Consider the following 141,052-nt stretch of genomic DNA (forward strand, 5'->3'; position numbering starts at 1 on the left):
AATGATTCTGCTACAGAAATAATGCAGACCTGTCTGCTTGAATCTGCAGCACACTTGCATTGTGGGTGAGAGCAAATACTGTTGTTTGAGAGAAGACAGGAGGGCTACATTTAGTATTTTTGGCACTAATTTTGCACCATTGTAAATGACTGTGCACGGGCAATCGTGACCCAGCATTCTCTGGTTCACAAACTGATCTGAGATGGTAAGCATTTCATCCTTCTCTCAATTTCTGTTTGTACAGAGGAGGAGACAACAACAGAGCTCCATCTGAATTACTTGAGAGTAGATGGAGAGTTAGAATTCTAAATAAATGGGAATTTATTTGCAATGGTGTTAAAATATTGAAAATGGAAAAGCTTATATAGCACCATTTGTGCTAAATATTTGCAAATTAAATACAAATTTCACTTTTCCTAATGAAGTGAGCAGCTGTGGCAGTTTTGCCCAAAGGAAAGACCACCACTACATGATTTAGCGCCCATATAACAAACACCATGTATAATGACAGTGCTTTTTTTCCTCCCCTTTTCCTTCCATACACTCTCCAAAGTCAATGTTCATATGTCTCTCATTTCCCCACCAACACATTCTCCTTTTCATCATTCAGATGTTGTCAGATATGACTTAAGATCACAAGCAAAAATACCGTTTTTCAAACTGGAACATCACAAACAATTTAGATAATCAGAACATAATTTCCAAGGGCAAAATACAGCCAAATACCATTGTTGGTGGCCCAGACTCTTTGCTGTGCCACAGAAGCCTGGAGGAACTTTTCTAAAGTCTTTTATCTCTTGGTTCTACCATCTTTGTTGGTGGCAGTTCAAAAGGCGCCAGCGTGGTGTAACAGTCTCCAAATACCAGGTTTGGTATTTAGAGGAAGAATATCCTCTCCCAAATCAAAGCAGAGGGCAAAAATCAGATGACTTTATACCTGACAAGAACTGTTTGATTCAATTCATGATAAACCTCACCCAGTTTTCTATTCAAGGTCTCCCTGGCAATTTCAGTATTGTAATTCAGATTGAAACGGGGCTTAAGTTTCAAACACGGCGCCTTCCTCCCGTAGAACCCCAAGGAGAAGGCCGGGGCTGTCGTGCTGAGGAATGGGCACAGACCAAACTCCTGGTAGCTGTCAGGGCAGCTCCTGCTGCTTCATTCTGAGCGGAGAAAAGCCTCTGCAGTTATGGATGGGTTTAGATACCGGATAGTTCTTCCCTTAATAAACAAGACTAAAACTCTGATTGCCTTGGCTATGCAAGACAGGCCTCGTGAAGGGGCAGACCTCATCATGAGGATGATAACAAGATGATCATTTTCTTGAGGTTTGTTAGGTGTTTGTTAGGACATGTATGTGTGCCTATGGTTGACTTCCTAGAAAGCAGGAGTTAATGAGAGGACCTAGTTTTAATTAGCCTGTATTACTATCAAGAATTTTGAGCAGCATTTAGTCAGGAGTGCTCTGAATAGCACTAAAAAACCCCAAACAAACAACTTATAAGGCCTTTTATTTCTCTCCTATCGGACTTATCTTTGCGAAAGTAAAACTACTTACTACATTTCTAATGAAGCGAAAATTAAAGCCCCATGCTGCACCTTCTTCCATTTCACAGGTAAGGAAATCAAGAAATGTGGTGGAATGAAACCCTCCTCTGGTATTAGGACCACCACATCCTTATTTCCCACTCTTTTTTCCTACACTGCATCTTGCAAACTTCTCGGAAAAAGGCTATGGGTCTATGCTGTGGATTTGATTGTCCAAATATTAGTGGAGAATGAGAGAGAAATGACAACTGAATGGCAGACGGAGAATGAGAGAGAAATGATGAATGGCAGACAGACTGAAGCCGTTTAATGGAATCCTTCATACTTTTCCTACAGAATGTAAAGGAAAGAGAAAGGAAGGAGGGGAAGCTGATAGCTCAGAGATTTGCAGTATATTTAAAAACAAACCTATCCCTAAACAAAGCAAAAATTACTGTCTTGTATAAAAGTGTTCTATCTTTTTATCTGAGAGCGATTCTTTCCGATTTCTCAAAGAAATACTTTTTAAGAACTATTCTTTGCCTTTGGAAAACTGTTCTTAAATTGCACCTCTCAATTGTAATTCTTTTACAACTTTCAGGCTCTTTTAAATAATGACTAACTCCTAGCAAATTTTCTGTAAAAAGTACAGTAACTAACATATCCATTTCAAAACACGCTATGAAAGAAAAGAGCATAAATTTTAAATTAAAAGTTAGGAAGCGGCATCTCAGAAATTATGAAAGTACTTACTGATGGTATAACAGATACAATCTAATGGCTAAAGAGCTGTCACTCGCCTTGACATTTCTGATGTGGTCTGTTAACATTAGAAGTATTTTTTCTGAGAAATGTGTTTAATTAGACATTCCATGAGACATTTCAATTCAACAAGCCGTAAAAAAACGGCGTCACGAACATGTTACAGCTCAGCGTTCTGCAAAGTCTGTAGTGACGTGGGATAAATTGTTTTACTGAGGAGCTCTGCAGTGCTCCCGAGTTTCACCACCGACAAAAGAGCAGGAACACTCTAGAGCTAGTGAGATGCAAACACTGATTATTTAGGCAGTGCGGCTCTTCCATTAGGTAGGGCTGCACAGAACAAAAATGCAGCATAAGGCTCCTCGTCAGAGCTCGCCCTCCGCGTGCGTTAAGCGTTCATGCAGCAGAATGGAGCAGTTGCATACTTCGCTGTTCGTGCATTGGCAGACTGTCTGCGACAGTGGCTGTGGGCCACGCTTTCCTCCTGGCTACTTGAAAGTAAAGTCGCAAGCCCGGCAGCTTACAGGGGAAAATAGAGATCTTCTGGACATACTTCTGGGAAGACAAGGCATCTGGGTTACTGGCTGGTTTAAAGCTCTGAAGCCAGTCTTGGGAGGCTTCACCCAGTCGAGTGAGGGACTTGGCGGCGCGGCAGGGAGGCGCGGTTTTTGAGAGGGAGTGGAATATCTGGTTCCGGGCCCCTGCTCCTCCTCGGGGAGCCGCGCTCTGCTCCTCGGCAGCCACGGAGCCCAGCGGCTGTGGGTCCCCAAGCTCTCCTCCGAGCTGGGCTTCCCTGCCACCTGCGGAGGCGATCCGCAGGGACCGGCCCACGCCGTGCTGGCCGAGCATCGCCTGCCTGCGGGCTGTGCTGGCCGAGCAGCCGGCCTGGATGGAGCGGTGATGTCCTTCCACGTGTGCTGAAACCTGGGGATTTCAGTCTGCGTCTGTCTTAGGGGCTCACCTTCTACCTGGGGAGAAGATGGAGGTTCAGGCACTAATTATTTTTCTAACTTTTGCTTGGTTTCTTGCATTGCACCTGCTGTGGTGATCGGTGAGAACCATCGTTTCAGGCCTAAGCTACAGACCTCAGGCTTGTTTGTCTTCTCTGTATCAAAACTTCCCACAAAACATCTTCAGAGACAGCGCAATAAAGATCTCCATAGCGAGGGAGCTTCTGAAACACCGTGGAACCTCTATACAAGAAAAGCATTGATTTTCCAAGCTACCCACTACGAGTCCTTATTTTATTACAATAGCTGAATAAAAATCAATGTGGCTGTCTTCACCTTAATAAGGTTAAAAATCAGTAGCGAGTGCTAGCTAGTGACTAATTTGAGCTACTTGCGCTTTCATGAATAAGAACCGAATGCCGGTAAGAGGCTCGGCCGTAACACAACCCGCCTGCCTTTCGCACTGGTTGCGATGTTTATGGAGTTTAAAAATAACTCAACGGCGTGAGAGCGCTGCTGACAGCGAGGATGCCCCCGAGGGAGCGGTCGGTGCCGGGGCAGGGAACCGGGGAGCGGGGGGGAGCGGGCGGGGAGCGGGGGGCAGCGGCGGGGAGCTGCGGCGGGGCCCAGGGACCGGCCCTTCCCGGGGGACGCCCCGCTCCGCACCGCCTCGGGCTGCAGCGGGAGCAGCGGGAGCGGGAGGAGCAGCAGGAGCGGGAGGAGGAGCGGGAGGAGCAGGAGGAGGAGCGGGAGGAGCAGGAGGAGGAGCGGGAGGAGGGGGAGGAGGGGGAGGAGGAGCAGGAGGAGCGGGAGGAGGAGCAGCAGGAGTAGGAGGAGCAGCAGGAGCAGGAGGAGGAGCGGGAGGAGGAGCAGGAACAGGAGGAGGAGGAGGAGGAGGAGGGGCAGCAGGAGCAGGAGCAGCAGGAGCAGGAGGAGCGGGAGGAGGGGCAGGAGGAGCGGGAGGAGGGGCAGCAGGAGCAGCAGGAGCAGGAGGAGCAGGAGGAGCAGGAGGAGCAGGAGGAGGCGGGCCCCGCCCCGCCCCGCCCCGCCGCTCCCGCCTCCCGCCGCTGCGGCCGCCCGGCCCCGCTCCGCCCCGCTCCGCTCGGCTCCGCCCGGCTGGGCTGGGCTGGGCTGGGCTGGGCTGGGCTCCGCTCGGCTCCGCTCGGCTCCGCTCGGCTCCGCTCGGCTCCGCCCGGCTCCGCCCGGCTGGGCTGGGCTGGGCTGGGCTGGGCTGGGCTGGGCTGGGCTGGGCTGGGCTCCGCTCGGCTCCGCTCCCCTCCGCCCCGCTCGGCTCCGCTCCCCTCCGCCCCGCTCGGCTCCGCCGCGCCGCTCTGCGGCAGCCGCCGCGGGCGGGAGGCCGGGAGGCGGCGGCGCCGGGCGCTGCCATGCGGGCGGGCGGCGCCGGGGCGCGGGGCGGGTGAGGGCGGCGGCGGCGGCGGCTCGCAGCGCCTGGTCCCGCCCGCGGGAGCCGCCGGGGCGGCGGGGAGCGGCGCGCAGGGCATGCCATCCGCCTCGCCCCGATGTTTCACTGGGGCAAGTGGAAGAAGAGGATGGGAGCGAGCGCCTCCTCCTCCAAGAGACCGGTCTTCGACGAGCGGGAGGACGGTGAGTGCGGGCGCGCGTGCCCCGGGATGCGGTGCCCTGCCCCGGGATGCGGTGCCCTACCCCGGGATGCCCTGCCCCGGGGTGCCCTGCCCTGCCCCGGGGTGCCCTGCCCTGCCCCGGGGTGCCCTGCCCCGGGATGCCCTGCCCCGGGATGCTCTGCCCTGCCCCGGGGTGCAGGGTCCCGGGATGCTCTGCCCTGCCCCAGGATGCGGTGCCCTGCCCCGGGATGCTCTGCCCTGCCCCGGGGTGCAGGGTCCCAGGATGCTCTGCCCTGCCCCGGGATGCGGTGCCCTGCTCCGGGCTGCAGGGTCCCGGGATGCCCAGCCCTGGGATGCGGTGCCTGCCACGGGATGCGATGCCGGGTCCCAGGATGCCAGGTCCCGGGATGCGGTGCCTGGCCCCGGGATGCCCTGCCCCGGGATGCAGTGCCTGCTCTGGGACATGATGCCTGGCCCCGGGATGCCCTGCCCCGGGATGCGATGCCTGCTTCAGGACATGATGCGTGGCCCCAGGATGCCCAGCCCCGGGATGTGATGCCGCAGGATTCCAGGCCCCGGGATGCTAGCCCCGCACCTGTTGAGCCCCGCTCCGCTCCTACGGCGGGTCCCGTCCCATCCTGTCCCGCCCTGGCAGGGCTGCCCACCCGCGGGCTGTGCCGTGCGTGCCTGTCGGGAGCGGGGCCGTGGCCCGGGTGCGGCTTTGCCTCCCCGCGGGGTGCAGGGGTCGAGGAGCCCTGGCAGCACGCAGCCCGGCAGGCACCCGCAGAAGCGGGGTGGCTGTCACGCCGATGACGGGTCATCTGGAAGTGGGCGGCGAGGGGATGGTTTAGCAACGCAGTTTCAATCTGTGCAAGGAAATCTCTGGTTTTAACAAGGAAAGAACAAGTGCAGCTGGCCATCAAACTTCTGAAAACTACTTGTCATTGCAAAAAGGCTGCTTTGGGTTTTTTTTCCTCCCGAATACAATTTTTTTTGTAGAAATACACCATGAAATACCACAGTTGCATCAGAGTTCTCACATGGAGGGTGAAATTTCAGAGGACCAAAGGAAGGAGACTTTGTGGGTGGGGGAAGACTTGGGAGAGGCGTCAGGCCAGCAGACGGGGTGCTGGATGGCTGGGAGCTCTCCCAACACACAAAGAACGCTGCGTTGGCCCTGGGACACCGGCCGAGCACTGGCAAAAATCCCCGGGTGCTCAGGGCACTCAAATTGTACACTGGATAAACATGGAGTTAAATCTATATATTAATTTGAGTCTTCGGGGCATGGTGATGTTGTAGTTTACGTGAGCACTGGGTCTGCTGGCATCCCCTCGGTGAGGGTGATGGAATCTGAGATGGTGCTGCTTCTGACAGCTGAAGGGGTGTTAGATCAGGTAAACTTTTACTGGAAAAGTAGCTAGTTGATATCACCAGCAAGTGGTTATTAACAATTCAGAGTCCGATGTTGAATTGTTAACCCTTGCATCTCTTACTACAGAAGTGTAGGGAAAACATCTCTCAGAATGACACCTTGCTGTCCGAGGGGTGTGCTGTGGAGTGACTGAAATGCACGAAAAATCGCTGTTGGAAGGAAAACTGCAAAATCCATCCATCCCCACCTCCCTGTCCCTTTATACTAACGGTGTGTGTGAGATCGGGTCGATGTGACTGCTGGGTGTGTGCAGCTCCGGTGGGCTTTACCAGAATTCTGTGCTCAAAGTGGAAAACGTGTTTCCTCTTGGATGTGATGGGTCAGCAGGAGCAGCAAGCGAGCCAAGTAAAAATGCTTAAATTGGAGGCTTTGCTGCATAATTCAGCAAGCGTGGCATTCTGAACTGAGCCTGTGTACAGCAAATACAGGGAAATTTTGCTTTGCAGGTGAATGACCATTGACAAAAACCTGATAACATCTCATAAGGCATTTTCAAGCAGCGCTTTTGCATAGTGGAGACTTGTTAGGCCATTACTTTCTTAATATTGCCATCTTTTTCATCATTGCTTGTGAGTGTGTGCTCAGAGCAATTACAGTGTTGTTCTGGTGAACTCATATTTACTGGCACGGCATGGTTGCTATGGAGATCTAAGACATTCCAATAACTTCCTTACATAAAGAAGCCAGTTAATACTTTGGTTTTGTGTGTGACATAATGTGGAAGAATTACTAGTGATGACAATTTGAAGTGAAATAAATTAGAAAAGAGAAGGAAAAAGGTTAGCATATGAACTTTTACCCATAGGTGGTTCCCAGTGATGGATGTACAAGGATGAGCCCGAGTGTCTAATTCCAACGGTTAATCCCTTCTAGTTATGACAGGGGGTGTGTAAGTAGAAGGTTAACATTTATTCTAGTCAGTAGTAACACAAGGCCCAGTATTTGCTCTCGGATAAATCAAACTCCAAATGTGTGGATTTTTGAGGCAAGAAAACCCTTACAGTCGTCTCGCCTGACTTCCTTGGGAGGGGTTTCAAGACTTTACGGAATTACTGCCCCAGGCCAAACTGGTGTGGCTAAGGCAGAGCTGGTGGGCTTTCCTGGGGGTGGGCAGCAGTGTGTTTGCTCTCGGTGTAAAACGCCCGGCCCAGGAGGATTATCCGCTCTTAACCTCGTGGGTAGAACTCGTCCTTTCTCTCCAGTCTGCCTCTGTCCAACCTCGGCTTCCTGCTGTTGGACCTCACCTTGATAAACCAGAGGAGCCTCCACCGTCACGCCGCTGTCTCGGTGTCGCGGCCGGCGGGGGTCACGGCCGCCCGGCGTCCTCGGCGGCGGGATGCGTGGATTGAGCTCTCTGAGCCCGTGACTCCGAGGGTAAACTTCATATTCCCGAGTCTGTCCTGTGGATCTTCTCTCAACCCTCTCCATTTTTTTTTCAGCGTTGTTTTTGTTAGTGCTGGGACTGAACTCGTTGCTTCGGCAGGGATCGGGCCCGGGGCAGGTCGGTGCTGATGCAGCCGGTGTGGAGCTGTGCGATGGAGAGTCGCGCCCAGGGAACGGCCATCCTGCTCCCTCCTCGCTTCCCGTCCTGGGTGCTGTGTTGTCCCCTGCCCCCCAATTTTCCCCCGGTTCAGGTAACGTCGTTTGGCCGTGAAGCCGGGTGCAGGCCAAGTGCAACCGGTCCTTTGCGATTCCTAGTTTTTACTTTCATTTTAAATAATCCAGCCACCAAGCCAGGAAACATGAAATTGCTGCTCTACCCTGAATTGGTTTAGTGTGGACTTGGTAGTGTTGGGTTAATGGTTGGACTGGATGATCTTGAAGGGTTTTTCCAACCGCAACGATTCCATGATTCCATGATTCTATGATCCGAGCCGCAGTGGGGGGGACGGTGCAGCCGTGTCTTTCCGACACGCTTTTGGTACTGTGCTTGGCTGCGGCGTGCACGTTTTGCTGTTTCATGTTTGCGCGTACAACCTTTGAAATATTTCTGAGCTTTTCGGAGTTGGGATTCAACTAACAGAAGAGCTGACTTTGAAAGGAGAGCGTCTGCGTGGTTTGCCTGTGCTGGCAGAAGGCACTGGTGCGTGAGAGATGGGTTCCCCTCGCTTTGCGAGCGTCGCCTTCAGCTGGTTCCGTTTACCCAGAAAGAGCGGCATTTTCAGCAGCCGCTGCGTATGCATCAGCGGGGCGCAAGCTCCAGCCTGCCCAGCCGGAGATGCTACCTAGTTTTTGAACAGCTAGTTTTTGGCGAGGTACAAACTGTTTCTGAAGAGAGAAGGTTAATGAAGGGGGGCGGGAGAATGTAAAAAGGGTGGGAAGAAGAATATAAGGCAAAAGAGCAGCAGGGCTGCGAGGTTGAGCGCTCTCAGAGTTACGGTGTGCATGAATAAGGTGGCCTCAGCAAGCTGCAGTGAATCGTCCAGTTCCGTCAGGAAAAACAGGCCTTGGTCTGTAGGGGCTTTTCAGGGTTTCTTATTTACACCTGTAAGAACCTTTTAAAAACTGCTTGATGGTCAGTGAATTTGCCGGCACCGAAGGAGGCCCAGCCCGGGTGCCAGCTGCCTCTCTGCCCGTGCTGAGCCCCCGGCTCCGCGCGGCCGGGCATGGGGCACTGGAACGTCTCCGCCAAAGTCGCAAGGCTTGTTTTTCATGTGGGCAGGAAGTATTTTCTTCTGTTTTTCTGGGAAATGGCCAAGCAAGTTGTATTGACGCACCACCTCCCCCCCCCCCTTACTTATTTATTTTCATTTTTTATACTAAATGATGAAAACCCATAATTGTGAAGCCAGCAGGAATGTTTCAACCCAAACATTTAAAAAAAGCATTTAGCAGAGTTGCTAGGACTTGGGAGACAGGACTGAGTAACAGGAAATACAAGGCACTCTTAGTGCTATTAGCATTGCCTACAGTTGTGTTACGTGAGAGAAGGGGGAGAAACACAGCGTGATGGATCTTTATATGCGGCTAGATCTAAAGAGGAGTTTCAAGAGTGCGTTTTGGTTGCGGCTTCTCCTGAATCAAAGTGGCTTACTAAAAAAGTGTGTGTAAATATACATGAGAAGATGTAAAGCCATCTGGTGCGTTCTGCTGAGCTGTTCCTTCCTTCGCTTACACCCAGGTGAGTGGTCCAAGGGCTTTCTGCCTGTTTCCTGACACTGAACTAGATTTCCAGCTGGTTTGCAAGGCTTTAATGCTGCACCCCAGTTATTTTCATCGTGATTTTGGTCTCGATCACTCGTTTGCCCATCCCTTACTTGACTCTCGCTACTGGAGTGCAGATGGCTATTTGTAAGTGGGTCAGGCGCAGTCTCCTGGGTTTATCCTACTTGCATCAAAATCAACTTTTTACAACAAGTTCCCAGTTTTACAGCCCACAGGTACAGCTCTTCCAGTAAACCAATCTGACTCAAAGAAGCGTGTGCTCAAGGTTAGCCTTTGGGTCAGGTGAAATGACTGTGGGTGTTTTTGTTTCCCCTCTCAGGGAACAATCTCTGTTTGAAATTCCTTGGCTCAGGCAATGCCAGGAGGAGGCACCAGTGTGGAGTCTGGGGAAGGAAAAAAAAAAAAAAAAGCCCCCTCCTCTCTCGCGGCCGGGCTGCCTCCGCAGCTCTGCGTTGGTTTCTGTCGGCCGTGGGGCACCGTCCCGAGCGCCGGCCAGCGATGCCCCGCGCCCGCCGTGGCTGCTCTCCCCCGTGGCCCACGCGTCTTCGTGGACGTGGGTCTGAAACTTCGAAAAGAGCCGCTCTGCAAATGCCTGCTGCGAGTTTCCGAGCTGAGAAATACTATTCTGTAAAAATGTGTTTCCGTGGTAAAACAAACAAACTGTTACGCATCTTGAAGCTGTTTGCTAGCGGCTCAGTTTGCTGAAGTGCTCCAGCTTCAGGGACGTGCTGGGGCTGGGGGGCTCTTGAAGCCCGCGCAGCGCTCGAGGGACGGTGCCCGCTCTGCCTCCCCGCCATCCTCGTCCTCGTGGGGACCGCGGGAGGCTGGAGAGCCTCGGCAGCTGCGCGGCACAGCGCCCATCCCCATGGAAACGGGCGAGAAGCTGCAAAACCTGGGGGAACGTGCTTAAAATAATCCCCATTTTAATTTCAAACCATGTGTTGGCAGGCTGCAGGGTTACACACACCAGAGTATGCATCCCTCCTGCCTCACCCTGGTGAGCTGGTGGTGGAAAACCGGAGTGCTTTCTTTGTGGAGCTGTTCGATACGCAGGGAACGAACCGTGCGTGCTGGTGCCGAACCTGCCTCTTGCTCCAACCTGTTATCCCACAGCCACCTTCCGCTGAGCTGGTGCTGCCTGGGTGCTGCCTGGGTGCTGCCTGGGTGCTGCCTGGGTGCTGCCTGGGTGCTGCCGGGTGCTGCTGGGTGCCGCTGGGTGCTGGCTGCCTCCAGCTGCAGCTGTGGGGAGGGCTCCCAGACCCACGTATCATCGTCAGCTCACATCCCTTTGAAGTCAAGAGTTCAGTTGTCGCAGATGGGCAAACTGTTTACATTCCTCCTTTTACTCCCTATTTTCTGCTCCGCCGGGAGCACGATGCCCAGCGTTCCCCACAGCGCTAGGCATTAGTTTTTCAGATCGGAATTCTCCCCCATGATTGCTTGTTCCGTAATTGTTTGTTCAGGGAAACAAGGGCACGCTGCGAGGCTGTCGGGGGTGTCGGTGACGGACGTGGAGAGGACGGGGAGCAAAGCCTGACCTCGTTGTGCGTCCCATAGCTCTGCGGTGACCCAGCCGGGTTTGCCCCGGGTCTGGGGGCATCCCACCGCGCTGCCGGGAGAGGGACCCCGCAGACGGGACAGTCCCAGCCCTGACCCAGGGACCAGGAGAAGTTTCTTGCCCTCTCCTAAGGTGGAGAGCATCCTAGTCTAGTCTAGTCTACCCTTGATTTAGTCTGGTCTACCCTTGATTGGCTTAGAGTAGACTTGGTAGTGTAGGTTAATGGTTGGACTGGATGATCTTAAAGGGCTTTTCCAACCTAAACGATTCTATGATTCTATGATTCTAAACCCTGTGCCGCTCTTCTGGCCCCCTCCCAAGGGGTGGCCAGCGTGGCCTGGCCAGGTCCCTCGGTCCCCGGGGGCTGGGGCTGCCCCGCAGCATCATCCCCGCTCCAGCCACCGCCGGCCGTGCCGCTCCTGCCGTGGCAGCTCGCCAGCGGGGCGCGGCAGCCCGGGGCTGGCTCCTCTTGCGCCTGGGCGCCCGGCACCGGTTCTCCCGCCCGGCTTCGTCGTCTCAGCTGGGCAGGGATTTCAAGCCCTGGGGAGGAAACATTGCCCTTTTGATTGGAAAACTACGGACTAATGCCCAGCAAGGCAGTTATAAAATCCCAAATCCTGTTTATTTAGGGCCAGATGCAATGTTAAGCTTCCATGCTCTGCAAATTACTTATTAAAGTAATCGCTGATCAGATTGCAAGGCAAACTTTTTCGTCGCCTGACTCTTATGTGGCTGTGGGTTGAGAGCACAGATGCCTTTCCCTGTTATTTAAAAACAAGAGAAAAAAGCCTTTATGTACTATCAAAGTGGTAGCTAAGTAAGTAAGCGGGGGGAGGAGGGAGTGGGAATTACAAGGAGGTGTCAGAAAAGCTGTGTTTAGTATTGTCAGCGGTGCTTTGTTTTTGCTTCAACTCTCGCTCCCCCCGGATCTGAGCCTTTCTGTGTGTGCTTTGCCCGGAGACAGGCTCTTGCCGCACGCCCGCTGCCCCCCGGCCGCCCCAGCAGAGCCGATGCTCCTTGTGCAGCCGAAGGATTGAAACCCTTGCCCTGCGTGAAGCTTTTCGGTGTGTCGTGTAACACAGAAATAGGTTGAATCCAGAGGACTCGGTAACTGCAAGTCATGAAAGCGTGTGGTAATAAGCTCAACATTTGGGTTACCAGCGCTCTCTCTCCTTCAGAAATAATTAATAACTTTGCTGTCACTCTCCACACTGAAGGCCATGGTCCGTTTGCGCTAGCGCTGGAAGAAATCTCGGGAAAAAACATTCTGAATTTGCACTGCTGAAAGGGGACAAACCATCTCCCTTGGAACACTGAAAATTGCAGTTATGGAAAACCCTTGCTATTGCTCACCCAAGAGCATGCATTATCTTTCACTTGTGTTGGCTTGAGGAGATAGATATTTTTAAAAATCTTTTAATTGACAACTGTTTACAAAACTAAACTGCCTTTCATGGAGAGAATACAGTATGCATAGAGACTGGAAATTTAATGTTTCCTGCATTTCATTCTGTATCTTATTGTTTCAAATGTTTGTAGTGTTGTCGTGGTTTGGCCCCAGCCAGCAACTAAGCACCATCTTCTCATCCCAAATCCAAAACACAGCACTATGCCTGCTACTAGGAAGAAAATTAACTCTGTTCCAGCCGAAACCAGGACAAGAGTTTTCATGTTTCCTTTGCCATTTCCCGTTTTACAACTGAATCGCTGCGTGGGTCTGCACGGGGCTGTGCGGGGCTGTGTGGGGCTGCGTGGGGAAGCTCCCGCGCGTGCCCGGTGTTTGCGCTGGGTGATCTCTGTCGCTCGTAGACGCCGGCACCGGCAGCTGCCAGCCGGGAGAGCCGGCACCGTCGGTGCCCGGCTGCGAGGGCACTCACAAGATCATCTCATGCTGTGGCTGGCGGCACGTCAGCGTGTGTCGCTTGACAAGTAAAACCTTCCTGGAAATGAAAAAAGTCGCTCTTTTTGCGGTTTGGTGCTTTTATCATAGAAGCTCGGGCTCTGAAGTGGTCAGCAGGTTGAAATGCCTGCGGCTGGGCCAGTTCTCCCCCGACGGGGGTCAGGTGCAGCGCGTCGGCTGGAGGAGGGCTGCGTAGCGTGCTGCACGCGCGCGAGTCCACGCACGTAGCGGGATAACGTCTGCTTCCTTTTAAACATCCATTCGTTTCTTGTGGGAATGCCTGAGGTCGAGTGTGGTGGGAAACACTTGTGTGGAGCGAAGATGCTCGCGTGCAGCGCTGTTCCTCTGCCCTGGGGTCAGGGCTTGGGCTTTCTGCTCACCGTGGCCACGGCTCAGTCTCCGTCAGCGTGTCCCGCCTGGACGTAGCGGGCAGGGGAGGTTGCTGAGCCCGTCGTTCACGGTCAGCCTGAGAGGTGTGAAGGCAGGTAGGACTTTTCCCGTTCTTTTCCAGGGATCTGCTCTCCAGCCGCAGTTTCAAACGCTTTGTCGTTCAGCGGAGTCTGTGAAACGTTTCGTGGCTGTGCTTTTGTTAACGTGCGGTTTCTGCCACCTTATCCTAGAATCCTGTAACAAGGCACCTACGTTAAGCATGAATAATGACTTCTGGTGTGTGACGTGGCTGAGAGTTGTAGAAGTTACAGAGGGACGGCGGATGGTGCGCGAGTCCGAGATGCTGCGCGTGCCGGCGTATGGATAGGTGTGCAGCAGGGAGAGCAGCAGCGATGGCTAAGCTCTGTTTCGGCATTTATCTCCCCGAGTGAAGAGAGGGGGGACAGCTCGCGAGCGGCTTAGCTTCTCCCAACAAGAGAAGATAAATGTCAGCGTCCTCTTTCCCTCTCCCACTGTTCTGCAGGAATTAAATTGCTTTAGGTGACAGTTACGGAAAATTAAAAGTGCTTGGGATGTGTGGGAACAGGCGGCTCTGAATACTGCTAAGCAATGAGATATGACTGCGTGATTGTTGATGTGCTAATTTGCATCTAGTCCCTTGTTCAGGGCCTTTTCCGATAGCTGGGACCAGTGGAGAGGCGCAGGCACCGAATGACGTTCCAAGTTCAGCGGCTTGCTGGTTTGACTGTGCACACCGAAACCTTACAGGCTGACGGTTAGCTGTGCTGTGTAATTAAATTAAACAGCGATGTAATGTATTTACAGCTCAGCTGACAGTTCTGGAAGGCGACAATTTTCATTTATTATTCAAAAAAATACACTTGTTTGGTTCTCGTGGCATCAGCAGAGAGCTGGTGGGCTTCTGAGGCTGATGGTGCTCCGAGTAGCTTTCAGGTTAGCCTGCAAAAGGCTGTTTTGGCATGGAAAGTTACCTTACTCTCCAAGGTTTTAGTCTCGTTACAGCCTAGCTGTCCAAAGATCTAAGTGATCTTTTGTATTTATGCGGGTAACGTGCTGGTTACAGTGTACTGGAGCACTGGAGAAAGCGCGCTGAGTCGCTCTGAAGCAAAGCGGGGAGGATAAGGTAAAGATGTAAAAGCACGGCACTGTGGATACCGGCTCATTGCTTTGCGTCTCCCATTTCTCTGTAGTCTGTACAAGGGAAAATACAGCTGTCTTTGCTCAGAAAAAATATTTCTTTCTTCCTTTCTTCATTTCAGGTTAACTCCCTGACCAAAAAAACATGCACCCCCCCAACAAATAAACAAACAACCCAAAGAAAATCCACAACTAAACAAAAGTTGGCATCACTGTTTAAAATACTGGCATCTGATTTATGTCCTGTGACTTTAGAGGGATTACCTGGTGGCAACAAAAGGCCATCATATATATATTTCAGATACTGGTGGGGGAAGGAGGGGAGCAGGGAAACTCAGTAGTAACTGGGAAGAAACTTCCATTGAAAAGAAACTATTGCAGTATTTAGGAACTTAACAGCCCAGACACTTCCTAGCATCGGACTTCAATGTTGTTGGCATATAGGCGGGATAAGGGCATGTGGAGAAGTGCGTACTTGGGTCCCCTTTTGTGGCTACTTGGAGAATTCCCGTGTGTTTGCAATTGTAGTGCCTGAGTATACAGACACAGGTCAGAAGGAAGGGGCTTGGACTGAGGCTCAGGTTCCTCCTCTGAGCAAGCAGTTCTCTGTGGGGATTAGGTAAAACACTTACGGAGGTGCAGCCTGCAATGAATGTTGATCAGAATTACCCAAAAATATGGAGTAAATTATATAGTTGGAAAGTCCCCTGCATTAGATGTCAGTTAATCATCCGGGACTGTCAGGGACAGTCAAGATCCTTCCAGCTCTGTTTTCCACCGACCACACAAGTAGCATGGTGCATGTGCACAGCTCAGGAGTCTCTGGACGTTGGGTGAAACATGTTTTTCTTTTCCTCGCAAATAGCTTTTTATTGCTACTACCATTTCTGTGCTATTCCAGATACAGAAAAAACATTTTTGAAGCACTGGATGGCAAGCGTGCTGCCGGGGCGTGACGCTCCCCATCAGTGCACGCCGCAGACACCCGCGAGCCAGGGCCACGGCAGCTGCGCCGAAGTGGAACCTGCACGAGCGTGCACGTGGTGCAGCTGGGCTGTACGTCCATTGCAGTGCGGCTGGGCTGTGCGTCCATCGCGGTGCGGCTGTGCTGTGCGTCCATGGCGGTGCGGCTGTGCTGTGTGTCCATGGCGGTGCGGCTGGGCTGTGCGTCCGTGGCGGTGCAGCTGGGCTGTGCGTCCACGGTGGTGCGGCTGTGCTGTGCGTCCATCACGGTGCGGCTGTGCTGTGCGTCCATGGCAGTGCGGCTGGGCTGTGTGTCCATGGCGGTGCGGCTGGGCTGTGCGTCCGTGGCGGTGCAGCTGGGCTGTGCGTCCATCGCGGTGCGGCTGTGCTGTGCGTCCATCGTGGTGCGGCTGTGCTGCGCGTCCATGGCAGTGCGGCTGGGCTGTGCGTCCATGGCGGTGCGGCTGGGCTGTGCGTCCGTGGCAGTGCGGCTGGGCTGTGCGTCCGTGGCAGTGCAGCTGGGCTGTGCATCCATCGCGGTGCGGCTGTGCTGTGCGTCCATGGCGGTGCGGCTGGGCTGTGCGTCCATGGCGGTGCGGCTGGGCTGTGCGTCCATCACAGTGCGGCTGGGCTGTGCATCCATCGCGGTGCGGCTGGGCTGTGCATCCATCGTGGTGCAGCTGGGCTGTGCGTCCATCACAGTGTGGCTGGGCTGTGCATCCATCGCGGTGCGGCTGGGCTGTGCGTCCGTGGCGGTGCAGATGGGCTGTGCATCCATCGCGGTGCGGCTGGGCTGTGCGTCCATCACAGTGCGGCTGGGCTGTGCGTCCGTGGCGGTGCGGCTGGGCTGTGTGTCCGTGGCAGTGCAGCTGGGTTGTGCGTCCGTGGCAGTGTGTCCGGCTGTGCCTCCCTCTCGCTGGCTGTGGAGGCTCAGCCACCTCCCAAGTCAGACCATCGGTGGGTAAATCTCGTGCCGTCGCTGCCGCTGATGTTGGCTGGACACAACATTACCTCCATGAGTCAGTGTGTTTGCTGTCAGAAGGATATTACATCTCCTGTGGAAGACCTTTTTTTAAACTGTGGTACGTAGCATGCTAAATTACCTTGTAAAACAAATGTCGTATAATCCACTGGAAAGCTATATACTTCACATTAGCTTTGTATTTTACTGGTTCCCCAGTCTTAATGGAAACTGGCAGGCAAGACCAGAAAGTAGAAACACAGAAAATTATATACATTAGGCTTGGATTGTTTGCACCGTTGGAAAACGTGCTTTATGCTTTACAGAAAATAAAGCTAAAGCTTGGTCCCAAATAATTTGCACTTTAAAGGCTCGGTGCCGCATGTGGTAATCACATGAATAATTCATACACATTCAAGCAGTCCCCATAATTTCACATTCAAGCCTGATTCTAGATTTGCTCAAAACTCTGAACTGCCATCGATTAGTGGCTCCTCCAGCACAGAAAGCGGCTTGGCGGGACCTCTGGCACAGAGATGAAGATAACCTCTCCGGCCAGTGCCGGTCGCGTGTCTCCGTAAGGGCTGGGAGCCTTCCCCATCGTCCCCGCTCGTGCAGACTCGCCAGTCGCTCCGACAGTGCCCGGAACTTGGCGACTCAAGTACCTTGACCTTGACGTGTTTTCATTTGCTTTCATACATCGTTGCACCTTTAACCAGCAATAAACACTACCAGGAAAGTCAGCGTGGGTTTGAGCTGTTGCTATGAGCTCAGCATAATGCTTCGAGTTCCCCAAATGGCAAATGATGCCTGTTCAAGAAATGAGCCCGTTGTGGGAAGAGATGCAGATAAAGCAGCACGCGGTGGGCAGTAACAGGGGGCTGGCCAGCCGGCGGGTGGCTGGGTTTTCTCCCCCTGTATGTGGGTGTGCTTGGCTCACCCCTCCGACTGCCTGTTGGCTTAATATTGGGATTTTTGGAGTAACTCAAGAGTCCTGAGGTCTAGGCACAGCTGTACAGGCGACGCAGGCAGGCGTTCTGGGTGGAGCCGATGGGCAAAGCGATGCTCATGTCGGGGTGCTGATGGCGGTACCGCGCTGCGCTGCTCGGACGTCCCGGCTGGCCACAGCTCCGTCTTCTGGCTGCGGCTAATTCATGAGTTGGACCCACTGGCCGTCTGGCAGCTGCCTTAACTTCTTGGCTACTGGTAGGACACTACTGGGGACTCGTGACAGTCCCTAGGTGACTGCTGAGAAACGGGCGACAGCAGAAAAGCCCTGTCGTCAGCTCTGGTGTGGTGTGTGCCGTACGGGGCGAGTGCAGGGTGCTGGGGCACCTGCACTCACTGTTCGTTTTGTTCAGCTGGTTTTTACTGCACGTTAAATGCCACAGCAGGAAAATTGCAAGCAGGTGTCAAAACAAACACAGTTGCGACGAGGCGAACTTAGGGATTGATTGATGAATATTTTCAGCATGTTGTGTGTTTTTCTACATGGCTTTCTGATATAAAGATCAATGCGTGAAATTGTTTAAAAAATAACAGGTTTCTTTTAACTAGAACAAATTGCTTCTGTTTATGAAAATGTTGAGTAACGTCAAAAAACAATTCAATCGCTGATTGCCCCTCAAGACTACTTTGGAAATAATTTTAGTTAGTGTTTCCTCTGGCCTTGGTCTGGATTATTCTATGCACTTAGTTCGGCATCTCCAAAGGTACCCCTGCCTCGCCCCCTCCTCTCTTCGGGAGGCCTCGTCCCCCGCCTGCCTGCGGCGAAGCGGGAGTTTTGCATTGCTGGCTCTTCTCTTACTCTCGCCCGGGTTGCCCGGGGGTTTATTCCCAGCAGTAAGCCTGCGCGGGTGGAAGGCAGGCGGGTGGGCGGCCCCGCAGCCCGGTGGTGTGGGACGCTGGCGGTGGGGACACTGAGCGAGTGCAGAGCTCTGGGGGTGCTCAGGCCCCGCAAGCCGTCCGTGCTCGGGTACCAGTGCCCCGAGCTGCCGTGCCGTGCCGTGCCGTGCCGTGCGAGGAACGGGGCTCCTTGCCCCCCACGTGCGCCCTGCTGCAGTTTGTAACGGGGCGAGGGCTGCACCCCGCAGCGGTGATTACAGCAGCTGGAGGAGAGGGCGATGCTCTCTGCTCTGCATGCCGCTGCAACGGAGACAAGGTTTCCCTCTTTTCTTGTGTTTAACGTCTTTTTTGGGAGATGATGTCTTTCCAGAGTGAGTTGGTACATAACCGTGTTCAAGAGAATTTCTTATCGCAGAAATAGGATGTCTGCTTTCCCCAGAGAAGTTAAACGTGGTGAATAATTCTGTTTGACATCCCCACTGTCTGTGAATTTGGGTCTGCTCTCTTGTTGTTGAGTTGAAATGAATCCTGAGCGGTTATGGTCATCCATCCTGCGCTCCTGCAGGTACCGCGTGGGCAGGCTCAGTCCCCGCGATGCTCGGCACACTCAGATGCATCAGTGTGCTCTGTCCACTGAGTAAATCTGTTCTGACACCTCCAAAATAAAGAACAGATTTGTTGTTGGCTTCAGGGAGCACCGAAGGGGATCACTGCTCCTACCTGCGGCTAAGCCTACCCCGGCAAAAAGATCTTCAGGTATTCATGAATCTCTTGTAGCTCTTTTTTTCCTTCCCAGATTTATCTACATCGCAAGCATGTGTGACTAACAGCCACTCATTTATACTGTCTTGGTCCTAATTTTTCCTTCTTTGAAAAAAAAAAACCCCTTCCATTGCCAGAGCCATGTGAAATACCTTGCCTGACTTGACGCGTGGCAGAACACAGAACCGCACGTGGGGACATCGGCAGTCGCAAGGAGACTGAACCCCCGCAGCCGCAGGAGCTGCTTTGTCCTGGCCTGGTGTTGGTGTTCGCAGCGTCGGAGCCAACGGCTCCTGGTGCCGTACGCTGCCGCCGGGCTCAGCGTGGCGTCGGTGCAGCAGCCTGCTTGGGGTGGTTTGGTTTCCTTCCAAACCCTCGGTGAGCCACCGGTGCTGCTGACCCACGGCCCGTATCCTGCCTTCAGCTGTATTTGTCAAAAAAGTGTAGGTCAGTTGAGTAGCAGCGTTTCTCACAGGCAGCTCGGATGAGCAGCACGTCCATTGATCCCAGCAGAAGGTATTTTGGGAGCATGTCTGCTGCTCACGAGCCTCCGGGGCAAAGATAGGACGTCGCGCCTAAAATAGCGCCCTGGAGCCAGGCGTGCGGTGCAAACCCCACCGGTGGCTGCTCTTGGGAAGAAAATCCCGAGTTTGTTTTCATGTCATCATTGCTGTGTTGACAGGGCTGTCGCGGGGAAAGCTATCTCAGCTATCTCAGCTATCTCAGCTATATAAATTAACTCCAAGCACGATGTACACGCGTGCAGATATTGCACGCTGCTCACATCGCAATGTAAGTAAATAAAGGACTCGTTAGCTTTTAAATATATATATAATTGCCTGCCTGTTGAAGAAGAAAAGCCCTTTTGTTGGTGTAGTTCAGTGCGTATTCTCCGCTAAAGCTGTCTGTTGAGTGAGCTCCTTTGCAGCCCCGTGCCACGGGCACCGTAGCGGTGACGTGCTCTGAACGGCAGCAGATGCCACTCGGGGCTGCGCTGTGCCTGCTGCGGCGGCAGCGCTGGTGCCGTGCCGAGGCGACCCTTCCTGCGAAGCAGAGCACCGCCGGTCTGCTCCTGAGCCATGGAGAAGTTCATGGTTGATGCCAGTGCATTCATTAATATGCATATGCTAAAAAAACCCCCAAACCAACCCCCAACCAGACATCAACTGTATTTCCATGGTGCTAATCCATCCAGTTGCCAAGAAATGAATGTAACTGGTAACTCCAGCCCTTTTTCGTGAGATTTTTCTTTTTCTTTTCAATTTTCATCATGGTACTCAAGTGCAATGAAATGCGATAGCGGAGACCACCCTTAAACACTGTAATTGCGGTGTATGCAGCAGTACTAGAGTTACGGTAGATATGTGTTAAAAAGCAAGAAAACTCTATTTCATTTCCAAGCGTATCCTTCATTGCAGCTCTTGCAGCTGAAATGCTTCTTAAGACACCCACAGATGATAAGCAGCGATAGAAGAGTATCTGTTAACTGAGCTACTGCTGAGTTAGTGTCCTCTTACCTTCCCGTAAAAGCCAAATGGTTTGTGCTCTTAACCCTGTAGATTCACTACTGCAAGAGAAAAGTAGGCAGACTGACCTGGGCAGTGTATGAACAGCTCTTTTGGTTTATTTTCCCAATGTTCCGATAGTCGTCAGCAGCCACAGTGAAATAGCAGGAGGAACAAGACTGTCTTTCATGTCCCACAATGAATTTGCTGGTGTGGCAAGGAGTAAAAGCCTCTTTTGATTAAAAACCAGAAGCAGCTGACTGTAGAAAATACTCCTGGAGACTCTTTGTTACAAAGAGTTCTTGTCTCAGGGCTGTTACACACGGAGTCCGCAGGAAACTCTAACGTTTCTGGATTTATTTGGAAAAAGCAATGATAATCAGGAAACACAGAATAAATGGTAAAATATATGATATTGAATAGAATAATGATGGTTGTTCCCCAAAAGACCCATTTTTTTCTGTCTCAGACCTCTTAAAGGCTCTCTTGTAATTTAAAAAAAAAAAAAGTAATGCTGAATTCTGTCTTGTTCTCAGCCATTTTTAAGTTCTCACTTGAAACCGGAACGGTCCGTGCCCTCGTCAGGAGTGTATTAAAGGACAGGCAAATGAGGGAGTGTTGGATGAAAGACCTGGAGGGTGACTGAAGAGCCTCCACCACTCTACTGATGTAGTTGTGTCGTGGTAACGCCGTGGAAGCCTTCGGCGAGATCGGAGAGAATCGTGCAAAGGAAAGAGGTTACAGCTCAATAGACGTGAGGGAGCGGACGAGAGAGATGCTGTTCTGGTGAAATGGGTGGGTGGAATGCGTATCGCCAGAGGATGGGAGAGAGCGTCCCTTGGGCTGGTGCCCCGCGGTGCTGCGGCGTCGCCGCGGCTCGGCAGCGCGGGGGCGGCTCGGCCGGCACCGGTGGCGCGGGATGGCAGGGGGAGAGCGGAGACCTCTCGCTGGCTGGCAGCCGGGGACGGCCGCGCCTCGGGGACGCTGGCCGGGGGGCACGGGTGCTGAGGTCGGGGCGCAGAGCGGGGCGCTTGCCGCGTGCCCGCGCGCGGTGCCGGAGCCTGGGCCGGCGCTCGGTTGGCGCGTGAAGCCCTGGGGTGCTCTGCAGGGAGCCGGGGGCTTTTCTGCTCGTTGCCTGGCCTTGTGCGCGCATAGCGCAGGACTTTCGGGGAGGATCAGCTCCCACGGTGCAAACAGCCGTAGGGCTATTTATCCTAAAAATACAGGGGACTTTTCCTGCTCGCGTGTGATCAATCACACACCGGTTGCCGCTGTGAGCCTAATAATTTTTTCACAATAGCTCAGTGTTTGTTTCTGCATAAAACATGAAGTTAAACAAGAAGTAGGTAGCTCCTTTTCTTTTCTGCTTTGAGCAGCCTTTGTTGCTTTCTTTAGGTACACTGAAAAAATATGCCAAGTCTGAGGACTTCAATTATCTACGGTTACTGGATTTAATGTGGCTTACTCTTTCTTGGAAAAGCATTGTTAATTATTAATATTGCTAATTTTCCTATTAATTAATGTTTAAAATCTTCTAAATACGGGGTCAGGGCCCTTCCAGTGAAACGGTACTAAGATTGGCGATGGTCTGTCTATTTTCAATATTCTTGTAAGCCATTTTCCTGATCTTTTAATACAAAGCATCGGGGTTTTTTTCTTCTCCAAAATGGCTCCATCTCTCTAAGATGCATTTGTGTGATTGCACGTCAGGAGTTGGGATATTGTTACAGCACGATAAAGTGCATTGGATTTCACGTTAGCAACTGGTGCATCTCTACAATTACTCTTGCTGCTCATTATTATCTGTATTTCCATAGCAACCAGAAGGTCTGGTCACGGACCCGCCGCTGCTGTGCGTGGTGCTGGAGGAGTGCAGAGGCTGAAGGCGGGATCCCCTGTGCCATTTCGCTGATCGGGTATCGGTGCCGCTCAGCGCTGTAAGCAGGGCTTTGTCTCTCCATTCAGCAAGCTCCATCAGAACTCTTCCCACCTTGTAAAAAGCTACTGAAACATATTTTTTCTCATTTTTCTTAACCAGATAGCATCGCTCCTTAACTTTCCATACAGTTCCTACTCCGCATCAGACCTCTGATGCATCCAAACGCCCCGTCTCCACGCACGGCCGTATCAGCAGGTAATGAGGGGAGCCGGGCAGCCTGGTGCAGCCGGGCAGGAGTATCCCCTGCCCTTCAGCATACGTCTTGACAAAGGAGTGTGAGCGTCCCTATTGCTCTCTTAGCTTGTCAGCCTGCTAGTGGTAATACGACCTGACAACCCTTAAAAAAAAATAAGACTGGAGAATCTGTTCTCCTGCAGTCTCGGGGCACTGCTTTCCACAGGTTGACTGTTGCTATATAAAGAAATAGTCTGTTGTTTCTAAATTTGCTCTGTTAATGTCACAGAGTGTAAAGAAAACCAGCAAGAATAAATTGACATTTACGGCAGGGAGTGATCCAGGGAACAGGCCAGTTGCAGCTGTACCCGTCTGGCTGGGCGCTCTTTGGATGTTTGTTCCTTTCGGTTTAATTACTCAAGCCTGGAAAGTCATCCGCATGTATGGCTTTTTGCACTTCAGACGTTACTCCTCCGCGTGCTGGCCAATTGGCTCTGATTTTAAGCGAAATCCAGGCATTGTCGAAATTTTTAAAGAAACAAAAAGGGGAGCGAAGCGGCACGCTGATTTTGCAGTCGTTTGCGGGACGGTCGTGGGGCTGTTGCCTTTCCACGAGCAGAGCCGGGCGCCCACGGCAGAGCCGGCAGTGCCGAGGGGAGGGCGCGCGGGGGACGGGAGCCAGGGCAGGAGCTGAAGGCACCTTCCCGGCTTTGGGGAGGCCACCCCAGGGGTTTCATCAGCGACCAGGCCATTGTCAATCTCATGTAAGCGGTTTGCAAACCTTGGCAAAATCTGGATGCAGGCGTCGTACCGCCCGGGGCCGTCTCTCTGACCAGCACCGTCAGAGTGCTCTTGCCTTGTCTCTGCTGCCAGCAATAACCTTCTCACTGGACAGGGAAAACGTCAGATCTGTATCTGCTGTCAAGAATAATCATTAAGTGTAAGAACTTACTTACTTACGTTGCCATAAGTTGTGTCCAGTTTTGGGCCCCTCAGCACAAGAAGGACATTGAGGTGCTGGAGCGTGTCCAGAGAAGGGCAGCGGAGCTGGGGCAGGGTCTGGAGCACAGGGCTGGTGGGGAGCGGCTGAGGGAGCTGGGGGTGTTCAGCCTGGAGAAGAGGAGGCTGAGGGGAGACCTCATCGCTCTGCAGCTCCTGGCAGGAGGGGGCAGGGAGGGGGTGTTGGGCTCTGCTCCCAAGTAGTTAGCGATAGGACGAGAGGAAATGGGCTTAAGCTGCGCCAGGGGAGGTTTAGGTTGGAAATTAGGAAAAATTTCTTTACGGAAAGGGTGGTCAAGAATTGGAACAGGCTGCCCAGAGAGGTGGGGGAGTCCCCATCCCTGGAAGTGTTCAAAAAACGGGCAGAGGTGGCACTTTGGGACATGGTTCAGTCTGGTCTACCCTTGATTGGCTTGGAGTAGACTTGGTAGTGTAGGTTAATGGTTGGACTGGATGATCTTAAAGGTCTTTTCCAACCTAAACGATTCTATGATTCTATGATTCTAAATACAGGCATATTTGAAAAAAAAAAATGTAATTCTTCTCACTAAGATATGAATGTAACCTATCTGGACAACATCTCCTTCTGGCCCTCAGGCATCCCTCACCTTGCCTTACTCTGGTGTTCCTCGTATGCACCCGCTGTCGGGAGTGCAATCGGGGTTGTTTCCATAGATCCAAGATCAGATTTCCCATGTCTAACATAAGCGGAAGCTCCATTCCCCCTGGTTTTTTTTTTTAACCTTTTTGGGAAGCCCCAGTATTTGCAAGTTCTTTGTGTACTAACATGTTGCAAATTTTGCATAAGGCTTATTGCAAAAGTAGGTCTTGATACAATGACGTTGGGTAGGCTTTGAGCTCAAGTAAAGCCGTTACAGTATTGTCAAATACATGTCCCACATAGATAAGGTCCTTCCGACAAGTGCTGCAGAGAGCTGGTGTTTGGTACATCGGGATGCGGGGGTGCACCTGCCCGCAGATGAACTCTGATTATTTTTGTTGGCTCTGATCACACAGAAATGTTTGCCCAGGTCGTACCAGCACTGTCCTGCGGCAATGCTCTGCAGGATGAGCCCCTTGTTTAGGCCATGTTGGTTTGTCCTTGGCCGTGAGTGCCCCTTTGGGTCACAAAGTTTCCCTCTCTGTAGGTGCGCGAGCATCTGCAGGTTTGGCTAATGAGGTGGGGTCCAAGAAGAAGTGACCTGTTAGATCGTGCAGGAAGCACCTGCTGAATTTGGCTTGGACCCCCCAGGCTGGGCTTTGCCCCCACGTCGGACTCGTGCTCCCCACGCTCGGCACCGGGAGCACCAAGGGGCGTCATCGTGGGCGCACGGCGGGACTGTGCAGCCGGCGTACTGGGAAGCTGGAGAAGTAAACTAGGGGAAGGAATGGGAAAATGGTACCTAATTCTTCTGCCCTCTGGAGCTTCTGTTTCTTTTAGACCTATCAGTTATTATTTTGAACTCATCCCTCTCTGTTAGTCCCTCTGACACCGCGGCTCCCTCCCCGTGCAGCGCGGTGGCTGTCCACCAGACGTCAAACCCACAGCCTGCCTGTGTCCCGCCTTTGCGGTTTGGTCGCCTTAGGTGGCGTTTTGGGGATCGGTACCCCCCAAGTACACCTCTTTTTGTTTTCCTGCTCGCTGTGCCCGGTGTCTGCACCGCGTCGCAGTCCTCGCTGTCGCCGTCCCCGCCACAGCCCCGGCGCTGGGTGGGAGCCGCGCGCCCGCGTCTCACCGGCGGGGCAGTGCCGTGGAGGTGGGTTTGGCGCTGGAGACGTGCAGACCTGCCGGCCCGGCCGGGATCAGCTTGTAATTAAAACACACCGCCTTTGGAGGGTGGCAAAAATCCATTAAGAGGCACCCTGCTGAGGCTGCTTGGGTGGTGCTAATTACTGGCGGTTAATTAAAGTGCAAATAAGAGGAAAGCTCTTTCAGGGGCTCACGCGAGGGCGTGGGGTGGTTTGCTCTGTTCTCCCTGCATTTTCTGGTTGTAACCACGTGCGGCTCCACGCTGGGGCTTTTCCATCTCGGATGTAACGCGCGTCTTGCAAGAGCCGCTTCCTTCGGCGAGCGGCAGCCCGCGCCCCTGCCCGCGCCACCGCCGGCGGCTCTGCGTCCTGACGTCCGTCCGACGCTCATCCCCAACCTCGCAACCTCTTCTTCCATCCACCACCCACCACGCTCATTTTCCTGTTTGCACTGCAAATCTGTATCAGCAAATGAGCAAAATAAATGTTGCTTGTTTGTTTTGACAATTACAGTACAGATTTAATTACGATCCTTCTTCCTCCTATACTGCTGAATGTTATGTGGTATGTTTGGCGTAAACAAAGATGTTCTGCTAATGTGAGATACAGTTATTAAAGATACACCATCGCGCTGAAGCCTAGTCGCTGAAACCGAAGTCAGCTGGAGCTGAACTTCCAGCGTGTGTATTTTTGTGTTAATTTTTTGCAGCCTGCGTGCAAGGAAGAAGCAGATGCTGTGCAGAGACGTCACTGAGAGCAACTGGGTGAACCTTTGGGACGTGAGCTAGGGAAACTGAAAAATAAGGAAAAAGCAGAAGAGAGAAAACCACTTCATTTATTTTGAGTTAGCAGCTTCAGATATTATAGCGGAAACACAATATTTAACTCTCGGAATGAGTTCTCTGTTCAAAACAGTGGGTACCTTTGTCACTTACCATGAAAAGGGCCTGATTTTCTTGCTAATCACTTACTGCCTTTGAAGGATCTGTTTTAAAGTCTGAGCCTATTGTGTCGATATGAAAGCAGCTGTAACATTGTCTTGGCGATGGTAAATTAGCAATGACTTTGCATTTCATAATCAGTTAACAAGGAATCGCTTACAATGTACATGTCTTTCAAAATATCATTGAAATGTGCAGCACACGTTTGACGCGCTATTAATGAAGGAGAGGATTTGCAAAAGCTCTCGGGCAATGTTTTCCCTTTCCCCTCACTCAGTCAGGCCATTGACAGAGATGAGGACAAATTAAGGCAAGTGTTTGAATGTCTTTCTGAAAAATGCTTTGGGACTCCAGGGTGATTAAGGGGTCTTGCTAGGCCACTGCCGTGTTTTGGATACCCCCCGGCTGGCACTGACATGGGCGGGAGAAGCTGAGCTGGGGCTCGGGCCGGGGCTCTGTGAGCTCCCCCCGTTGCCGGTGAAGGTCGCTCTCTCAATTACATCTTGTCAGAAAGCCTCTCAAGGAGGTAATTTGAGGGAGAAATTATTTCTAGAGATTCTTGTCAAATTGCAGAGAGTCTTTAATTAAATGAGTGTCCATTACTTAATGGCAATTACGGAGAGAAAATCCTTACTTCTGAAAGAGGCAAATCTCCAGTTCCCTAAGAAAAATTTGCTTTTTAAAATAATAAGATAAAAATAGCTAATTCTGCTCCAGAACTGAAGTTTAAAAGAAATTAATGTCTGTCCTTGGAGGGATTTAATTTGGAAAGCGAAAAACGTTCGCGTTAGCTTTCTGCACACATTTGCTGTGGAAGAAGTCACAGCAGCAGAGCGAGCCGTAGCGGCTTGAAGCCCATTAATCAAATCTGTGCTTTCTGGGGGTACCAGCGTGCCAGACCTCTCTGTGGGTTTGCTCTGCTTCCCCTACCATCCAGAAAACTTCCCAACGTTTTCCTCTCAGCCTTGACACAAGCTGTGTCACCAAAGGGGGGGATGAGGGTGATGGTGGGAGGCTGCAGCGCCGAGGGAGGGGGCACAGCCATGGTGCTGCCCCTGTCCCTCCCGCCGTGTTGCAGCAGCCCCTAGCTTGGGGGGGCCGGTGTGAAGAGCCCCCGAAACTCGGGGAGCCCTGCGGGATTGAGTCCCCGCCGGTCGCTCCACGGCTCGCCCCTGGCCTTGCTCGCACCTCATTGCAGAGTTTGGTTAGGCAACAAGCAAGAAAAAAAGGGGCCCAACCTTGCTGGTTTAGAACCAAATTAGTGTTTTTAAGATTTGCCTTATGCCTTTTGGGTATTTTTATCGTCTGCCTCATTCTAACGGTCTTGTCTGAGTCATCTCATCCCTAGTTTAGATTTATGCTCCTTTCTGCGCCTACTTCCAGCAGGACCTGAATCCACCGAGTACAGCCTGCTGCTGGCCTCGCTGAAGTCATGCAAGACTGTTATTATTAAATTATGTGGGCATTGGATTGGGGAGTTATGAATATTGATATATTTTATTTAGCAGCCTTCTGAATTTAATGACTGTCCATAATACAATAATTCACGATTTATCATAAATAAAGACAACAGATTAGGTTGCAATTTAATTATTGCTTATTTTTGTAGCTGTTCTGGGGTTTGTGTAGCAAAATACATACAGGAAAAGCAACCCTTCCTACATTACAGCCCTTTCTTTGAGCAGTGAATTAGGCGAACAGTCTTACTCCTTCCAGTGGTGCTGCCCACAGGAGGAGATGTCTTTGCTCTGGAGGGTTTGCAAGAGCATGTTTTGATTTCCATGTGCATGACTGGCATGAGGCCCTGGCAAAGCTGTTAGGACAGTCACCCCGTCGTTGCGTAACATTATGGAGTCATAGAATATCAGGATGGAAGGGACCTCAGGGATCATCTGGTCCAACCATTCCTGGCAAAAGCACTGTCTAGACAAGATGGCCCAGCACCCTGTGTTGCCAAATCTTAAAAGTTTCCATTGTTGGGGAATCCTCCACTTCCCTGGGGAGATTATTCCAATGGCTGATTGTTCTCATGGTGAAAAATTTTCCTCTTGTGTCCAATCGGAATCTCCCCAGGAGTAGCTTGTACCCATTACCCCCCATCTTTTCCATCTGACTCCTTGTAAAAAGGGAGTCTCCATCTTCTTTGTAGCCACCCTTGAAATACTGGAACGTGGTGATTAAGGTCTCCCCTAAGCCTTCTTTTCTCAAGGCTGGAGAAACACAGTTCTCTGAGCCTTTCCTCATATGGCAGGCTTCCCAGTCCTTGGATCATCTTTGCGGCCCTTCTCTGGACCCCCTCCAGCCTGTCCAGATCTTCTTCACATAGCAGGGACCAAAACTGAACACAGTATTCTGGGTGTGACCTGACAAATGCCGAGTAGAGTGGGATAATGTCTTCTTTATCTCCCGCTGGCTTTCTTTGCTGCAGCAGCACGCCGTTCGCTCATATTGAGCTTGTTCTCCACCGAGACCCCCGGGTCCCTTTCCACAGAGCTGCTCCCCAGCCAGGTAGATCCCAGCCTGTGCTGCACTCCTGGATTATGTCTTCCCAGGTGCAAGACCTTGCATTTGTCTTTGTTGAACTTCATAAGGTTCTCGTTAGCCCACTCTGCCAGCCTATCCAGATCTTCCTGCAGGGGGGCTCTCCCTTCTGGAGTGCCCACTTCCCCGCTCAGTTTGGTATCATCGGCAAGATGTGCTGTCACCTTCATAGAATCATAGCGTCTTCTGCTCTCCTTCCACAGCCACTTGGTTTCTGCTTATTTAATGAACAAAAACCCTCCAAGTGGGGACAATGGACAGCTGCACTGCTCGTTTTATTCCAAATGGTGAATATTATATTTATGATAGATGGATCCAAATACGGTCCATCTGTTATGTGTTATTAAGCTGTTCACTTCATAGAGAAGAGGACGTTTCCATATCTCTCCTGTGATGTTCACATGAAGAGCTGAGTTTTTTAAAGCTGTTTAATGTTTTTCTTTACGGAGTGGATGCTAACACATGAGAAATTCCACGAATTCATGCACTTCGTGTTCCCAAAACGCCAGGGCTGCCAATGCACGTCAGTGGTAATGAAGTCTGGCCTGGTCTCGTGCGTCACTGCTTGTGCCGTCCGTTCTGTGCATTGTCACGCTCACGGTGACCTCTCCTATGTGCTCATGGATCGGCCAGCTCTGGCGGGAGGCACCAGTTTACACCCCTCTTTTCTGGCTACCAGTGTTGTAGTGTGAAGTTGCCAGATGCGTTGAAATCGGGCAAAATCAGGGAGAGCCGTCTTGTGAGCGCGGCTGGGCTCGTGGGAGCCAGCTCGGCTCCCAGCGGCTTCCCGGGAAGGCGATGGCTGATCCCGGGGGTGCTGGGCAAACCGGCACTTGTTCCCCCCAGTGTCTCCTCGGCTGACCGTGCCACACTGAACTGCCTTGCAGCTGCTGTTGGCTGGGCTGAAGTTCGGATGCTGAACAGTCGTTTCTAGCTTGCGACATGATTAGAGATGGATGGTACAAAAAGCTTTAAGAAGTGGAGGAGGAGTTTGTTGCCAGAGGACTTTAATTTTGCATTGAGCGTAAGGGGAGCAGCGTCAAGAGCGGAGATGTAATCAAGAGAGAGCTAGAAATAGTCCAGAGATAATGTCCCGTCTTTCCCTCTGAAAGTATTGAGAGTTTTACGATTGATTTCAGGGGAAGCAGCACTGGAGACTAAAATGAAAGAAAGTTGTGGAAGATGCAGTAGGTCAAAGATGAGGTGATTTAAAGGATCAGTGAGCTGAGAGTTGCTAAGAATAGAGCACGCCAGAGACAAAGTGAAGTGTCAGGTAGTCTGATGGGATGCTCAGGCAGATGCGATGTCTCCGATGATGACAGCAGCGGCGGAGTGATGAGTGATTTGGAAGAAATTGGTTAGAGAGCAGCTCTGCAAGAAAAGAAGCTGTGCCTGGAACCGGTGGGGGCTTGATCAATCTTGAAGCCTTGGCTGGGTGCGCTCAGCACCGCTCCCCAGGGCGTTGCGGCTGCTTGGGGAGGGACTGGAGGGGACCACTGCCGGTGACCAGGAGCTCTGACCCATGAAGAACAGGCGAAGGACTCGGCCTTTGGTCTGGGCCAGGAGGACAGTGCCGGAGGGAGGGAGGGGACACCTTTCTCTCCGTCTCCATCATCAGTAGAACGAGCAATAGGTGATTTAATGAACAGGAAGGAAATAGTGGTTGGACATTGTGGAAGACTTCCCAATGGCATGGACAGCCGGCTCCGCGGGGCTGGCTTCCCGGGATGCTGCGGTTCTGTGGGCGCAGGAAGCCGTGCCGCCGAGGGCGGTTTGGGCATGGCGCTGCTCTGGGAGCCTGCGACCGCAGCTGGCTTCTAGATGATGTTCTGTTGTCCTAGGAGATATCCTAGGTGGAAACCACCTCTGTGCAGCGGAAACCTGCTTAAGGTCTGGCTTCTCCTTCTGTAGAGCTTGCCGGGATCACCAGCTAAGAGAGTGGTTTTCCTGGTAACATTAATTAATCTCACAGTACTCCAGTAAAGTCTCATTTTTCATCTGGGGACTGGGGTGATCTCTCTGGAGAGCACGGTGCCGACCCGCTGGTGCGGGGAGCCAGGCCTGCTGAGCCGAGGAAGACGCGGTGTAGTGGCCGCTCCTGCGTCGGGGCCGGACTTGTTCCGTAGCCTTGGCCTGTTTTGTCACCGTTTTGCTTTATCTTGACTCGGGATGTTTCTCTGCCCTGCCTAATCAGGAACTCAGCTATTTCTCTGCGAGGGTCGTCCCCTACTGTATTTGCAAAACTCTCAGTTTAGTAGAAACCTTGTCTGATTTTGAAACGCCAATAATCATCATTTTGATAGCCTGGTAATAGAGAGTCAGTGACTCAGTGACAGAGATTTATGGCATTTTTTGTGCTTGCATTGACTTGATAATATTTTTTCAATTATTTAGTGTTTAATGTATACCACATTCTTTCCATACAAACATTATTTTTCTTTACTGTTTTTGAGGAGATGCTGGCCAAAGCCATTGGATTCAGTTGATGGTGAGACGTATGTTGGTTCACATCTCCAGGTCTTCCGTAGCGTTGGATTACAGACTCAGCACATCGGTGCGTTTCCCTTTGGACTCGGGAGGCCACATAACCAGCAGTCCCTAACGACTCCTGATTTGCAATTAATAGTGTTGCTGGACGTGGTCCCCCCTACCTGCCCTGAAGAGCTGTGAGGATCATGGGGTCTCCTCGCGGCAGATGTGCCCAGCTAGGAAAACAAAACACTCTACAAGTGTATCTGCCAACTTAGTGCTTTTCCCTAAAATAATTATTATTGCGTTTTAGAAACTAATTTTCACTGAAAATGGTTTCTTAAGAATTCTTGATCACCTCAGTTAAAAAAAAAAAGGAAAATAATTTCAGCACACTTCAGAAATGCATTGGCACAAATATAAATTTAGCGAAGTCTTTGATTTCCTCCACGCTGCCTGGCAGTCAGGGTGTTCTGTGAGCAACTTCTGCAATTTCCATTTTTATAACACACACGTTACATTAAATTTTGATTCATGTCTCTGACATCTAGAAAATTGCTCTGTAACAGAAGGAGAGTAATAGTTGCGCTATGAAATATAGGCATGATCTGGCCACATTTTGGATAATTCTACCCCATTCTTTAGAAAATTGGTTTTATTACTGGTAATTGGGCTAAAAGGAAGACTATTTAATCCTGGCCAACCCAACTTTCTGGGACATTAAGTTCTAATAGGCAGATATAAACTGGTCTTAGTAGATGAGTCTGACATCATCTGGCTGCTTATTAACTATTAAACCTTGTTTCAGTAATTCTCTTGGCAACTGTGTGTGTGTTGCCATAGTTTCTTTGTTAATAGAGCAAGACATTAATGCATTTTGAGTACTTCTTGCCCAAAAGACATGAAAAAATACCTTATGTTTAAAGATACAAGCTCGAACCCGTTACAAGAAGTAGACAGAGCTAGCTTTCCATCCGCAAACAACATCCCATTCCCACGGCTCGGTGTCGTCGGCATGCAGGACGTAGGTTTGCACAGCTAGAAAAGCGTTGCAAATCCCCCTGGTGTAGTCCGTGCTTTGCAAACCTCGTTGGACCGTAATCTTGGGGTACGTATATTGCATATTCAGAGAAACATTGAGTGGAGCACCAAAGCGGAGGTCCCTGGATGCCGTGAGGCGTGTTTGGCTGAGGACACTCGGGGCCCTCAGCACAGGACACGGAGCTGCTGGAGCGGGGCCAGGGGAGCCCACAGAAATGCCCCGAGGGCCGGAGCCCCTCTGCTGCGGGGCCAGGCTGGGGGGGCTGGGGGTGCTCAGCCTGGAGAGGAGGGGGCTGCGGGGAGGCCTGAGTGCGGCCTGGCAGCGCTGACAGGGGCTGCAGGAAGGGGGGGGCAAGCTTTTAGCAAGGCCTGTTGGGACAGGACAGGGAGTGATGGGTTTAAACTACAGAAGAACAGATTTAGACTGGCCATAAGGAAGAAATGTTTTACAGTGAGGGCGGTGAGGCACTGGAAGGGGTTGCCCAGAGAGGCGGTGGAGGCCCCATCCCCAGAACCATCCCAGGCCAGGCTGGCCGGGGCTCTGAGCACCCTGGGCTGGTTAAAGCTGTCCCTGGCACTGCAGGGGCTGGGCTGGGGGGGCTCTGAAGGGCCCTGCCCACCCAAAGCACTCCATGGTTCCATGGTTCTGTGACCCTCGAGGGCCCTGGAACGGGCTCCCCCGGGGCTGGGCAGGAGGGGGCTCGTGCCTGGCTCAGGCGCCAATCCCCATTTTTCACTTGTGCCGCTCCGCCGGGAGAAGAGGCCAAATTAGCCGCACCCTTTTCATCCCCTCCTCCTTCGTTCGCCTCCGGCACCTCCTCCAGAGCGCGCTGCTGGAGGGGACCGCGCGTGCCGGCGAGGCATCGGTGAGCGGCGTGGAGCCGAGACCCGCACAGCCACGCAGAGTCCTGCGGTGAACTTTTTGAGGACTTTCAATAAGCATAAGTAGCATATATTCCTTCGCTTCTCATCCTTGGAATAGATCAAACTGGAGGGATAAATAGATTGAAATAATTTCGTGTCTTCTCAGACGCCAGTCTTCAGATTCAGCCTGAACTTAGGGAGAAATCTGTGGGAGAGTTGTACAGTAGTAAAAGGCTTTTGTAAGTAATTACAGGCTTAAGGAAAGTTGTAGCATTGGATAGTGACAAGTGGTATTTATTCCATATTTTGTTCAATATTGTAAATTACATACTTATTAAAAAAAATAAACCGGGCAAATACAGAGCTGCATAAAGCTTCTAAACCAGGAGCTTGGAGAGCACTCGGGTCTTTGGGTGCACATGCGGGCACAGAGCCTGCTGATAACCCGTCTCCAAAAGAAAGTTCAAAGCGAGCAGGTCTGCACGGAGTCTGCGGATGGGGGCACGCCGGGTGGGCGGGCTGCTGGGCGTTACTGGGTGCTGCCCCCGGCACGGCCGGACCGTGCGTCCCCCGCGCTGGGTGCGGGAGCAGCGGCGTCTCCGCTCCCGCACTCTCACCGGAGCTCCGTGAAGTCAGCGAGCAATTAACATGGCAGTTTTAAAAAGAAAAAAAAAAAAAAAAAGCCTACGTTTATGTGAAGTTTTTTAGCCTTCATTTACTTAAAGTGGCTGGGAACTGCCTTTCTGGGGAGAGTTTCCTGTCTGGAGATGATTCAGTGTCAGCGCTCGGTTCTGTTACCCTTAGAGATGCTTTATATAAATTCCAAGCAGGTAGCTAAGACATCCATATTGTTTGAAAAAAAAAGGCTTAAATGTTGCTTTTCTGGGATGCCTGATGGCATCTGTGCTTCTCTGGTCTGGATGAGACAGACTCTTTTGCTGGGCAGAGGTGCATTCAAGAGCAAACGTCTGCAGTTTCAGCATTACCAAATAGGCTGGACGTTTATTGTCTTTTTGTAAAAGGGGAGAAAACATTCATGGCAATAACTTTCTCCTATGTTCGGAGGAATGCTGAGACCAAAATCTGATTTAATATAATGTTTCTGTTCCTTTTAGAATTTCTTCTCACTTTTGTGAAATTTTTAATTATGCAGATGGATCGTGAATGGTAAAGCGTAGTGAGTGATGGGGAGAAGGGGAAAAGCACGATTCATTCAGACTGCCGTGGTTTGTTGTGATTACCAGCGCAAGTCGCATGACAGGTTTCATTCTGTGTTGGACAAGTGTGGTGCTAGCTTGAGAGCTGACGTCTTAAAATACCTCATGGAAAAGCAGCACACTAAGAGGAGGTAGAAGGCAAGAAAAGAAATATGGAATTTTTGGAAATGCAGAACTTTGTTTTTTTTCCTCATGGCCCCGCGGGTATCTTTTGTGCTGAAGTGAGGCTGTGGTAAGACAATGCTTTTAAACCAGGTTGTGTTCTCGCAGCTTTTCCAGCAGCGGTACGTATATGTAGGGTCTGTCAAACACTGGCACTCCATTCATACCATGAGCATATCCTCCATTATGTGGAGATACATATATCCATTACAATGGCTTTCTGAATATTTCTGGATACTATTAAGCTAATTTAGGAAACATTTAGTCTTTCTCTCTCTATTTCTTAATCAAAAGGAAGCAGATTTTGAGCAAATTTTTTTCCCCAGGAGGCAGGAAAGTAATTTGCCTTTAGGGAATAAGGAGAGAACACTTTCCGTTCATTAAATCTGACTGGAAAGTGCTCAAGATGTCAGGTACGAAAACGGAGGCTGAGAGAAGGGAAAGGTTTTGATTTTTTTCAGTTGACTCTATCATTTACCAGAAACTTTTTGGCAATTAAGGAAAAATGTAAATCAGTGCAGTGGCTGCATAAGATGCACAACACAAGATGTGGCCCAGCCGCAGGGAAACGAGACGGAGTGCAAGGAGATGGAGGAGGGGTGCGTGGCAGTGGTACCAGCAGGCGAGAGGACCGGACAGCGCGTCGCCTTCCTTGGTGGAGAAGATTTTACTGGTAGAGATAGCCCCCAGCGTTGCCCCCACCTGCTTGTTCAGATTGGCTTTGTTAGGGATGAAACGTACCCCTGTTTTCTTGGGGGGAATTTGCACTAGTTTCAGCGAAGGCAGGACTTCATTCGCGCTTTGACTGTGTATTTCAAGGTTACGTTTAGGACTCTTCATAGGGGATTATTCCTTTGTATATTTACTTGGGTGCTCTTGGCATCAGTTATACGCTGGGTTTGGTTTTTTTTTCATATTTTCAGGTGTGATTCTTAGCGTGGCTGTGCCGTGCTCTCTTCCAGCAGGCCAAGCGGGTTCCTGCCTCCTGTGACAAGGGCTGATGAGGCTGCTGGGGTGGCAGTGAAAATCCATGGATTTACAATGTTGCTGGTTTTAATCAGTCTGATTTGCTTATAATGAGACGCGGACAGCCTGCTGCAGGAAAGGGACTTCAGCTGCTGAAGCACAGCCCTGAGCAATCTGCAGTTGTAAGGCTTAACTCTCCCATGCTTGCTTGTTTTTTGTGAATATTTTTAAATTAAAATGTACAGGTTCTTGGTGTGTAGCTGCTACATAGGAACAACATTGTAATTTATGGAGGAATTGCTTTAAATCCGGTGCATCAGCAGATAGATTATCTGGAAGATAAATTGCAGTGACATATAGCCGGGAAGCCCATCGGCTCCAGATGTCACGATTTTCTCTTGTTTGGCATCGTTACGCTGATTGTGGTTTTTTCCTAATAGATCTTCATTTCAGCTTGCCGCTTCCTCTCTGCCACGCGGGCTCCCAGGCCACGGCGGGAGGGCTGGGCTGAGGCAGGGGAGAGGGGGTCCCAGTGGGCGACAGCGTCCCCGCCGCGCTCCGCCGGCACTCCCGCCCGGCCACGGTGATCCTGGGCATCTCCTCCTTCACCCGCAGCCCTGGGGTTGTCGAGGCAGCTTACGCAGCTTCACGGTTTGCACTGTTCTGCCGTGCTGCGGGATGCCGCTGGCCACAGTGGCTGCGTCGCTTGTCCCTTCGTGCGGCGCGCTGGTAACCGACCCCGCTGCTGCCTGTCGTGGTTCAGCCCCAGGCAGCGGCTCAGCACCACGCAGCCATCGCTCACTGCCCTGCCCCGATGGGATGGGGGAGAGAATCGGAGGAGTGAGAGTGAGAAACACTCCTGGGCTGAGATAAGAACAGTTTAATAGTTGAAATAAAGTAAAATAGTAATGATAATAATAACAATATAATAGTAATAATAGCAATATCCAAAGCAAGTGGTGCCCAATGCAATTGCTCCCCACCCGCCGACCGATGCCCAGCCAGTTCCCAGCAGCGATCGCTGCTCCCCGGCCAACCCCCCCAGTTTCTATACTGCCCATGACGCCGTATGGTATGGAATGGCCCTTGGGGCAGTTGGGGTCAGCTCTCCTGGCTGTGCCCCCTCCCAGCTCCTTGTGCCCCTGGCAGAGCAGGGGAAGCTGGAAAGTCCTTGCCTGGCATAAGCAGCGCTGAGCAACAACTAAACCATCAGCGTGTGATCAGCGTTATTCTCCTCCTAAATCCAAACCACAGCACTGTGCCTGCTCCTGGGAAGAAAATTAACTCTATCCCAGCCAAAACCAGGACACTGCCCCAGCCCTGGCCCGCTGTACCAGGGCATCGTGACGGGTTTCACCGCTTGGGAAATGGGTTTGTTTTCAGCTCCTGAACGGAGGGGTGTGCTCCCCTTTTGTCGGCCTCATCTCTCATCATCAGGGGTCTTATCTCTGCCTGGCACACAGGGCCGCGTTTTTCTGGACACTGGGGATTTCCGTTTCCCCCTGCCGTGGGTGGTAATGAGACCCGCTGGTTTGAGTCACGTTCTGAACGGGGAACAGAGAGGGTTGGCTGCAAATCTCTGAGTTAAGTGGAGAAGATGCGCAGAGAGGTCAGGGAGGGGATGGGAACATCCTGACGTGGGTACGTTTCTGTCCAGGAGCTGCTGAAGTAAACTGCAGGCAGCGAGGACAGGAGTGTCTGGGATGTCTTGTCTGAACCATCCTGCGAAGGACAGCAAGGGCTGAAAATGGTCTGACGAGACCCTGTCTGTGCTTCCATTGCTCATTTCCATCTGAAGATGCTCCTGGGACCGGGGGCTGTGGGTACCTGGAGATCAGGACTCGGTCGTCCCCGCGCAGGCTGTGCAGGGGATGGACGCATCCCTGCTCCCATTCCAGCCTCGCAGGAAGGCGCAGCCAGTGCAGAGGCACGGGGGGAGCTTCGTGACACTTTGCGTTAAAGACTTCTTCCACCTCTACGCAATTGTGCTGCCATATTAAAGAGTGAAAGTAGAGAAAAATCATCAAATGGTAGCCACTTGGTAGAAAATTAATTACACTTTGAAAGCCTTTCCCATGTTCTCCAATTATTAAGAGTTCGTATGAAACATATGAGTGAGATGACCTCCCTTAAAAATTTGCAGCCAGAAACCCTGTGGACACCACATGAAAAGCGCGTTGCAGGGGGTGATCTGGATGGGCAGAGTCCTCCTTGCTGCGTCCTTGAAGACCAGCGCGAAGTGGCCCCGGAGCTCTGCACTTCACTCCCTCTCCTGCTAAGGCCATCGCTAGACAAGAGTTACAAAGCTGTTGCCTTTCTGCACTCGTACACAAGGCTGCTGCATACCTCACGTTCTTTATTAAAAGGTCACTTTGGTCTGCAGTACAAGTACTTCATTTTTTTTTCCCCTCTGGGAAGAAAATTGCAAAACTCTATTTACTATGATTTGTTGGATCAATTTTAATTGATGTCCACTGGTAGACAGGTACATTTCCTCAGGCCTCAGAAATGGTCCAGCATCATTGCAGCAGTATTTATTTGGCTGAAAAGCTGTATGAATACTGGGATTTTATAATTCTATTGTGTGAGGTATAAGTCAGATATAGTGCGTATCCTTACATTTATTGGAGTCACAGTTTCAGAATAGCCAGTGATACTTTCATGTTAACAACCATATCTGCATTAAGTAATATACATTCACGTATGCATTCTGAGCGTTAAAGGCATCCGTATTCCCAGTTGATTGGTATTCGCAGGACGTTTCATCGTACTAGACTTGTTCTGAGAAGCTCGGATACCCCCGACTGGGTTTTACCTGTAACAAATAGCAGCGATGGCTCTCCTGCTCTTGCAGCAGGCACTGCGCAGGGGAGCAGACACGCCATGGCCTTTGTGCCTGCCTGAGTCTGGTCCAGGGAGAGACTCGAGGTTGGCCAGCACTGCCGTAGCTCTGCATTGCTCTTGTCGGTCGTAAAATGTGCGGGGTGCTCGTGGGTTGATGTGCTGTGATGAGATGGAGCAGTACCTGCCATGTGGAGCAGGTCTCTCTCGTGAAGTACCCGCACCGAGACGTTGTTCTCCAGGGAGAAGATGTTCTTCCACTGCCCAGGGTCTGCTCTTGTCTCCTGCCAGCTCACCCAGCTTTGCTCGCGGCAGCGCTGGGCACGTTCAGCTCGCAGGCCAGCCATCGCTAGCAGGGCGAATACCTTTGCGGTAAGCAGGAATGAGTCTTAAATGATTATTAGACAAGAAAGGGACTAATTCAATAATGAGTAGTTTGAGTAACTCTCTTTGCGGTAATGTTGGAAGTAAGTGTCACCTACTGTGATAGAGCCGTTTCTGTAAGGACACCATAGTTACTTATCTCAAACTTCAAAGTGATCTTTTCCAACTTTATCTTGCCGGTGTAGAAGAGCGGAAAGGCTTTTCCATGAATTAATACATCTCGATCAGTGTGTTGCCAGCAGGAGCTGAGTACCAGTTTGTTACAGTATTTGAGTGGGAGGAAAGAAATGTGAATTTGTGAGTGAAATAAAACAGGAGGGGGGGAATAAAGTACAGGTAGGGGAATGGGGAAGACGGGAGAGGACAGTTTAACATTGGGATCTGGCTAAGCCTATATTTTCCTTTTGTGTACGATTCTGTGGTAACATCATCTGATGATTTCACGTGGCATGAATTCTCTGCTTTGAGAAATGGCAGAAACACAGAATTTAGGTTTTCCAGAAAGAGAAGGCTGGTGTCTTCTTAACAGGCATGAATTTTTGCAGTCTGAAGTCATGTTCTGGGCAATACCTAATGAGACCGACCTAGAGGACTTGCAGTCAGTCCTTTAACAATAATGTAGAAATAATTACAAATTAGTTGTTTGTTAAAAGGATTTGAGTTTGAAGCTCTTTTTGTGCCTGCATGGGAGACGATGGAAGTGCCTCTGTAGCAGGAGGAGGCACCATCTTTTGGGGAACCTGATTTGCATTTGCTGCTCGGCGGAAGGCTCGCCATTATCCAGGCAGCAAAGTCTTCAGCTGGAGCAGAAGGCAGCCAGGAGACTCAGTGCCGGCAGCGGGGCAGGAGAAGGTCTGTGGTGATCTGCTCCTGGGGAGATGCTGGGTGTCCCCGGCGCTCACCCCTGGCCCCGGGGCTCGCGGAGCCTCTGCGCAAGTTAAACCCATGGCAGTAGCAGTCTGCTAGCCGAGTGCTGCGGTGAGTAAGCACAATTTCCTTCCCAGCTGCCCAGAACACTCGATGCGTGCGAGGGAAAGAGTGGAAGTATTTTTGAGACGTAGATTTGCTGACAAGTGAAGTGGGAGTCTGGAGATCTAGAAATAGCGGCTGTGTTTTCTGAACGGAGAGGGATCTCCATCGCACGCGAGCGGGGCAGTGCGATGGCCCCTCCCGGGGTTTCCAACCCCACGGGTCCCCGTCTGTCCCGCAGCGCTGGGGCTCTGGGGATGCTCGTGCCCCGCCGCGGGCAGGGAGAGGAGCGCGAAGGGAGGGAGGTGGCCGGGCTGGTCGGCAGCATGATGCTTGCTGCTGGTGAGAGCTTTCTGCTGTTCCTATCTGCCTGCTCTTTCGGAAAAAGCTCTGTGGTGGGGAGGAGCAGGAGGGAACCTGACAGACGGATTCAGAAGGTACGGGACCTCTGCGAGAGCGCTGGGCAGAGCTGCCAGCTGGACGTTTCCAAACATTTCCAGCATTTCCAAAACAAGACGTATCCCCAGTTCCTGAACCTTTGCTGAAGAAAAGACCAGCCAAGATTATAAAAAGCTGGACTTTTAGCAACAAATCCTTTACTCGCTGACCTCAAGAGAATCTGCTGCTGTCCCACTGCACGTGGACATGCACGCACACACACACGTACGCACCGGGGGAGGCAGACCCTATGGGGCACCCCGGCGTTGAACCGGCTGTTCGCGGTCTCACCACGGCCCGGGCATCCCATAAGATGGCATTGCTGAGATACTCAACTCAGCTGTTAGGAGGGCTTCTGGGATTTATGCTTCAGAATTAGAGGCTCTGTTAATAGGAGATTTTTTTTTCTTAAGTGCAATCAAAAGAGATGTTTTTATAGGCGATAAAATTTTTGGGAAAAAAATAAAATCCTGTTGGCACAAGTGCTAGAAAGCAGGTCAGCTGCCAGAAGGAGAAGCAGGCATGGCTGGCTGAGGAACAGCACAGCAGCCTGCTGCTCTTCCCACCCCTACACAAGAAGTAGGGAGCTGGAGCCGTGACCAGGATCCCGATGACTCTGTACAGCTGCTCGAGCGGTCCCTGCGCGCTCCGCTGCCTGTGCCGAAACCCTCATCGCCTTCAGCGGGAGCAGGGCAGGCGAGGGGTCCCTCCTCTGCCCCTCCTGCACATCCATCCCATCACGCCCTCCGTTCAGCAGCGCTGCTCAACCTGCGCAGGCGTCCCCGCGGGCTCCTGGGGCCACGCAGCTGCCGTAGGAGCCTCCTCGCCTGCGCCGTGTGCCTGCTCGTCGCCGGGCTTTGTCCTGGTGGCTCATGAGTCCGTGCATGTCCGTCCGCGCTGCGTGCAGCAAAGCTCGTTAGAAACAGAGCTGCGGGTTTGCCGCCGGAAAACAGGTTTCTGGTTCTGCCCCCGTCGCTGTTGTGCTGCAGCCATGGGCCTTAAATACAACGCTGCTCGCTGTGCGCGCAGCAGTTCTGTAAGCGGGGGGCCCTCTCCCCAGAACTCCTCGGGGTCAGCTTTCATTAGGCTTGCGGCTGTTTATAAAAGCTTGGAAAATGGCACTCTAATTCAGGACTAGATGACCGGCCCTTGTGTGGCTCTTTACCTACCAAGCCTCTCTAAGTGGGGAGTGGATGGTGGTGGTATAAAAATGTTATTCTGTTTGAAGAAAAATACCCTGAAACGTGGGCTTTTCTAATACTAGCAGTTTTCTTCCAGTTTCTTTTTTGGCTCTGAGAAGTCAGATAGTACTAAAATACCAGTAATGAACAGACTGAACAAGGATGTTATTAAATAAGTTGATGTGATTTAAAAAAAAGTTAGAGAAAAGCATTTGTAATGTATTGCTGAATATTGCCACTCTTTTTGGAAATGACAGAAGGAAACCCCGAGTTTGGACTCATACCTTTAATTAGTCATATCTTGATACAAATGTAATGGTTTGCAGCATTTCTTTTCACAGAGTCTTAAAGCAGGTCAGCAGTTTCTCAGAAAGCAGGATTTCCTAACGTTGTTCCCAAATGTGCATTTTTAGTACCATAATCATACAGCGCAATGTTGTAAGAAATAACTTCACCAGCTCCTGAGAACATGCAAATATTCTGCCTTGCTTTTCTTAGTGGCTGCGGTCTTGCAGATATTTGCCCACGTGAGCTGTAGTTCCTTGGTCAGGCAGGCCCATCAGCTTGTGCAGAAGTGCCTGGTGAGCTTTCAGGAGTGAAGTCGGCTCTGCGGGTGCTGCAGCTCCTGCCCTGACGGGGTTCAGCCCCAGCCCCAGCTCAGCACCACGCAGCCATCGCTCACTGCCCCTGCCCCGATGGGATGGGGGAGAGAATCGGAGGAGTGAGAGTGAGAAACACTCCTGGGCTGAGATAAGAACAGTTTAATAGTTGAAATAAAGTAAAATAGTAATGATAATAATAACAATATAATAATGATAATAATGATATCCAAAGCAAGTGCTGCCCAATGCAATTGCTCCCCACCCGCCGACCGATGCCCAGCCAGTTCCCAGCAGCGATCGCTGCTCCCCGGCCAACCCCCCCAGTTTCTATACTGCCCATGACGCCGTATGGTATGGAATGGCCCTTGGGGCAGTTGGGGTCAGCTCTCCTGGCTGTGCCCCCTCCCAGCTCCTTGTGCCCCTGGCAGAGCAGGGGAAGCTGGAAAGCCCTTGCCTGGCATAAGCAGCGCTGAGCAACAACTAAACCATCAGCGTGTGATCAGCGTTGTTCTCCTCCTAAATCCAAAGCACAGCACTGTGCCTGCTCCTGGGAAGAACATTAACTCTATCCCAGCCCAAACCAGGACATGCCTGCAGGCAGCACGGCCAGCTTGCGTGTGCTGTCTGCTCCTCTGCTGTCCCGTGTGCCTGTGCGGGACTGAGCCCCAGCTGCAGCAGCAGCGTGCCTGTGCAGACCTGCATGGGTGCTCAGTGCTGTGCCCCTGCACCCGCTGGGTGGGCGGGAGAGCCCACCTAAGGTCTAAGAGCGCCCGTGGAACCACAGGGAGCGTTAACATCAGCATGAAGAGGATCAGCACTTTTCTGGACGGGGGTCTTAAGCAGTCGGTACAGGAGCGTCCCTGTATGTAAGTAATTGCGTAGGGACGTGGTGGAAGCAGGAGCTGGTCAGTAGGCCAGTCGTTTCAGTCTCTGTTTCCTTAAACCCATATCCAATGGTTTCATCTGTGTGGTGATTCCCGCTGTACTTTGCCGTTAGCTTTCTGCATTGGTGACCACGGAATCATGGACTGGCTGAGGTTGGAAGGGACCTCCAGAGGTCATCTGGTCCAACCCCCTGCTCAAGCAAGGTCGCCGAGAGCCAGCTGCCCAGGACGTGTCCAGACGGCTCTTGAATATCCCCAGGGATGGAGACTCCACCACCTCCCTGGGCAGCCTGCAGTGTTTGTGGGAAAGCTGTCTGAACTGGCTCAGGGAACCGATCTGGGTTAAAAGTACCTGCCTGCGGGGACGTGGAGGGAAACGAGCAGGTGGCGACTCGACACCCACAGTGCTGCTGAGACAAGGATATGCAGGACCGCAGCCTCCAGAGAAAGATGTGGTCCAGCCTTTCCCCCGTGTCCGCTCTCCCACCTCGAGGGCACAGACGGGAGTGGGACAGAAGTTTCATCCCTATAACCCCACCGCTGTGCCGGGAAAGGCACGAACTGGAGTTTGCCCTTCCATGTGTCAGTGCATGGACCGGCATCGTGGAGCTAGCTCCGGGTCAGCACCCTGGAAGCACCATGCAGGAGAAGATGACTGAGTGCTCCTGCCTCCCTGACAGGCAGGTCCCCGCTGCGGCCAGGAGCCAGCGTGGCTGCCGGCGACCCTGCGTGCAGGGCTGCGGCTTGGTGCCGTGGATGGATGGCCCTGGGGAGATTGCGGACAAGTGGCTGAGACGCCCAGGCACGCCTCGGCAAAGGCTTTACCCTTGCTGCTGGCCTGATGTTCTTCCTTGGCTGACTGCTCTTCCCTTGGCTTATATTAGAAGGCTTATACCATAGCACGGCCAGCTAACACTCGCCAAAACTTACCTGCTTGGGTTTGAACAGCATGATAAGATACAGTAAGATTAGGTTAACGATAGATCAGCTGACATGGGGCCTGACTGAGCAGCGTGCCCTTCTCACGTTCAATACTAGGTCACGGATGGAGGAATTTATTTTGTTTATTGCTTGTATTCTTAAACTCAGCTTTTATTTCATTTAGCCTGTAGCATAATCCATTTCAAAGTGTATGGGCGAGGTTTCGATTTGGTTCCCAGTTTGATGCTCTTGAAACTGGAGTCAATGGTGAAACATTTTGAAAGCCCAGGAAATGGAGTGTTCATCATTTATCTTTTGAGATATTTTCATTCTCCCCAGCAAACATTATTTGGTTGTTGTGGATTCAGAGGAGCAAGTTGTCTGCACAGAGTCTGTGCTGCACAGTATGGCTTCTAGAACATTTTGTTTTCAGCTTAGACAACACTGAAAAAGTTGAGCTCAGCCCCACAGGAGTCCTAATTAGCTCCATCAGCGTATGTGCACCGAAATCATTAAACGTGTGTTGTTTGGTTTAGCTAAGGAAGAAGGAATATCAAGTGCCACCTGACTGCACATAATTAAGTGTAAAGCATGAAGAGTTAATCCTGCTGTGTATTAGAATTTGTGCCGCTTCAGTGTAAACTCTGTATTTCTCGACACACAAGTATTAAAAGTTGGTAGGAATTCGTGTAAGCTGTTTGCTATTGAGCTGAACAATTGGTTTGAACTGAATGCCGGAATAAGAATGCAAGCAATACTATTATTAGCACTCATTTTCCTGAGTAGGTAATGATCGCTTCGACCTGCTACGGGAACAAAACGATGCGGTAATTAATCCACTGCATATGGCAGGGCAGGTTTTACTCCCTGATCAGCATCTCTCTTAGTCGGTATGGATCACACACAAACAGGATCCCGCTGCAAAGTGTTAACGCCTGAAGGACCCAGTTTTGCCGTGGATTCTCTGCCAGTCTCGTGCCTGTGGACCCTGCTGAAAGCAGCCGGTGTTAAGCTCTATAACCGTGAGTCTGGCTTGAGGCACATCCCTGGCGCTTAACAAAATTGCACACACGGCTTCTGGGTTTTGATGCAGTGAGATGGGCACCTTCCAGAGCTTTACCAGGAAAACCGTTGTCTCACTAAAGTAATTTGGAAAGCCTCCTGTCCATTCTGCTGGGCCAAAATATCATCCCCAAGCTCTACCACTGCCATTGTGAATGGAGTTGAATTTGGACCTTAGAATTCCCAAACACGGGTCCATGGACCTCTTCTCCTTATTTCTGCTCTTTGTCCATCTGGGAGCTGCAAGCAGTGACCTACCAGCAGCAAGCTGTCCCGTCCGTGTATAACTCTGCTCCGACATCTTTGCACGGTTTCTGCTGAGAATAAGACCCCTCTGTGCTAGCGCCTGTGCGTACGACACGGCGCAAGGCCGCTGCAGAACAGGCTTTTCAGCAAGGAACACGGAGACTCAGTTCAGTTCCCTCTGGGTCAGAGACGGAGCGGGGATAGCGCAGGGGCTGGTGGCTGTCGGTGCCCCGGGTATCGCCTGCGCGGTGCTGCGCTCCCCCACCCTTCTGCGCGGCGCACTGCCAAACCGGGTGCCTTTCCTCCCCGACTGCATGCTGCGCTTAGATCTCCATTTTGCTCTTTATCATCAATTCCGGTGATGGTATGTCAGAGACTTCTTGCTTTGTACTTTGGTTTCATGCGCCGCTTGTTTCCCCTCCGTTGAATCCCGCTTCCCAGCGGCTGGAGATAGCAGTATGATTTCCATGTAATCAAATGCTGGCAAGTGCCACCTCCGCCTGTGCAAAGCATAGAAGGAAGAGAAAGCTCGGGAACGGGGCCCTTGTTCTGTGGTTCCCAGCGAGGAAAAATTGATGTGGACCAAATAGACAGCAGCCTGGGCATATTATGGCTAACAGCTTGCTGGGGAACAGTCCTTAGCAAATTGCATTTAATTTGGAAATGTGTAAAAACAGCAAATTAAATGTGCCAGCAACTTTTTTTTTTTAAATGTCATGTTAAAATCTTTTTATTTTGGAGGTATGTAGGTAAAGAAAAAGAAAAGAAAGGAAACCACAACCTGCTGCCCGCTCCAAGGCAGATGAAAAACCCTCATGGCTGCGGGTGGTGATGGTTGGGCTCCGGGCGGGAGCAAGTTTTCTCAAGCAGAGGTAGCGGCGTTGGAAAACTTGGGTCGTATCCTTCGCAGGTATCGTTAAAGCTTTGCTCACAGTCTGTGGGAATACCAGGCAAAAGTCAGTCTATTAATTTTGTTGCTGGGTGCGGTTTATTAAAAATGTAAAGTCAGAGCACATTGTGAAGACTGTGGGTTTAGCGTGATGGAGCAGCATGAAAAATGCAGACGGTTTAAATTTGGCCCATCCTCATGTGGAGCAGAGCTTAAAAATGGAAACTGTGGGGGGGGAAGCACATGAAGTGTATGTTAATTCTTCTATGGGATGAGGATGACCTATTTCTGTAAGTCATTTTCGATTTCCAACTCTAGGCAATGAAAATGTATTTTCTGAACGGTGAATAATTTAGCAACTTTAAAGCGATTAACATAGAGAAGAAGCTATAACATGAACAGTAGTGTGCTTTCTGAGCAAAATACGTTCCTGTGCAGGATAGCAGCATGAATCCTTTGCATCCTTTAAGTTCTGCGAATTCACTCAAAGAAGGTTCCTGTTGAAAGAAGGGACGAGGTTTAGGCTTGTGGTCGTCCTCGGGACAAAGGTGAATTAAAGATCTGCGGATCTGAAGCAGTTTGTAGTGTCAGACCCTCAAAGGTGGCTTTGTCGCTGTTCAACTTTTGTTCAGATTGTGGATTGAAATGATTTAAAGAATTAACTTCTCATTTCATGGTTTCCCGTCTACAGTCAGAACCACAGTGTGAGCTAAGTTCATGAAAATAAGCAGACTTTATTTCTGATATAAAACATGTATTTATTACACTGCGAGCTCGGGACACTAAATGAAACTGTTACTGTGGCATAAATGTGAAAAATTCTATCCTTGTTATATTAGACAGGACTGCAAAATGGTTAATGCTTTGAAAACTGCGCCAGAAAGCCACAGCTCATCCTGCCCGTAATCCATGTAATGTATGTTTTATTGGCATATACAGAGCAAAGCTTTAACTGCACTCATGCAACGCTGAGCCTAACAGTTCAGTGCAGGCTAAGGGGCCTGCACCGCTGTCTTTGATTGCTGTGCTTTCTAGAAATTTCAAATAAGGCAATTAAGTTTGGTAGGCAGAATTGCTTCCCCACAGAGCAGTAAAAAGTGGCATTAATTATTTTCCTAGTCGTCTTTGTAAGAGAACCCCAGAAAAGCTTCCTGCTATATATACCCAGGAGGAAGGTAAATCACGCTAGCTTGCAGGTCCCTGTGATATTTTTTTCCCCATGCACATGGGCTGCGTGATGTTCGTCTTTCCTCTTCCCTCTTGAAGTCTTATCCATCCCAGGTCATGCTGGAGTGGCTGCCAAGAAAAAAAATAAATGGGAAAATTGCTGTCGAAGAGGTTGCTGTGAGAACAACTGTTTCTGGTCGTACTGGTGGGTAGGACCTCTCACGTGTCAGCAGGAAAAGGGCATCGGTGGTGTCCTCAGGACAGAACTCACAGCAAACACCCGCGCTCTGGCGGGTCTTAAGACACATCCTCTTTGCACTTAAATACAGTTTTGCACCAGCTTAGCTGCAAACTCGTGGCATTCCCATGTTTTCAGAATTCATCAAGCATCGCTGGATGGGCTTAAATATTTTACAGTTCAGATACGGCTTGAGGGTGCAGTGCAGGTTTTCTTCACAAGTGTGGAGGCTGAGGAATGCTGCAATATCCATTTTTTATGAGGTCGCAGCTCCAGGCCCCTGGGTTTTAATATTCTGTTGGTGACGGCCAGGCCGAGGGCAGAGAGACGGTGGCACGGGCAGCAGCATCCTGATGCGCCGGTATAAAATTTAAGATGGGCGGCTGGTGTGGCTGCTCTACTAAGGTGACTTCTAGGAGACAATAGTTAAGGGAGGATTTCTCTCAACGGGCTGCGGTAACATAAAACCTCTTGCTGGCTGCATAAAAAGCATTTATCTGCAGTTATGTTTAAGGACATGAAATGATGAACTGGGGTCCTGTGAAGCTAGGCACACAACCCCATAAAAGGGGAAAAAAATCCTGCATCAAAGGAATTCCTAATTAAATTACTTTCTTAGACTTTTAAAAGACCCATCTCTTTCTTATCTCTTCTAATTTAATTTTGGAGATGGTTCTTGAACTTCTACATCCCCAATTTTATTACAAACTTTTAAAACGTTTCCTTCTTTTCTTCTTCCTCATGCTTTCAGCTCCATCACAAGAGTCCCTTGTGGGCTTCTGCTTCATTGAAGTTAGTAGCTGCCTTCTCATAAAACTTGGAGGATTGCAGCTGGCTTACTAGAGTTGTAGTAAGTTTCTTCCTGGAAACAGTGTATTTCTTCACTGGCTGGATTTTATTTCTGGTTACTAAAGGTTTCTGCATCCTCCTTTGAGAATTTCTTAATTGTATTTAAACTGGCATCGCTCAGCAAACTTTACCACTGCAGAGCCAAAACGTACAGTATGTACATAAAACATTAACATTCTTCCCATGGATGGAAGTGAACTGAGGCTGACAAAACCCAAACTTTTCTGTTGTGCTGAACAAAACAGATGGTCAGGTTTCAGGTTGAAATGGAAATGGCAAAGTTGCTCCAAACTTTGTTTTCAGCCTAGTTTTCGAGGCAACTTGAAACTTTTGACATTGACGCATTGACAGAAAACATTGACATTGAGGTGCTGGAGCATGTCCAGAGAAGGGCAGCGGAGCTGGGGAAGGGTCTGGAGCACAGGGCTGGTGGGGAGCGGCTGAGGGAGCTGGGGGTGTTCAGCCTGGAGAAGAGGAGGCTGAGGGGAGACCTCATCGCTCTCTACAACTGCCTGAAAGGAGGGGGCAGGGAGGTGGGTGTTGGTCTCTTCTCCCAAGTAGTTAGCGATAGGACGAGAGGAAATGGGCTCAAGCTACGCCAGGGGAGGTTTAGGTTGGATATTAGGAAAAATTTCTTCACGGAAAGGGTGGTCAAGCATTGGAACAGGCTGCCCAGAGAGGTGGGGGAGTCCCCATCCCTGGAAGTGTTCAAAAAACGGGCAGAGGTGGCACTTGGGGACATGGTTTAGTGGGCATGGTGGTGTTGGGTTGATGGTTGGGCTGATGATCTTAGAAGTCGTTTCCAACCTTGATGATTCCTGGTTTTACTTCATTAAAAATAATCCAGCCACCAAGCCAGGAAACACGAAATTAATTATTACTCTCCCCTTGATTGGTTTAGTGTGCACTTGGTAGTGTAGGTTAATGGTTGGACTGGATGATCTTAAAGGGCTTTTCCAACCTAAACGATTCTATGATTCTATTTTTTAAGATTTTTTTTTTAATGGGAGTGTTTTCTATCAAAACCAGTTTTGACAGAAAGCTGTCTCCGAGCTGTAGTGACAAGCAAAGCGTTGCCCCTGCAGACTGCGAGGGCTCTGGCGGGGCTCACCTTGCTGACAGACCCGGTAATGACCTTGCTGACGGACCCAGTAACGCAAGCATCAAACGAGACTTCTCGTGAGCAGGGGTGGAGAAGTGCTGAGGAGTCATCACCCAGTCTGCAGTGTTGAAGGAAAACCCGCCAGGCAGCGTGGCGGAGGCGGCTGTGGTTTGGGATGGGTCGTGTCCCGGAGAGTCGCGGCAGAGCGGCTTTGCAAGGGGGTCGCTGAAGCTGGGTGCCCTGCACTCGGAGGGGCTGCAGCCCGGCGCGCCGGCGCGGGCGCCCGCTGGTCAGGGCTGGGGGTTCAGCTCTTGCGTGCTCGGTGCGTGGAGCTGCGCGAGGAGCAGACAGAATGGGGGCTGAGGGTTCGGCAGCGTTTCAGAGTAAAATACCCATTTGGGGCGTTTTACCTGAAATCCGCATTTTTCAGCAGAGAAAGCAAAACTTCATTTTCAAGCATTACATTTTGTGTAATTATTTATTCTTCTTACCTTCTAAAATTAAAATGCAAAGGAGGTCTTATTGTACAGAAAAGTACTGTCAAGGTCAGTTTTGAAAACATTCCAGAAGAAGGGAGAGACTTTCCCACCTCCCTACACACTGTAAAAAAATGAAATTACATGGAGGAAACAAATTAAATGTTTTGATATAGCCAGCTTTACAATTTTTGTTGGAATAAATTTGTCTAAAACTGTTTCGCTTTATTAAGGTGCTTTCTGTTCACTTTAGGGTTTTTAGCAGTCTCAGCCTAGCCCTGAACACAATACAACCTTCATATTTTATAAGGCACCTGAAGTCATCCATTTATCATGTGTAACATATGGTGCAAAAACGTTAAGTAACATTTAGCAGATGTTTATTGCTAATGTTATGCTACTATAAACATGTGCTATAAAGACTTTTTTTTTTTTTTGGTAAATCAATTTTAGTTACTTGAAATGAAATTTTTTAAGCTGTAGAAGTGGGGGGGGGAAGCAACAAAACAACTGGAGGCTAGAGTACACATCCAATCTGTCGGCTTGATAAAAGATGGAAGCTGAATTTGGTATTTCGTTAGATTTATTTTCTAATGCAAAATGCCATGCCTTCAAGGAAGGAATGTTGTATTGCATTTTAATGCTAATTTCCACCATCTGGGTAAAATGTTTACCTGCTCGGCCCATTAGAAACTGGCTGGCTGGTTTTGGATTCCCAGCGAAGAGGACCAACGCTGACAAGCAGGACGCCTTGCCCGAGCTTTCTGCCCCGTGGCCGTCCCTGGGGCCACCCGCACCCCTCCCACGCTTGCCGGCCCGCCCCACGCTCCCCGCTTCCCTTATGGTGGCGTTACCGTGGCCGGAGAGGGCCCTGCCCTCTCCCGCTCTGCCCGCTGCAGCGTGCGGGGCAGCCAAGGCCTGGGGCTGCACGGCGGCGTGGACCGTGGGCGCTCCTCAGGGACGAAGCCCGGGGCTGCCTGCGCCCAGGTGCGTTGGCGTAGCTCACCCCGTGCTGCCGCGGCGCCCGGTGCCTGGGCGCTGGGTTTGCTTCAGAGCGGCGTCTCCTCCTCCAGCACCAGCTTATTCTGCAGGTGCCCCGAGGGGTGGCCCTGCCTGTCTGCAGCGGTGATCAGGCTGCGTTCCTGTTCAAGAGAAGGGGAAAGATGGGCTCAAGCTGCGCCAGGGGAGGTTTAGGTTGGAAATTAGGAAAAATTTCTTCACGGAAAGGGTAGTCAAGCATTGGAACAGGCTGCCCAGAGAGGTGGGGGAGTCCCCATCCCTGGAAGTGTTCAAAAACGGGCAGAGGTGGCACTTGGGGACATGGTTCAGTCTGGTCTACCCTTGACTGGTTTAGTGTGGACTTGGTAGTGTAGGTTAATGGTTGGACTGGATGATCTTAGAATCATAGAATCATAGAATCGTTTAGGTTGGAAAAGACCTTTAAGGTCTACCCAGGAATTCAGGGAATGCTGGTAGATAATGAAAGAAATTAAAGGTATAATACAAGCCCAGTGCTATAAATGAACCCCTTTAGGAACTAAGGATTCAAACATATTATTAGGAAGCAACTCTGAAGTCATGTAAAAACAGCGAGTTATTGTACGATTAAAAAAGAATCTCTGCAACTCTGTAAGGAATCAAATATACCATGCAAAGCAACTGCAAAGTCATTTTAGAAAGACTGGGTTATTGATATTGAGTACAATAATGTTTGCATTGGCCAGAAACCATTCCTAATTAGCACAAAAATACCGCTTGCATTGGCCAGGAACCCTTCCAAATGAGTGCAAGCGTGTTACATTCATCTGCTTCTCCATCAACGAGCTCAGGAGGTACTAGAGATTGCGGTCTTTTCCAACCTAAACGATTCTATGATTCTATGAACAATGAGGAGTCTGTCTGTCCACTGCCTGATCAGTCCTTTCAGGCAATATATATATACACACACACACATAGGTATGTACGGATATGGGGGGTGTGTACATACGCTTCTGTAGAAGCCTTTTCTGCACGCATCTTATGTTGAAAATATAAAGCCCATCCGTTAGCGCAAGCGCTGTGCGCATCGCTCGCAAGGCGTGATCCTGCTCTGATGCGGACTACAGCCGAGCAGCTCCGTGCCCTTTATTTCCGTGTCCCCGGTCCCTGGCGTGCGAGCCCTCGGGGTGAGCGCAGGCTGGCGGCTAGGCTGGCCTCGGGAGGAAGGCTGGTGGCACGCGGTGCGGAGGGGAGCTGGCCTGCAGAGGCGAGGAGGTGGCTGGGGGGACGTTTGGTTCCTTCTCTTCTTCCCCGTGCCACTGGAAAAATCAAACGTGGTAATTATGATGGAACCGTCTCAGAATTAAATGGCTCAAATGACCTTCCTGATCGTCTTGTTCTATTCTGGGATAAAGAGCAGGGAGAGATGAAGAAAAATAATTACTAGTGCTGTGGCGCGAGAAGTGGTGATTATCCTGTAAAGCCGGCCGGGCAGCCGCGCGCCAGAGCTGGCAGAGGCGGCGAAGGAAGAAAAAGATGTGTTCAAAAAACGGGTAGATGTGGCACTTGGGGACATGGTTTAGTCTGGTCTACCCTTGACTGGCTTAGAGTAGACTTGGTAGTGTAGGTTAATGGTTGGACTGGATGATCTTAAAGGTCTTTTCCAACCTAAACAATTCTATGATTCTATGATCTATGATTCTAAGAAGTGCCGCAGAGCCGCAGCTCGGCCTCGTTCGGTCCAGTCCTCCTCCCGTTTTTCCTCTTTCACCACCAGCGTGACTTGGGCTTATTTCCACGGCGAGCGGCAGTGCTGGTGGGCGGAATGCCCCGAGTGGGGTCCTGTCCCTGCAAGCCCTTCGCTCCATCCCATGTACGCCCAGGGACCGGGCAAGTTGGGGGGGATGTCACAGGCGAGCTTACCTTTGGGTAGTGCTGGCGTGTGTGATCGCAGGCACTTTAGGCTAAGCTGAAATTATTTGGCATGGAAGATGAGCTCGGCACCTTGTGCTGTGCCCGTGAAGCCTTCTCTGCCGGTACGGGGAGAGGTGGAGCTGGGGGTCAGGCTGGCCCGGGGGCCGGGCTGGTGTGGAGATGGGGGGTGCTGGGGAGGAGGCAGAGGACACCCTGCTGCTCCTGGCTGGAGGGGCAGTGCTCCCATCATCATGGCCTCATGCATTTAATGTCATATTTAGCACTCGGTTAATTTATATGCTGTTCTGGAAGAGTTTGTGTATCGGCTTTACTCTTCTTCCACCCAGGGTTGCTTTTTTCCCCTTTTTTTTTCCTGTCCGTGGTCAAAAATACTAATAGAAGGTATGAAAATTGGAGAAATCTCATCTTCCCTTCACTGTATAATCAGCAAAGCTAATCTAGACTCTCAGTAATGCTCAAATACCTACCAGAGCTCTCAGCTCTCTGCTTGTCCGCGTGCGTGTAGCCTGAGCAGAGGACCCTGCTCCGGGGCCGGGCAGCGAGGAGCCCCTCCACGAGCACCGGTCCTTCCTCACTCTTCCCCCCGGGAGGAATTTTTCGCCTGGCAGGCGGGAGAGGCACCAGGATTGCTGCTGTGAGCGCAGAGGCTTATTTTCTCTGCCACATCAGCCTTTCCTTGCAGGGTCCTCCTTGTCAAAACCCGCACCTCGGTGTTGGCGTCTGAAATGTGCGTCTGCCCCAGGAAAGAGATCTCGAGTTTGTAACAGTGACACATCCAAGGAACTGGGATAAAAACGGTGTGTTCCTGTCGTTCCTGGTAAGGCTCTAATTAGCAGTCCTTTCAGCCCAGATAAGATGATACTGTGATCAAACGGCTTCAGCTCTGCTCTACTTTAGACTCGGTGCACTGGAAGAGTTTGGTTGTTTGCCAGGGAGATTTTATTCCAGCTGCATATAAAGTTTTCCCGTACAAGTTTAACAGGATGGCTCTGCCCCAGAAAGCCTGCAGCCGCTGTTCTTGGGAACAGATGAACTCGTGTCCACAGTGGGGGATGGTTGCTCGTATTCCAGGCAGCAGCTCCTCGAGCTTTTCTGCAGGCAGAGCCCCCGGCGCAGGAAGGTTTGCTTTCGGTGGGTGTCTCTGCTGCCTACCAGCACAACACCCGCCTACTGCCCTGGTCCGAGTGGCCGTGGGAGGGGGCCATGGTGGTCCGTGTGCTTCGTCCTTGGCGGAGCCGCGCGGCCACCTCCCGCAGAGCCCCCGTGCCGGGCTGCCCCAGCCTGGCCGGCGGCCGGTGGCCAAGGTTCCTGAGCCTGGGAGCCACGAGGTGCTCGCTCTGCCACGGGCTGATGAAAAACGCCTTGGCTTTGCTGTAACGATCATCATCGTTAGGAATAATGTCTCCGTACATAGACTTAAAATAGTGTATTTAACACAGAGACAAATGCATACTTCCAGTGGTGCCCAGGGGAGACGATAACGCCGTAGATGCCACTGTCTGTCCGTAGAATCATAGAACCATGGAATGCTTTGGGTTGGGAGGGACCTTTAGAGGTCACCCAGCCCAACCCCTGCAGCGAGCAGGGACAGCTTTAACCAGACCAGGGTGCTCAGAGCCCCGTCCATCGTGCGGTTCATTCCTATTTGCTTTCGGGCTCTTTGAAAGCTTTAAAAGAAAAAACGAGCTGAGCTGGAATAAAATCGATGGGTGGGAATTGGAGGGAGGTGAGCATTGGAGGGAGGTGGCAGCCCATCAGGTGGTGAATGGTTGGACTTGGAGATCTTAAAGGTCTTTTCCAACCTAAACGATTCTATGATTCTGTGATTCTCTGCCAGTTGTAGCGATGTGCCTAAAGGTTTAGGGGCTCTTCCCCTCAGCACCGCGGCGGTCGGGAGGCTGTGCTGCCCAGCGGATCGCCTGGGAGCGCTGCGGGGGGGCCTCAGGGGCTGGGAAGCGGGGACCCCCCCGGGCCCAGCAGACCCCCGGGGACGAGGGAGCGAGGTGCTGCCGGCCGGCAGCCTCCCACTCCCACGCGCCCGTGTGGGGACGGCTCCAAGGCTGACAAGCCCCGGTGCTCTGCCTGCAGCCTTTACCTGGGTAGCAGTGCGAATCCCTATATAACATTTGCTTTTTCAATACCACCGCTCTGAAATTTGCTTGGAAGCTGTTTAACAAGCGATACCTGCATCAAACAGGCCATTTACCAGAGAGTTTTGCTGAGAGGCAGTACCCTTCCAGAAATACTAGCTGGACACGTTGGAGCACAGAGAAACAAAACTGTCTTTGGCGTTTGCTTCGGGGCATCGGTTACTGGTTTCATTCCGGATGGTCTGGAGGGCTCTGGCGAGCCTTACGTGCGTGCTGCCCTTCTGCAGCCAGCCTCCGAAAACGTGTCTCGCCCCGGAGCTAAGGGAGGCTGCTGGCTGTGCAAGCTGTGCAAGCTTTGCCCATCAGCCTGCGTATGGAAAGCACGTGCTCGTCTCCTGTGCTTTTGGCCAAGACCACCGTGAACTCATTTAATGCTCGGTAATCTGCGCCGGCGGAGAGCTCAGCTGGGTGGTTAATGAATAACTCGTTTGCCTCCCTGGGTTGTTATTACCAAGTAACACAGCTTTTTCTAACAGAAATAGCATTTGTGAAGCATGCAGAACACAAGGGACGAGGTGCTGCGTTTTTCTCCGCAATCTCTAGTACCTCCTGAGCTCGTTGATGGAGAAGCAGATGAATGTAATACGATTGCACTCATTTGGAAGGGTTCCTGGCCAATGCAAGCGGTATTTTTGTGCTAATTAGGAATGGTTTCTGGCCAATGCAAACATTATTGTACTCAATATCAATAACCCAGTCTTTCTAAAATGACTTTGCAGTTGCTTTGCATGGTATATTTGATTCCTTACAGAGTTGCAGAGATTCTTTTTTAATCGTACAATAACTCGCTGTTTTTACATGACTTCAGAGTTGCTTCCTAATAATATGTTTGAATCCTTAGTTCCTAAAGGGGTTCATTTATAGCACTGGGCTTGTATTATACCTTTAATTTCTTTCATTATCTACCAGCATTCCCTGAATTCCTGGGTAGTTAATGCTCACTTGAGTTTCCTGTCAGTCACATTATACTGTATTTCCATTTTTTTCATCCATGTAATCTTCTCTGTGGATACGAATAGGCAAAACAGATCGGCCCAAGATGTTGGAGACCGAACATATTGCTTGTGCTTTTTCCAGTGATAGAAAGGAAAGCAGTGGTTTCTTGCACCGTATGGAGCCTTCCAGTTAGAGAAAAATGGATTCTTCGCGTTCAAAGGGTTTCAGGCTTGGGGAGGACTGCTGATAGCATTCCCTATTTACCTTTGCTCCCTCTCTCCATGAAATACCTCTACTTTTTCCCCCAAGTGGCTTTACCTCATCTCTAATCACAAATCTCACTTTTGATTCCTTGATCTTCCCGATCTGCCCAATTCACTCAGGTTCATCCCCCAGTTTGGAAGCTTTTCATACCGAGTGCTCCCTCTCCCTCCTCTTGTCCTGCCTGTCTCTCTCCCCCACTGTTTTTAGCAGGCTCACCGCTTCTTTGGAAATTTTCTGAGCTTCCCGTTTGCAGTGACGCCCACGTTTCCCTTACAGGCTCTTTGCACTTCCCTGGTCTGCCCCATCCCCTTGCTCGGGCCCTCCCCATTGCTCTAAAAGCTGCTCCTAATCCCGACGTCTGTTAACCCCGCTGTGGCTCCTTTCCGTCATCCTCTGACTGGCCCCACCATTTCCCCCGTTGCAGTGCATCTGTGCCCCACGTTCCCTGCAGGCTGTCCCCCTCCCGGCATGGCCCGGCCGGCTGCCCTCTCTGCCCATCCTCTGCCTCGTCGTTCGCAGAAGCAGCCTTCCCTTTCTGGCTGGAATCGATGTGTGCGATGACTTTTAAGTCTAAGCTGTAACTCTCTCCTCTGTGAGCTGAAACTCTTGGCGTTTTGCGGCAGCAAGCTTGTGGTTACTGTGGGCACATATTAATGTTTCTACATCAATTACTGTGGTGCTTTCTTCCAAAGCTAGATTGCAGTAACATAATATGTAGACAAATGCTATTAATATTATATGTAGACAAATGCTATTAATTATGCCAAAAATATAGAAGTACACTGATAGAAAAAGAAAGTTGATCATGCCATACTAGCCCTACAAATTTGCTGTTACAAGACTCAAAAAAGAACTTCTTAGGTCTTTAGTGTTATAGAGAGTCATTCTTGGAGGTAAAACTTCCCTATTTTTACGGATGAAGCTGGAACACATGCAGATAAATAGTGAAAGGTTGACTTGATCCTTAAAATGTGATTTTTAATTTTCTGTTTTCCCCAGATTTGAGGATATTGGATACTGGGTTTACTAACTGCATCCATTGTTTTCCTACTAGTGGACATTAATACCAGGTCCTGATGTTGAACTCTCACTGGGTGTCCATTGTGTATCTGAAGTTTTATGGTAGTTTTATCTTGCCATACTTTTAGATATCTTGTAAATAAATGCAGAATAAACTGCAAAAATAATGAAAACTTTCATAATTTTAAGATAGTAAAGAAAAAACCCTCTTTTTTTGCATCTTGCATTGAGGCGTACTTGCCCTTCTATACAAAGAGTTTTTGCAGAGAAGCATATTCTTCATTCTCTTTATTCCACTGGAAAATAGAAGCTGTGCATCCAGTCTGCTTTATCACACAGTACATTTTGTGACTACAGTGAAATCTAAATTACAGAGATGTCAGTGCAGCACCTGGCACTCTCTTGTGAAGTGGGCTGGACCGGGCTGCGTGAGGTTTGGTGAGGTCCAACACGTGTGAAACCCTGCCATCCTGCTTTTCATGAGTTACTGGAGACTGAGAACAAAACCACGCCGAACTAAGCAAATCCAGGTCACGGTATTTGTCTTTATTTGTGATTCATGGTTTGTCACTTGATGCCGGGGAGAGTCAGGAAGAGGCATGTCTCTCTTGTGGCAAATACCAACGTCTTATGTCCAGCAGTTCCACTTACCTGCGAAGGTGCTATATTGATAACGAGCTGTTAGAGGAGTCAATAGGAATAATTAGCGTATTGTTTTCATGAGGAGGTAACAAAATACCCATTGGGACAGTTCAACACAACAGATGGCATTGGACTGTGGTGCGACCAACAAGTCAGCATCCTTGCGCCATGGTGCCGTGCTCCCTTGCATTTGTACGTTGCAGATGGTTTTAGAATAGAATAGAATAGAATAGAATAGAATAGAATAGAATAGAATAGAATAGAATAGAATAGAATAGAGTAGAATAGAATAGACTGTTTCAGTTGGAAGGGACCTACAACGATCATCTGGTCCAACTGCCTGGCCACTTCAGGGCTGACCAAATGTTAGAGCATGTTATTAAGGGCAGTGTCCAAATGCCTCTCAAACCCTGGCAGGCATGGGGCATCGACCACCTCTCCAGGAAGCCTGTTCCAGGGTTTGAACACCCTCTCGCTAAAGAAATGCTTCCTGAAGCATTCCAGGTTTTCAGGTCCCTCTCCCCATCTCACGGGTTCCTCCGGTTCAACCTCAAGCCAAAACCATTTCTGTACTTACAGATTGTGACTGTCAAAACTGTGCCATGCTGAAGTCAAAAGTAGTGGGTGAGTGTGGTCCTGTGAATAGGCATCAGCTGTCATCTCCCGCTGGCTGGGAGTGTGTGTCATGAAATCCTCCACTGGCATCTATGACTCAGGCTCGTACCAGTCACCCCCAAATAATCAGCTCTTCTAGTTGCGGGTGAAAGACAGCTTTCTCTTGTCAGCTCACAGAAAGTGGAGTCTCTGGAGCATACGTAATTGTTCCAGGCAGGTTCAGGACTTCTATTTTAGGGATAATCACATATTCTGTAGTGATATGTTGTCATTTTTAGAAATCCAGTGTGTTGCGCACAAAAAGCAACATGCTGCTACTATGATTTTCTTCCTCAAATGTTGAGATTTGCTTTTTCTTTAACGGGATTGCTTATGAATTCCTGAAGAAAATAATGAAACTAAAAAAAGTCAGTGCCTGCTCATCTAACATCATCTGAACTTCAAATCAGCAGAACTGTGTATTTAATTTATTAAAAGTGACAACTTTGCTGATATTTTCAAGGGTCTGGTGAATATTCGTATCTAGATTTGTTTCTTGACTGCTGACTAGAGCATGCTTTCTAGATCAGTTGTAGTCATGGATACAGGGAAATGACACTTTTGGTTTTGTTTTCTCAGTGGCAGTGATTTTTTTACACAATACTCCAAACATTATAAGAAAGAATTGTCAAAAACTGTCCTCCTGGCATGATCACAGATCACGTGCACTTGCACATGGTTTAATTGCCAAGAAAATGCTGTGCTTTGAAGGTGCTCACTATAGCTGAGTTTCCCCTTTGAGTATTTCTTAGTGACCAAAGTTCAATTAATGGATTTGCTTGCATGTGAAAAAAAATTGGATCCATTGCCCCAAATGCTTCAGCTTTGTGTGCGCTAACGTTTTGGATTTCAGAAAGAATATTTATGAACAAGATGTAGCTGCGGTTACACATTGCTCAGTCTGTCTAATAGGGGTGGTAGGAAAAACCCCGACAGAATGCTGCCTGTGGCTGCAGATTGCTTCTCCCAGGGTTGGGTTTTGTCAGATGGGAGGGAGCAGCGACCAGTTTGCATCTCAGACGAGCCGGCCGCTGGCTCCAGGTGTTACTCGCGTCCTTGCCAATGTCTCATGGCTTCTCAGCCCAAAACCTGTCAAGTCCTGCTAAAAGCAAGCTGTTCACCCGTGGAGAAGGGGAATGATGAGGAGATGCAACACCACCCATGTAGCTGAGCCTTCTGTCAGAAGGACGCAGCGGCACTGGTTTCCCCATGTGGTCTTTCATGCAGTCTCCTGGAGCATCCTGGGGGAGGAGATGGTGCATCTGCCCTTCAGCATTGCTCGTGGAGCGGGGGGAGATACGTGGTAGGAGCTGGCCCAGACTCTGTTTTCCATTTCATTTGGCAAAGTTTTCTGAGTTCTCCTGCAGAAAATGTCCCACAAAAGTGACAATAACAATATTTTGGATATAAGCCTAGCACAAAAGGGTAATAGGAACTCCACGGGCATGCGTGGGCTTTTGATTCATCCTCAGAGATGACACATGTGCATTTATTTAAGATCTGGGAGTGGGACTCGGAATATTTATAGTGAATTCTTTGCTCCCACTCTTCCTGTGTGCTTTTGGTCTCCACTGTCAGTCAAACATGGACTCAGTACTCTCTGTTGACCATCTCATGCATCATTCACACTGCGAATCCCCAAGCCCATGCCAAGCATTTCTCTTTGTTCAGCCTTCAGAGCTTTCTGGGGAGGCAATGCTGAGGGTCCCTTGCACGGTCAGGGTCTCACGGCAGAAATGTCAAGGACGGACGGGTGGAGCTGAGCAGGGTGCAGCTCAGTCCACTGGCGAGCTCCTCCTAAACACGTCTGGCTGCTTCGGGAGCGCACTGGGCTTAGAATAGTTTAGTTGGAAGGGGCCCACAGTGATCATCTAGTCCTACTACCTGACCACTTCAGGGCTGACCAAAAGTTAAAGCATGTGCTCGTGCAGCAGCAGCGCTGACGTGCAGTGTGTGCGCCATGGGCTTCGTTTGCAGCCCTGCAGCTTACTGAGCTGCGAGGACGTTAAGGAACTGAGGTATAAAGAGGCAATTTGCGAAACGGGAGTAATGCTGTGTCCTTTACATTGGCTTTTGTGACAGTATTTATTTATTTATCGGTTTGTCTGTGAGGCACTCCAGCTATATGGCAGTGGGGATTATCTCATTATTGGTATAAACAGACCTATCTTTTTTATTTATTTAAGACTGATATTAGATTAGATCGCAGCAATAGTTTAGTAAAAAGAATTTGGTTTGCAGTGGCTGCTGATCAAGGCAGTAGCTGAAGTGTTACAGCTGCACTGTCCTTTCTTGTCATTACTCCTCACCGTGGCTCTGGAAAAAATAACAGATCTGGTACAGATGGGTTTGTACATGAGGAGAGTGGAAGTCAGTCGCCATCCTCTAAATGTTGTGCTTTGGAAAGCACAAACACCAGACCGACTGGCTGTTGAACGTGCACAAGCAGTACGGAGCCAGGCGCGTGGAGAGCGGCGGCCGCCCGCGGCGTGGGGCATGCAGCTCGCTGGCGTTCTCCACTCTGCCGCGCTCTTGAGTTTGCGCACACGCTCACGGCATCTCTGTGAGAGTCCTCCTGTATCCACACAGGTCGAAGCCGTATTTTAGCTGGTGCAAACCCACTTATTTAGTAACCTAATTCAACCTGTTTGCTGGCTGCTTCAAGCAGGTAAAAAGAAACTGTTGAAAGAAATTCAACTGCTGTCCTGCATCTTCCCCGGGAGGCAGTGACTTTTAATAAAGGTTTGACCAATGCTCTTTACTTGCCTCCTTGTCTTCATTTTAAATAGAAAGTCTTTGTGGTAAAGCATTTACAAATTTCAATTATTTTTTCTTTACCTTGTAGTGAACTTTGACCACTTCCAGATTCTCCGGGCGATTGGGAAGGGAAGCTTTGGCAAGGTAGGCTTGAGCGCTCGGTCTTGAGTTTGCTTGTATGTTTTATCAGGTGCCTGCTGTTACGTATTTACGGTTTATCGAAACACTAACGGTGCTGAAGTAGGCTATTTTTATTGTCAGATGATGGCTGCTAAGTAAACACAGAAAAAATGTGTTCAGGAAAATACCTCGTTGCCATTTGGCATCGCTTTAATTCTTGGCATCTTGGTGCAACAGGTGTACCAGCACCCGAAACCAGCATAACTGTGTCCATTGCATGGTGAATATTCATTATGTTTTCTGTTTCCTGAGAGGGTTTCTAGGGTGTGAGGGGGGACAGTATGTCAGGAAGGTGTTGGAAGGTGTTCTGGGTGATTGACTGAGCTGGCACGATGTGGCCAAGAGGGTTCTCTGAAGCCCTGGGCTGTTTTCCCACTCTGAAATGAGTTATGCTGAAGAGTTTTTGTTGTTTATTTTTAACAAGTTTTTTTTGCCAAGCATGTGGGAGAAGGTGGGAAGTGATGATCAAAAAGCTGGATAGCTCTGGAAATCAGTTACTGCTTGATTTCCTAGTTTTATTGCTTTTTCATTCCCTTTTTCACTGGCTTTCACTCAGTCCCTGTGTAGATAACTATTTGCTGCTTCTGTCGTGGCATTTTACACCATTTGTTTGCACCGCAAGCACAAAGTTTGGTGTGTACGTGCGCGTGCGTGTGTCCTTGCACACGCACAAGACTTCATTGCATTGGTACTGTTCTGTAGTTATTTTGTCACCTGCATTTTACTGTGCCCCAGCAGTAGTTGTGCCCCTCTGTTTAGCCGAGATGTCTGCACCCGATGGACAGGAGCTGTAGGAGTGATAACCCTGGTGATGATTCATGAAAAAGGCTGAATTTGGTTGGCGTAATCTTCTCACGTGACAGGGCGTTGTGCCAGGAGTGGGTGTTAGGGCGGGGCAGGGAAATGGGCCTTTGAAATTGTGCAAAATGTGCGATATTGAACTTGTAAAATAGCACAGACTAGTTCAGAGGACGGCGCAAGCGCCTCCGTGTCTCCACACGCTGCTAAAATAAACTGAAGACAAGCTGAGCGATCAGAGGAAAGCCGTATCCTCTCTCATTTCTTTTTGGTCTGGTCATCTTGGCTGTTTTCTCACATCTTACTTTGATCAGAAATTCATACTGTGAGGGTAAGAAAATCTGAATCTGGCCCAGGAGATGAACCGTACTGTCCTTTGCTTTTTTGCTTGCCCGTTACAGCCCTAGCGAGGCAGTGTCACACCGGGTGATGGCCATGTGCGCAGCCTGACCTGCTGCATTTGATGCTTGGAAACTTTGTGTGGATGCTTGGAAACTTTGCAAAAGCAGAAATTTCTCAGGAGATCTGAGACCTGTTTGGCCAGAAGAGGCCAATATTTTACCGATTACTGAAAGTCTCTTTTTAAATACTTAAAATGTATTAAGTAGCTTCAGTCTTGAGAAACAGTAGCAGTACAAAATCCAACCGCAGTCTTGATGCAGTAGAGTCCAGCTCTTCTTAGAGTCAAGAGAACGGACACTGTTAGTCATAGTGCTGTCGTTAGCGCTGCTTGCTAACGAAGGCGTTTCGTCGCAGCCTCAGTTAACTGATGAACGCTGAGGTATCTATTACACTGTTCTGGCGTGCTCGGGGCACAATCTACCCACATGAATTCCCACCTGGCTTCATTGTAGGTCCGCAGGGGATCATAATGAAAATGTAATGCCAAGTAGTGGGCAAGTCGGGGAGAGGGTGGTTTTAAGTAGTCACCCATATTGGCAGCTATGTCTCTCAAGCAAGAAGAGGTGAAAGCTGGCGGCAGAGCTATGTCAGATTTCTGAGGTTGTATGAGATGATGGAGAATGATTAAACACAAGCTCAGGTCCTTCCTTAGGGTAGCGCTGTAAAGGTAAAGCAAACAGCAGAGGCAAATCTCCCCAGATGCTCCTGGCGAGAACGGGAACTCTCAGGGTCTTGTGACTCCTGCTCATCATCAAAGACCAAAACCTAACTCAAAATGTTAATAAATAGCAGCTCACATTTTTTTTCAAGCTCATAGGAGAAGACTCATACTTCCAAATGTAAACTTTCCAGAGAAAAAGAGGTTTCATTCTGTTGAGAAGCAGCACTTGGTGCTGGAAAATTAATTCTTCTCAGAACATGGAAAGGGGAAAAAAATATTCTTGTCCTAGAGCAGGACCTTTTTGGCTTTGAAGAGAGTTGCTCCTCATGGCTGCTTCCTTTCCTGTTTATGTTAAAGAAAGGTTAAGTCTAGCACGTAGCAGTCTATCAGGCATCAGAATTGTATATACACTTCCAACAAAATGCTGAAATGATTCATCTGTCATTTCTGGATAATTATGTCAATATGCTAAATTTCCTTTGATACTGAGAAAAGCTTTTTACATTTACAAAGTCATTTACAACTCGCATTTAATTACAGAAAATGTAGAACTACCTACCTGAAAACTCTTATTTGAAATTTCTGAGTAATTTAGTTGCTTTGGTTGATTTAAACACTTACCTGCCCACATTCAGGAAGGTATTTAGGAGCCAGTGTCCCGTCCATCTCAAAATGGGGGTGTGCAGTGAGCGACCTGTGAAATCTGTGACGCCGGGTGATCTCGTAGCGACGGGACCTAAGAGGCAGCAACCCGCTGGGTAGCTTTGGGCAAGGCGTTTGCTTTCCTCTCTTGTTTTGTGCACCTCTCAGGACAGACTGCATGGTCCTCGCTGCAGGAACCGTACCAAGTGAAGGAAAAAGGAACTTAGAAATCGCTTTTGAAGAGAGTGGAGAGCCCCTGAGCTGTGGCTCTGGCGTATTTGCAAAACTGGCCAATTTCTGTTTCCTAGAGATGGATTTAATCATATTTAAGATACTATTAATCAAAGGAAGGTTATGCTCAATTCCATGTTTACTCAAATTAGCAAATGCGTAATATTTTCCATACATATTAGAGGTAATATTATTTGATTTTCAGTATTTTAATAGGAGCACAGACTCCTTTCTCAAGCAGCAGCAGTTGCTCAGGCTTTGGCTGGTCCATTGCCACTACCCAAGGAGCAGTAGCCAGGAGAGGATTTCCAGAATGGGATGCAATTTGTGACCCCCTGCTTTAATGGGAAATGCCCTGCGAGTTTTGTTACGCTTCATGAGAGATAAGTTGAGACCTGGAAATCTCAGAAGGCGTTGGCTGCATTGCAGGTATCCTGACGTCTCCCTTCTTAAAAATTGACCTCTCCTGGCTTACATCTTTGTTCCAACCGGGAGGCAGCCGAGGGCGTGTTTGCCCCCGTGTTCCTCCTCCCACCTGGGCTTCCCTCTCGATTCTCCCTCGATTCAGCCACCGCCACCTTTTCCAAGGGGTAAAGAACTGGACAGGGTTATGAGAATTCATTATTTTCACTTCACTGCTGTGCAGAAATAAAAACATATCTGAAGTTCTTCAGTGCAGATTTATGTCTTTGCCTGCTGTTGGAAATAGGGGATTAAACCAGGGGATGGGGGCTGGAATGGGCAGCAACGTGAAGTGAAATTTTCCAGAGGGAACAAATACGTCTCGGGGCGGGTGGGCCCGTGCAGGCAGCCCGCAGGGGCCTGCGGGGCGTTGCTTTCATTTGTCGTCTCTTCTTTTCTTTATTTTGAGTAATTTATGAAGTTTTATTGGGAGCTGCGAAGGTTCAGGGGAATCCGTCTGGTAGTAAAGAGGCTGTCACAGCCGGCAGGCTGCACAGCAAGGGCCTGGAGAGCAGGGACCCCAGACACCCCCGGCCCGCCGGTGCAGGGGGGTGAGAGGCAGCCATGAGGGACGGCGGGACGGCGGGATGGCGGGATGGCGGGATGGTGGGATGGTGGGATAGCGGGATGGTGGGACAGCGGGACGGTGGGATGGCGGGACGGTGGGATGGCGGGACGGTGGGATGGCGGGACGGTGGGATGGCGGGATGGCGGGATGGCGGGATGGCGGGACGGCGGGACGGCGGGACGGCGGGACGGCGGGATGGTGGGATGGTGGGATGGTGGGATAGCGGGATGGTGGGACGGCGGGACGGTGGGATGGCGGGATGGAGGGACGGCGGGATGGTGGGATGGCGGGACGGTGGGACGGTGGGATGGCGGGATGGCGGGACGGCGGGACGGCGGGATGGCGGGATGGTGGGATGGTGGGATAGCAGGATGGTGGGACGGCGGGACGGTGGGATGGCGGGATGGCGGGACAGTGGGACGGCGGGACGGTGGGATGGGGGGATGGTGGGATGGCGGGATGGCGGGATGGCAAGACAGCAGGATGGCGGGACGGCGGGACAGCGGGATGGCGGGACGGTGGGAGGGCGGGACAGCAGGATGGTGGGATGGCGGGATGGCAAGACAGCAGGATGGCGGGGCGGCGGGACAGCGGGATGGTGGGATGGTGGGATGGTGGGATGGCGGAATGGCAAGGCAGCAGGATGGTGGGATGGTGGGATGGTGGGACGGCCAGACAGCAGGATGGTGGGACGGTGGGATGGCGGGATGGCAAGACAGCAGGATGGCGGGATGGTGGAATGGCTGGATGGCAGGACGGCAAGACAGCAGGATGGCGGGATGGTGGGAAGGCGGGATGGCAGGACGGCGGGACGGCGGGATGGCAGGATGGCGGTCCTCGGTATGGCGGGGCAGGCGTGCAGCATGGTGGCTGCGGGTGGAGGTGTCCATCTTCCCCGGCTGGCCAGCTCCTTGGGCTGGGGCATGGGGTGGCCCTTGCTGCTCCGGAGGCTGCTGAGGGGGCCCTGCTCCCTGAGGGTGGCTCCTCACCGGCCCTTCCAAAGAACGCTCGCTGGCAACGCCGTCTGCTTTGCAAAAGTACTCTAACTTCGTGATTTTCTTGCTTTAATAATTCACACAGCCCGAAGCTGGGTACAGAAAAGCTTTAATCTGTTTTCTAAAGGTCATAAATGCCCACGCAGTAGATACACCGTAAATAAAATTCCCTTAAAGTCTATTCTCAACTGAATCCCTTTTTGATACCAACACGAGCTTGATCCTTTGTCTTTTTTTTCCAGCTTTACAAATGTTGGATTTTTTCCCCCAAAAGAAAGGCTACAAACACAATCCTTTGATATTAAAATACCACAGATATTTTTTGCCCTTGTTTTTTTTTCCTTTGACGTACTGGAGCTCGCGTGAGGCCGAGGGCTTGTCGGAGCTGCAGGCAGGGTCTCCAGACGCGTGTGCCTGCCGGGCATTGGCCCGACCCTGGCAGCGGAGGACGTCGGGAGGACCTGCCGTCTTGTCAGGAGGCTCCGAGGGTGAAAATGCCTTTGTTTTTTAAAAGGGCAGTGTGGTTAGCTGCGAGGGGACGGCCAGGCGAGGGGTCTCCATGAGTCCCGGGGCACCGAGAGCCTCTGGCGTTTGAGCCCCCGGCCCTGCCGGGGCGAGGTTTTGCAGCCCCGGGGGAGGGAGAGCCTTGCTTGCTGCGCCCGCGCCGCTCAGGCACCGTCCTGCTTGGCCCCCACGGCCACACTGGGTGTCGTGGGGGACGCAGCGGGTCCTCCAGGCGGGAGATGCGCAGCTGCAGCAGGAGTGATGTGAAGGACGTGCTTCACCACAGCGTCCGGCACGGGAGCAGCCCCCCTGGCCCGGGGGGGCACGCCTGCCCAAATCCCGCATCCGGCAGTGACCGCGAGCGGGTGCACGAGAAAGCACGGAGCACACGGAGGGTGATGCTCCCTCTGATACAACCTCCTAGGCAGTATTTAGCGATTTTTTTTTTTCTTTCTTGGACGTTGCTAAGCTGTAAGTGTGTCATCGGTAAAAGCCATGGGAGAGAGAATGGCAAAGAATGAAAAGCTGAAGTGACGATGTGGTCCAGCGCTACCTTACTGCCCAGATCTCGGGCTGTGGGGGCAGCAGTACAATTACAGAGCAGAAAATGCTAACGAATGATCTCGAGTGACGGAGCGAGCACTGACTTCAAGTGGAAGGAGGCCTGGGACATGATGCTGCGCACCTCGGCTGGAGACCTGTTTGGGGTTTGTGGAGGATCAGACTTCATGAGACAGTGGTTTATAGTAAAGGCTGCCCACTTTTGTTGTTATATAGCCAGTGCCTTGTTAACATTTGCATTAGAAACTGCCTGGGGTTTATTTCAGCCCCCGTCATTCCCTGTGGATGAGTCACGCTGGTGTGGGACGGGAGGTGGGATGGGAGGTGGGACCGATGCTCCTGCCAGCAGCCGGCAGGCTGTGGACAGGAAAGCGGCGTAAGAGAGTGGAGGGTGGAAGCACAATCCTCCACCCAAAAACCTGCTGACGGCCCCTGGGCCACCCCTGCAGGCTTCCACGTGCGCGTGGGGACTTGCCCCGGCGCAGAGCGCCGTGTTGGGGTGGCATGGCCTCCCCTGGGGCTGCGCGGCTGCTGCGTCCCCCGTCTCGGGCGGTCCCCTTGCGTGAGCGTGCAGGGAGGGGTATGGTCCGCTGCAGAGGGGCACGCACGAGCGGCAGCTCCCGGGAGCTGGCTGTTGAGTGCAATAGCTTCGCTTTGGGTGCCAGGCTCGCCCCTCACGCGTACGCTTTCTCAGCTTGCCGCTCAGACAGCCTCTGTCCCTCCCGAGTCCTGAAACCTGCTGGTTCCTAGTCATCAGGAGGCTTGGAGGAAAACGGGGTGCTGGTTGCAAGTCGTGGCATTGGAATGTGACGCTTACTCTCAAAACAGGTGCTAACCCTGAGCTCGCTGTAGTCTGTCCACTGATTCATTGCATCTTGTGTCAGGGAAATCTCCTGTGTACTTTGCTGAAGCCTCTTCACGGGGTCAGGGTGGCTTTTCTGGTGCAGTGTGTGACACCCTCTCTTCAGTCGCAAACACACGTCCCTGCTCATACAGCTCCTTCCCCTTACGCTTCCCCTCCTGGGCCGCGGAGGCCCGGCAGAGCACGCTGCTTGTGCTAGCTGCACCTTGGGAGTCGAGAAATGCACTGCAGGTCTTATGCACAACCGAGAATAAAATCTGTGTGTGAGCCAATCTCTCTCCTTTACCCCCTACAGAACAACCCAGAAGGTGTTTTCCTTTGGTTTGCTCCCCCACACACTGTAGACGTGCTCCACCTCGCGCTTGCAGAGCTCTTGGGGAAATTGCCTCTTTACTCCTCGCCTGAAGTTTTGTCATTTTCTCTTGTCAAGTCATCTTTTGCCAGCGAAGTGCACCAACAGCGAGAGGATCTAGTGCCTTGTTGCCAGAGCAAAGCTTGTCTCTACTAACTCATGCGTAGCAGCGAAGCCCTGATTTGGTGTGATGAATTCATGAGGATTCCCTGGTGTCTAATAATGCGGTTTAATTAATGATAGAGCCTTTCCCTCCTTCTGGATCGCTGTCTTTTGTGTTGTCTGATTGGTTTACACAAAGCTGAGAGGAACTTTTACATCTTTGAGACATCCATCCATCCGTAAAATCTGGCTGAAACTGGCCAACAGTCCTAAAAGTCCGTAGGGGTGAATGTGAAAAAAAAAAAAAAAAATCCCATAACCTCATTTTCTTAGGAAAGCAGACACAAATGTTTAATTCATGAAGCCATAAGCAAGTCCAGCAGACTGGATCCCCCCTGGCGTGAGCCTGCATTGTAATGCAGCGGAGCTCCTCGTCGGGAAAACCGGAGCCCTGGGCTGGCAGGAGGAGCGGGTGGGGTGCGACGCTGCGCCATCGTCCCCATGCCGCCTCGCTGGGGCTGGTGCCGCCGCCGGCGGGGCAGGTGGATTGCGGACACGGTGCTCGGGGCAATCTGCCGCCCCGGGGAGCGCCGGTCCCGGCTTCCCCGTAGGATGCGCTGATTCAGAATGTCACGGCGCCGGTGGTGACGCCTCGGGATGTGCTGGCGCCGGTGCGCCGGCGCTGTTTGCGTGCCGTGTGTTGGCGGCGTGATAAACTGCCACTAGCAATTGTGGTGGTGGTGAGTGATGGAAAAGGGAAGAACAAAGGGTGCTGAGTGATCCCGTCCCCCATTTCCTCATTCTCGCCTTGCTCTCGTTCTTTAATGTTGTTGGCCCCCGGGGTGTCACTAGTGCCTGCCTCTGGTATCCGCTTCCAAGCTGTTTTTTGGGTTTTTCCTGTGTTTTTTCCTTTTCCTACCTCCTCTGAACTGTACCAAATGAAGAAAAAAGGAAACATGAAACATAAAATGTTTTAAAGTTTTATATAATTTTATATAATTTTTTTTTAATTTTTAAAAAAGCTGGCATGAAATGAAAAGGCAAAAGGATGTCTGTGTTTGTAAGTGCAACATGAAACCTGACTTCTGTAGGCCAAAAGTTGGTGGCCAGGCAGTCCTGCTGAGGCGCGGTGCGGCGATGGCCAGCTGGGTTTTCTGGGCCCGGCGGATGTGGCCCAGCACCGCTGGCCACGTGTACCCCTCTGCCCACTGATGCCTGCTCCGAGCCAGCGTCATCCCTCCCCAAAAAAGTGGGTAGCCCCGGGCGACGCGTACATGTGGCAGGAGCCTCCCCGCGGCAAGGAACGCCCTTCCCTGGCACAAACCGGCCAATTTAATGGGGTGTAGTTAATGAGTCTGTAAGGCACGGGGGGTGGGAAGGTGGCACAGCCGTGCCGGGGGCAGCCCTGCGATGCGGCACGCAGGCGTGCGCACCCACAGCTTGCACGCCTGCCTGAGCACAGCGAGAGTGATGGAGCTGGGGCAGGCTCTGGGGCACGGGGCTGGTGGGGAGCGGCTGAGGGAGCTGGGGGTGTTCAGCCTGGAGAAGAGGAGGCTGAGGGGAGACCTGATCGCTCTGCAGCTCCTGGCAGGAGGGGGCAGGGAGGGGGTGTTGGGCTCTGCTCCCAAGTAGTTAGCGATAGGATGAGAGGAAATGGGCTCAAGCTGCGCCAGGGGAGGTTTAGGTTGGAAATTAGGAAAAATTTCTTCACGGAAAGGGTGGTCAAGCATTGGAACAGGCTGCCCAGAGAGGTGGGGGAGTCCCCGTCCCTGGAAGTGTTCAAAAAACGGGCAGAGGTGGCACTTGGGGACATGGTTCAGTCTGGTCTACCCTTGACTGGTTTGGTGTGGACTTGGTAGTGTGGGTTAATGGTTGGACTGGATGACCTTAAAGGGCTTTTCCAACCTAAACGATTCTGTGATTCTATGATTCTCCCAAGTAGTTAGCGATAGGACGAGAGGGAATGGGCTCAAGCTGCGTCAGGGGAGGTTTAGGTTGGATATTAGGAAAAATTTCTTCACAGAAAGGGTGGTCAAGCACTGGAACAGGCTGCCCAGAGAGGTGGGGGAGTCCCCATCCCTGGAAGTGTTCAAAAAACGGGCAGAGGTGGCACTTTGGGACATGGTTTTGTCTGGTCTACCCTTGATTGGCTTAGTGTGGACTTGGTAGTGTAGGTTAATGGTTGGACTGGATGATCTTAAAGGGCTTTTCCAACCTAAACGATTCTATGATTCATACACCACCCTCAGTTCCGTGGCGGCGGGGTCGTGCAACCTCCGATGCTGGAGCCGGCGGGAGGGCCCTGCGGTGACTTCCCAGCCCCACGCACTGCTCTGGCCGGGGAAGCAGAGGTGCCAACAGGCACGGCTAGCGAGGGGAGGCTGGAATTGCCACGCGGGCTCTGCCGGCTGCGTGGCCATGCCGCCGTACGCCCGGGGGATGTGCCGGCTGGCAGCCGTGACCGGCGCCTTTGTAGACTGAGATTTGCCTTGTGCCAGAGGAGCTGCGTTGCGCTCGTAATCGCACTGCCGTTTGAAGAATCCGCTTTTCACTTGCTCTGCTCTGCAAAGCGAGGATCTGTGGATCAGGTAATTCCCGAAAACAGTAAAGGAGACAAAGATGCTGCTGCTTCTGAGGCAGCCCAGCCTTCCTCCGGCCCTGCACCCTTTCTCAGGGCTTTCTCAGCCCCGCAGTCATCCGGCGATCGGCGTATGTACTGCTTTCCTACTGCAGTTTGCAAAAAGGTCATTAGTGGGAGGCAGCCTAGACAGCAAAGCCATAATACATCTTCCGCATGACATGTTTGTGTAAAGAGGATGAAGTTCTTGTTTGCTATAAAGAGTAAAATGATGCAGTGCTGTTACAACACAGGCAAAAGAAACAACTCCCGAGAGCCTACAGCCCAGTCCTGTAAGCTGGAGGCACGAAGCCAAGATTTCTTAGGGGCATTTTCTCTTTCCTCCACAAACTCCCCTGTCAGCGTCCCACAGTTGTCTCCACCTGCCCAAAATGAGAGTGGCAGTGAAGGCCCTGTGGACGGGAATGTCCAGCATGTTTTCCTGTGCCCTTTTAAAAACAAGGTGTTTTTCCAATTACGTGTGACTATTGCAGAGGCATGTTTAGTTATTGTTGTTATTAACCTAAGCTCACTCTCTGACAATTTAGGACCACAGGCTGGACCCTCTAGGACATCTCTCTGCCATATTCTTTGTCTGGTTTTCCTTTACCATGTTATCTCTGCCTGGACTTGGTTGGACCTTTAGCTCTTGTTCGTGGTCTCCCTCTGCCAGACAAAACCCATGGTGCGTGTCCTGGGTCTGAAGGTAGCACAGCTTTCGTTCTTCATTTTCTGCTATCACTGCTGTTTCGCTATTTGCATAACAGCTCGTAAATACCAGAGGAAGCATTGCAAGGGGAGCTGCACGAGAAGCCTGGGAGGCTGACAAACCCTCTGTTAGTGCTCAGAGCACTTGGACGGAGAAGCGGGTGGTCCTCATAGCAGGCGTGAGCAATAGGCACGTGGTGGCTGGCTTTGCAGGGTGTGCGTTCTCAGCATCGCTGCAGGGGCTCCTCTTAATCTGGAAGCAGAAGCAATGTCCCGAGGTGAACCACAAGGCTGCTGCTGCCCATGGATGCAATGAAAGCTCGTCATGGCTTGTGTCCGCAAAATCTTTTTTTCTCACATATATTATTGTATATGCATCAAGGCTAAATAGCCATTTCCTGCTCAAATTCTTTCTAGCTCTTACATGTGACATTTTTCAATATTAAATTCGAACAACAATATCTGCACACACCACCGCTATACCCCACCCCCTCCACCTAAGCCACAAATGCAATCTCATTTCTAGGTCTTTGATTAAGGAGACCTTTTAAAGGGTTAACATATGCTGTCTGTTGAGTGGCAGATGTCTCTGAATCAAACACTGACACTTGTGTTCAGAAGGGCCAACCTAATTATGGGGTAAGGAGATGGAGAGCTAAAGGTCTTTGAGGGGAGGAGATGTGGCAGCATGGGAGATCTCCAGATTCTGCAGGAGTCTTAAGGACTTTCACAAGAAAAACAGTGGAGTAGGAAAGGGCAGAGCTGAGTTATGTGGTGTGGTTATGAAGAAACCCAACCTAAATGCATTACTGAATTTCATAAACTATCATCCATCTGTGAGGACAAAGAGCAGAATATTTTGGCACTTGATTGGATTAATAATTGGAAATCTGATTATTGTCACTCTTCTCCCTTTGCATGTCTTCATTCTTTGCTGCATTGGGGAAGGAGGACGGTAACTCAGGGGGTCGCCTCTGGCCCCAGCTCTCTCTGCCTGCCATGGCATGTACCACCAGAGTGGGCCATGGCACGTACCACCGGAGTGGGCCATCTTGCGTACCACCAGAGTGGGCCATCTCGCCGCCAGCAGCCTGTGCATGCTCGTAGTCCTGCGCTCTCACTCCAGTGCAGCATCCATCCATTTATTCATTCAAACTTCTGGGACGTGTGGATGCGAGGCACAGAGCTGTGTTACGGTAGTCCTGAGCCGTTCCTGATCTGATCACCTGCGCTGCCCCATCGCATTGATGGCAGCAGACGCAGAAGAGTGGAAACTCTGGAGGTCCTGTTCTTCTAGCATTACTCCTAAGAGAAGCGCCAGTTCAGCTGTGCTCAGCTGTAAGCCACCCGAGAGGCTGTGCCTTGTCTTTGGTGGTGATGGTGTCTTTACCTGCCCTCTGTGCCAGCCGTGCAGCCATCGTGCAGACTGGTGGTCTAACATGGCTGACATAAAAAAGCCTTATTTTTAAAGTAAACAGATGTGCCCTGCTTTGCTAATGTTAATTATAAATTTCCCAGTGGCTTAAATATGACCAGCATTTGGATCTTTTTTTTTGTTCTGACAAGCACACCCCCACAAACTGGTTAATTGAACCAAGAGCATGGGATGTTTCAGCATCAGATGCAGGATTTGGCAACAATAACATTGAAGCTACACTGGACATCCAAACCATCTACAGGTCCTTAGAAGCTGCAGCTTATGAGTTTGGGATGTTCTATTAATGCTCATGGCTGGACAATTCAATTACAAAGCACTTAATGTCATAAATGATAAGGAAGAATGTCCTCTGTTCTTATGAAATTATGACTATATCAGCATGATGCAGCAAATATTCCCTAAGCACTTTTATAATAGTTATTAAAGTAGATATTGCCTGGCTTTACCCAGAGCATTATGGGGTGTACCCATTTCGTTGCTCTAGGCAGCACCATAATTCAATGATGTTTGCAGAAGGAGACTTTCTCCTTTTCTTCACATGATGTATTTCTTCTTGGGGGTTGGATCAGCATTCAAAGAAGTCTGAAGTTCATGACTTCCTTTTTAAATGTCTGTACACTGCTTAAAAACAAATCTGTATCTCATTGTAATTGTACAGACACAAATCCAAAGAAGCTGTACTGGGTACCGTTCTGTTCTTCTGGTTTTTCTATGGTGAATACAGGAGCTGCCCACAAGCCAGTAACAGGCAATTGAGCTTTTCTGTGTCTCAGCAATGAAGAAAAAAATGGAACATGAGAAATATAAACAGAAACTGGTGCAGCTGGTATGCAATTAACAACAGCAACTGTCGTTGTAATGATAGATGTGATATAATTCTGCCACAGTCAGAGAGACTTCCCACCTGCGTTGTGCACCCCAGGTCAGCTGCAGCACCTAGGCTGGACCTGCCACGGGACAGAAACTTCTCATGAGCCAGCCTTACTAGGAAGTGTCTTTCCCATTGATGAGCACATGACATGCTTTTATTCCTCCCAATTTTCCTGCCTGCCTTTCTCCTTTGAAATTGTCTCTTCCAGTCTTTTAAGGATTAGGTAGTGGTTTGCCTTGTCTCCCAGGTGAACCACAGTGATGGGTTCTGGAGACAGGCAAAAAGACGATGTGGAAAAAGTTGCAGAACAGACCTTTAGAGGTGGATCGGAAAGGTTGTGTGGAGGGTTGGATATTTCATGTGACAAGGTTGGGGAGACCATGAGAGTGCATTTCTTGTTACTTCTGCTTGGGATGGAGTCTCCTCCCTCCCACGACCACTGTATTGCCCGGCATTTGGGCTGCCCCGAGCTGCACACCAACCAGCTGACTCTGCAGAGACCTCTGTGTTGGCTTTATGTACCATTTCTATTTAATTTCTATTTATGTACCATTTCTATTTTGCATGGCTTCAGAGTTTGGTGACCCTCTGAGCGCCTTTTCCTGTGTTCCCGTGCACCTTGGCCTTTGGTCCCTGTCCCCACGCTGGCGAGCAGGTCCCAAGTGGTAACGCAGTAGTGGTGCAGTCAAGAGATGTTGCTCTGCTGTTGTGGAACTGAATCTGAAAAGTAAACCAGGATTTTTATTTGTGTTACCCTGACCTGTGGAACTGGGTTCTACTGGGGGAGCGATGCTAGGTAGGTGGATAGATATCTGCGTATGTGTATGTATACATACCTGCACAAGCACACAGAGCTTATGAGTAGCCCCCAAGGGAGGAAGCACCAACATTATGGATTTGAACTACATGCTATTTCTTAAATTGCGTAATGAGCCGGGTCCCCCTGTATGGGTATCTGTCCTTCAAAAGTGGCAGGACATGTTGCCAACGTAAGATGTCCTTTCGCAAAAGGTCTGTGGGTTTCTAGGCAGGCTTTGTTTATAACTCTTTTTCCCTGGGCAGCAAACGAGCCTTACAGTTTCACTACCTAACTGTAGTGTAAAAGCTATATGATTTGTCGTATGAATCTAGCCAGGTTAGCCTCACTCGTTTATGGTTTGCTTAAAATCATGACGTCTGACCATATTCCTTACAAAGTCTAGGGAACCTGGAGTCATTTGGTGTAAATACAGGTAAAAGCATTTCTGATACACCTTTCCTTTTTATGCTCATGTCCAAGCGTGCTACCGAGTCCTTTACACCGTCGCAGCGCTGCTGTTTGTTCAGCTGGACGGTGCCTGAGGTGACATCTGAGGCCCAGGCGCTGTGGTCAGAAAACAGCCAGAATTGTCTAAGTGTGTATTGGATATTCGCATGAGTATTTTCATTCTCTGACTGCCTGGAAAAAGCTTCCTGAAAAATCGAGCGACATTGTATAGAATACCTACTTCATTAGGAAACATTTAAGGAAACCAGGAATGCATATTTGTTTGTTGCACAAAGGGTGACGTTTTGCCAGTAACCAGTGGCGAAGAGCTGCTGCTCTCTCCAGTTTCTCAGAAGCTTGATATTTGTCTGGCTGCTCTCTGACAATTAATGAATTCAGCCAAGTGCAGCACCCGTGTTTGTACAGACACAGAAAACCTCGCTCCGTTGCGGCGGATGGGCTGGCTGGGTCCCTCGCCGGGAGCACCCAGCGTGCACGCGTGCGGGGCTCGGCCGTGCGTGTGAACGTGCCTTGTTTTGGAGCAGAGCAGGGCACGTGCTGCCCAGCGTCCTGGAGACCCCGCTGCTCCTCAGGAACAGAAAGCCTTCCTCCTAACATGTCCAAGCACACTGTCAGAAGTTGTGCACTGGGACTTCTCTGCTTCTCATTTCGTTCTCTGCCCAAGATTGATGGATTTTGGGGGGGGAGAGACAGAAATGACTAATTCTCAGCTGTATTCCGTCCTGTCATTTAGGTACCTGCTCCTTTTTTGTTTCTATTGCTGTATTTTTCTGCTAAATACTGCTTTCGGCATGGGGGAAGCAGGGAAGCGAAGAACGGGCAGAGGGAAAGGTCAAGCTGCTCAGCCTGTCACGAGCGAAGAGCTTCTGAGAAAATGGCCACGAAATAACGAACAAGTTTTGTGAGCAGCGTAAGTAATAGGATGTGATTTTCGGTGGATTGGAGTCCCTGAAGGCTGCTTTCCTCCATCTGTTTTTCTATTAATAGCGCTGTTGGCCATCCCCAGGGTGCGATACGACCGCTCTGGGTGGTGCGGGCGCTGCCAGGGCAGCGAGGGGCCGTCAGACACAGCCTAGCAAGCGTCGCCTGCTGAAAAGTTCTAGACGTGTTCCTTTATATAATGTGGATGGCAAAAGTACTGGCTGCTTCAATAGTCTTATAAAATCAAAAGATTAGGAATGAAAACATTGATCAATTCTAAATTTAGTGCTTTCCATTTTCAGACAAGCTGGAGATTTGTTCTGTGAAATAAAACTGTAACTTTAGTATCGCTTTGACAATTACAAATATGCCTTTCTAATGTTTTATACTTTTTTTATTCTTATTGACCCATCATAGTTGCGATTACTGTATTTTTTTCTGTATGATCAGGAATTCTACCTCCCTTGGGAAAACACTCTGGGCTGTAAACACATGACATTTTTTTAAAGAAGGAAAAGAAAGGAAAGTAACAGTATTTATTAAAGAGAAATCTTTTGTGTCTCTGCTTTTCACTTTCACCTCCCATTTAGTTACTATTTATGTACAAAATCCATCAAGAATCCTTCTGTTAATGTTGTTCACTCACAGAGTTGCAGTAAGATTGTTGTGCCATATTATTACTTCTGATCTAAAAATTCTTTTTAAAAGTAAGTGCTAAAAATTCCTCTAAATAAAGGGCAACGCAGTATAAAATATATATCTGTTCATATTCAGCAAATGGTGCCGTTAAACCAAACCATACTGAAGATTAAATAACAACCAGCCCATTCTTCACAGCTGCCGTTTTGCCAAGTGCCATTTAGCAAGGATGTAGGAGCTTTGTTTGGCCGCCACTCATCTTGTTACGAAGTGGTGCCCTACGTGTGCTCCTTGCGGAGGTCCGCACGTTGCGCTGCATCATGAGGCTCTCGGCTCTGCTCTGCTCTACCTTATTTCCTCGGTAGGGAAATACATTCAAATGCAAACTTACAGGAGAACGCTTGCATAAGATGAGAAGACTGGATTTTAGCCCCCTGCTATTATCTTTTGGCTTATCAGAGAGAACAAAATATGCAGGGTTGTTCCTGGGCAGAGTACTCCAATTGGAGACCTTTCTTGGCAGCAGCTCCTCCTCTGCGCAGTGCCTCCAGGGTCGAGGCAGAATTTAAGCCATGGTCAAGCACGGCTGCTCGGTGGCAGCGATGAGCTCAGGTATTGATCTGTCCCTTCCTGATGCCCCGTGCCATTAATCCAGCGAGCACGGTTTGCTACGAAATCGATCTGCTTGCCATTGGGCACGCAGGGCTGGCTTGGGTAGCTGCTGGCTCCTCTGGGCAGCCAGGCTGGGGTCACAGCGATGACTCAGCTCGGTAAGTGCTGTCTGATCTTCATGGAGACATGTGTGATGACGGGCCTTGAGGGATGGTGCATAACTCAGCAGCATTAATGAGTGGAAGCATAAAAGCTCCATAGATGCCTAATGGGTGAGCCGCAGCAGGAAGATCCTCTTTTCTGCTGTTGAATGCTCGAAGCATGTTTCTTCACTTTGGTGATACGATATATTTAAGTACTGTTTGGTAGGTTTGCTAGAAAGGCTTGTGAAGTAATGGTGTGGCTCCTTGGGAACAGGCTGGAGGCAGCCCCTTGTCTGCTGGTGACCGATGACCCATCTGCTCAGCTCAGCCAGTGGGGTGGCCACAGCGATGGACGAAGGAGATCAGCCAGGAGGACCAGGGGGGTTGTCCATCTCCAGGCTCGTGCACAGTTTGTGCCCCCCGTCGGGAAGGGACCTCCATCTCCCCAGCCCCTACAGCTGTCTCTTCCAGGAGACACAGCTCTCTCCAGCCAGCCGTGACAGAAATCGTTCATTAGAAGAATTGCATGAGATTCCTTGTGGAGAAGGACTCAGTATATTCTGTATATTGAGTTCCTACATAGGCAGAGGTAGATGCTGGAGCTGCCATAACATTCACTTTCTTGCTGTTTCTAAAGGAAGGGTCAACAATGGTCACAATGAAATTCATCAGTAGTTAATAGAGTTGTGCTAGGCATGCTAAGTTCGTCTTAACCACAAGTTATCATTAATCCTCTCACTTCCAAGATGATATTTTCTCATTGATACTTTCACTGTTTGTATACTTTGATAGTTCCGTAGTATGGTCTCTGTTGGTGGCCCTCCAAATGCTTTCTGTTGAGTGTTGGGTGTGTAAGACAAAGGGGAAATAAAGCTATGTTTGGTCAGGTCCTACAAGGTCTACGTTTGAACTGTCCTTTTTCCCAAGGGAAGGATACTAGGGATTTTAATGCAATATTGAGAAGCAGTTCTGAACAGATGGGGCTTGAATGTGGCCAAACTTCATCCAGCCAAGTTACTGACTTTAAACTGGGAGAGGGGTGCTGCGCTTGACGGAGGAATTAATGCTGCGTGCAACGTGCACAGTATGTGCACAGAGGTATTTGCTGTCACGTCACAATTGTTTACAGTTATTCTGATTCCTGACTGCCAGTTGGCAGACCCAACAGCTGATATTAAAGTTTTGGAGGTTTTCATAGCTCTGGCATATTAGCTGTTTTCAATGAACAGAAGTGAGCTTTGCTCACCTTTATGCTGGGAGTCACTTCGCAATTTGCTGGCATCTTAGGTACAAGCACCTGTGGTGTGATGACTCTTACGGTTACTTTGCCATACCTTGGGCCTGGTGCTGAAAAACAAGGTCTTTCAGTACAGAGGACCTTCACTAGAGGAGATGCCTACCAGATCAGATCCCTTTGTAGCAATTTGGTGGTAAACACATCAGCGCAATGAAGCAAGCTTCTGCCAATGAAAAATTAAGCATTTGGCTGCAAGTGGCATTAATTCCTCCTGGAGGTTTTGCACTGTGAAACATGAATATCCCCTTCTTTCTTAGGTGAAAAGTTATACCTATAATTATTTACTTCAGTGTGGAATGGAAACTTTGGTGCCTGGGAGGCACGTTGCGGCAGCAGCACAGAAACGAAGACGTTAGGCCACATCGCTCTCAATGCCATTTCCCGGCAGCGCCGTTTCAAGATGAGTGATGAGGTTTTTCAAAATAGCACAGCGAGTGTTCTTGCCTTGGGATCAGGAAAAGCTTCAACATTAATTTACGTTCAGAGATTAAATAAAGCCCTCCATTCTTCATTGGAAATAAGTAGATTTCTCTCTGTTCCCAAGTTTTATCAAATATGTAACTAAAAAAATCATTTTGTCTGCCTTTTTGACCAGCGTATAAAACATCACAGAATGTAATCATGGCCATAATGAAAGATGACTCCAAATACAAGACTTAACTCAAAATGTATGTCGACCGTAGGAAGACGTACTTTTCCACATTTTATTCAGAAAAGACTTGTTAACTGTAGTTGTATACAGGGGTCCAGATCCTCATGTAAATCCATGGAGTGCTGCTGAGCTGGAGTAAATGGTGGATCCACGTTTGGATCCATCCAAAAGGCAGAAAGAAGAAGGGTCATGGTGTCTTCAGGGATTTCTGCAGGTTGGTCTGATTTTTCATCATTCTTCCTTAAATAATAATAAAGCCAGAAAAGCCCAGCAGATATATGAGCATGTGATTAAAGCTACACAAAAATCTAGATGCCTAACAGCCTTTCCATAGGAAGCCTGTCAGCTCCAGAACACCTCTCCCTGTTTGTCCTCCTCCCCGCTCTCGGCAGAGCCGTCCGTGCAGTGGGAAACACCGTTCCCGTCCTCTGGAACCTTCCCAGCGAGGGTCTGCTACTCCGCCTCCTGAAAGTCAGCAAATCTGGGCCATTGCACATCAAGAATACTTGCTCAAGACTATGACCAAAGGATGATCCAATATGCCTACATTTTTTGTTTTAACATTTAGTAAAGATATCAGATTTTGAGATAGCTGACTGCTTATAATTTCTATCAAATGATGAAACTATACAGCTGGCGTGCAAGAGGGGAGAGGGTGGAGAACGAGGACAAACAAAAGTAAAGAAAAATGCTCCTTTTTCTTTTTTGTTTCTTAGGTTTATGTGCTGTCACTTCTTTAGTTTTTCCTTGTTTATTTGGATTAATGTCTCTCTGGAGGTAAAGAGGTCTACATGTTTTTTGGAGCTGCAAGTCAAATAATCACCCATATCTAAAACTCGATTATAGAAACATCTGCTTAATGTCTGATGAGATGTTATTTTCTCAGCATGACATTAAAAGGAAGTGCTTAATCTGAACCACCTCAAATGGCTTTAAATCATAGGATTCAGAGCATGTAGATAACATTCTGTCCCCACCCCCCATGAATTCTTGCAGGAAAATTGGAAAATATTCCATGATAGATGCCAAAAAGAAGAATTCGGCTCCCTGTTTGCTGTGTGCAGGTGCCAATAAGGAGACATAGTTTCCTGACATGGTTTCAGTGTGCTGGTTGTGTGCCGCTTGTGTGCCATTTATGTCAACAGCAAGACAGAAATAAGGTTCATTCTGGGAAAAAAAAAAAATGCGTCAGCCTAGTTTTGGATGTGTTTTGAGCACGCTCCCAGCTATACCGGTGCGATGTGTTTTACTTTCCCAGTACGCAGAGGGCTGGCCACATTTGTAGATGATATAAAGCTGTACAGGTCTGTTGAGCTTCAAGGAGGTCTGTGGATGTGCACGAGGTGAGAGCATGAACACAGTCTTAAGACTACAGAGTTGAAGTTACTGATGTATGGCGTGCTGAGGTGCGATCTTGAACAGCAGGTTTTATTTTAGGTCGGAAGAGGTTTTCGTCTCTAGCATAAGCAACTGAGAAAGGGGTTTTTAATGGAAGTGTTGACATGACCTGAAAACACCAACAGGCTTGCTATGAATAAAAGTTTTATCAGCTACTGGCTGATACTTGGCTTTAGCAAACAGCAGTACTGAATTAAAGAGATTTTAATGATTTATGGTGTTCTGACAAATGAGTCCTTCATCGATCTCGTGATAAAGTATAACTTTTCAGCAGGGAAAAAGTAAAGTTGTAAGAATGCATGAAAAATATCTTAAGGAGTGAAACGTGGCGAGGTGTTTGGAATAGAAAACAAAATCGGCTCTTGAAGATGTGAAGGCAGGTTTGTTGAGCTGGTAACCTCAGCATGGCTCCTGAGGATTGCAGTCATTTTCTATTCACTGCAACTTTAGACCTTTTAATTTGCTTTATACCTGAGTAGATAGGTCCTGGTTTTGACCTTTGCATCTGAAGGAGAGACTGCGCTATTAAAATACTTGCTGTTATTCTTAGAGATGTAGCTATGAAGTGGTCCCAACTGGCTGAAATTGCAGAATTAACTGCAATTAATTGCAGTTAATGCAGTAAATTCAATTAACAGCATTAATTGCAGACAAGCTGCTGCAGTACCGGGTGTGTCTGGGGGCGAGGTGCCCGTGCCGGGGTGCAGCGCAGTGGCTGTGCCCAGCACGGGCTCCTCCATGAAGGCTGGAGATCGGCCGTACGGAGTTGGGGTGCTTGCTGCTGTGCCCATCAGGAGCCCGAAGACGTGCGGGTGTTTGCAGAAGACAGCAGAGTAGCAGCAGTAGGTACGTGTCTGCACCACGTGTCGCCCGGTCTGTGAGCATCAGCATCTCACCCGGGCGGGTTGTGGGAGCAGCGGTGTGAGCGTTACACCTGGAAGTGTCCGTGGTTTGAGAACCACAACCAGCTGATCTAAGGGGAGAAGGCTGGGGCTGGCGACCACAGGTACCCCCGCCCAGGAGCCCCAAACACAGGGAGGCTCTGCCGTGCCGGCCTGGCCCCGAGCGGTGCCTTCGGCCTGATGCGCTCCAGAGGCACGGCCAAAAGCTGGAGAGATGTGGAAAGGCGGAGGAGCGCTGTCGTCACGGCCGGCAGCCGCCCGCCTGTCTGTGTCACCAAGCCCGGTTCGTCAACATGGCATAATACAGAAGATTGCTGCGCAGATTGGCACGGGGACCAGAGCTGCAGATGTCCCATTCTTTTAAATGGGTCTTTGTGTGCTGGAGATAATAGTTGGGAAAAACACTGCCAGAGACGCTGCTGTCAAAACTGTTCCCAGAACAAAGTTCTGGTTAAATAAGCTGCATAATCAAGCAATGAAGGTTTCTGATTGTTTCAAAGTATGTTTTTATTCAGGATCAGACAGTATTATAGTAACGTGTCCCTGCTGAGCGTGGGGTAAGCGTCACGGGTAAGTTGTGTGTAACTCTGCAGTCCTGCTCCCGGGACTTTGCCTCCGGCCGCGGTGGTGCAGCCTCCCCGGGGCGTCTCGGCTGCTGGGGCTGCGGGGCTCTTGCCGCGGCCGCGGGCTCGCAGCGGGGTGCCGCGAGGTCCCTCGGAACTGCACCAGACCCATTGCCCTCTGGGCCGCCAGCAGCATCAGAGGAGCTCTTCCAGGGACGGGTCTGAAATTGTCCATCTTGCCCAGAACGCCCTCTGACAGGACCAGCCCTGGCGGGACGGTGAGGGGCTGCACAGGCGCCTGCGATGCCGGCTGCCGTCAGCGTTTCCAGCCTCTTGTGCTCGCTGACCCAAGCTCTGGGCCGGCAACCGCGGAGGGGGAGCGCCTTTGAGGGACCAGCATCCCTGAGATGTTGGGTGCCTATTCTGGGCCTGTTCTTGTAGGGGAGCTGCTCCCGGGTGGGGTGCTGCCGGTCTTCAGCCCCAGCCCTTTCCCCTTAGATCAGCTGATTTTACTCTCCTGTGTATCAGGTAATTGCCAACTTACTTCTCATTCGTGATTCATCCTGCCCAAGGCACACAGCTTCGTGCTGCCCGTAGCTGCGCTTCCAGCTGTGCTTGAGAGAGCACATCTGTCTGTCTGTCTGTCCTTCCTCGTTTGCTCATTTCTGGGTGTTGGGAGAGGAGAACATCTGCAGAACCACCAGTGTTGTCAGATGCCCAGGACCCAGCCGCCTGGTCGTTGCTTTTGTCAGAGTCAGACTGTTGCCTTTTTGAGAACGCTTTTGATTAGATAAATCTGATTTGATAAACCTGAGGTGATTTTTGGCGGAGGTTGTCACCATTTCGCACCTGATACTACCCGTAACTCACGCGCTTCTGTGGCTTTGTAGGAGGTGCTGTTTTCTGTGGGTTGTCACAAGGCAGTAGCTGGGAGCCAGCACGGTAATTACGGGGATCGAAGGAGTTTTTGACCAAGGGACTGTCCCCAAGGGAGGGCAGGGGATGGCTTTGGCACAGGCCACTTCCAGTTGCTGGTGGCCCTGAGGGGACTGTGCCCCTGGGCGGACAGGGATGGCGTGGGGACGGACCCTTCCTGGTCCCCCGTCGTCTGCAGACTGAGCCGAGCCCCCGTCCCCACGCTGGCGGCCGGTACCCGGCAGCCATGGAGGAGCAGCTCGGGCAGGGCGAGCCAGGGAGCGCGGGGCTGTGCCAGCGGATCACAGCCACAGCCCTGGCACGGCCGCCATCCCCAGTGCGTCCACCCACGCCTGGGCTTGTGTGGAGTGCCACAGGGGACGGCCTTGGTCCCGGGATCCTTCCCGGCTGGAGGCAAAAGTTATGGACTGGCCCGTGGAAAGCAGGTGGATGCTTCCAGCAGAGCTTCATCCGGCTGCTCACCATGGTTCATGCGCTCAATGAATCCCTGATATTTTAATTACATCTCTGCAAATACACCTAGGAGGCAGCTTTAAGCTTTGCTATCTTGGCTGTGCCTTAAAAAAAAAAAAAAAAAAATTGATTAGCTGGTTTTATCCTTAATGTTTATGAGAACTGTAGAACAAGTTAATATTATCTTTTTAATTACAGTTGTTACAGAGACGTTAATTACCAGGCAAAGATTGTATTTCAATTACCGTCAGTGCCATCAGAATACAAAATGGATACAGAGATTGCTTTTAAATGACAGGGTGACTGATACTGCGTCCTGTGCAACTGTGATACCGGGGCCGTGTCAAATGCCTTCGGTTTCTCCTCAGAATAGCACCATCCCTCTTTGCAACTTTCCTGATAGCAGCTGAGGATTGATTTTAATTTTTTTCACGTAATTAGCAAGATCCTGTCTGCAGCTCTCGGTGCAGAACCACTCTCAAATGGCGAAGCAAGTGGGTCCCGGCGGCCCCGGGGCAGCTGGGGGGGCCCAGCCTGCAGCCCCGTCCTGCTGCTGCCCACGCCGCGGCTGTGCCCGCCCTGCTGCTGCGCGGGCATCGCTCTGCCCGTTGCGGCGTTAATTGCCAAATCAAGTCCTCTCCAGCTCTTCTTTAAAGGCTGTGTGGCAGTAGCTTCCCTCCAGCTGATCAGACATAGCCACTTTCTAAAGAGTGGGAACGCTCAGGGGAGTGAACAGTTTATTGTCTTGGTTTAATGGGTGAGCTGTTAGAGGAAAGCCTGTCTAAAGGAGACAAACTCGTTAAAAATCAATATTGGAGGTTATTCTTTCAGCGACAGAACAGCAATGCAAAGTTTACAGTAAACCCTTTCTTCCCTGCTTTACTGTCTCCATTTGCTCAACAAACTCGCTGTAGTTTGCAAGGAACCAGTAATTGCAACCTTCTTGCTCTTCTCTGCAAGGAAGAGCTGACTGGCGCTGGTTTTGCAGTCTGTCTGCGAAGTCTCAAAGCCTCACTGAGCACCCGCGGGTGGTTTCCAGCTGTACTGGTGTGACTGGTATTTAACCCAGATGTTCCCCTCAGCCCAGCGGGTCGGGGTGGTCTCAGCCGAGGCTCAGCAAGCACGTGCTTTCGTGGCTCTATCGCAAATTACCAGTTCTCTGTTCTCCCCATTTCTGCTGTAACACTCAGTTCTCTGAAAACGCTTGAGCTGTTTATACATCATGGTAAGCACCTCTTTACTGCTTGTGGTCCTTCAGAATAAAGAACTTGACTCTTCCTGCTACAGAGGCTGCAAATCTCCCATTTCCTCGGCATCCTTCCCGAGGCTACTGCCATGCTGTCCCCTGTAGCGGAGACTTTTCCCCAGGCAGTCCCAAAGCCTACTGATGCTTTTGGGTGCCACGGGCAATTTTATGTTTATGCTTCCCATTTCAAGTTTCAGCCTTGCAAGTAAAATGGCAGCAATATAGATACTGGGGAGAACAGGGAGGGATTTGAGCCGCGCCGCTGTTCCCGCCGGGGTCCTCCCCTGCTCCAGCCTGTGTCTCTGCGTCTCGCTGGGACCCGGTGCTGGGACATCACGCTGGTGTCCCCAGCAGGCGTGGCGGCTGCTGGGTCACACTGAGCTGGCACAGCAGAAGCGCTGCAGGCTGGGCTGGGTTTTTGTCCAATGCTTCATTTCTTCTGCGCTGCCGTACCCGGGAAGAGGCAGCGCCTGGTCCTAGGGCACCAGCGCAGGAGGTGGTTGGTGTCGGAGGTGACTGATATTTCCTTTGCTGGGTAAAAGCTTAGGGCCAGATTCTGGTTGTGTTTTTGCTCATGATAATTCCTCATGGCTTCATCGGGGTTGGCTTATTTTTGAGAGCTGAAAACTGCTGCTCCAGGTGATTAACGGTTGGAGAGCGCTGCTGGGATCAAATAAGCTTTGCCAGGGGGATCGATGCATCATGCCAGAGTGACAGCCATTTCCAGAATGACCACTTACAACTGCAGTGCTTTTCATCTCTGGAGAACGGGAAATATGGAGACTTTTTTAACCATTTCAGTAGCTAACTGGAGTTTTGTAGGTTTTCCACATTGGGACTCCAAACATAAATACCCAAGGGAAGTCAGCAGAAGCTGGAGGAGAAATCAGTATATGTGGGCAAGCTGCAACCACTCCAAATCAGCATTTTTTATAAGCTAGAGCAGCGTTCGGCTGTGGTTCACTATTGTGTAGGATTAAGGTGTTTGATGATGGTGCGTAGTGCTTGCTAATGCTAAGCCTTGACCCTGCTCTAAAAACAAAATAAGTGAAATCCAGCTTTGTACGCCGAAACTTCCTGATGGCTCTCAGCAGAAGTCAGTAAAGTCTCCATGTATGTGAGGATTACAGCGCATTTGTCTCGTCTTTCAAAAGCAGAAGCCACTGAGAGATTCAAGAAGAAAACCTACTGCTCACAGTTTGGAAGCAAAAGGAAGATCTCATGAACCCAGCTGTGGGTATTTGCATCCGATGCAGAGGACAGGATTGTTGGTGCCTTAATTTAAGGTGACATCTGCATTTGCAGAAGGAAAAAATAATTTTTGTGCAGCTGAGATCAAGCAATCTCAAGTATTATCAGCTCTGCAGATCTTGCCCAGAATGCAAACTACTTGCTTTTGTTTGAGCCCAGACAAATTGTGCTGCCCCTTTAGAATTAGTTTGAGATAAGTCAGGACATGCTACTAAATGATTAGATGACCTTTCATCTGAGTGGGAATTTCAGCCTGTTGGATTCCTCCAGAATCTGCAGGAAAGAAGTTACTGGCTTTCTGAAGGAGAAAAGGCAAAGCCTGCCTGAGAGCAAGTTGGACTGAAGAATGTACAGAGCAGGAAAAATTTAGACAACTGGGGAAAGTATCCTAAATTAACAAGAACAAAAAAAACTTCCAAAAAGGACATCATGTCTGAGTCCCCTGGACACCAGGAAACACCCAAATCCCAGCTCTCTATTTCCATGCCAGCTTGCACCATGGCTGAGTGGAAAACAGAAATAACTCTTGTAAGCAACAGCTCAGTGAGTGATGCAGGGGAATAAGAAGCCAAGTAATTCCTGGCGGGTTACGGACTTTGTTTCTGCTTTTGGTGCTTAGTCCATGGCGTGATGGAGAGTGCTTTGAACCTACAGAATAAGGTTTACCCTGAGGCTTTATCCTAAAGTCAGGTTTGTGTGAGAGTGTAAATGGTGCACATGCTTCCTACCGAAAGAGCAAGTTCACCCCTGCAAATTACAGTCATGGTGTGGGTGATAGTAGAAGACAAACCAGTCAAAGGTGTAAGTCCCTCAGGTAGGTTCTAATTATTTAGTCTCAGTATTAATTTTTTTGTTTCTTGTGGTTTTTAAACCTTAACTTATGGTCTGATAGTTGAAATTTGTAATGTTTTCCCTGGATCAGTTGGAAGCTGCTAAAACACCACCACCAAGCCGACCCCAGGACAGCCCAGAGCCGTGCAGCTGCTCCCGCTCCAGAGGCTGCTGTTTGTTCGCTCTTCTCAAATTAGATCTGGTCCTTTTGTCCCCCTCTTTGATTTTCAGATGCTACGAGAAAATCAGGTGAGCTTTGGGTGCTGTGCCGTGTCCATTTGCCCCACGGGAGCATTGCTGGAGCTCGGCACGGCACGGCACGGCACGAGTCCTCCAGGTGCCCGGCACTGCCGTGGCGGAGGGATGCAGCCCTGCCATGCCATGCCCCGCACCCCGTAGGATGCCCAGCTCCTGCTGCGGGGATTCCTCTTGGCTTCCCATCTCTTGTCTTTTCGGCCGTTCTCACTCTTGGCTTCCCATCTCTTGTCTTTTCGGCCGTTCTCACGCCTCTCTCTCTCGTGTCAATTATCAGGACAATTTAAACAGATGGATTTACTGTCAGCTCAACAGAGGGTGAAATGTTTTGGCGATGGGAAGCCGCAGGGACGGCTTTGCAGCAAACGAGGTTAGGGATGTTCTCCGGCGGTGCTGCGTGACGGCAGGGGTGGCAGGGAGCCGTGCTGCGCGTCTGCCCTCGGGAGAGGCAGCGACAAAAACCTCCTGGGTGCTGCATGGAAGTCAGATGAAGTCAGGCTAACTCCTTGACTGCTTTTGCTGATAAAAAACAAACTTTGTGCACAAAGCAGAGAGGCAGCTCTGACCACTTCTGTTCACGTACTGCTTTTTTTAATGATAATGCTTACCTTAAAGAAAGGTATTTCAAAGGCAAGAGTCAGTTTCCTCTGCCTCTTGCTTTTTTAGTATCACCCAGGTCAACGGTCCTCGTTAGTCCCCTCTAAATTAATGAGATAGCTGGGGCTGTTGAGTGAAGACCAAGATTGTCCCAGATTCAGATGAGAAGCTGCCAGCGATGGTGACAATACAGGAGTTGTCATTGTCTGCGGCCCCATAAAGTGGGATCAGACTGGGAGATGTTAAATGCACATCTCATGTCCTGAATCGCAAATGCAAGCTCCGAACCCTTTATGCCTTTAATGCAATAAAAGCAAAGGCAGCTGTATACAAACCATTTGGCAGCAGCTGAATGTTCAGGGTATCTGGGACTCTATTAAATCTTTTATGTGCCATGTCTTGAGCAATATACTACCAGCTGATGCCTGCCTTCTGCTTCACAAATCTGGCAGCATTACGTACAATTTTTTCTAATGGCTGTATTTAACCACTGAAAATTTCCTTTGTGCGGCGAGGGACCGCATTATGCAGAGTGAGGACAAAGTAGTCTCTACTTTCTGCTTTCTTGCGTTGCTTCGCATTGTAGAGCTGCTTGAAAATGGATTGAGATTAATTTAAAAAACCACTGTGACTTGTTACCAAGTAGATGTTTATTCCTTCCCCAGGAACAGATGCACAAATGGAGAAGCACAAACAAGAAAAGATACGTGTCGGGGCACTGCCGTTTCGGCAGGGGAGGGCACTTTGTAACCGGGGGCGTTTTACAAAGGATTCCTGCCTGTGGCAGAGGACCGGAGCGGCCAAGCCCGGCCGGGGCAGCACCGAACACCGGTCCTGACGTTGGTTCGACTCGCTCTAGATCCCTGCCGAGAGCTGTATTAACGTGGTCATTAACTATTAATGGCTGTGCTAATGATAGCGGCACAAACAGAGCATAGCTGGGTGTCGTGGTTCAGCCCCAGGCAGCGGCTCAGCACCACGCAGCCATCGCTCACTGCCCCTGCCCCCATGGGATGGGGAGAGAATCGGAGGAGTGAGAGTGAGAAACACTCCTGGGCTGAGATAAGAACAGTTTAATAGTTGAAATAAAGTAAAATAGTAATGATAATAATAACAATATAATACTAATAATATCCAAAGCAAGTGCTGCCCAATGCAGTTGCTCCCCACCCGCCGACCGATGCCCAGCCAGTTCCCAGCAGCGATCGCTGCTCCCCGGCCAACCCCCCCAGTTTCCATACTGCCCATGACGCCGTATGGTATGGAATGGCCCTTGGGGCAGTTGGGGTCAGCTCTCCTGGCTGTGCCCCCTCCCAGCTCCTTGTGCCCCTGGCAGAGCAGGGGAAGCTGGAAAGTCCTTGCCTGGCATAAGCAGCGCTGAGCAACAACTAAACCATCAGCGTGTGATCAGCGTTATTCTCCTCCTAAATCCAAACCACAGCACTGTGCCTGCTCCTGGGAAGAACATTAACTCTATCCCAGCCCAAACCAGGACACTGGGGCACTGGAGCAGGGCCCTGCCGTTGTCCGTCGGCCGTGGGGTGTGCCGCCCGGGAGCTGTGCCGTCGGGCAGCACCGCAGTGAGAGCCGTGCAGCGCCGGCGGGCACGTGCCCCGGGCCATGGGCACAGGTCAGCCACCTCCCGCTCGTCCCACGGGGCCGCCCCTGCCACCCCGGCATTTTGGGAGGCTCGGCTGGAAGGACATTTCCATCGATGCCCACGTGGGTGTTTTTTTCCAGAAAACAGAGAACAAAAATTTCCAGAGTGCCTGAAACTGGCATTGGTTTGTATGTAGGTGATGATGTTCCATTTCAGAAAACTATTTATTATGATTACAGAGTACAAGAAGTTTTCATCATTTTCTCATTTATTATACTAGGTTTCCATTTTCCCTGCAGAGAAACGAGAAGCAAATGACATAAATATAAAATGCAATACTTGTTAATATATTGCAAGTCGCAATCTAAAAAAAAAACCAAAAAATTTAGAAATTAATGAGCTTCTAGCCATAATGCGAAATAAACTGACATCAGGAAAGAATGTTGCTCAGTGCCTGGATGGCTGTTATTCAAAGGCTTGTTTTTAGAGAAGTTACATAGCAATGACCATGTTGTAAAGGGATATTGTTAGGTCTTTTCTGCTCAAGGAATTTATAAAATATTAAGGTGGGGGTTTTTTTGCTGGGTTTATTAAATGCACGACCAGTTTAGTCTGCTCTAGGCAGGGGTTGGATCCTGCCGGTGCTTTGCACTGCAGTAGGTAGTTCACTGTTAAGTTTGCACAAAGCAGGGGTTTTACCTTATGTTTCTGTGTTATGAGCAGTCGCTGGCAGCCGTAGCCGACGGGCTGTTGCACGCCCGCAGGTGCCGGAGGGGACTGCGCCGGCCGGCGGACGGGGCTGGGGACACCCGTTCTCGCCCCGTCACTCAGCGGGCGATGAGCGCAGGCTCGTAGCATCTGAAAATCAAAGAGGGGGACAAAAGGACCAGATCTAATTTGAGAAGAGCGAACAAACAGCAGCCTCTGGGGCGGGAGCAGCTGCACGGCTCTGGGCTGTCCTGGGGTCGGCTTGGTGGTGGTGTTTTTAGCAGCTTCCAACTGATCCAGGGAATCATAAAATCATAGAATCATAGAATCGTTTAGGTTGGAAAAGCCCTTTAAGGTCATCCAGTCCAACCATTAACCTACACTGCCAAGTCCACACTAAACCAATTAAGGGTAGACCAGACTGAACCATGTCCCAAAGTGCCACCTCTGCCCGTTTTTTGAACACTTCCAGGGATGGGGACTCCCCCACCTCTAACATCATTCGGAAAACATCACGAACATTCGGAAAACATCACGAATTTCAACTCTGCCTCGGCGCAGCTGCCAGCGCCGGGCACGGCTCTCAGGAGCGGGTACCGGGTGCGGGCGTCGGGCTTGCTGGTGCCACCGCAGCCGAGGGACGGGCGGCCGGCAGCGGTGGTTCGGTCGGGGACTGAGCCGGGGCCCGGTGACCCAGTGGCCCAAGACGTGCCCTGCTGTGGCCACGGGGCCGGGCTGCCCACCCGCCGTGCCGGCCGAGCCCGCTCCCGCGCCAGCACGGTTGGGCTCTGCCAGCCGAGCCCGCCTCTGGGCAAAGTGTGAGTTCAACAGAGAAAATTGCTCGGGTCAAGCTGCCCGAGAAATGCGCCTTTAAAGTGAGGTCTGTGGTGTGCCAGGAGTTATTTCAATACCTAATTTTCCATCCTTACTGTAATTGTAATGATGACTGCAAAATAGTCCCCGTAATTTCAGTGTGCATCGCTAATTGGGATGTTTTTATCAGGCTAACGATAACCACCTATTATTTTGTCACCTTCTTGCTGTAATGTGTCCTCAATAATATTATACTGTGCGGCATTAGCGCTTGCAAATGATTATTGATGGCAGCATTTTAGAAGCACGGAAGAGTTCAGCGGCTCCCGTCTGGCTGCGGTGTTTTCTGCCGTCCAGCGAACGGCCCTGTGCGCGCTCCCGTGCTGTGTGAACGCGACCTGCTCGCCAGCGCGCGGCCCGAAGCCACCCCCAGCTCCGCCTCCCCGCGCCGCTCCAGGCGAAGGCTGCATGACCAAAATACCGAATTACGCCTTTTTCAAAGAAAACGCATCCAGCACGGTGTAATCACGGGCGTGTCTGATAACTGAAAGCGGACGGGTGTAATCATACCAGATGTAGCAATTTCATTAGCTCATTTAAAAATAGTTAACTTCATAACTAATCAGCTCTTTTAACAATAGTTACCTTGCTAATTAAGGTGCCGTTATCCCTCAGAAGAAGGGAGGGAGGCGCACCACAGGCTCTACTGGCGGGAAGCCCGTGCCAGCCCGGCGGGCTTCGTGCCCGTCGGCAGAGCAGGGGCCGGGGCCAGGTGCCGGGTTATCCCGCCGCGCCGGGGGCTGCCGGCGCTGGAGGCTGGCAGCCAGCGGACCTGAGCAGCATGGAGCCAAGGCTGGGAGAGAAGCCCCGCGATTGCCCGAAGCCCGTCTCCGTTCGGAGGCAGCGAGCACAAAGCTCCCTCCCACAGCGCCCAGACACCATTCCCTGCTGGAAAGCTCTCCCCGGAGCACATCGCATCCCAGAGGAAGCTCTCGTGTGGCTGCGCAGTTAAGGGCAACTGGGGGGGGTGCAGTGCCCAGAATGGGAGTGCATGGGCACTGCGCCTGGAGCGGGGATGCTTGTGCCTGTAGATCCCAAGCCACGGCCCAGGGATCGGGAATATTTATCAACTATTATATGGTAGAAGTGCTGAGCGGTGTGGGTCTCAGCCCAGTAAAGCAGCAAATGAGGTTACAGAACATTTTACTAAATCTCTTTTTTCCTTCCCCTTCTGCGGTACTTTAGGTGTGTATTGTGCAGAAGAGAGACACTGAGAAGATGTACGCCATGAAGTACATGAACAAACAACAGTGCATCGAGAGAGATGAGGTTCGCAATGTGTTCAGAGAGCTGGAAATCCTGCAGGAGATCGAGCACGTGTTCCTGGTGAATCTCTGGTGAGCGTCTCCTCCCCTCTGCCTTCTGGGGCCGCCTGCCCTCAGGTGCTCGCAGAGCCACGCTCTCCCCGTCCCGTGGGGTCCGTGGGAGCATCCCAGTGAGCTGCCACAGTGGAGGTCCATGATAACGTGAAATGCGTTCAGGAAACATAGCACAGAAGATACCCAAATGTTATGGCACCAAGCATTTTAAAACAGCTTAGCTTCTCTTTTTCGATCAAAACCCTTCGTGCATTTGTTGGGTGTATTCCAGAGCCTTCTTGCAAATACCACTGTCGGGTCCCTCCTAAGGGACCCACTGCCAATTTAGCTGTAAAATATTTTTGTACTATGGTGGGTTGGAGTGCAGTTTGACTAAGGTGTCTTGGGGAAAGGACGATGCTCCCGGTGATTGCCGTTAAAGAAATAGTCCATCTCATGTGCATGAAGGTACCGAGAACCGGGACAGCCTGTGCTTAATCGGATACTGCGTGGGGCCAACTTCTGTAGCAAATAACAGCTTGAAAAGTCAAGGAAACTGGCGTTTTTAGAGATGATGATTTATAACTTTTATTAATAAAAAATTACACAAAATATGTCGTGTTTTACACAGTAAGTATTTGGTCCCTCTAAAGGACTCGACCTTGCAGAGATTGGGTAATAGTTTAAACAAACAGAACTGCTCTCAGCCGCAGCCACTGTGCCCGGTAAGGTGTTACCCAGGTAGGTCCAACGCAGGAGGTTTTAGCGGGTGGTTCGAAGCTGCCCTGACCGTGTTTGGCTCTGCGCAGGCACGGCAAAGGCGGCTGCGTAGACGTACACCGAGGGATGCTGGTGGGCTGGGGGGATTAACGTGGGCGTAGGGAAGCCAAGGAGATACACTGCATGTCATTTTTTTACTGTGACTATCTAGACAGGACATGTTTCAAAAGCATTACCAGCTAAAGCTATTTGTTAGATTTCAGCCTGATTTGAGGAGGTTTTTTAAAATTAGACCCTAAAATGTTACTCAGTAACGAGGATAGTTTTTGCCAGTGCACGCACAGTCAAGTTAGTATTAAGCAATTTGAAATGTAACTATGTTTAGTGATCTGTTGCTGAAAAAAAGTATGATCTCTCTTCAAATTATCAGGTGTGTGGCCTTTTGCTGGAGAACAAGTAAGGGCAAAAAGTGCTTTGCAGCACATTCACTGCTCAAATAAAATATATTCCTTTAGAGCTCAGATATATCATGACCAAATTTTGCACGAAAAATTAATTTACAAGTTTTAGAAAATAGCGCATTATATCCTCAGATCGTTGGTTAGTTTGGGATGAGTCCTTAGCAGTCAGCCTCGTCACCCCGTCCCGGATCCTGCTGCCGGGTGGTCCGGGTGGTCCGTCCTCTCTCTGCCTTCCCTGCCCTGCGAAGCAGCGCCCGACGTGGGGCAGGGATCGGGAGAACCGTCATCTTCAGCCACCGTCGACCCGCACGCCACGAACTGACGGTGTGCCAGCAAGCATCTCGGAGCTCTGCTGGGAGGGAGCTGGGCCACGAGCCAATACAGGACACGTTGCAGGGTGATAGAAATAAGGAGTTCATGGCTTATATTCCCAGACCGCAAGAAGAGTGACATTTGTGAGAGGTGATGGAAAACCTTTGAAATCCCATTTAGTGCCGGGTGGCAGACTGAGAAGGGAAGAGTCGTCCCTTCTCTTACTGTATGTGTGACCCGGGTTGCTCAAAATTTTGCCTAGAATTTATTCCCCAAGTGTCTTGCACACCCTTGGCATGGTTTGAAATGCGTTCTCTCAAATGGTAGCGTGGCTTTTCGTAAAGGCAGGCTTCTGCAGCTGTGGCTTAAAGTGTCATCAAGGCAGGTAGGCAGTGGTTCCAACCCAGCTGTTTTTGAGATTGCTTAAAAACTTGTGCAGCCACAACCACAAGGAGAAAATAGTAAATGTAAAATAAAGGCCATGCTTACTTGGAAAACAATGGCTGAGCAAAAATGATATATTATGTAAAAAATGCGAGGAAGTGCATCTGCAATGCACGGTGCACAGTAATCTCCTTCAGAGACTGCAAGTGTTGTGTTACTATTGAAATGTGTTTTTAAGGCTAGAATCAGTGCCCCGTGACCGGCTCCCTGGTTTCGTAGCTTCAGAAGAGGGGCAGAAGCAGCAGTTTTTCCCGGGGAAGCTGCACACCTCGGCTGGTCAGCCAGGTTGAGCCTTGGGCAGCCGGCTGGCCGCCGGCGTCCCCTCCCTCTCCGGCCAGGTCGGATGCGCGGCAGGCTGGTGGGCGGGAAGATTGTCAAAGATTCGGAAAGTTTCGTACCCAAAGTGGTGAAAGTTGATAATACTTTACATCCTTTTTGTTGATCTGTTATTCCAGAATAGCCAAACAAGTTAATATTTATTTTTTCTGCATTTTAGCAATTGCAAATACTTTTTTCCAATAAGTAATGAAATTCTTAAGAAAACTTGCTCTCTTAGCAAATTTTTCCCCTTCAGCTCGTAGTTTTAGAATAAGCCTACATTTAAAATGAGAGCAGAAGCGTGTGATTCATAAGTATTATACAATCCCACATGCTCTTTCCTTAGAAATACTGTCGCCAAATATAACAATTGAACGTTGTTTTGTAGTGTATCCTCACTGCTGTCAGTCTCCTGCAGGATCCACTGGAGATTTAGAGAGGCGTTTTACTCTACAGTAAATATAAATCTCTTTTTCTGGTTTTTCTGGTTAAATTAGCACTTGTGTTTTCCAATTCTTTTTTCAGGATAGGCAGAGATATTTTAAGTGTAGGTTTATCGGATTATTCACAACGGAAAATGCGAAGTGTCTCTGACGTGACTGGCTAGCAAAGCCCCGAGCTCTGCCTGCAGCTCTGCCTGCTGGCGGGGTTACGTGGCAGCGCTCGGGAGGTGACGGTGGCGGGGCGAGCGGGGCAAAGTTAATTGGGATGCTTGCCTCTTCAAAGGAAGTGTTGCGTAGTGTAGCACTAGCTTGAAAAACAGGACAGCGGCTTGAGTTGCGCTTGCTTAATTAGAAGGGTGTGAACGCCGAAGCGGGCATGTGTCTGTGGTGGGGCTGTTTGCAGTTTTCAGAGGAGCTGTGTAATTAGGAGAGGGAAAAAGCCTGACTTGGCTTCGTGACTCCCGTGAGAGTCAGCCTGCTCGCTCACGCACCGCCGGTCCCGCAGGTACTCCTTCCAGGACGAGGAGGACATGTTCATGGTGGTGGACCTGCTTCTCGGTGGCGACCTGCGCTATCATCTGCAGCAGAACGTTCAGTTTACGGAAGACACGGTCAAACTCTACATCTGTGAGATGGCGCTGGCTCTCGACTACCTGCGGAGTCAACATATTATCCACAGGTAACCACGCGGTCCCTTCCTCGCAGTCGGTAGCCGGTGGGAGCTGCCGGTCGCTGGTTTGGGGTGGGCAGCGCTGTCTCTGCTGCAGTGAGGGCCTTAACCCCATCGGTACCCGCGAGTCGGGGACCTGCCAGCGTTAAACCGCACCAGCAGTGCCGGCCCTGGGCGCCCTCCGGCCGCTGGTCCTGCTCCCCGTCACTCAGAGGGAGCCTCACGCTTCGCCGGGGGGCTGGAAGCCCCTTCCCGGGCGGGTTTCAAAGCAATCTCACAGAAATAGGCCCAGTCTTCTCTTATTAATTTTCCTTGGAAATGATGCCCGAACAAGTCGGATGCTCCCACTTTTTTGCCCAGTTGCCCAGGAAAAGCATATTTCTAGTCCGTCATAAAGGGACTCGTCTCATGTTAGGGTATTTTTGTTTTATTTGTTTCTGATTTTTGATAGATAAAAAAGTTGCAGGCTTTTTGCTGTTGAGTCGCATCCTTGATCTGACTGAGATTTCATCTTGCTGTAACCTTGCTTCTTTTCCCAGAGATGTAAAACCAGACAACATCCTCCTCGATGAGCAAGGTAGGATCTCTCTGCCTTGCTTTGTCTGCCTCCTTCATTCGAGGGCCAGATTCCTTACAGTCCTGAATACCCTGCATCTTTTTATCTGGGAAAAGCGTGAAAAAGGCACCACTCCTCCTAGCTGACCGGTGTTGGGTCGGACGTACCCGCGCGTTGTAATGCCAGGGGAGGTCCACCAAGGACGGCCCCTCTCCCCGTTGCCCCCGCCTCGCCTCGCCCACGCTCTGCCTCCTGTCTCGCCCGTGCACAGCTCACCCATGCCAGAGATGCCGAACCCGGCGTCGTGGGAGGGCACGAAGCACAAGAACCCTCTTTGTTGAGTTTTAGAGTGACTGATCAGCACACCTGCTTTTAGAATAGTTTTGATGTCTTCCTGGGGATGGATCTGGGCTGAGGCAGGTGGAGTGAGCTCAGGAACCTTTATGAGAGCATCTATTGGTAATACTGCCTCAGTGGCCTACATAGGAGAAACACCATAGGAGATCCTATAATGACCTCTATTCCAGTAGTAAGTCTTATAAAATGAAGACGCAATCTCTCAGGCTCCAAACCATCTGAGTTTTATCATAAAGCCTCATAAAAACCAAAGCTTGGACTTGCATGGAAGTTCATTAGAAAATAGCGCAGGGCATAAAGCCCAAACGCAAATGGGAAAAAGGAGATGTAAGGGAAGAGTTCACAGGACAAGGCAGTCTGTGATTTACACACCATTTCCATAGCTGCCTTGTAGGTAGAGAGCAGAAAGCAGCCTCCAGAAGGGGAAGCGGGTGGGCTTTCTGTATACCAGGCTGGCTTGAAAATAATGACATTTTCTGAATTTTAACTTGCAGTCCTGATGACAGAGAAAGTAGAAACAGAGAGAAGGTGTTACAGCACTTTTTGTAGCATCTTAATGATTTCTTCATGCAGGCTGAGGGTTTGGGAAGTACTGTTATGACTTCATTCAGCTGGCATGTCCAAATTTGCTGTGGTCTGTACAGAATGCCAGTGGAGCGGTTTAGCTCTGGGACTTTGGGGTAGTTGTGGTTCAATGGCTTTTATCAAAAATAGTTGTAGGGTTTTAACCAATGCAACCGAGGCAATATCTTAGTATAGTGTTTCCCAGTTGACTTCTTGCTGACTGTAGGTTCTGGATGGAGCAATTTGACCGAGTGCCGGAGCTGGCGTAGGTTACTAGTTCACTCCAAGTGCGATTTAAAATCAAGACCCAAAGCTAGCTACCATTTAATCACCTAGCCAGGCTGACATCCTGGGAAAGCTTCGGGATCTGTTATGGCCGTTTGGTGGGGTCTAACCCTGACCTGCCTGTGCCCATGTGCTGCCCTCTCTGAGGGCAGAAGCTTATGAAACAAATGTATTCTGGCTCTACATTGCCACTGCTCTGCGCTGTGATTAATTCCTTCTTAAAATGTGTCTTTATTTAAGGTCATGCACATTTAACAGATTTTAATATTGCAACAATAATTAGGGATGGTGAAAGAGCAACCGCATTAGCTGGAACAAAGCCATACATGGGTAAGAAATAATAGCTGTTCCTTATGTCTGTATTTTACATTTTAAGAGCGCTCACCGCATGCCGCCTGACAGTCCCTGTCTGTGACAAAGGCAGTGAATTAATTTGGCGCATTAATGCATGCACCCAAGTCATTCTTCAGAGCCTGATCATTTGGGAAACTCCCAGAGTGAATGAATGGCTGTCGGCACACCCTCCCCGTTCCACCCTGCCCTCCCCGCTGGCCCCGGGCTGCGACTCGGTGCGTCCTGGTGGGTGCCAGGTTTCTGCTGTCCTTGACTCGCTTGGCTGGGAGGGCTCTCCCTGCATGTGCCAGATACCCCGCTGCCCAGCGAGGGCAGGCATGCTGCTGCTGCTGCCGCCGCCGCCACTGCTGCTGCTGCTGCCTCTGACTTGCAAAGGCTCCCCTCAGGCAGTAGCACATTAAAATAACCATAGGTTTACGTACTGACTTACATGAAATACTGAAATAGAAACAAACTAAAAAAAGTCAGTGAATAACCTGTTGCATTTTGCCCTTTCTGTTCAGCCCCGGAGATTTTCCATTCCTTCCTGAACGGCGGGACGGGCTACTCCTTCGAGGTCGATTGGTGGTCCCTGGGAATCATGGCGTACGAACTGCTGCGGGGCTGGGTAGGGCTCCCGGACGGGCCGAGGTCTAAGAACACGCTTTCTGAATGACTGCAGAGAGGAGAGGGAATTTCTTCTCATCTTCCTGCTTTTTTCCCCCAGAGACCGTATGACATCCACTCCAACAACCCTGTGGAGTCTTTAGTTCAGCTCTTCAGTACTGTCAGCGTTCAGTACTCGTCTGCGTGGTCAAAAGAAATGGTTGCTCTATTAAGAAAGGTAAATAGTCCTGCTGGCGTGGTTTACATTGTACATTAGCTGCAGCGCGTGCGGGACTAGCTGGAAAATTTTCAGCAGTTAAAAAATGATGTAAAATTAAAATAGGACTAATTTTTATGGCTTGGTTCAGGCCTAAGCACAGATAAATCTTGTGTTTTGTTTTTTTTATCATCTCTGTAATAAGATGCATCATGTTTGACAGCAAGGGAAGGAAAAAGGCTGGTTTTGGTGTGACAATCAAACTCCTACCTGGGCTAGAACTGTACCCTTCCAGCATCCTCGTAACCTCGATCCATCAAGATCGTCGTAACCTTGAGATCGCTTAGGACAAGAAAAAATGGGCTCAAGCTGCGCCAGGGAGGTTTAGATTGGATATTAGGAAAAATTTCTTCACGGAAAGGGTGGTCAAGCATTGGACCAGGCTGCCCAGAGAGGTGGGGGAGTCCCCATCCCTGGAAGTGTTCAAAAAACGGGCAGAGGTGGCACTTGGGGACATGGTTCAGTCTGGTCTGCCCTTGATTGGTTTAGAGTGGACTTGGTAGTGTTAGGTTAATGGTTGGACTGGATGATCTTAAAGGGCTTTTCCAATCTAAACGATTTGATGATTCTGTGATTCTAACCTAAAAAGGCAGGGATCATGGCTGAGACAGCCACGTGATATGGAGGAGCGTGCGCTGCCGCTGCTGCGTTAGCTGCTCTCTCTCGCCAGCAGTGCCGGGCCGAAGGGTGCGATTCGGTGCATTGGGTTGTGAGAACAAATCTGGGGGGGTTCCCATACCCACGGGACGGTCTGCTGCTTTCCTCGTACTGCTACACAAGAATGTTGTTGATTTGGCGTGGAGGCTGAGGTTTTAGCTGCTGCTTGTTGAGAACTCAGAAAAGCAGCTGATGGGCATGCTATAAAAAAGATATACACGGTGCTGACAGCAAATAAGTGACTCCAATGTAAGTTAATGTTGGGTGGACAATTTACATAATTAGATTTTGTTTTAATGAGACGCAGGGTTAGTTATGACTGCAGCGGAGCATTCAGCAAGTTCATATTGCCATCTGCTGGGCTGCCGGCAGTCGGGCTTCTGGAGACTGGGCGGGAATTAAATGTCTCAGCAGGAAAAAAGCCAGCAGCCACCTCAGCCTGGAAGAACCCCCAATGTCCCCCCAAAGTGCTGGGCTTTTTGTGCTTGGGGCACCCCAGCCGTCGTCCTGCCCGCTGGGGCAGCTCGGGGGGCTGCACTCGTTGCCCACCTGCCCGCCGGGACCAGCCCCTGCTCCCCGCTCCCTGCATCGATGCCCTGCATCTCCTTCCTGCTGGGCTGGTGCCCTCAAAGCAGCCTTACTCAGGAACTGGGAATTCCTCCCTTTTCATTTTAAAGATGAATATAATTTTATGCTGTGAAAAAGTGCCTGAAAAGTCCCCCAGGTGATAGTTGCTGGTCGAGGCGGTCTTTTACTCCATGCTCTTCAAAAGCATCCCATGCTTGGGCACTTAAAATCATCGAATCATTTAGGTTGGAAAAGACCTCTAAGATCATCCAGCCCAACCATTAACCTAACACTACCAAGTCCACAATTAAGGGTAGAGTAATAATTAATTTCATGTTCCTGGCTTGATGGCTGGATTATTTTTTAATGAAATTAAAACTAGGAATCACTGAGGTTGGAAAGGCCCTCTAAGATCATCAGACCAACCATCAACCCAACACCCCCATGCCCACTAAACCATGTCCCCAGGTGCCACCTCTGCCTGTTTTTTGAACACTTCCAGGGATGGGGACTCCACCACCTCTCTGGGCAGCCTGTTCCAATGCTTGCCCACCCTTTCTGTGAAGAATTTTTTCCTAATATCCAATCTAAACCTCCCCTGCTGCAACTTGAGGCCATTTCCTTGCTTGGCGGGCTGTTAAGTATGGTCATGATTACCTGCTTCTTGCATAGTTACCTTTGGCATTGGAAAAATACTCAGCGCTGATTTTATTTCCTGCAAAAGGGCTGTAGCCATCTATGATCTTAAAGCTCTTTTCCAACCTAAACGATTCTATGATTCTATGGTAATTAGTGTGCCTAGAATTACGCTGCAGCGTGTACCCCCACGTTAGACATACCTCCCCATTCGACATAACTCCACATCAGACATATCTCCACATTAGGCATGCTTCCAGCAGCCCTGGAAGCTGTAACTCAAGTCAGCTGAGCATACAGCGTAGTACATGGTGCTGAATTCTTTGAAACATCAAGTCTGTCCTCTGACTGGTGTCTCAGTGGATCAAGCGACTATTTTTTTTTCTCTGTGCTTAGTAATCTCTGTGTGTGATAAACGGAGTAGTATCCCCTGGTGTCACAGAAGTGGTGTGAAAATAGGACGTGTGGAGGTTGAAACCGAAATGATAAGCCTCCGGGGGAATCTTTACGGAGGAGCAAGGTCTGTCCCTGGCACGGGGAGGAGCGTGCCGGGGCGGCAGCGCCCGGGTGCTGTGGTGAAGGGTTGTGCATCGTAGGTAGGCACGGGAGGAGCAAACCCATGCTGGTCCGAGTGCTCACAGTGCTGAATTTTTGGCTGTCTGGTTTCACAACCTCCAGAACATTTTTCTAGCGTGTTGTTTTTCCTATAGTCTGTTACATATTTCCCATGACAGCAAGGCTGCAGCACGGCTGAACCATCTGAGTGCATCCGGATGGCCGGACGATGCCGGGCTCCTTTTCCTTCTCCTCTGACGGGAATGCATTTCTCTCCCCAGCTGCTGACGGTGAACCCTGAGCATCGCTTTTCCTGCCTGGCTGACGTTCAGGCCTCGGCGTACTTGTCCGGCGTGGTCTGGAGCGACGTCTGTGAGAAGCGGGTGGAGCCGGGCTTCGTCCCCAATGTGAGTAGGAGCGACCTGTGTCCCTGCCCCGAGCAGGGCTGGTCCTCGTCATTAGAGGAACCGCTGCGTTCAGCAGAGGCTTTCGGACGGAGAAGTAGTTTCTGAGTGTATTTGCTACACTGCTGTGTGTATTCTGCTGTGCCTAACATGCATGATGCCGTGTCCTGTGTCCCGGCAGAAGGGCCGCCTGCACTGCGACCCCACCTTCGAGCTGGAGGAGATGATTCTGGAGTCGAGGCCCTTGCACAAGAAGAAGAAGAGGCTTGCAAAGAACAAGTCGAGGGATAACAGCAAAGACAGCTCACAGTCCGTAAGTGCTTTCTGGGGTAGCAGCCAGCCAGGAAAAAAGGCTGAGCTGCTCAATTTGGGGATGCATAGCAGCAGTTACTGAGACAATGCAGGAACTGCAGATTTGTTTTGCTAAAAACATTTGCCCAATGGCGTCTTCCTGGCAGCCAAATGTTCCTCTTACCTAAGTTTGATAAAACTCTTTCACAGTAATCTGTACTTTGGAAAATGAAATGAGAAACAGAGGTCTGGGCCCACCGGTCAAGAGAAAAACTAAAAAAAAATACACATCCATATGATCTTCACCTTTCCGAGAGGCGCTGCCCAGTGACTGCACCAGCTGTCGGCGCGGTGCCACAGTAGTAGTTTATCCAAGCGCTGCTGATGGCCACGCAGGAACATCTGGCCAGCCAGTCCCATTTTTGGGTAACTATCCCAGGTTTTCTCTCACCGCGTGAGCTGTGCGGCTGGGTAAGCCCCGTGGCTCTGCCAGGCTCCCATGCTGGGGTGAGCTCTGGCTGTGCCGGCTGGGGAGGCCGGCACGCGTGAGTGTGGAGAAGCGTGCCAGGGTGCCCACGAGCGCTTTCTGTAGAGAGGGGTCCATTAGCTGGGAAATTAAGCTAGAGATGAGATGCATTTGTTTCTTCTTTTCACTGCGGGACTCACGGTGCTTGTATATCTCTGGCGAGACAAATACAAGAACCTTGGTTTTACAGAGCAGACACGTCCCAGGAGTAAAACCAGCTCCTCACGCAGCAGAGCAGGTACTCGGTCCTGCAGGAAGCGGGTTTTTGTAAGGGGTGTGTTGGGGTTCAGCCCCAGGCAGCGGCTCAGCACCACGCAGCCATTGCTCACTGCCCCTGCCCCGATGGGATGGGGAGAGAATCGGAGGAGTGAGAGTGAGAAACACTCCTGGGCTGAGATAAGAACAGTCTAATAATTGAAATAAAGTAAAATAGTAATGATAATAACAACAATATAATAATGACAATAATAATATCCAAAGCAAGTGCTGCCCAATGCAGTTGCTCCCCACCCGCCGACCGATGCCCAGCCAGTTCCCAGCAGCGATCGCTGCTCCCTGGCCAACCCCCCCAGTTTCTATACTGCCCATGACGCCGGATGGTATGGAATGGCCCTTGGGGCAGTTGGGGTCAGCTCTCCTGGCTGTGCCCCCTCCCAGCTCCTTGTGCCCCTGGCAGAGCAGGGGAAGCTGGAAAGTCCTTGCCTGGCATAAGCAGCGCTGAGCAACAACTAAACCATCAGCGTGTTATCAGCGTTATTCTCCTCCTAAATCCAAACCACAGCACTGTGCCTGCTCCTGGGAAGAACATTAACTCTATCCCAGCCCAAAGCAGGACAGGGTGTTTGCAGGTAGGGTGGTGTGCCGGGGAGGCCTGTGAGAGCCTGCACATCACCCGCTGTCCCTGCTTCCCCGGCGCAGTGCCTCTGAGCCGCGCAAATCCCAGGCTAAGGGAACAAACATTGCCCCCCGCAGCGAGGTCAGGACCATCCGCTGTCTGAGAGCAGCAGGCAGTGCCGGGCAGGATTTTGCCTGTCTCGTTGTCTGCGCCAATTAACTGCAATGCATCCCTTCCCTCTTCAGCAGGAGTTAATGCTGCAATCAATGAGACTTACTGTAGATGCTGAAGAATAAATCGGGAAGTGAGGGAAGAAAAAACGGAATAAGCAAATTTGCAAGTACCTCTCCGAGGTTTAGCTCCCAGGAGAGTTAAGGGCACTTAACGCGCAGGCGTCAGGCAGGAGCCCATCCCTCGCCATGGCCGTGGCCGTGGCCGTGGCCGTGGCTGGGGTGCACGGGTGGGCAGCGCGAGGGCTGGGCGAGACGTTGGCTGGGCAGGAGACGGCGTCCCTGCTTGGGCTGGAGGTGGAGTGGAGCGGCAGCGTCTGGCTTCGGAGGAGGTCTCTGCACCAAGGCAGAGGTGATGCAGGAGGTAAAATGAAGGCAGAAATTGGGATGCATGGGCTGTCTGCACACCCGCCTTTCCCTCCTGCCCCATGGGTGCTGCCAGCCTCCCCGCACAGCCCCTGGCCGGGCCGTCTGTGGGACAAGGCGGCAGGTTTGTGCCTTGCTCCTGCAAGGACTCAGAGGCGCAGGCTGTGCGCTGAGCTCTCCCAGCGCTGGCTTTCCTTCCTGTGGGCAGATAGCATTCCCAAAACCAGAATACGCAGATAAACGTGTTGTGTTTATCTGGAAGACCGTGTGCTATCTGTGTTTTATGAAAAGCTGTGCTCGCCACAGATTGTCGTGGTTCAGCCCCAGCCAGCAACTAAGCACCACGCAGCCATCGCTCACTCCCCCTGCCCCGATGGGATGGGGGAGAGAATCGGAGGAGTGAGAGTGAGAAACACTCCTGGGTTGAGATAAGAACAGTTTAATAATTGAAATAAAGTAAAATAGTAATGCTAATAGTAACAGTATAATAATGATAATAATAACAATGATATACGAAGCAAGTGATGCCCGACGCAATTGCTCACCACCCGCCGACCGATACCCAGACAGTTCCCGAGCAGCGATCGCTGCTCCCCGGCCAACCCCCCCAGTTTATATACTGAGCATGACGTCATATGGTATGGAATAGCCCTTTGGTCAGTTTGCATCAACTGTTCTGGCTGTGCCCCCTCCCAGTTTCTTGTGCATCTGGCAGAGCATGGGAAACTGAAAAAGTCCTTGACTAGCATAAGCAGTACTCAGCAACAACTAAAAACATCAGCGTGTTATCAACATTCTTCTCCTACTAAATCCAAAACACAGCACTATGCCTGCTGCTAGGAAGAAAATTAACTCTATCCCAGCCGAAACCAGGACACAGATGAAACAAGCCACCGGGGAAAGCCATGCAGGCAGGCAGCTGTGCTGTTCCCATCACCTGTTTCGGCTGAAGGTTCTGGTGGCTGGGAGGCTCTGTGCATACAGCTGGAAGCGCTGCGATGCTGTAGGCAGCAGTCAGATGCAAATGGGACTGCTTATGCCTTATGCATGTATTGTTTTTCTTCAACAGGAAAATGACTATCTCCAAGAATGCCTTGAAGCTATCCAGCAAGACTTTGTCATCTTCAACAGAGAGAAGTGAGTATGCGGGGGTAATTTTTTCAAAAGAAAAAATACTCCTTTTCCTGATGTCCCTTAGGAATCAGAGTGCTAGTGCCTGACGGCCGGGAGCATCTCGCTGCAGGCTTAGCCCTGGGTGACCGACATCAGCCGAGGAGCTCAGGTGCTGCCTCTGTATGAAAAGCAGTTCTCACCAAAAAGGGAGACAAGCTCAGGGATTATTAATCACAGCCATTAAATAAATACGCTGCAGAGAGACTTCTGGGATTTAACATATGTATGTGACACTGCTTCAGTTCCCCCATTGCATCTTCTCATCCGTCCTGCTTTTAGAGGGTGATGTTTTGGAAAATGAAGGCAAGGAACGTGCTAAAATCTCTGCAGGGCATGAGCAGGCAGTAAAAGCGCTGGAGTTAAAGCAGCTGCTTTCCCCCGTGTTCGAGCACGCTGACATGGGAATGTTTGGTTTGCAAGTAAAACAGGAGACAGCCTGCGTGGAGGAGGTGGTGCGTGGCAGCGAGGTCTGGGTGGGCAGCGCTCCTGAAAGCCGAAGCTTTGCAGGTCGCTGCCGAGTATTTCAGAGCGTTTTGGTGTGTTTTGCTGATACCTCGGTCCCTGTCATGACTTTTTTACGTGCTCTGTGTGTGCTCTGGAAAGACTCCTCTCGTTTACCATGGCTCTGCCGTAGGCACCTCGTGAGGAGTGGTGCGTGGGCAGCCCGCGGCACGCTGGCTGCTGTATACAATCATAGAATCCTAGAATTGTTTAGGTTGGAAAAGACCTTTAAGATCATCCAGTCCAACCATTAACCCACACTACCAAGCCCACACTAAACCAATCAAGGGTAGACCAGACTGAACCATGTCCCCAAGTGCCACCTCTGCCCGTTTTTGAACGCTTCCAGGGATGGGGACTCCCCCACCTCTCTGGGCAGCCTGTTCCAATGCTTGACCACCCTTTCCGTGAAGAAATTTTTCCTAATATCCAACCTAAACCTCCCCTGGTGCAGCTTAAGCCCATTTCCTCTCGTCCTATCGCTAACTACTTGGGAGAAGAGCCCAACACCCCCTCCCTGCCCCCTCCTGCCAGGAGCTGCAGAGCGATGAGGTCTCCCCTCAGCCTCCTCTTCTCCAGGCTGAACACCCCCAGCTCCCTCAGCCGCTCCCCACCAGCCCTGTGCTCCAGACCCTGCCCCAGCTCCGCTGCCCTTCTCTGGACACGCTCCAGCACCCCAATGTCCTTCTTGTGCTGAGGGGCCCAAAACTGGACACAGCATTCCAGGTGCGGCCTCACCAGCGCCAAGCACAGGGGGACAATCACCTCCCTGCTCCTGCTGGCCACACTATTCCTGACACAAGCCCGGATGCTGTTGGCCTTCTTGGCCACCTGGGCACACTGCTGGCTCGTGTTCAGACGCTGCTGGCTCATGTTCAGACCACCTTCACACCACTCCTCCTGCGGGGTGTTTGGTCTGGGGATGACTGTGTCACGCACGGTTCCTCTGCTCCGCACAGGCTAAAGAAGAGCCAAGAGCAGATCAGCGAGTCCGCGTCCCCCCCTGAGACCACCGACGAAGCCGAGACGGAGGCCGAGTCTGAGACCTCCAACTTGAACATGTGCAGCTCCGTCTGCTCCTCCGCGGGCAGCAGCTAGGCTGCAGCCGCGAGGCGAGGGTCGCCGGCCCGCGCCGTGCCCATAACCCCATCTCAGGTTGTGCTGAGCACCACAGGCTGTCCTCCGATCCCACCGGAGAGCACTGACAACTCGTCTTGCAAAGCTGTAGCAAAAGAGAGAGTTCTTACAGAACTACATTCCTGGATTGAACGGAGCGCCGGTTCAGCACGCTGGTTGCCTGTCGTGGGTAAAGATAACTTGCTATGCAACTTGTCGGAGGAGGTAGATCAACTTCTTTACTTGTTCTTTTTTAATGGCAGATTGCTGATCTGCACATGTTTTTAATACAGTAAGACGACAAGAAAAGAAGTTATGTCCTTGGGTACAACGAGGGAAGACACCGAGCAGGTGTGGAGAGGGAGGAAGGCTGAATAGCTGGTTTAAATTTTACTTTGGCATTCCCTGTTGGTAAAGGCTGCCGTAGGGACAAGCAATTCCCGTGTGAATCGGAGCAGCCCGGGGCCTCTCTGGGCTGCGGCGGGTGGCACCAGCCCCCGGGAGCCTCGGGCTGTGTGGGTGCTGCAGCCTGAGGACATCCCGGGCACGTCCTTGTCCTCTCGTCACCTGTCAGAGTTTCTTTCCCGACTTGGGGCAAATAAATGTTTTTTTGTGCACTCCATGGATTCTTCTGGGGCTCGGTAACGATTAAACACGTGATTGAGATGCAGAATGTATTTAAAATATTTGCTTTCTTCACATAGCTGCTGCGAGTGGCGAGGAGCCGTGCGAGTGGATCGGAGGGTTTGGTTCTGCTTGTCCAGGTTCGGAGGACGCAGTTTATCACGGGTTCAGATTTTACTGGAGGCAAAGTGGGTGGCCTTGCAACGCTGCTCGGTTATGGAAGAGGGGAATATCTTCTTTTACCCTTCGATTTACTTTATTTTCGGTGTAAAGTAAAAGTACTGTATATAATTTACCAAGACCTGTTTTAACTTCTTAATAAGACGGGAGATCTCCTTAACTTGTTCCAGCTGTGGATGTTGCCTTTCTTCTTCACTATATTAGTTGCTTAATTTGCTGTAGAGTGGCTTTTGGTTGCTATTGCTAGAAATGAGCCATGGGTTCCGCTGCAACGTACGGCTGTTGTGATACACAGGGGTTTCCTTAGAACTGCGTTCACTTTCAAACTATCAACACCTGTTTGCTGCCAGACATTAAGAGGTTGCAGGGTTTGCATCCTTACTGTATATTGGAAACGCAAAAATGGATAGAAAATGTTTTTAACAGATGCAGACTCCCTCAGGACGGATTTTGCTGCGTTTTCAGTTTCTGCAGATGAAACAGAAAGGCATTAACTGGTACGAAAGAATTTTATATGACAAATGACACGACGCATTTATTTTCCACAGTTTTATGTGGAAATTAGTACGTGGCTAAAATTGTGCAGAACCAAATTTTCACAGAAATCTCTAAAAGAAGTGTTCAGGTGCTCAGGCACAGCTTGTCCGGGGCAGGGGAGGGAAGCCGAAGCTGTGATGCCGTGGCAGTTATCTCCAGGACGGAGCCGGGTGACCGCTGTCAGCCGCGGCGGCTCTCGCTGGGGTGGGGAGCACCCAGCCCCCGGCCGTGCCCGCGGAGGCACCAGGGCACCGCGGGGCCGCGGCAGCCGCGGGTCCTCCCCTGCAGACGACCGACGCTGGCTGGGCACGGGCACGGCCTGCGCCTCATTAGGAGCTGCGTTAACGACGGGCTGGAGGGGAGCTGCAGCCGTTCGGCGGGCGAGGTCTGCAATAAATGCTTTCCCCTGCGCCTTTTCCCCAGCTGCAGGAGGGAACCTACGCCCCGGCTCTGATCCCGGGCTGCGCTGGGGGGTCCTGCCCTCTCTGCCCCGTGTAACTGGGCACCAGGGTAGCCTCATTACCCTAATCACCTAATTACCTTCTCCTGCACACCAGAACCCTGTGTGTGTCTGGACGGGCCGTGTGCTCTGGCCCCGTTTGCTGGCGGTGAGCATTATCGATCTTAAATAATGCATGGGCGTAACTTCACTAGTGCCCACTGGGGAACCAGGTTTTATTGACACCCGTTTGTGCCTCGTCCCTGGAGAAGAAATTACAAGAAAAGACGGAAAAAATAGTAAGAAACAGATACACGTTTGCTTCATTGTCACAATCCCCGTGATGGGTTTCGATACGCCGGGCCCTTCCGTCCCCGCTGTGCCGCTGCTCTCCCGGCCCCTTTTGTGTCGCGTCCCCATCTGCGTCCCCGTAACGAGCCTGCGCTGATTGACCCGGCCGAGCCTACCGCACGTCCCCGCGGCTCCTTGCAGGGACATCCACGTAGGGCTACCCCCATCCGCGCGGAACGCCTGCGGGCGACGGCAGCCCCTTCCCTCCCCGCGCCGTTCCAGCGGTGATTTGCTGTGGCCGGCTGGCTGGGGTGGGGATGGGTTCGTGTCTGGGGGTGCAGGGGGGGGTTCGTGTCTGGGGGTGCGGGGGGGTTACCCACCGCCGCCGCCCTCGGGTGCCGGGGTGGCTCGTAGCCGTCGCTGCTGAATTGCCTGCGCTGCGGCCGTCCGGGTGAGCGCGCGCAGGGCCAGCGGCCCCGGTCCTTGGCGGGGCGCGGCGTTGGGGGGCAGCTCGCCGGGGCCAGCGCATGAACCGGCAGCTGGCAGCCGTGTTGCCTGCCTCCCGCAGCGAGAGCTGAGCCGGCCACGCCGGGAGCCGAGCCGGCCACACCGGGAGCCAAGCTGGTGACGCCGGGCACGAGGCGTGCGCTGGGGACCCCGGGCTGGTGCCGAGGGTTATTCTCCGCGGAAGGGCTGTGAAAAACACATGGCTTTGGAATCCTCTGAACCGCTCCTCTCCTCTTAGTCTCTCTTGCGTTAGAGCCTGATGCAGCTCCAGACGTGAGCAAAACTCGCAGTGAAGTCGTGAAATGCTCCTGGTACCAAACCCCATCGTGCAGAGCTTGAAAGAAGTCAACAGCAGCTCTGGTTTACGTCTCCACTACAACCAGAACACAATAATTTTCTGTATATAAATACTTAAATACATGTATTTTTTTGTATGACAGATTTATACAGGGTGTGCCATTATTCACTGTGAAAAGTCTGCATCACCTATAAATTATTCTCCTTAAATTCGTTGCCATAAGATTGTTTTCTTATCTCTGTTGTATTATGAACTTTTGCAAAGTTGCATACTTTTAAGTGTTTCCATTGAATTCCACAGACTTCACTGGGAATTTTGCATAGAAAACAAATGCCAGATCAGGTCCTGATGTTTCTTCTGTTGCCTGTTCCTTATTACTCTCCGCCTTGCCAAAAAAGAGAATAAGAGTAATAAAATAATAGCAAAAAGGCCAATAGTATGAACTCGACACTGGACAGTGCTGAAATCCTGATGCCTTGGTAGGGTATTTTTTAGAATTATATCAGTGGAAATATATGTAAAGTATATCTTTGTATTTTATGTTAATACATTTCTGTAATTTTATTGCATGAAAATTCTACCATGTCACAGAATATTTAAGTTATGATGAGTTTGTGTTTTTGCAGATACCGCGAGAAGCCATTGCATATGTGGAGTAATAAATGTGTATTTTTAACATTGCCAAGGATTTGTTGTCCTTTCTAGGTTATTGATCTGTAGGAAAAAAAAAAAACCAAACATTGAATCTTATAAAAAGTGGATGTTATAATTACATTTCTTGTTTACACATCACAGGCTGGAGCTGTTCGGCACCCAAATTCCACGGGTGTAATCACCCCAGGCTGCCGCGCGTGCCCTACCCAGCAGCAGCAGGACTCTACGGCCGCGTAGCGAGCGGGTCGGCGTGCCGGCTACTCCGCGTTTGCTGCCAACGGCGTGGTGCGGCACGGTGCCTGGCAGAGCCGGGCGGGCGCAGCTGATGGTTCTGTGGCTGCGTGACGGCATGAACCGCAAAAGCATCAAAGCGCTGAAAGCTTTTTGAAGCCCAGCTGGACCCCCGGAGCCGGTGGGATGCTCCCTGCTAGCGCAGAGCCAGGGGTGGGACAAACGCTGCAGGAATGGGGCTGTGAAGCTCCTTAAAAACTGCAAAACAGGCGTTAAAAGGGGAACAGCTAAATCCAGGCGTTTTACAGTGTCCCACTTTCTGGTGTCAGGTAGAAGGTGTTTGTAATTCCCTAGGGAGAGTGTTTGTAATTCCCTAGGGAGAGCTTATCTGTACAGCAGTGGGGCCGAGGGCCCTTTCGGTGGTGGGTTTGGGCTCTCGGTGAGGAGGAGGAGCAGCACCCTGGGCACTGCCCGGCTCCGAGTCGCTGGGTGCAGAACGGGCTTGTGCCGGGCTGGTGCCTGGGAATGAGAGGGGAGAGCAGCGGGGAGCGGCCAGGTTGCGCCCGCGCAGGGGCCGGGGCAGGGTCCCGCTGCCCAGCGCCCACCGCTGAGGCACCGACAACTGTGGCTCGCTGCGTTTTACTATTTCACTGCACAACCCTGGATTTTGTATCTTAAACACGATAAAAGCAGCCCCGCAGAACTTGAGGTCTCTGGTTTTTCTCTTGCGTTCCTCATTGTCGGGGCTCAGCCCCAGGCAGCAGCTCAGCACCACGCAGCCATCGCTCACTGCCCCTGCCCCGCTGGGATGGGGGAGAGAATCGGAGGAGTGAGAGTGAGAAACACTCCTGGGCTGAGATAAGAACAGTTTAATCATTGAAATAAAGTAAAATAGTAATGATAATAGTAACAATAAAATAATGATAATAACAATAATAACATGCAAAGCAAGTGCTGCCCAATGCAGTTGCTCCCCACCCGCCGACCGATGCCCAGCCAGTTCCCAGCAGCGATCGCTGCTCCCCGGCCAACCCCCCCAGTTTCTATACTGCCCATGACGCCGTATGGGATGGAATGGCCCTTGGGGCAGTTGGGGTCAGCTCTCCTGGCTGTGCCCCCTCCCAGCTCCTTGTGCCCCTGGCAGAGCAGGGGAAGCTGGAAAGTCCTTGCCTGGCATAAGCAGCGCTGAGCAACAACTAAACCATCAGCGTGTTATCAGCGTTATTCTCCTCCTAAATCCAAACCACAGCACTGTGCCTGCTCCTGGGAAGAAAATTAACTCTATCCCAGCCCAAACCAGGACACTCATCAGTACTTGGAATTCTTTGTTACGGTTCTCGGCGCAACGTGCTGGCTTGCTTTATCTTAGTGCAGAAAGCATCTACAAAGGCTCTTCCTCCTTCAAAAGCAGCAGTGAAGGAATGCAAGAAATCAATACATGAGCCTTAACTTGGCGCTCTGCAGAGCCCTTGGCCGGGGGTTGGTGGCCCCGTGCCCCGGTGTCGGCAGGGCTGTGCCTGGTCAGTTTTGAGGCCTCTGCTGTGCTCCCTCGTGCTGTCCCCGAAGGGCACCTGGCGAGCCGGGTCGCCCACCCCTCGTACAGGAGGGAGAAGGCGAAGGTATCGGGGTGAGGACAGTTCCCCGCGCGCAGCCCTTAGATTACAGGGCGTGAAAAAGCCGACAGACTTAAGCCACCGCGGCAGCCACGGGTGCAAGCAGCTCTACAGCTGCCTGCCCTGTGCCCGTTGTCGCTGTGCCTGAACTGCCCCAAACAGCGTTTGCGAGGGCTCGCCCTCGGGGTGGGACGAGCAGGGAACGGCCCTCCCCATGCTCACCGCTCCACTTCACCTATCTTACCTGCTGCGATTTATTGCGCCGCTGTTTCGGATGGGACCTGAAGGAGAGGCGGGTGCCAGCGGCTGATGCCGGCGCAGGTGGGCTGGGGAGGAGCCCGGTTACCCCGCAGAGCCGGTCAAGGCAAGGTTTGCCACAAGCTGGGGGAAAAAAAGCAGCAAAGAGCATGGGAACGCAGTGCTAATCTTGTGTCTGTCTGCCAGCTGATTTGCACGTTGAGGGAAGCGTCAGGACCATTTCCACGCAGCAAGCGTGAGCCCTGCAGCATCCCTCTCCCCGCTTTGCCCCGCTGCGCCTGGTGAGCTGCCGGGGCAGCCGGGTCCTGCGGCCCTCGGGCACCTTTGGCCGGGTTCCTCCCGGCAGCTCCAGGCTGCTTGGCTGCGGGCTGCCCTCGCTCTCGATTTTAGCACCGTGCAGATTTTCTGCTGCCTGTAAATGTGCATCCATTTGAGACCGATATGCTGCATCGCATAGTCAGTATTGTTTTGGACCGGGTGATTGTTGTCTTTGAATTTTACTGTTTTTTTAAATAGTACTGCCGTTCTGCTAGGAAGTGAGAGGTTCATCCCCGCTCCAAACGTGGGGCGCGGGGGCTCCTCGCTGCTGCTGCCGCAGAGCCAGCTGGCAGCTGCCAAGCCCTTGGCCAAGGGCACGAAACCTCCCCCTGCTCCCCGTCTGTGTGCGCCTGACCCAGAGCCTGCAGGAAAGCTGTCCAAAGAAATTAGGGCCAGACACAGACCGTGTTTGCGCCTCGGGTGGTTTCGTTTCCCGGAGGCTCTGGCCGCGTTAGCAGGCGGCTGGCTCTGCCGCGACTCTGCTCAGCATCTCCTGGCACCGCGGGAGCTGCAGAAATGGTCTCAGCCCCATTCCGTGCTGGGGCGACCACACAGCAGTGCCGGCTCCACACCTCCCTTTGGGAATTGGCTCCCTGCCGGAGGAGATAAATGTAATCCCTCCCTTCCAAGGGGAAGGCACGGCCGGATTTCGGCCCTCAGCTGGCGAGGTGAACGGAGGGACCAGCCCAGACCACCTCTGCAGGGCGATGCGGGGAGAGGGGACAGCGTCTCCAGCTCCTGCCGGGTCCCCGCTGTCCCGAGGTAGCTTTCACTAACGAGCCTGGCTGCTGGGGACAGGGAGCTTTCCAGGGCAGAGATCACAGAACTTCCCTTGCTCAGTGCCACCGCGCTGGGGGTGCTGGGGGCATCCCTGTCACCCCATGGATGTCCGGGCAGTCGGGAGAGGGCACTGCCAGCAGACTGCAACTTCTACCTTTCCCATTCCTTATGCTGTTTCCACTGCTATCGCTTTAAACCCCTAAAACTCTGTTTAGAAAGAAAATAAATAGGTGTTCAATAGTTTTGGTGCAATTGCAGGAAAAACCAGAAAACCAACAAATTAAATAATTTGCTTAACATTAAATATAAAAATACATGAACAAATGCATTTTCATATATGTTTGATGCAGGAATTACAGCAGGTCATTGCATTAAGCTATGAGATGTAGGTCAGATCAGATAATGAAAACACCCACAAAAAAAAACCCACCACAAAAACCCTTCCTGCTTTCAGTGGATGAATTCAGATAATAGCACATTCATTCATATTTAACCCATGGGTTGCATACGAGTGCCTGCAACGAGGTTTCACACCCACCAGGCTTCGTCCCCGGCACCCAAGCTCCCGCTGCGGGACGTGGCTCCGGGCCGGGGGGGGTCACCGCCGCCCCCACACCTTCCACCCCGAGGTCTGCAGGGCAGCCCGTCCCCGCGGCGGCTCGGCACGTGGACGGTGCCGGCGCTTTCTGCCACCGCCCCCCATCCCCTTTCCCTTACTGGTGTTATCTGCCGACCTCGTGGGCTGCCTCAGCCCCAGCAGAGCGGAGGGCTATGGCCCTTACAGATGTCTTAGGCACTTAGACAGTACCGGACACTTATTTTCATCCAAGTTATGTACCCAGAGCTGCAGAAGGGTATGCTTTCACCTTTCACCTACGGGGCAGATGCTTGTTCACGCTTCCACAACTCTTCCGTTCCCTTTCTTGCTCCCTGCTTTCAGACGGAGCTGGAAACCACAGCCTGACGCTGCCCGAGGAGGATCTGCGTCTCACAGACACCTCACAGCAGCTCCTACTGCCCCTGCGTCTCACAGGCACTGCAAGCGGTGTTGACCTACTGGGACAAAATCAGCGCACCCGCATGGCAGTTCGGCTCTATTTGCAAACCAAAGGCTGTCGGTGGGCAGGCCGGCTGTGACCCTGGACCTGGCCGAGCAGCTCGTGGCAGGCGTGCCAGGCCTAAGCAGCAGGGCAGGATTCTCCATCATTCCCGCGCAGCTAGCAATGACTCTTTTCATCATCAAAGGGGAGCACAGCAGCCTGCAAGTCATGACCTGCTGTTACAAACCTTCATGCATGGAAAACCCAAAGGAAGAAAGCACAAAAATCAACTAAGCTGGATGAACCGCTTCTATTGTTTATGATTTCCAACAAACTTTATTCAAAGCAAGGAACAGAAACCGAATGGCGAGCCGTTCTGTTAGAGGTACATGCATAGCTTCGTGGCATAGAGGTTCACCTTCATTGTACATACCTTTAAATATAATAAACAGGCTATAAGAACCTTTATAAAAGAGTTTGTCATATGCAACTGGCCTTCAAATAAGCCTTGCTATTGGTTATAAGACTTACACTCGGTTCTTGAAAAAACTGTATAAATCATCTTTAAAAACCAAGCCTAACGGAAAGCCTACAGCCCCCCGCTGCAGCTCGGGGCCCCAGGAGCACCCAGCACCCACCCTGCCCCGGGACACGGGGCGCCCACACCCGCCCCACTGACGCTGTGACCACCGCAGGGACAGACGGACGTGCTGCCGTCCCGCAGAGCCGCGCTGGCTCACGGGCGCAGTGGCGGTGACTGCCGCAGCACGGCCAGGGCTGCGCGGCGAGCTGGCGCAGCGCTCTGCTCGGGGAGGCTGCAAACAGACGAGCTGCAACTCGCCACGTTAAAACCATATGGATTCGGCAGTGTTTATCGGTTAGAAGTCCTTCGACTAGAAAGTGCAGTCGTTGCTACTAGAAAGGAGCGTATTCCAGCCAAAATGCACCTTCATTTTTGTCCTGGCCACAAGCTAGCCAGCAGCACGGCTGAGCACGCTGCCGCGTGTACGTCTAGGTGCCCGCATGCACAAGCTAAGGGCTTTCCGAGTAGCTAGTGAAGAAATACAGACTGGGAGAAATCCAGATGGGAGCGCTACCTCTCGGGAGGGTTACTCTAATTTCTACCTACGAGAAGAAGGGGCTGGGGCAGCTGACGAATGCTCGGCTTTCATCCTGAGCTTGAGGGCGACCCACCGTCCCCTTCCCGGCTGGACCACGGCCCCGCGGTGGGGACAGCCACGCCGGGACGCCGGCGGCGCAGGGGGGAGAGCGAAGCCCCCGGGCTGCCGCATCAGGACAGCGAGGTGATGTTGGACCGCCCGCCCGGCGGGGCGATGATCTTCTGAGCCGTGCGCCTGGCGATGTGGTCGTCTGCCTGCGACCCTAGGGAAGAGGACAGGCATGGAGCGTGCTGGTGGCGCGGCACGGGAGTCCCGCTGCTTGAAACGCACAAATCATAAAACATTGGCACAGGCCTTATGAGGAGCGGCTGAGGGAGCTGGGGGTGCTCAGCCTGGAGAAGAGGAGGCTGAGGGGAGACCTGATCGCTCTGCAGCTCCTGACAGGAGGGGGCAGGGAGGGGGTGTTGGGCTCTGCTCCCATGTAGTTAGCGATAGGACGAGAGGAAATGGGCTCAAGCTGCACCAGGGGAGGTTTAGGTTGGAAATTAGGAAAAATTTCTTCACAGAAAGGGTGGTCAAGCATTGGAACAGGCTGCCCAGAGAGGTGGGGGAGTCCCCATCCCTGGAGGGGTTCAAAAAACGGGCAGAGGTGGCACTTGGGGACATGGTTCAGTCTGGTCTGCCCTTGACTGGTTTAGTGTGGGTTTGGTAGTGTAGGTTAATGGTTGGACTGGGTGATCTTAAAGGGCTTTTCCAACCTAAATGATTCTATGATTCTATTGCTTTTGTGGGAAATGCTAGAGTTTCCATTAGATGTAATTTTGGTCACTATATTAGCATAGTACAGTTTGGAATGGTTTTATTTGCCTGAACATCTTTATTTTTTATTGCTTCTTTCTGGGAAACATTGTAAGTGGCTTTCCTGTAAATAAACAGTTTCTCTATAATAAAATGTGGGACCTTGTACATTTATTAAACAATATGTGATCCATCTGATTTCAACCAGCTAAGAAAACAAAATTACGCAAGTCATTTTATAGCAGAGTGTTGGCTTTCCAAGGTCCCTAGAGCTGCCAGGCAGATTTCTGCAGGATGCTGAGCGAGTCGCTGCCTGCTTACACAGACAGACTGAAGAAATTATCTTTTTGTTCCTGAAAATGGAGTTATTGGCTAATCTCTACAAACCCAACCACTTCTAACCCCCGACTTGCAGGGGACGCAGCCGGGGCTGAAGTCCCGACCCCCCGACAGCCACGGCAGCGTCCCCAGTGACCGGGGCAGGGCATTTACACAGATACTGTAAAGCACTCTGGAGATTCCTGTGCTGCATGGAGTCCCTAGGCTGCTGCAACAGTACGAATTGCTTTTTACTGAGCAAAAATTAAGGTTCTATTCCTCAGCTTTGCCCTGCCGCTCACACAATCCCGGGACTTTGTGATGCCCATGCAAACCAGCACCCTCCCTCCCCGACTTTCGGGGGCCCCGGGCCCTACCAGACAAGCTGAATCCCGACTGGTGGAGGTTGCGCACGGGAGGAGCCTGGGCTTTGCCCGCACAGGGTGCGATCCTGGACGCCGGGGTGGGGGCCACGGCTTTGGCGCTCGCAAGGACTTCGTGGACCGGTCCGTCGTACAGCCCTCTGGGGACGCCGTGCACTTCAGCCAGCTACGAGGCAGGGAGTAAGAGACATGTAAGGCACGTATTTAGTTAGCAAGAGGACGAGAGGAAATGGGCTCAAGCTGCACCAGGGGAGGTTTAGGTTGGAAATTAGGAAAAATTTCTTCACAGAAAGGGTGGTCAAGCATTGGAACAGGCTGCCCAGAGAGGTGGGGGAGTCCCCATCCCTGGAATTGTTCAAAAAACGGGCAGAGGTGGCACTTGGGGACATGGTTCAGTCTGGTCTACCCTTGACTGGCTTAGTGTGGACTTGGTAGTGTAGGTTAATGGTTGGGCTGGATGATCTTAAAGGGCTTTTCCAATCTAAATGATTCTATGATTCTATTTAAGCTCAGGTGACCAAGACCCAGGGTCTTTGTGACATGGTTTAGTAGGCACAGTGGTGTTGGGTTGATGGTTGGACTGATGATCTTAGAGGTCCTTTCCAACCTTAATGATTCCTTGTTTTATTTCATTAAAAAATAATCCAGCCATCAAGCCAGGAAACGTGAAATTAATTATTACTCTACCCGTAATTGGTTTAGTGGTGGACTTGGTAATGTTAGGTTAATGGTTGGACTGGATGATCTTAAAGGTCTTTTCCAAGCGAACGATTCTATGAGTCTATGATTCTAATGACTTGTCCTTCTGTCTGTGCTTGACCCTTACTGAGGGGTTTTGGGGAGTCTGCACCCCCAAACAGACCAGACCAGATGGCTCCCCAGGGAGACGGCAGCCCAGGCAGGATGGGGCAGCCAGCGGCACTTCCCACCCTCAAAGCCAAGCAGAGGGTGCTGCCCGGACCCACGGGCAGAGCTCCTGTCACCCTGGGAAAACGGGCTCCGAGAGGTGGCCAGGGGTTGCGCTCCCCTGAGGGCTGCATGCCCCCGCCGGTGTCACCCAGTGTGACCATCGTGTCCTCCTGCAGGGAGGGCGAGCTCAGCCCTGGGCGCTCACGGCCGCTATGGGAGACAAAGCCGTAACGACTTCGTTACCAGTGTTTCATCACAGATTTCCTTAAGGCTGTTTCTCTTCCCAGACGAAGCAGTGACAGCCCTTTGACAACCACAGGGTCAGAAGGGACTCGTTTTGAAGATGAAAAGTGCTGGGTTTCAAATTAAGAAGGCACAGACTGATAGGTTAAGACGCATATAGCATTTTTCCATAGAAATTTTTCTCTTGCATGACCTTTGTCTTCATTGTGCTGCATATCTTGTGAAGAAAATACCCTGCTCAGTGTTTCCCAGTGCTCCTTCTGACTGTAGCTTTTGTCAAAAGCTCTGGTTAAATCAAGGATGGAGAATGGGCACGGGCAGGCCTCCGGGTGGTTTGCAAAGTGCCGGATGCCCCTGCCTGAATGCATTAACTGAGCAAACCAACCCCTCACCGCCTGGGCGGACACCCGGTTACTGTCCCGCCGGAGCAGGGACTTCAGCTCACTGTGCGTCAAGGCTTGAGCTTAGCAAACTCCGTCCTTTATGATAAAAAAAGATGGCACAGAGTGTCTGCCCACTGTGCCGCAGGGAGACCCAGCCTCCCACGGGGACCTGGCAGGGTCCCATCCATCCCCATCCCGTGGGGATCTGGCAGGGTCCCATCCATCCCAATCCTGCGGGGACCTGGCAGGGTCCCATCCATCCCAAACCTGCGGGGACCTGGCAGGGTCCCATCCATCCCAATCCTGCGGGGATCTGGTAGGGTCCCATCCATCCCAATCCTGCGGGGACCTGGCAGGGTCCCATCCATCCCAATCCTGCGGGGACCTGGCAGGGTCCCATCCATCCCCATCCCGCGGGGAGCTGGCAGGGTCCCATCCATCCCCATCCCGTGGGGAGCTGGCAGGGTCCCATCCATCCCCATCCCGTGGGGAGCTGGCAGGGTCCCATCCATCCCCATCCCGCAGGGTCCCATCCATCCCCATCCTGCGGGGAGCTGGCAGGGTCCCATCCATCCCCATCCCGGAGGGATCTGGCAGGGTCCCATCCATCCCCATCCCGGAGGGATCTGGCAGGGTCCCATCCATCCCCATCCCGCAGGGTCCCATCCATCCCCATCCCGCGGGGAGCTGGCAGGGTCCCATCCATCCCCATCCCGGAGGGATCTGGCAGGGTCCCATCCATCCCCATCCCGGAGGGATCTGGCAGGGTCCCACCCCGCACCCCCAGGCACCCTGAAGCTGGGGGTTACTGCTGCAGCTGCCAGCACCGCGGGTGCCTCTGCGGGTAATTTGGGGTTAATGATCTCTGCTCTACCTGCATCTACAATGCGTAATGAAAATGTCTAAAATAATGCACGGAAAAAGGAAGGAGGGCAGCGCTGTTAAGAAGCTTTTTATATATTTGCATGTCTTCATATCCCCTAAAAACGCTGTGCTAGCACAGTGAAGGATTTATCTTACTGTATTTCCAGTAACTACCGAACGCTGCATCCATTAGCCTTTGATGGATGCAAAGCAGATACTGGTAATACAGTAACATAAACTTTTCTAATACAGGTAGGAGAGGAATTAATTCCTCCCTTCTACCTCAATGCAAAACAAACAAAACCAGATTTGCTAGAAGTCGTATTTTTGCTTTGTAACTTTATAATAGGCAAATAATACTAATACTAGTATATAATACTAATTATACATATAAAATACTAATTATTTTATATATATTTATATATAAAAATATACTAATTATTACTACTACTACTAGTATTATTAGTTATAATACTAAAATAAGCATTATTGTTTAATGTGGCAAGCCACACACCAAAGCAGTTACATGACAACATTACAAATCTCCAAGGCCTAAGAAGAAATCATATTAATAATATTCTTGTTTCTGTTGCCTATTCCATCAGGAAGCTTACTATAACAGCAACCGCAATACAATGCAGAGATTGCAACAAAAATGTGGGATCATTGCAAATAAAATCCTCCTTACCCTGTTTCTTGCCTTTATCCTTTTATAAACAAAATCTGGGAATGTCTTTCTAGGAATGAAGCGACCTGACCCCTGGGTGACAAACAGGTTTCCATCTTCAAGAACCACTCTTCCTTGACTTATGACCACAGTAGGAACCCCGTGGCACTCTGTGCCTTCAAATATGTTGTACTCCACATTCTGGAAAGAACAAACCCAGATATTCAGCATGTTTAAGACTTGAGAAGGTGACAGTCTAGCCAACTATACACCCCCCCCGCCCCCCTGTTTCTGTACACTGCTCCTCGTGCACAAGTGGTTGTACTTAACGAACCCTTTACATTTCAGACAATAAGGTTCTTCTAATTGGATGAACTAAAGCAAACTGGAATGGAGAAACTAAATCCTCAGAACACTCAGCACTTGCCCAGAAGACACGCAGCGCTCCTGGAGCAGGCTAGACTTTTACTATACGTGACCAATTAATTCCCCCTAAGCCCCAGAAGAGCTCTGCTTCAGTTCTCCATTTGGGGACAGAAGTTCTTGTCATTTCTTCCAAGTCACTGCAAGGCTTCTACCGAAACAGGTATGGAAAGTCAGGTCTGTTTTGTGAGAAATGCAAAGTGGTGCCACTTTCTGCAAATGCTCCCATTACCGTCACTAACAAACTCTCCAAAAAATAAACTTTACAGTGAAAAATTACAGCATTATAAAAATGCAGAAGTGAATTTTCTGGACCAAAAAAATAACCTGTTCCTCTTTTTTTAAGGAAAAGACTTGAGTATTTCAATCATAATGATAATTTTCTTCAATAAAAAAAACATTTTGGTGAAAAAAACCTCATGGATCAAAATGTTTCTACATTAACTTCAATCAGCTCTGTCGCCAACATTCCTCACAACACCTCACCTCCTCTCTCTTTCACCTTGCAGCATTCTGTCTGAGGCTCATGCTGGAAATTAGTTTGGGGACATCCATGGCCTGGAAAACCACGGCTAAAATGCCATTAAGGTGCACCCGAATCTCTCCCAAATGAGCTACCCCTACGGACAGGCAGCGCCCGCAGAGGACGGGAGCACGAGCAGGAATGGGTCTGGCTCTTTGCGAGGGATGCTGATATATTAAACTATATTCATAGTTTAATACTTAAGTTCAGCACTCACATTCGAGTACATTGATCGTAAAATTTGTGTACCAGAGGCCGACTGTCTCCGAGCAGTCACTCTGTGACTCAAGTACGATCCTACCCCTTCCCAATTCTCCAGCTTTACAGTAACCGAAGGATATTTTCATTTGCTTGTATTTTAAAAAGGAAATGTGAGGTTCTTCATCACTTTATCCACCTAAACAGCTCCTCCCTTGCTGAATAATCTGATCTGTGTGATCTGAAGAGATACATTGCTTTACTGCTCTCTTCTGTCTCTAAAACCAGTTCAAGAAAATAATTTTTAAAATATTTTACCAGATTGTGGGTTTTTGCTGAGATGATTTTAGTAGCCTTGGGGTTCCACAAAACCAAGTCTGCGTCGGCACCCACAGCGATGCGCCCCTTCCGGGGGTAGCAGTTGAAGATCTTGGCAGCGTTGGTACTGGTCACCGCCACGAAATCGTTCTCATCCATCTTCCCGGAGACCTGGGAAACAGAAGGGAAGAAGGACCATCACCAGAGACGTGCCCTGCTTCCCGCAGCGGGCAGCAGCCCTGTCCCTGTGGCCGGACCCCCGCTCTCCCACCAGCGGGAACAAGGCACCGGGAGAAGAAATCGCAGGATCGAGCTGCGTGGCAGTGCGGTGTGAGGATCCACACTGCGACAGGGCTGCAATTCTGGGGACAAGGGAGATGTGGCGGGGCTGAGCCTTGTCCCTGTGGGCTAAATAATACAATAGAGGTTTTTAGTTTCCCTGGACTCTGTGAAATTTAAGGTCTCTGAAAAACAAGACCTTCACTGGTAGGCTCCAACTCCCTGTGCAGGCATCTCACGTTCACCAAAGATGGTTAAGGATATTTCCATGAAGACAGACTGGAAGTGAACCTAAGTAGTGCTATTTATCCTCTTTATTATCTTAAGCTAAGTTCTATTTAGCTTTGAACAAAGCCTGCCTAAGACAGAGACTTCAGGGTGGCTTGCTTCCCAAGCTCCTGGAAGTCCGCCCGAAGCTGCCTGCTCCGTGGAGGGAGGCTGGAGCCTCCCCGGGATGCTCCTCGGGAGGGCAGGGTGCACCGGTGTGCACGGACATGGGGCTCGGTCCCACTGGCCGGGCGCTCGTGCGCCGCAGCTCTCCCTCGGCAGCAGCAGCGCAACTCTGCCCGGCAGGCTCGGAGGTGCCGTGGGAACCTGTCCCCACCGGTGGGCCTGGGGCGAGCGGGCGGCTGGCAGGCATGGCCATGGCCATGGCCACCACGGGAGAGACGCCCTGTCCCCATCCGCCTCCCGCAAGCAGCGGGGAAGAGGAACGTCGCGTCTTGCCCTTAGGAAAATTTGTCGGAGAGACTCTGTCTTCTGACTGCAAGCGAGAGTGGGGCGGATGATCCCCGCACCGAAGCCTTTGAAGACACATTGAAGGCGTTCGAGTGTCACGTATTCCCCCATTAGCAAGCTCCTCTGGAGCAGCAGTCTAGACAATGTCACGCCTCCTGGCTCGTTTGAACTAACGAGGACGCTGACATCGCCGAGCGCAAGCACTGCTCACTTGCATCCATAGCTTCGCAAGGAATCGGGCGTTGCTTTGATACCTACCACGCACTTTTCCCAAATTACCGACATCCGCTCTTCGATGCCGTTGGTTCCCTCGGGGATGAGGGTGAAGTTGTCCTTCCCCACGGCCTTCTGCGCGGTGGTGAAGGTGCAGTGAGCGCTGCCGGCGACCTGCAGGTCCCCGCTAGGCAAAGCACAGCGCAGGGGGTCAGAGGAGGCACCCGACTTTCGGCACCAGCAGCACCGCCCCCGCCCCGCGGCGCCGCTCCCCTCGGCGGGAGGACGCCGCCCTCGCCCGGAAAGCTGCGCGTGGCACGGATGGCCTGCGGGCTTCGTGCTCCGTCTCTTCGGTACAGACTGTTTCACCAACAAAGGCTGCAAAGGCAGGCAACTTACCTTCCGTAAATCCCAAGGGAAGCCAAGTTAAAAGGCAATTTTTACAGGTACGCAGAGGCATCTCACTCTACTGATTTATACCGGAATTAAGCACTGGAATCATCTAAAAGATGTAACCAGCAGCCTCATAAGCACTACTTATATTCTTTTCCAAACTGCCCATTATTTTTACTAGTTAAGCCAACATTTTAATTTCTGCACCTTCCTTTTGAACCTCAGCTTATTTTAAGAAACGGTTCTCCAAGCAAGGTTCTTTTAAAGCAAGGATACGGTTAAATAAAACACGCTCACGGATAAGCCCAAATGTTATGTGCTGTCATACACTAGGGTGGGAGGAGCTGGATCCATGCCGGCAGGCAAGGCACGGCGGGGCAAGAAGGGAACCGAGCACGTGTGTGTCGAGCAGCCTGGGAGCACGCCTCCAGACTTCTGTCAAGGCTGTGCTAGACGGAACTATGCTCGTATTTTACTGCCTCTTTTAAGAAAATATTGAATGTATTGAGATATCTTTATATACTATGTAAGATATGCTAACATGAAACACTTTTGTTAACAACTGTTTATCCGTCTAGGAAAAAAAAAAAAAATCGCATTCAGGGAATTCTAAGAAATGTTTATTTCTTCTTTACTATATATATTGAATGCAATTCTTTTACAATTATCTGGATCCATAAACATCTCTCATCCCCTTTCAAAAAATTCTTCATGCATTACCTCTGCACCTGATTTTTCTAAGTCCACCCATACCAAACTGCAGTTAATGCAGGCAGCTTTCCTGACGGGTGCCGCTCCGCGGGCTGTGAAGACGCTAGGGCCGAGCTGCGGGCACCTGCATGCAAACCCGCCGCTGTGAGCGAATCCCCACTTCTACGGATTGCTTTCTGCAAGGCGGCGGTGACAAATTTGGGGCATATTTGCTACGAAATGTGAAACCGTGGCCCGTGGCAAAGCTCCAGCCGTGATTAACAGCTTGGCGGCTGTGTCCCTGGATACAGCCCCAGCACGTGGGTGTTTGTGTTTCCCTGCCCGTTTGTGTTTCCCTGCCTGGTCCGGGCTGCCAGCACCCACCTGGTCCGTGCACGGCTCCAGAGATGCTCCTGCCGGCCCCTGGGGCTTTGCTGCATAATGCAATACATCGAAACAACTCCACACCGTGACGGTGCAAAACCTTGCAAATGCCCAACACTGCTTCCAATAAAATCCTTCTTTTTGCTTTAATGCTAAAGCAGTGTGGGAGCCTTTCCCCAGGACACACGAGGCAGGGCGGCAGCGACCGCTGTCCCTCCTGCGCTGGGGTGTCCTGACCATCCCGCGGGACGCTGCGCCCTCCCTGCCTCCGGTTCTGAAGGAGAAACTGGGCAGCGTGAGCCTGATTTTTACATAGAAAATCTGGTAACTATTACCTGGCTTCATCAAAGCATATTTTAGACTCTTTTTGAAAGAGTCACCTGGCTCCTTCCTCAAAACCCCAAAGATTTATTCTTTTGATATGGGAAAGTGCAACAATCGATAGAGTATTTTTCCTACTCCGATTATAGTATCAAGGGGACGGCTGAATTGCGTGCCAGCCTTCGCTGTGCTGCTGCACCCTACAGTGCCCAGGGGTGGGAGAAGACTGGGGGTACCCCCAGGACCCCGGAGGCTGTGACCCCCCGGCCAGCCCCCGCTCCGCAGGCGACGCTGCTGCTGCACACGGCATTCGAACAAATGCAGGCGGGATGCAAACGCGACAGATGCGCTCAGGCACCCGTGCCGGCACGGAACTCACCAGGCCAAGAGGGAGGTGAGATGATCTGGCGTGGCGGGGTCCGGGCTGATGGGGGGAGACGTGACGAAGGCTGCAGCTTTGGCCCAGTTTTTACTCCAGTAGTGCGAGCCGTCGGTGCCCAGGCTGGCGGTAATGGGCTCCCCATACACAACCGTGCCTACGGAGCAATCGCTTAATGAGCGCAAACGCGCCGCATGTCCTGCAGCCTCTTTCACCCAGTGCAGACAAATACTGTGGTTAACTATGCAAGGTGGTTTCACTTATCTCCAGCGTTCTCAGTATTTCAGCTTTTTAAATTCACATTAATCCCTCAGATTATCTCATACAACTGGGAAATGCTGTCAAAACAAGTTTTGAACCCATCTATTTTCTCCTTAGACCAAACACACATTCATATCTACAAACCATCGTGCCTTCCTCTACATCAAAGCAGAGCCTCTGGCAGTCTCCTGGTTGGGGGCAAAGGTGGCTGTGGACCCCCGCCTGGCCCTGGGCATGGCTTTCTGTCTTGATCCCCCCAGGATTGCTGCCAGCTCTTCCCAGTCTACCCCCAGTTTGAATTTGGAGCTTGCTCCACATTAGTTTTTCATTTAGTTCATGACAAGTGACTGCAAGTGAATTATTTCCTTTTCTTCAGCTGCGTCTACTGAGATTCAGGTGTCAAGAGTTTCAAGCACATCTCCTCAAATCTTTCCAGCTCAGAGCAATTAGCTCTGGCACACTCTGCGAAGAAAAGCCAACACCAAGTTTTAGCACCCTTAAAATGTGAGAGAACTTGGGTGATAACGAGTTCTTAAGCCTTGCAGCTAGAATGATACTCCTGGACATACTTAAATAGGCTCAATTAGCGTGTACATATGAAACAATGCTTTACCTTTTCTCTTTGCTTGAGCTAACACATCTGCTGCACCTCTGCTCATTATTTTGGTGACGTACAAGGGGCAGTTGGCTTGTTTCGCAATGGTAATTGCACGGTACACTGCCTCCGCCTCCACCTGCGGGCACCAGAACACAGGCAGAAAACGTCTCAGGGCACCTCTGCTACAGCCGCAGCGGCTGTTCTAAACCCTGGGCAGCTCTGAAGGACTGGAGACGTTACCTCCTCGGGGCGGCTGAGGACGTGCCCTTCTGGCCCGGTAATCCCGAGTTCCAGCAGCCTCTTTTGCTCCTAGGTGGACAAAGATGAACGAAAGAGCAGTCGGTGACATGAACAGCCTGTCTGAAGCAATGCAGGACACAAAACAGCTTTTCGGAAGGACCTGAAGGATGGTGGAAATTCCTCAATATGACTAGGCGATACCATTTGTAACTGTGACACTCCATAAGCCACTGCGGCTACTTCCTAGCAGACCCACCTCATGCTGTGGAAGCATTTCTGGACTGGGAACTGCTGTGTCCCAACGGCACCTGTGGACCTTCCCCACTCCTCAAGCGCAGCTCTATTTCTGGAGGATGTGGGATCGTAAACCCGTCACCGCTTACTCTAAGGCTGTGCTAGACACGACGCACGGCTACAGGACAGGAACAGATGTTTCCCCCGGGCCTGAGGCTGCCTGAAGCTGCTCCGAGAAGCCCATGGAGCAAGCAGAGATGGGTGCGAGGCACGTGAGACCGTCAGCGCGGTGCAGCGGGTGCCACCTCTCCAGAGCTTCGCCCGTAAGTCACAGCCATGGCCACCTGCATTCCCCGTCCCCGCTGCACTTTGCCATGCAGTAGCAGGGATGTGGCTGAGATGAAAGGTTGCTGCTGCTCGTCCCCTCGCAGTTTTGGGGGGAGGCGGGAGCGGGAGGGGAGGTTTTGCACGGCCACTGGCACAGCCGCGTGTCCCAGCGCAGGGGCTGAAGCCCAGCAGCCCACCTGGCTGCGCCCACGTCCTCTCCCACCCGGCTCCGCTGCTCCGGCAGCACCAGCTCCCCCGAAAAGCAACGCCCTCCGTCCCCGCAGCCACAGCCTCACGTCACGAATCAAGTCCCTGCAGGGACTCCGTGTTAGCCGGGACCCCACGGCGACAGAAGCTGGAATCAACGCTGGGTTGCACCCAGGTTACTCACGTTGTCTTTGAAAGCAGATGTCTAGCACGCACCTCATCCAGTCTCCTTTCTGTGACGTCCTGTATCATGTAATGCTCCCACTTAGCTGGCGTTAGATGCAAGGACATTATTCAACACTATGGACCAGATCTCGCAGGCTTTAAAGGATCCTGCTCTTAGAGGACGGTTATTTTTCCATCCACTGTACTCTTATTGCAGATAATCCTCCAAGTTTGTCCCTGGGGCTCAAGTGTTGTCACGCTGGCAGCTTAAAAAAAAATTCTTCTGAAGATATTGAACTGCTTGGGACCACATTATGTTTCACAGCCAGCTGAAGAAAAGGTCTCAGATAAAATCCTGGGGAAGCGGGAATTAGCCTTTATCCTGTTTGTTCAAATAATCCCATCTGAAGGATTGGGATCCTGCATTCATTTTAAACTCTCCTCCCCCACCAGACCGAACACTTGCGTGACCATAAGCTAAAAGGAACTGCAAGTCTAGGTCTACCTTGTATCATCTCATTGCGGTATGCATGTAAGATTTTCTTTTCTAAAGGTAAAAAGGAAAAATAATGAACATGAGCCAAGTCTGCAACACCACGGAAGCTCCTGAGTACCATTTCTGAAGACAAATATTGCCAAGTGTAATGTATGTTATTTCAAGAGATCGAAACCTCTTTACTTTCTCAAGGACTCAAGACTTCTAAACAAGATAGATAATGCGATAAAGTGTCACTTAAGGCAGTCAGTCATCCTTTAAGAAGCCCCAAAACATACTCGTTGGGAAACACTGAACAGTCCTTGTAAAGATTCCTGTGACGACACCCAAGTGCGTGCAAGCAACTGGGGGGGATGCTGCCGATTGTAGCAGGTGCCCTCGATCCTCCTGCCCGTTCTTCTGCCTGCACACGCTGCCACCACCGGGTCTCCTGTCAGCCCCTTCCCTCCAAGGCCTGGGTAATCAGCTTATACCGGAGCGCAGATCCCCGCTCCTCCGTTCCCCTGCCTGCTGCAAGGCTCGGTGCCCACACGCACGCACCGACCAAGGCTGCTCTGCTGCAAGGCCACGAGCTCCACGCTGCTCGGCTTTTGCCGGAGATCTCAGAGGTGAGTGACCGGGGCGATGCCCTGCTGACAGCAGACACCGAAAAGTGCTCGCCGGTCCTCTCCCCAAAGCAGCCAGGTGTCACAGCGGGCTGCTCCTCCTTCTCGCATCTGGACTCATCCCTACTGAGTGTGCTGCACCAGCTGAAGGTGAAAAGCAGTGAAGCGCTCCACCGCCCACTAGACACTACAGCCCATCTGTTAAGTCAGCACTTTGCCTTAAATCAAAACACGCAGGTCAGCTTGTAATTTAAATGAACATAAATACTGTACCTCGTCGATGATGTCTCCGTTTTCAGCATGCACTTGGGCAATGGCCCCCAGGTCTCGAATAATGCAGAATATTTCATACATCTGCCAAGAGACAGTGGGTTGCCCGAGATCAGATAAATCACAGTTCGTGCTCAGCTGTTCGCCGGACACTGGCTGGCTCTATTACCTGGGCATCGGTGCACTGAAGTTTGTCTTTGTAGGCCATAAAAACCAGGAAGGAGTTCACACCTTGAGAAAAGAAAATGGCATGCGTGTTTATTGTCACGGCTGAGAACTCGGTGACCTGGTAGGGGCTGGGCAGGGTGTTCGAACCCGGGGGGTGCCTGTGCCGCCTGGGGTTAGACGGAAAGGAAAGCAAGGCGAAGGGCTGGAACGGGAGCAGTCCCCACAAGAACGGAACCCCGGAACTTGGGAGCCATGACAGACAATACACCCCTCTTCTTGGATGCACCTGAATCAAAAAACCACCCCAACCCATAGCCCATTTCTGATTTTAGGCACTCTCTGTAACTTGGCCTGAATGCGCAGAATCAAACGCATCGCTCCCAATCTGAGTTTTCCCTCCAGCGGCGGTTTCAATTTATGGTTTATCCCCAACTTCTTTCTGATAACTGTCTTTGAATTAGTGTATTAGTGCTCAGACTAAATTACAGCAAAAGATGAGACTCTCTAATATCAGAGCACTGTTATTTAGGGCATTGCTATTTAGGCAGAGAAATAGATGGGCAGCACTTTGCATACAGCATTGCAGGCAATCCTAATTTCTATCATTTCCATCTAACATAAAGGATGATTCGCGAAGCACTGAGTCAAAGCTGGAGAATTGCTACTGCATTTTATATGGATAGAGGCAACAACTAATCCCAAACGACAATCAAATTACAAATAAACTGTATTTCATGTGAACGTACATATGAAAAATACCCGGTACAAGCTTGGAATAGCTACATTACTTCAGCCATTCCACATTTTAATAGGAAATTCACTGCAAATTTCTATGTTAATTGACCAATTAAGCCCTTGCATGCAAGACTGCAAATTACACTGAAGTCATTTAGCTCTACATTAGCATATCTGAAAGCAAAATGTAGTTCCAAACATGGAAATAAGTATTAATGAAATGCAGGAATTCCTGCCGCACAGCCTGCTTTCCAGTAAGCCGTGTCCAGCCGATACGTCAGGATGTGCAGGAATTACAGGCACAAATGAAATCTCTATGGAAAGCCTAAAGCTTAGTTTTATTCTGTAAGCCCTGTCTGGAACATTTTTATTTAAATACTTTTCTGTACATCAGGCAGCTTGAATTAGGGGGCCTGATAGAATCATAGAAGCATAGAATCGTTTAGGTGGGAAAAGACCTTTCAGATCATCCAGTCCAACCATTAACCTACGCTACCAAGTCCACACTAAACCAGTTAAGGGGAGAGTAGCAATTTTGTGTTTCCTGGCTTGGTGGCTGGATTGAAAGTAAAACTAGGAATCATTAAGGAATCATTAAGATTGGAAAGGACCTCTAAGATCATCAGCCCAACCATCAACCCAACACCCCCATGCCCACTAAACCATGTCCCAAAGTGCCACGTCTGCCCCTTTTTTGAACACAAAACAGATGTACAGAAACCTTTAGTTTCAAAAATCAGTTTTCATGACTGGGCTGTAAATTGCCCAGTGGTGAGAACACACGACCCAGACATCACGGCATGAATCCGTGTCAGCACCCCCGTCCACGCCTTCCTCCTAGTTGGCGGCAGGCGGGCGGTTCACGCCTCAAGAGCGAAGGAGCACGGTCCCCCCGCACGTACTCCGTTTATCGCTGGCTAAGAGCAGCGCGGCACAGCAGCAATAGCTACCACAGCTTACCCTGCGGCGGCTTGCTTACGTGCCCGCACTGCAAGAATTATGACGTGGTGGGGTTTTGTGGGCTTATTGCCAGAACACCGCTCTTCCCGTCCTTACCCTTGTCCTTCACCAGGGCTTCCAGTTCCTCCTTCAGGCTTTCGTGCCAGCGAGGGACGTCGATGTGCAGTGAGTAATCGCAGCAGACCTGGCCGTCGGCGCTCCCGCGCCACTGCTCGTAGGCAGCCAGGAGGCTCGTCCCAGCGTCCGGGCAGACGTGGTCAACTGGGGAAACACTGCACAGCGTTAGCACGCCTGCCGGGGAACGGGCTAGAGAAACACCCGGAGAGCGCAGCCGCCACCAGCACCCTTGTTGTCATGGTTCAGCCCCAGCCCCAGCTCAGCACCACGCAGCCATCGCTCGCTGCCCCTGCCCCGATGGGATGGGGGAGAGAATCGGAGGAGTGAGAGTGAGAAACACTCCTGGGCTGACATAAGAACAGTCTAATCATTGAAATAAAGTAAAACAGTAATGATAATAGTAACACTATAATAATGATAATAATAATAATAATGATAATATTCAAAGCAAGTGCTGCCCAATGCAATTGCTCCCCACCCGCCGACCGATGCCCAGCCAGTTCCCAGCAGCGATCGCTGCTCCCCGGCCAACCCCCCCAGTTTCCATACTGCCCATGACGCCGGATGGGATGGAATGGCCCTTGGGGCAGTTGGGGTCAGCTCTCCTGGCTGTGCCCCCTCCCAGCTCCTTGTGCCCCTGGCAGAGCAGGGGAAGCTGGAAAGTCCTTGCCTGGCATAAGCAGCGCTGAGCAACAACTAAACCAACTGGCAATGAGATCGGCACAGAGCTGCGCCAGGACTTGTTGAGACTGGTCCTTCAGTCACATACTACAGTGGGCCTTGGGACCAGAACAAGAACAAAAAAGAAATCAAAATTGGATGGCATTAACACAAAAACGGAACCTGTGCTCACAGAGCTGAAAAACTCTTATAAAAACACACTTGCAAAGCTATTAAAAACATATTAAAAGGTGTTTAAAGTTTTCTTCTGTTTTATTCTCTTCTGAGGTGAAGCAGGAGCAACTATCTATTTTTAATATACGTGTGTAGCAGTGGAAGGAGGTTCTGAAAGGCATATAATGCATTTTAATTGGCTTTGTAATGCTTTGATTTCTACAGCAGAAATTAACATTTCTCTGCTGCGAGGGCAAATAATCTCCGCAACGATAAAAGGCCCAATGTATTTTGCTAAAGAATGTTCTACTTAGAAGTGTGTTAGAATGCTGCTCCATCTTACTGATCATCGTGGTGCCTCCTGCCAGGGCGGCTTTCGTGCCTTGGTAGAAGTCATCGGCAGAGGTCATCCCCATGATGGGCATCTGCAGCCTGGTATGGACATCTATCCCCCCTGGCATCACGAGCTGGCTGTAGGCATCGACTGTCTTGACACCACCAGGAACAATCAGGTTTTCTCCAATTTGTCTGAAAACGACATTAGGATCTCCTGTTAACTGGCAGCACCTTTTAAGTGAAGACGCAAAACCAACTTCTAAGAACTGCTCGTGGCACACACGCGTGCGCTGCCCGGGCCCCCTCGCACCGCGGGGCCGGGCTCTCCCCCGGCAGGAGAAGCTGCACGTCGGTAGCACGGCACGCTCGGTCGGTGCCGGGAGCAGAGCCGGGATTTGCTGGGTCCCACCGGCACCCACCCCACCGCTCCCGGCTCCGGCACTCGCTCAGCAGCGCTGGGACACGAGGCCATCAGCTGAGGGACCCCGCTCCGAGCAGAGGAGCTGCTGAGGTCTCGGTGCCGGACCCTGTCCGCTACTTCTGACGCGCCCCTCTGCAGAGCTCAGCCTGGCTCCTCGCTCGTCTCCTGCACAACTCTGAGCAGAGCACAGGCTGTCAGGACTTCATACGTCTTTCCAGCCACAAAAGTACACCAGTGTAGTTCTGTCCTGACACTATTCTAAAAAGCTGTCCTTGTTTTTCAAAAGGGGAACGCATTTCCAAGAGAAAAATGACAGAAAGGAACCTTGTTCAAATTCCATGGCACTGTATCATGCCTGGAAATTATATCATAAAATATAAATTTTTAACTTACTTGATTAAACCGTCTTCCACATAAATGTCTGCATAAAATGACTGATCATCGTTGACAATTTTTCCTCCTTTGATTAGAAGCCGGTCACTCTAATGGAAAAAAACCACACTTTTCTTAAAGATCACTTTAAAGATTAAAGATTTCTTAAATCTTAAAGATTTCTTCATTTAAAAGAAAAATCTTCTTACTTTATTTAGATGCTACTTTACTCATTATGAGCTTTCATTAAGTCTAGGACTTAATATTTGCCCTTCAACCACACAAGTTTACTTGAATACCCAAACTACGCAACACCGAATGAAGCCCAGCTGTATTTTGCAAAGGAATCCACATAAAGTTGTCACTGGCGAGGAAGGTACGCTCTCCTGTGAAGTGCGGTACCAGCCACGGGGAGCACAGGCAGCGCAGCCGAGCCCGACAGCGCTGGGTACCAAGCAGCCCCATCTCCCCGGGCTGAGCCGCGCACCTCTGAGCGGAGCCGGCGGAAGGGAGCGTGCTCCTGCCCTCGCTGCTCCCGACCGGCCGTGCAGGAAGCACACCACCGCCACGAAACCAGGACACCCACCCAGAGCTCCGTCACAGCACGTCCAGAGACTGACCCAAGTTCTCAGCAATTTTAAAAGGTTTGCAGGATGAACGTCCTGCAGCTCAGCCACGCATCCGCCTCCTCCATCAGCTCTGGTTACGGAGACTTTTAAATGCATCTTATTAACCTGTAGTTCATTGACGTTGGTTCATTTTCACAGTCTTGCGAGGCAGATAATGCCTCAAGGACTTTCCTCACTTCAAAGCAAGACAGTGGCACAGTTGTCAGATTTGCAGAATCTTTAACCAGAGAAATTAGAAAGCAGTGGCATTTATGTAAATATGGAGCTGCAGCCTAATTTAAGAGGATTCCTTTGCCAATCCCTGGTGTTGCTAGAAAAATTATTACCAAGGCTAAAACGGGCAACACAAAGAGCGTGGCCTTAGCACAAAAACAACCGAGGGATGCGGGAGCACGTGGCAATACAGCCCAGAGGATGACTTAGAACACAGCAATGTGTGCTGATGCAAAACAGCCTGTGAAACATTTTGGGGTCTTGTTTTAAAGAGCATCACTGACATATAAATATATAAAAATAATGTTAAAGAATTGCATTGTGTTTTCAAAACTATCAAGGCTTTTATTGCATCGTTATTGTTTTCCCTTGTCCCATAAAATCAATCAAAAGAAGCCTCAGTGTTGGCTGCCCCACGGGACAGCCCTACGGCCCCTCCCCTTGCGGGGGCTATCCTCAGCCCATCTGCATCTGCATCCCCATCCTCATCCTCACCCCATCCCCATCCTCATCCCATCCCCATCCCCATCCCCATCCTCAGCCCATCTGCATCCCCATCCTCATCCTCAGCCCATCCTCACCCCATCTCCATCCCCATCCTCACCCCATCCCCATCCTCATCCTCTCCCCATCCCCATCCTCATCCTCTCCCCATCCCCATCCTCATCCTCTCCCCATCCCCATCCTCATCCTCTCCCCATCCCCATCCTCATCCTCTCCCCATCCTCAACCCGTCCCCATCCCCATCCCCATCCTCATCCTCCCCCGTCCCCATCCCCATCCTCATCCTCTCCCCGTCCCCATCCCCACCCTCACCCTCTCCCCGTCCCCACCCTCACCCCCTCCCCGCCCCCCCCAGCTGCAGCCCCTCTCCCGCAGCGGCAGGCACCCACCGGGACGGTTTCAGGGGAGCTCAGCCGCGAGCCAGCAAAGCGCGGGGGGGGCGGGGGGAGCACCGCTCTCTACAGATTCTCCCTCACCGCTGCGGAGCCGCCCCGACCCCGGGGAAGCGAATCCCCCCCCGGCAGCCCGGGGCAGCTCCCGGCCGGGGCCGCCGCAGCGGGGCCGGGCGGAGCGCAGGGAGCAGGGCAGGCGGATGCTCCCCCCACCCCCGCCAAGCCCCTTCCCCGAAAAAAGCCTCTCGGAACGGCGTCCGCGGCCCCACCGCCCGCACGGAAGTTGGGGAGGCGGCGGGGCAGCCCCGCGGCCGCGGTGAGGGGCGCGCCCGCCTTTGTGCCCCCGCGGGGCGGCCCCGGGCGGGGGGGGGGGGGTCCCCGGCTGCGCCCCAGCCAGCGGCAGACAAAGCGCCGGGGCCGGGGGGCTCGGGCCGGGCCGCGGCCAACAAAGGCAGCGGCGGAGCCCGCGGGGAGCGGCGGCTGCAGCGGCGGCTCCGGGCCCCCCCTCAGCGGCTGCGACCCCGCAGCGCTCCCGGCCGCACGGGCGGCCCCCGGGGGGGACCCGCGGCCCCGCAGCCGCCGGGGGTCCCGCAGCGCGGCGGGGGGGATGGGGGGAGCCGCTCACCGTGGGGCGGGGGATGCTCTTCTTGCCCTGCTGCGACATCTTCCCGCCGCGCTCCGCCCGCCCGCGCCTCCGTGCGTGTGCCCGCCGGCCGTGCCCGTGCCTGCGCGCCCCCGCCTGCGTGCGCGCCCCCCGCCCCTGCCGCCGGCTCCCCCCCGCCCGGCGCCGGCCCGGGGCCGCGCTCCCGGCGCTGCAGACAAAGGCGGGGGAGGGAGCGGAGCCGCCCGCCGGGGTCCCGCAGCCCCTGCCCGCTCCCGCAGCCGCGGTGGGGGCCGGGGGTCCCGGCGAAGTTGTGGCCCCGGAGCAAAAGCGGCCGCTCGCCGCCCCCCCACCCCCCCGCCCCTCCCGGACCGTCCCCTGCGAGCAGCCGGCCCGCTGCCGGCCCCCGGCCGCCCTCCCGGGACGGGACGGGACGGGGAGAGGCGGGGAGGCGGCCCCGACCCCCGCCCCTGCCCCGGCGGAGCCGCCCCTCACCTGCGGGCCGCCCCCGGGCGGCTCTCCCGGGCCGGCGGGGCCGGGGCCGGGGTCGCGGCGGTGCCCGCCGGAGGGGTTCCCGGTGCCGGTGCCGCCGAGGGAGGCGAAGTCCAGCGTCTTGTTGTCGAAAGCGTCCTCCACGCTGCAGAACATCCCGCCGCGCTTCTGCCGCGGCCGCGGGCTGCCCGCGCCCAGCCCCGCGAAGCAGGCGGGCAGCGCCGGCTCCCGCCGCACCGACATGGGCTGCGGGCCGCGGAGACCCCCGGCACACCCCCGACGCTGACCCCGGTGCCGGTCCCGGCGCCTCCGGTGCCGGTGCGGGTGCCCCCGCTGCCCCCGGTCCCGGTGCTGCTGCTCCCGGTGCCGGTGCCCCCGGTCCTGGTGCGGGTGCCCCCCCTGCCGCTGCTGCTGCTCCCGGTGCCGCTGCCCTGGTGCCGGTGCCCCCGGTCCCTGTGCTGCTGCCCCGGTGCCGGTGCGGGTATCCCCGCTGCTGCTGCTGCTGCTCCCGGTGCTGCTGCCCCGGTGCCGGTGCGGGTGCCCCCGGTGCCGGTGCTGCTGCTCCCGGTGCCGCTGCCCCGGTGCCGCTGCCTCCGGTCCCCGTGCCCCCCCTGCCGCTGCTCCCGGTTCCGCTGCCCCGGTACCGGTGCCCCTGGTCCCGGTGCCCCCCCTGCCGCTGCTGCTGCTCCCGGTGCCGCTGCCCCGGTCCCGGTGCCCCCGGTGCCGGTGCCCCCCCTACTGCTGCTCCCGGTGCCCCCGGTCCCGGTGCCCCCCCTGACGCTGCTGCTGCTCCCGGTGCCGCTGCCTCCGGTCCCGGTGCCCCCCCTGCCGCTGCTGCTGCTCCCGGTGCCCCGGTACCGGTGCCCCCCCTGACGCTGCCGCTGCCGCTGCTCCCGGTGCCGCTGCCCCGGTCCCGGTGCCCCCCCTGCCGCTGCTGCTGCTCCCGGTGCCCCCGGTCCCGATGCCCCCCCTGCCGCCGCCGCCGCCGCCGCTGCTCCCGGTGCCCCCGGTGCGGGTCCCCCCGTGCGTGGCCCCCGCCTCCCGCAGCCGGCTGGCCCCGGGGAGCGGAGCCGGGCTCCTTAAAAGCCGCGCAGGGAGCTGCCGCCGCCCCCGCCCGCCCCGCCCGGCCGGGACCCCCCCACCCGCGGCGCGGCCCCGGACCCCGGGAGGGCTCCCCCGGGCCGCCCCCCGGCGGTGCCGCAGCCCCGCGCTGTCACATCCCGGCCGCCCCCCGCCCCCCCGTGTGCCTGGGCTCCCTCCCGCGCCCGGGCGGGGGGAAACGCTGACATTCGGCTCGGAGCGGGGGGAGGCGCGGGCTGCGGGCTTGCCAGCGCGTTTTTCACCGAGGGGTTTCAGCAGTTGTTCGGGTAGAACTTTAGCGGTTCAAAAGTGACTGCTTTCTAACCCAAAAAGCAGCAAAGGCTCTGGGGCACGGGGCTGGTGGGGAGCGGCTGGGGGGGCTGGGGGTGTTCAGCCTGGAGAAGAGGAGGCTGAGGGGAGACCTGATCGCTCTGCAGCTCCTGGCAGGAGGGGGCAGGGAGGGGGTGTTGGGCTCTGCTCCCAAGGAACAGCGATAGGACGAGAGGAAATGGGCTCAAGCTGCGCCAGGGGAGGGTTAGGTTGGAAATTAGGAAAAATTTCTTCATGGAAAGGGTGGTCAAGAATTGGAACAGGCTGCCCAGAGAGGTGGGGGAGTCCCCATCACTGGAGGTGTTCAAAAACAGGCAGAGGTGGCACTTGGGGACATGGTTCAGTCTGGTCTACCCTTGATTGGCTTAGAGTGGGCTTGGTAGTGTAGGTTAATGGTTGGACTGGATGATCTTAAAGGGCTTTTCCAACCTAAACGATTCCACAATTCTAAAGTTACCATAACGACACAAAGGCTGCCTTTGTGCAAGCTGGGGCAAGAACCAAACTAGTTTATCCGATGTGAAGGTTTAAAACAGATCTTTTTATTAAAAGTTTACAATACTTTATGTATTTTACAAATGAATAGAAAGTCTCTTGATATATATCATATGAATCACAATACAAAAATATGTGTAAAATTCTGTAATCGATCAGTCCGGCCCGATTCTGGGCCTGGCAATTACCGTTTCAGCACTGAACCCAACGTTACGTGTTTAGGATATGGTTATTAGGAGATTACATCAGAGAGCACAAGTCACGGCACACCGGCCATTGGAAAAAGACATTTTCTCCGGTTTACATTTTGCATAAATTTACAATAGTTTCATTTTATAGAAAATGTACAATACGTAAGTACAGGGTTTAATACACCTATTCACAACACGATTTCCTGAGTCTAAACTAAATCCACATGGGTGCTAACGCACGCTGCCCGTCGCGAGGCGGTGGTGGTGGCATTCGGGCTGCGAGGGGGTTGGCGTCGGTCCCCCCCGGGGGGCTCTCGGGGGGTTTTCCCTTCACGGTCAGGGGTTTGCTCACAAGCTGTGTAAGGCACTCACGGATACGCTGAAGGCTACGGATAGTGCTCGAGCAGGATGCTTGAAGTAACAGCCGCGCTCCTCCACCAGCTCGCACACGAGGTACGGGCCTGCCGTGCACGACGCAGCTGCCGACGCAGCAAGCTGCGATCCCGACGGATTTCGGTGCAGACGTGTCGCTCTGCGGGTGCGGCAGCCGGCCCCGTACCACGGCCGTGGGAGCCGGGCAGGGAGCGTCTCCGACCGCTTCGGTGCTCCTTGGGAAACGCTGCGCGTCCGAGCCAACGCGTCTACACGCGCTGGGCGCATTCCTGCAGGTGGAACGTAGCGGCGGTGATGCGGCGGTAACGCGCCTGGTGATGCGCTTGGTTTGTCTGGCCCCCTGTCTTGTTGTTATTTGAAGGAAATCTGGGGAATTTACAAAAGGCGCTTCCAGGTGAGAGGCCGGGGTGGTTGGCAGCCCCCACCGACGGCTGCTGCCCCGTGGAGCAGGCGCTCGCCAGCCTGCGATGGCCGGGGGTCCCTCCCCAGGGTGGACCCCCGCCTTCCCTCTGCTGTTTCACACCTGCACCGAGGGGCGGCGGAAAAAAGCCCCAGGTGAGGGTAATGCCCCCCTGCGCCGCGGTCCTGTGGCTCTGAGACCGTGCTCCTAAAAGAGGCGCGAGACCCGGAGGCGAGGAGACAGCAAACGAGACCTGACACAGCTCGTCTCGCAGGTGAAGGGCGGCACCGCCTCCGGAATGGCTCCGTGCCACGCTCAAGGACTCGTACAAAGTCATCGTACAAAACCCCAGCGGGATCAAAGTGACTGAAAATGGAGTGAAAAACCTTATGTTGAAATTAAGGACCGCATTTGTGTAAATTTCCTGTTTGTGCATTTGTTAAGAAACAGTTTTGAAAACATTCTTTGAGCCTTTTTTTCCTTTCCTATGTACATACCTTTTTACATATAAATATTAACATATACATAAGCATAATCCCTTATTTACATGTGTACCTGTCCCGTACAGTTAGCTTTTTAATTAAAAAAACCCCACAACTAAGAAAGTCTAATTAATGGGAAAACAGAACTGAAATTCTGGACACACAACATGCAAAAGCATGGCCTGAGTAAACAGCGATGAAATGTATCCGAGCCACTTCCAAACACACTCGGCGTCCCCGGTGCCGGTCCCCAGCAGCGCAGCGGGCGTCGGGCACGCTCACACCCCCAGCAGCTCCCGGATTCCCGAATTCCCGTGCTGCCCGGGACCGCAGGGCTGCGTCTCCGCGCGTCCTGAGAGACGCCAGCACAGCACGTTCCTGCAGATTTCCAGCCAGAGTTCAGTAACGCCTTAGACTGCAGGTAGTTACCTCAGCTCTTGTTTGCAGTTCTGCCACGTAAATAAAATATTTTAAGACCTTAAGTATTTAAGTAGAACTCAGAATGGACGCATGTTTTAAGCGTGGAATGCGGAAGTAAAAATGCAGCTCATCAGTGTAATCCCAATATTGGTATTTCTATCTGGTAGAACTGGAATTTGTTAAATTACTTTTAAAATATAATCATATGCTGATATCATAATCCATAACCTTTGACTTCAAACGTCATTTTACTTCAGAACAAACATAACGCTTTTCTGGACAACTCATTTTCTTACATTTTTGTAGCTTAGCTCCCTTTGCTCTTTACACTGTCCGGTTTAAAACAGGCGACCGATGTACAAGGATCTGGAGAGTGTTTAGAATTTCAGTACCAAGGGATTTTCTTTGTAGCTTTATAAACTCAACACAAGTCTTGGAAGCGGCGCAGGTACCTACGGAATAAAATAAATATAGGGATTAACTACAACTGGGATTCTCTCTCCAGCATGCGATTTTCACTCCCAAGCACCACAACATTTCCATTTCGTGGGGTTTGCTAGGTTGTGTTAAGTAGCTCTCAATTAAGCCTGCAGCTGGAGTAGGCTTAGCCAATTGCCGGTTGTTCTCTGGAAAAAAAAAGATAATTTGTTAAATGTTAAATGTACTATTTTCTCCAGGCTGTACCATACATTATATTATCCATTTTTCTTAAGCAATACTCCCCTGACAGGTTCCAGGCAACACCCAGAACATAATGGCGATAACAATGAATTTAAAACTTGCCCCGTCTGGCTTCACGCAACTGCTGGGGCCGCCTTCCCCGAGCCTCCCGCAGCGCCCGCATCCCTCCCCTTCGGAGCGTCCCGCTGGCGCAGGTGGGCTCCCGGCCGTGGGAAGCGCTGCGGCTCGGGACCCCGGCAGAGAGCGCGCGCGCGAGCCGCGACCCGCAGCACGCCGAGGCGCTGCCGCTTCTGCGTCACGGGCAGTCAACGGCAGTCGGGTGATTTGGTGGGCAATTACGATTGACAGGGAGGGGTACAGGTTATCCTCCCGTCGGGAATGAAAGGAAAAGAAGGCTCAGGCAAATCCAGCTGAATTTCTGAGCTGACAAAGGGCTGCCTGATTTGGTGCAGAACGTGCCCTCCAAGCAGAGGCGATTCCCTCCCTCCATTTCCAAGCGCGGGATTCAGCGGCCATCCCGTATGGACATACACCTCCATAGGTCGCCAGGATAGCGATCGATGCTAAACTGCACCGCCAGGCACGGGGGCATCAGAGACAACGCAGCAGTGCAAGCCGCTTCAGAGAGAGTTGATTGCTACCGATAGTTCTGCGCCAGCATAATGGACAGAGGAGCTGCGTCACGGAGAGGACGAGTCGGGAACCCGCGGAGCCAAAGGCGGCCGCCTCGAATGAGGAGAGATGGCACGAGAGGGCGAGAGGTGGAGAGGGTGCCTGCCGTCCAGCTGCTCTGTTCTTGGACCGTTCATCGCTTTCTCTTTTACTCTTAGCTACGAGACCAGCGTCAGAAGGGGAATTTGTAGGGCGAACGCATGGAGAGCAGGCTAGCTCAGCCGATGAGCAGGAAGGAAGGGAACCCCCCATTCCCCACGGGGGCTCCCCCGGCCCCGGGGGCAGGCACGCGGAATCCCCCCTCCCCAGCGCAGAGCCTGCCCAGCCCGCCCGGCTGCCAGCCTGCGGGCCCCGCCAGCCCGTCCCCAGCGGCACCGGACAGCGGCCGCGCCGCTCACCTGCCGAAAATAAAACCTGAAGAATTTTAACACGCAATTCCTAGAAAGACATGGAACTTAGAGGAATGAAGAGTAAATAACATCAAATTTTCAAGATGCCCCTTTGGTTTACGCCCAAGTACGTCACTCCAAACAGCAGCCAGGTAGGCAGGGTAAGGAAGTCACGACGAGTTTACGCGAAGGCAAACAACGGTGCTGTGCGCTCACGCGGGATCACATCCGCTGCCATTTCAAATGTCACTTAAATGCTGTCTGGGGCACTGCCTGGAGGGCTGGCGTTTGCTTATTTTGAAAGGAGCACAGGTATC

The 141,052-nt window shown here is 51.5% G+C and overlaps 2 protein-coding genes across 5 annotated transcripts; one reads left to right on the forward strand and one right to left on the reverse strand.

The window, feature by feature from the left end:
* The first annotated feature begins 4,759 nt into the window (after positions 1-4,759).
* On the forward strand, positions 4,760-106,692 carry STK32C (serine/threonine kinase 32C). Of its 2 annotated transcripts, none has more exons than XM_075717625.1 (12): positions 4,760-4,844; positions 61,200-61,255; positions 92,395-92,546; positions 95,711-95,884; positions 96,415-96,452; positions 97,878-97,967; positions 98,495-98,598; positions 98,698-98,814; positions 101,550-101,675; positions 101,854-101,985; positions 104,990-105,057; positions 106,554-106,692. In XM_075717625.1, exons 1-12 carry the CDS (start codon positions 4,760-4,762, stop codon positions 106,690-106,692), a joined length of 1,281 nt encoding a protein of 426 aa, XP_075573740.1. The 2 variants fall into 2 exon arrangements, with proteins under 2 accessions (XP_075573740.1, XP_075573741.1); XM_075717626.1 differs by lacking the exon at positions 4,760-4,844 and adding an exon at positions 60,077-60,092.
* Positions 106,693-115,771: 9,079 nt separating this feature from the next.
* On the reverse strand, positions 115,772-135,445 carry DPYSL4 (dihydropyrimidinase like 4). 3 transcript variants are annotated; one of them, XM_075718054.1, is made up of 15 exons: positions 135,210-135,445; positions 134,047-134,083; positions 132,393-132,481; positions 131,586-131,770; positions 130,388-130,552; positions 128,598-128,659; positions 128,432-128,512; positions 126,125-126,193; positions 125,900-126,020; positions 125,026-125,182; positions 122,904-123,045; positions 121,629-121,799; positions 120,188-120,367; positions 117,095-117,266; positions 115,772-115,863 (listed from the first exon to the last, which is right to left on the reverse strand). In XM_075718054.1, exons 1-15 carry the CDS (start codon positions 135,443-135,445, stop codon positions 115,772-115,774), a joined length of 1,959 nt encoding a protein of 652 aa, XP_075574169.1. The 3 variants fall into 3 exon arrangements, with proteins under 3 accessions (XP_075574169.1, XP_075574170.1, XP_075574171.1); XM_075718055.1 differs by lacking the exon at positions 134,047-134,083 and having other exon boundaries at positions 135,206-135,445; XM_075718056.1 differs by lacking the exons at positions 134,047-134,083; positions 135,210-135,445 and adding an exon at positions 134,735-134,773.
* Positions 135,446-141,052: the final 5,607 nt, after the last annotated feature.

The sequence above is a fragment of the Pelecanus crispus genome, chromosome 10 (assembly GCF_030463565.1).
Source record: "Pelecanus crispus isolate bPelCri1 chromosome 10, bPelCri1.pri, whole genome shotgun sequence".
Lineage (NCBI taxonomy): Eukaryota > Metazoa > Chordata > Aves > Pelecaniformes > Pelecanidae > Pelecanus > Pelecanus crispus.

What these genes read in the sequence shown, in the direction of transcription:
- STK32C (XM_075717625.1), top strand. Translation starts at nt 4,760, where the DNA reads ATGTTTCACTGGGGCAAGTGGAAGAAGAGGATGGGAGCGAGCGCCTCC. An exon ending in GGAAGGGAAGCTTTGGCAAG is followed by an intron (nt 61,256 to 92,394) that starts GTAGGCTTGAGC and finishes GCGGTACTTTAG; the next exon opens with GTGTGTATTGTGCAGAAGAG. An exon ending in TGGAACAAAGCCATACATGG is followed by an intron (nt 97,968 to 98,494) that starts GTAAGAAATAAT and finishes CTTTCTGTTCAG; the next exon opens with CCCCGGAGATTTTCCATTCC.
- DPYSL4 (XM_075718054.1), bottom strand. Translation starts at nt 135,445, where the DNA reads ATGTCGGTGCGGCGGGAGCCGGCGCTGCCCGCCTGCTTCGCGGGGCTG. An exon ending in GAGCCGCCCGGGGGCGGCCC is followed by an intron (nt 134,084 to 135,209) that starts GCAGGTGAGGGG and finishes CCGCTGCGGGAG; the next exon opens with AGGGGCTGCAGCTGGGGGGG. An exon ending in GTCGGGATTCAGCTTGTCTG is followed by an intron (nt 115,864 to 117,094) that starts GTAGGGCCCGGG and finishes CCTCTTCCCTAG; the next exon opens with GGTCGCAGGCAGACGACCAC.